This window comes from Eschscholzia californica, unplaced genomic scaffold (genome assembly GCF_041429995.1).
Source record: "Eschscholzia californica isolate CP2 unplaced genomic scaffold, dmEscCali1.0.p SCAF_2, whole genome shotgun sequence".
In the NCBI taxonomy this organism is placed as follows: domain Eukaryota; kingdom Viridiplantae; phylum Streptophyta; class Magnoliopsida; order Ranunculales; family Papaveraceae; genus Eschscholzia; species Eschscholzia californica.
The window spans coordinates 64,108,251-64,247,145 of record NW_028238309.1 but is presented as its reverse complement, the minus strand read 5'-3'; the positions used below and the strand labels follow the sequence as shown (position 1 = coordinate 64,247,145).

The window sequence follows — 138,895 nt, the reverse complement described above, 5'->3', positions numbered from 1 at the left end:
AATATTACAAGATTAAGAAAATCAACAACCACATAAGGAAAAAGATGAATCACATTGTACTCGTTTATAGAATTATGGTACGTTGTTTATACGTTTGCATTCATAGAAAAGCAACTTGACATCAACAAATATTTAGAGACAGCACATCTAAAGTTGAAGAAGTTAAGACAACAACAACAGCTATAAATAACGAGCTTTCTCAAAAAGCAGCATGGCAGTGAAAAGTTCTATCAACCAAATAAATTCAGTACGTAAAACAAGTTTTTCTCAAAATCGTACTTGTTGTTTTAAGCAGAAGATACAAAGACGTGTTTCAAGATTTTAAGATTAAAGCATGCAAAACAACTAAAATTATTTCAAATTTCAAAATCCGATAAAAAAACAACAACTTAGAAACAATCCAAGCAAAAAGTTGTATATATTAAGAGAAGAAAGCAAGGATACAAATATACCTCAAGGAACCAAGCTGACAAGTATAAATCCTTTACGTTGTGAACCACTCTTAGAAAATTCATGATTCGTCGAGCAATAATATTTTTAGGTAACGAATTTTTGTCTGGAAGTGTTACAATATCAACAATATTCAAGTGATCAAGGCTGCCTAGATCGTACTCTATTGCCACGGAATCTTTGCAAACGAATAACACGAGTTTTGGAGCATATAACTTGACATTTTTAACCTTACTTCCTTGTGGAATATGAAGGTTGTCTAGTCGAAGACTTAAAAGATTAGGACAAGAAATGTTGAAATTCATATCACTGTCTTCTACATGAGAATTCTTTAAGATCAACCCTTTCAAAAGAGGACAATTTGAGAAGAACTTATTAGATAAGTTCTCAATAATTGAAAATCCAATTAGCTTCAAATATTTGAGTCTGGGTAGATTAACTGAAGTTGGTAGAACAAGCTTTGAAAATTTACCATTACCAGTAAACTCCAACATGTTCAATGAAGTAGAGGTAAATAGAGTTGCAGGAAACTTAAACAAGGGATCAAGATCCATTTCTATATATAATCGTCGAACGTTTCTTTTTACAGCTGCATTTATCCATGTATAAATATAGTTTCTTATAGTTTTGCCTGAATATGATATACTGTTAAGCCGAAAACTTTGTATATCAAAGTACCCACGATTAATCAATACGATATTCACAAATTGCATAAACCCAGTGAATGATCCTTGTGGAGGAAACATTTTACAATTGAAATTTAGGGTTGGGATTGAAGTCCAGAGAGGTCTCCATCTTTTCGAAAGAACAATAGTTTGAACAACATATTTGGTATCAAGGAAGGAGAGGATATGATGAATGAGTGAATCAGGTAATTGACTAATTCTGTCTTCTTCAGTATCATCAAGAAAGGGTGAATGTTCATTCTCCTCCTTATGTTTTTTTCCTACTTCTGTTGTTGCCATTGTCTAGTATAAAAGATGAAGAAAAGATGAGAGTTTGATTGTTAGGGTTTAGGGTTTTTTTTAAAAAAAAGGAGAGAGACCTGAATTTCTGAAAATTGTGAAGATGAGAGTTTGATTGTTAGGGTTTGTACGAGATAGAGCTGAATAACTGAAATCGGTTATTTTGAAGTGAGTTTAATTATAGCCCCCTAATGATGACCAATTCATTAAAATAGCCCCCAATGATAACTAGCTTCGAGAAAGACTTTTTATCCTCGTTTCCTCCGTTAATCAACTTTAAAAATGGGTTTTATGCTTCATTTCAAAATGTTCCCTTATACATTTCCTCTTCTTTCGTTAGGGTAGTGGTATTTGGCTGGCAGTTGGTTAATTTTATCTCGATTATAACAAAAGATGTATTCCCCAATACAAGACATCGGTGGTGTTTTTGGCATGTAATGAAGAAAATACCTGAGAAACTGGAAAGCTACAAAAAGTTCGATGAAATAAGTTATACTCTTACTCATCTTGTCCACGAAACGCTTAGCACAGAAGAGTTTGATTATAAATGGATGGAAACTACACAAAAGTATGACTTGAAAAAAAATGCATGGTTAGCCCACATGTACCAAGAGAGAAGGCGATGGGTGCCCATTTATGTGAAAAATCATTTTTGAGCGGGAATGTCTAGTACTCAACGTAGTGAAGGTGTAAACTCTTTTTTTGATGGATACGTAGGCCCGAAAACTACCTTAAAACTTTTTGTTGAACAATACAATATAGCTTTAAGGGATAAAGTTGAAAAGGAGGCAAAGGAAGATTTTAGGTGTTACAATTTAGAAATGCCATTTGTGAGTCCATTTCATATAGAAAAACAAATGAGGGGGAAATACACACTTCATTTTTTACCTTTCTTATTTGTATATACGTTAACTAAATCTTTGTTTCTTTGTCAGTGCACTATTTCAAAAATGTCTACATCTAGTCCGATTTGTAATATGGCTCGTGATCCAGTTTCTGATCCGGTTTATGATGGTATTACTACACAAGAAAATATGATACTGACACCTCGACAAGATATAGTAATTCATAGATCTTTACACTTGTTTGATTCATTTAGAAAGTAATATATATGTATTAATCTTTATCTTACCATATGCAGTCACATATGGACTTATTAATGGGTGTACATCGTCCCCAAATGTACAATCCTCTAGGAACATACAGTGGAGAATATGACTATTATAGTACACAAACAAATGAAGAGTAAAGGTATATACTATATTTTGATTCATTCGAATTGTGTTTAAATTTGGATGAGCGATTTTATTGAATTATATTTGTACTAAATTGTGCTTGTTCGTTTATTTTGGTGGACAGGAAGACGAATGGCCGACACAAATTATAGAAGAACTTGAAAATTTTAATATGTTTTGGTTACCAAATTGTTTTGGTGAGTAATATTTTTGAGTTGTTATTAATATACTATATATACCCTGGCTTTTGTTTTCATCAATGACTAAAGTAAATGCTACTTCAATCTACCATCCTTTATGTTATTTGGTCATGACTTTTTTTTTTCTAAGTCACCCTGGTACAAGTATTAACTGACCTATTAATAGCCCCAAAGTCGATACATCCTTGTATCCAGCTGAAGTTATCGGACAAGTTTTTCATAGTTGCAAATACGCTGTATACTTATCATATCGATACTAATCGAAATTCTTGTAAATAACAAAATTGCCGAATGCAAGAATTCTTTGGGTGAAGTGTTCACAAGAATTCCTAAATTCTGCTAAAATGCCCCGTTGTTCTCTATACCTTTTCTTATCTTCTAGTGATGGTTTCATCCTTACGCGCCTCTTTTTCTCTCTTAATTTGAATATAATTACTGATCATGTCCGGCTACAAAATTGGCAACCCAGTACAAACCAATTAGCAACCAACTAAAACCCCATTAAAATTAATGAAATCGGAATTTCTAAGAGACGCGTAATAAAGGATAAGCCTTATTAGACGGTGAAGGAGTTGAAGGAGATGTCCTTCGACCAAGGTGACAATGCGAACAATTTGTCGGATAGGACAATTGATGTGGAAGATCATCAAGTCCGATTGATTTAGGGATCGTAGAGTTGTAGCTAGAGACCAACTACGATCGTCGAATTACGAAGTAATTCGCGGCTAACTTCGATCGGATCCTACAACGGGTTACACATAAGAGTGACAAATTGATCTAGGATATGACTAGTGGGAGTGAGATATAATCATGGGAGTGTCCCATAAACATATCTCATAGGCCTAAAAAGGAATTAGGCAAAGATAGTACAAAAAGGCCAAAAACAGGGTTTTTGGGCCTAGACCGGTTCGGGTACTTCTAGGACTCGGATTGGGCTGAATTTTGGAGGGTTAGTTGCTGATATAATAAACATTATATCTGCCAATTTTCGTGGTGTTTGGACACCTCCTCCTTAGGGAATTGAGAAAATACCAATAGTTGCTATTTTCGACTATTTCCCTAAATCTTATTCTAAAGGGTGTTTTAGGAAACCTAAAAGTAGGTGGATTCTTATTAGGGTTCTATATAAACACTCTTAGGGCAGAGAATAAGGTGTGGAATTTCTCTCTAAGCTTTCTTACTCTACCACATCAAGTAGAGAGGAGAAAGTGAGCAAATTCCCATTACTATCAATCTAGTCAAAGAAGAAGGTGTTCTTCTTTTCCAACCACCATTGGTGTGCTAGCTATACAACAAGGTGGGAGATCAAATTGATTGCTCGTGTCCCAAGTAGAGGAGCTACACTTGAAGCTCTTGGTCTTCTTCAATCAATTCAACTAGTTCGAGGGAAAAGCGATTAAGGTAATCTACTATCTCCATTAGATTAATTACTAGTTTTGCATGTGATCCTGGGAATACTAGTGTAGACATTAGATGTCATATTTCCGCTATAAACACTAGTAGAAGGGTATAAATCCCTACAGTGGCGTCAGAGCCTCTTGCCATTAACTAGTTTTTGCTAAGAATCGAACTAATTAATATGCTTAATAGTTTGAAAATTGAGTTTATAAAAGTATTTTAAAAGATGTTTTTAAAAGTATTTTAAACTCATAATTTGATGGGATTCAATAAATTTTCAAATTGAGAATCAAATTGATGATTAAAAGTGTTTTAAAAGACTCAATTTCATTGAATTTCAAACTAATCCATGCTTGATTATGTTGATAGTTATATTTAAAAAGGTTTTAAACATAAAATTTGATTAATTATGAATTGGATTCAAAGATTTTTCAAATTGATTTCAAAATTGTTCTTTGAAAAATTTCAAAAACCTAGATTTTGATCCAAAATTGGTTTGATTAAGAGTTGTTTTTTAATTTTTGGAAACTTTTGAAAAACAAAGATTTGGAATTTTAGAAGTGTTCTAAAAAGAGTAGTTTTGAGTTTGGGAAACTCTCAAAACAAATTTGGAAAAATTTAAAAAGTTTCTAAAAGTTTTAAAATTTTTTTAGAAGTGTTCTAAAAGGAATTTCAAAAATTTAAGAAAAGTTTTAAAATTGGAAAATAGCAACTTAGAGTTGCATAAGAAAAAAAAAAAAAAAAAAAATTTCTTTTTGGAAACTAGGGTTTTGAAAAACCCTAGTGTCCGGCCAGGAAGCTTCCTGGCAGGACCAGAAGCTCCTGGATGCGTCCTCTGGACGCGTCCAGAGCAGCTGCTGAGACGCGTCTTGAAGAAAATAAACATTATATCTGCCAATTTTCGTGGTGTTTGGAAACCTCCTCCTTAGGGAATTGAGAAAATACCAATAGTTGCTATTTTCGACTATTTCCCTAAATCTTATTCTAAAGGGTGTTTTAGGAAACCTAAAAGGAGGTGGATTCTTATTAGGGTTCTATATAAACACTCTTAGGGCAGAGAATAAGGTGTGGAATTTCTCTCTAAGCTTTCTTACTCTACCACATCAAGTAGAGAGGAGAAAGTGAGCTAATTCCCATTACTATCAATCTAGTCAAAGAAGAAGGTGTTCTTCTTTTCCAACCACCATTGGTGTGCTAGCTATACAACAAGGTGGGAGATCAAATTGATTGCTCGTGTCCCAAGTAGAGGAGCTACACTTGAAGCTCTTGGTCTTCTTCAATCAATTCAACTAGTTCGAGGGAAAAGCGATTAAGGTAATCTACTATCTCCATTAGATTAATTACTAGTTTTGCATGTGATCCTGGGAATACTAGTGTAGACATTAGATGTCATATTTCCGCTATAAACACTAGTAGAAGGGTATAAATCCCTACAGACGGAACACTGAAAAATCACCAGAAGTTGCAGGTGGGGGAGAAGTAAGATCAAGGACTAGAGAAGTAGTAAGAGCTTGAGGTCTTTGAGGAAGTGGAAGGAGGTTTTGGATTCTAAGAGGGCGTTTGATTTTTTTGCACTTACAAGTGTTACCACATACTAAGTGATAATCACTTAGTAAGTGATATCACTTGTAAGTGTTATGGCGTATGTTTTTCATCATTTCTAAGTGCTTGGTTTTTATTTTTATATTAATTTTAAATGTCATAAAAATGAGAAATTGTCTATTTTGATCTTAAAGTATTTATATATTAGTACTTCATACTAATTCATTATGTTCGGGAGTTCGGATACAAGAGAATTACGGTTTATGAATACTTTGTATTAAAAATATTAACCCCAAATAATTGAAAATTATGAAGAAGAAAGAACTTACGTTGCGTCATGGAGTTTGGGTGGTTCCGTGATTAATGAAGGAAAATATGTGTAAAAAATTAGAAGAAAAGCTTAGGTGAAGGATGAGTGGAGAAGGAAAAGAGTCGTCGCTAAAGTCATAGAAAGATTTTTTTTATTTATCAATTGTTTGAGATTTTCTTTTTAGTTATAATATATTGGTAATTATTATATTCGGAGAAGGACAAAAATGTCTTTTTTAGCACTTAGAAAGTAAGTGCAAAAAAATAAGCTTCAAATTAGAGCTTACTTTTTTGCACTTACTTTGACCCCACTTACAAGTGATATTCCCTTATTAAGTGAAAAAACAAACGACCTAAAACTGCCGGCCCGCACTATCACTTAATAAGTGCAAAAATCAAACACCCTCTAAGTAGTTGATTAGTAGAACAGAAATTAGTTTCTGAATTTGAGAGGAAAAGGGTTGGTTTAGCTTTTGAATGACTGGATTTGGAGGTGGTAATTTTTTTTGTTATAATCTGGACCGTTGAACAGACCAACGGTCCATATCAAAATTGGGAGCGGAAGCCCTTAAGTGTAAACACGGAATAGTTAAGGATCCAACTGTGAATATTCAATTAGAAATCAGACTTCACGTGATTTCCTCTTTCTCGCCACGTGTCGCTCTCTGATTCGGTCGCTATTCCCTCGCTTTTGACTTCTCGTGCGAAATAGCATTTCTCTTTCATATATAGTACTTCATAATAAAAATATGAGCCGTTCCCAACTTTATATAATGAACTGGACGGAATATGTGTTTCATTATGCTGATTGGCTTGTTTCTCATTAGTTTTGTCCAGTCATAGACTTTACTTATTTTGTTGGGCTCATTAAGAACAAAGATCTACATCTATTTTGTTGGACTCATTAAGAACAAATATAATTTGGGATTATAACAACATAAAGAGCAGAAGATGAAACAAAAGTAATATAGCCAACTGTTTAGCTGAAACCATTGTACAACTGATTTCACACAATTAAGAAAGGTGGGTGATTTGGGGAAGGATGAAAATTTTCAGGGGCAAAAAGGCTGAAATCTTAAAAACTACCCTCTAAACACACCCTCAGTGTTGCCGGCATAAACCGCCGGCAGGAGACGGCCTGAAATTTCCAGCGACGACTTTCTCTCTCCTCTTTCTTCTCTTCTCATCTATCTCTCTTCTTTCCCTCTCCCCTCTTTTCTTCTCTCTCTTTCTTCCGGCGAAGGGGAGAACCCCTTCGTATGATTTGCAGACGAAGGTAGGGTTCCTTCGTCTGGAAGTCAGACGAAGGCGTCTGGATCTGGAATAACTAAATCCAGACGAGTTTTCGACGATCCCTTCGTCGGGATTTAGTGATAGAATGAGAGAGGGAGATAAGATAACAGGAGAGAGGGAAAAGAAGAGAGAGAGAGAGAGTGAAGAAAGAAGAGAGATGAAAGAGAGAGAAGAGCCAACCTGATTTATGATGGTGATCGGCGGAACTAATGGTGGAAGTTGCTGGAATGTGGTAGAAGTCGCCGGAGTTCTAATTGAGGTGAGAATGAAGAAGAAAACATAAAAATTGAAAAATAATTAAGGGTGATGTTTGGAGGAAACAAAAAAGTTCTGTTTCCACCCAAAACTTATTGTTCCGGAAATTTTCCTTATTTCCCAGAAACACCGACCTTAAGAAAGTGACTCGGATAAGGAAGAGAAGAAAGTAACATGTTGATGGGAGTTAGGTGTTCTCCTTTTACGATTTTGTGGTCGGTCTCATGAGAGACATCAGGGGAACACAAGCACAGGCGTATCGATAAGTTCAAGCATTCATATCCCCTCATTATTTGAAGAGGAAATTCGAGGGTAAATATAGATTTTTGGCGCGAAAACCTTGCTATTTACAAATTTAGCCTACGGGTGGGTGGGAAGAGTCACTTTTTACAAGTCCTGGGGATCAGGCCTAGCTCAATTCCTACCAATCTCGAACGTGCCAAGTAGCACATTTTCACGGTGTTCAATTTCATATCAATTTTCTGCATCCCTTATGAACTTCATTTTTACAATCAACATACCCTTTTCTAACATCTAGAACAATGAAATGATTCTCGTAAGACGCGAAGAGAAAACATCATAAGCAAAGCTTCACATATTAATATCAATTGAACAAAAAGAAGCTATACATTATCCCAAATAGAGCAATAGGATTGAAGAAACTAAAGAATAACATCTAGCAAGTTTGTTAATACCATTTGCAAAGTGTTTTTGAGACTTAAAACATTGTTACTCTTAACTGATCCAAAAGGTTTTCCTAAGATAGATAGCTTTGGCCTATCAATTATACTCCATTAGAACATTTCTCACTTACTGCAAATCCCACCAAGCAACCTGCAAATCGAAATTTCACCGTGAAACATGCTATATCTTTAATATGCATAATGCAGCAACTGGCTTTCTTACCCTAAGCAGTACGACTCGGACTTGGACTCGGCTCGGCCAAGGGCCGAGTTCGAGTCAAGGGCCGAGTCAGCCGAGTCACTCGGCCGAGTCACTCTGAATATTATGAAGTTGTTAGTAGTGTATGTATATAAATAATAACATGATAATACTTAATAAAATCAAGTTCAAACTTCAACATTAAATTACTAGTAGAGTTAGGAACAAGTAGAACTCAATAATCACTCTAGTAGACTCATACTCTAATAGGTTAACTAATAACTAGAATAAAAAACTAGTAGACTTACTATAAAAATAAATAGAAATACAATCTCTACCGAGTCAGCCGAGTCAGGCCCGAGTCAGCCGAGTCACTCGGGCTAACCCTAGACTCGGCTGACTCGGTGGGACACGGCTTGGTGTACTGCCGAGTCCCAAGTCACTCGGGAGTCACTCGGGAGTCACTCGGCTGACTCGGCCGAGTCGTACTGCATAGTTCTTACCCTCATTCCTTGAATCCAAAATTAAAACATTTTATGGAGTTAGTTTTCATTCATATCAGACAAAAGCATAGGAACAAGCCTTTAAGTTTCCAAAGAAGAAAGTGACAAAAACAATCACCTTTTCACATTAGGGGTTGAACAAGATCATTGGAGTTGCAGCCCCAATGGGTCTCTGAAAGGTTGGCAGGAGCGTGGGTGAGGGGGTGCGGGAGGTGCGGTCGCACCGGGCCCCCCTCTCCCCAAGGGCCCCTTAGATTGAAAAGTTTATACATAGCACCTATATATATAAAGAGAAGCCAATAGAAACCATTGATATATGTTAGCTCAGCTGGTCCGTGTGTTGGCTGCTACTACCCAGGTCATGGGTTCAAGTCCTCTATTAAGCAATTTTTGGTTTCTTTTTTCTGTTTTGTGAGGCAACAGTCACTTGGGCTATAATGTTGTAAAGCCCATATTATTTTGTAAGCCTCTACCACTAACTTTTAAGTAGTTAGTAGGCTAGTTGGTTCCCCACTATGAATGGCCTATCTTTGTTATCTCATAAGTCAAATACAATCAAACATAAAATAAAAAAAACCAAACATTTGACGTTTCAAATTTTGTTCTCTCTATTATTTCATCAAAAAAATTTCTTCTCTCCGTGCTCTTATCTTTCATTCTCTCTCAATCCTCCCCTAATATGTTCGAATTTTTCTCAATAAAATTAATATCTTATGCTTATGATTTTCTATTAATCTTTAAGCGAAAATAGTTAATGTTTATTGTTGATGTAAACTTTGTAATTATATGTTTAATTTGTTGTATGGATACTATTATAGTGAATGTATATAGTTTTTGGGTGTATAACATTTTTTATTGTCTTATTGGGATATAAAGGGCCCCAATGAAAATTTTCGCACCGGGCCTCCAATTATTCAGCCACGCCACTGAAGGTTGGTAGCATTTCTCTAAACTTGTTCGAACGTTCCTCTGTGAACCCATAACTAGGAGAGAGAATAACTTTCTCCAAGACAACAGAATTCTTCAACAAAATCTCTAAAAGCTTGAGTTCATTATCGCATCCCCAGAGTTTATTGATCTCAACAACCTCGAGGTGATGGAGCATACATGGCAATGTAACCTCATCAACATAGGGAGATTGGGCCCCTTCAGGCTCTGCCTGAATAAACATAACTTCGTGTTACGACACAAATTAATCTTGAGAGCTCAGTATGAAACGTAATTAATATAAACAGTAAGTATGAATTCTATTATTACCCAATCTACTATAGAGAGCGAAAGAGATTTGATGTTACGAGAAATCTTAAGCAAGTGTGTTATTGCATGAAAGGAATCATTTGAGAGAAATGTTTCCAGCACCAAGGACTGCAAATTACAGAACTGAATGGGAGGCTCCTTCATACGTTCTGGATTTCCCATCGTACCCTGAGAATATAGAATGCAAACTAAGAAATATTACAAGTTTGAGAAAATCAACAACCACATAAGGAAAAACGATGAAACTATCGGAATTATGGTACGTGGTTTATACGTTTGCATCCACAGAAAAGCAACTTGATATCAACAAATATTTAGAGACAATACATCTAAAGTTGTAGAAGTTAAGATCGAAACAATTATTTTCACATGTTGGAAGCTTGCACTATATGGCCTGCTATCAAGTGCGGCAGAAGGTAATAAATGTCACAACAGCTAGAAATAAATTAAAAAAAATCGAAGTTTAAGATTTTTTATTAAGAGAAGAAAGCGAGGATGCAAACATACCTCAAGGAAGCAAGATGATAACTTAAGATCATTTACATTGTGAACCACTCTTAGAAAATTCATGATCCGTCGAGCATAAATATTTCTGGGTAACGAATTTTTGTCTGGAAGTGTTCCAAATTCAGCACTTTTCAAGTGATCAAGGCTGCCTAGATCGTACTCTATTGCCATCGAATCATTGCAAGTGAAGAACAAGAGTTTTGGAGCATATAACTTGACATTTTTGACTCTACTTCCTTGTGGAATATGAAGGTTTTCTATTACAAGTCCCAAAAGATTAGGACAAGAAATGCCGAAATTCATATCACTATCTTCGACATGACAATTCTTTAAGATCAAAGTTTTCAAAGCTGGACAATTTGAGAAGAACTTATTAGATAAGTTGTCAACAATTGAAAGTCCACTTAGCTTCAAACATTTAAGGTTGGGTAGATTAACTAAAGTTGGTAAAACAAGCTTCGGAAATTGACCGTCGGCACCACTAATACTAAAGTCCAAATTCCTCAACGAAGTAGAGGTAAAGAGAGATGCAGGAAACTGAAAGTTCGGATCAAGATGCATTTCAATACATAGACGTCGAACATTTCTTCTTACAGCTGCATTTATCCATGTATTGATACATGTTCTTATACGTTTGCCTGTAAATAATCGACAGTTAAGCCGAAATCTTCTTATGTCAAAGTACCCGCGATTAATCAATACGGTATCAACAAAAATTATGAACCCAGATTTGGTAGGACGAAACATATAGTCATTGAAGTTTAGAGTTGGGATTGAAGTACATAGAGGTCTCCATCTTTTCGAAAGAACACTAGTTTGAATAACATATTTGGTATCAAGAAAAGAAAGGATATGATGAATGAGTGAATCAGGTAATTCACTGATTCTGTCTTCTTCAATAATATTAGAAGAAGAAGAAGAAGAAAAGGGTGGATTTTTATCATCATCATCATCCTGCTTTTGATTTTTTTCTACTTCTAGGGTTGTTGCCATTGTCTAATCACAAGTAAGCAGATGAGAGTTTGCTTGTTAGGGTTTAGGGTTTTTTAAACAAGAGAGACCTGAAAATGGTGAAGATGGGAGTTTCGTGGGTTCTTAGGGTTTTTTTTTGTTGGAGAGAGACCTGAATAACTGAAATTCGTTATTTTGAAGTGAGTTTAATTATAGCCCCCTAATGATGACTAATCCATTAAAATACCCCACCCAAAGATAACTAGCTTCAAAAAGACGACTTTTCATTCTCATTTCTCCGTTAGTTAACTTTAACAATGGGTGATACTTCCCAGTTTTACGCGTCATTTCAAAAATATTCACTTCTATATTTTCTATTCCTTCGTCAGAGTAGTGATCATGGGCATGCAGTTGGTAGCAGACCTTACCCGTTCATACATGTAAATAAAAAGGCGTCTTTAATGGATTTTGAATCTGACTGGACTCTATGTACCTTCAAAAGTAAAATATTTAAATCGTCACGATCTAAAATCAGCCAAACCAATTTTTCGTTCCGATTCTCCCGGCACCAAATAATGTCTCTTCAGATGTTCTTTTTATCTAGAGAACCCAAGGCATTTCTCTGTAGTCTTCTCTCAAAACTTAAAAGGTAGTGTTATTTTTGGTGGCTTCTTCTAACCACCATTTTAAAGATCTCAGAGTTTCATTTAAAGCAAAAGAAACGGTTCATCATATTTGCAATTAAGATCAAAATATACGGTGTGTTCTTTAGGATCCTGTAAGATTGCAAAAGATGGATTATGATTGAAGTTGAACATGACATTAAAGCAAATGAAAGTTGAATCCAACAATAGAATGTAACGAGTGAAAATCGTAATGCTACTAAATATTCCTATCACCCCAAGGTAGAGAGTTCGATTTCAAAATAACACAGAGAATGAAAGATACGGAAAAAGCTGAAACTTCTGAGACTATCGCCCAATTTAAAGCCCTCAAGTAACCCTTCTCTTTCTTCCCTTTTACCATCCATCTATCATTCATTCCTCTAACCTAATAACAGTACAATAATTGAAAATGCTCTCCTTCGAGATGATTCTGACCTCTCCTTTCTACTCATTCAGAAAAACACCAAACTTAATGCAAAACGGGTCATCGCTGCTTGCAAATCATCTTCTACCAACAAAATCCTACGCTACCTGGAAATTTTGAAATTTCACACTGTAAATGAATAACTAAGCATATCAATTAGGTTCTGTATATCTTCTGAACAACTAAATGTGTCAAAATGGAGAGAGTTATTTTTTTTTTTGCACCAACATAACGCCTCGAACCCTTGACCTTCAGGTCAGAACTTAGGTTCATAACCACTCCAGCCAATGTTCTTGGCAAAATAGACCCACATGGTTCGAAAAAAGTGTCATGAACAAGAATATAATATCTAAGGGTTATGAGCTCAGGGCCAAAATTTTTTTTTCTTTGGTTTTGACGAAGGACTTCACATTGATTATATCATGATTAAAATATAACATGAGGATTTGGTGAGCAGATACACCACCTTAATTCACACTTGGACCCTAAAAGGCCATCCCACTTTAGACTACCTTTACTTTATTTAGCCCTATAATGACAAGGGATAAACCTTCGGGATACTACACCTCCACCAAGACTCGAAGGCGTAACCTTTGGGACTTGAGAGTGGTAGGTAAATCACCGGACTCGAAGGCCAACTTGCAGCCAAATTGGTTTTGATTTAGATACCCACAAACTTAATATGGTACTACAACTAGGCCAACATGATAGACCGAATGGACATATGAGCTAAAAGCCACCCAAAAGAAAATACATGTTAGACCCAAAGAAAGCCACGTGTTGAAACTTGAAAAGCGTTCAAGAATAGTCCAACATAAACAAAGGAAAAACTCGTAACATAGAATATAATATCTAAGGCTTCTCCACTGATAAACAATTGGTATTGAGTTGAAAAATAAACAGACTTAATAATATTGTATAGAGAGAGAAAAGATGTAAATCACGATGATACAAGTTAGCATGACATACCTGCCCTATACAGAATAAACAAGATAAAAAATCACCGTTTACATTAGATTCTGAACTGAATCATATCATTTGCAGCTTCAGAGGCTCTTGGAAAGCTTAGTAGCATCTTTTTAAATTTTTTCATTCGTTTCTTAGTGACCGATGATTTTGGGGAATAACCACTGAAGAGATTCAATTTCTGTAAGGCAATAGAGGTCTTCAACAAAATTTCCAAGAATTTGAGTTCATTTACGCATCCCAAAAGTCCCTTAATCTCGACAAACTTGAGGTGATAGAGAATGCACAACAATGCAGACCCTGCTTCCCAATACTCTACGTTGTTTCCTTTACTTAATGTTATCTAAACAAAACAAACGATAAACCTTACGGGGCGGAATTGATGGATTGTCGAACTATTTAACAAATCAAAAGAAAAGCAAACAAGATATAGTGTTTAGAGAGTTACCTCGTCAACATAGGGAAAATGTTGGTCTTCGCCTTCCACCTAAATAACAAACAAAGAGTAGTGTCAAGACAAGACAAGACAAGACAAGACAAGGTTAGTTTGTTTAGGAAGCAGAGATTAAACAATATTAATATACCCAATGAGTAAGACATTTTTATTACCCCAAATACTTGCAGTGAAACATACTCAATATTAGGAGATATCTGCAGTAAGTATGTTATAGCACGAAAAGAAGCTCCCGAAAGCCATGTACCCAGCTTCAAGCATCGTAAATTGCGAAATTGAATGGGGGGACTATAAACTAAATCAGGCACTCCCATCATAACCTGGGAACATAAAAGGCACATATATATAAAACAACAATTTGCATTATCCATGTTTTGATGTAAAGACATATCCATTTTCTGGCTGTTCTACCCGACATATCTAATATCTTGTACCAATGTGGGATAACATATACGAGATAGGGAGAACCCTAAGTTATGCACGCCAGTTTGCTACTTAGGTCAACAAAATGCAAGCATCGTAGCTATTCTCTCAAAGACAAAAGGAAGGAGGGATGCCCTGCAAGAGCCAAAAGCAATGTAGATGGTACTAAAATTAAGGTTGTAGAACCTTAGGTGCTCATACGGTGAATCCTACTCATTAGACTTGTCTTGCATATTTAGGAGGTTGAACGCAGACACTTTAACTTTATTCATTAAGAGAAGAAATGAAGTAAGCAAATTATACCTCAAGGAAGCCAGCTGATAACTTAAGATCCTTTACGTAATGAAGCGCTCTTAGAAACTTCATCAAACGTCGAGCATATAATTCTTTCAATGATAACGGAAGGTCCGAAAAAGCTTCTAGCGGTGCACGTGATTCACTTAATGCCAATTCAATATCAGCAGTTTCCAAGCAATCAAAGCTGTCTAGACGGTAATCTTGACTAACGTAATCTTTGCAAGAGAAGAATCTAAGTTCTGGCGCACATAACTTCACAGTTACGACCTCATTCTCGTTTTCATCATCTAGAGGTTCAAGTTTTTCCAGTGTGAGATGCTTAAGATTAGGAGAAGAAATGTTGAGGTTGATATCACCATCTTTTACGCAACAATGGTGTAACTTTAAAGTTTTCAAAGACGGACAACTTGAGAAGATCTTATTAGTTAAGTTCTCATCAATTGGAAGACCAAGTAGTTCCAAATATTTGAGCTTAGGTAAATTCATTGGATTGAAATTATGCTCTGTAATATCCCCATAAAACATACAGATGGTCAAATAGTTCAATGACGTAGAGGTAAAGAGAGATGGAGGAAACTGAAAGTCAAAATCTTCAGGTAAGCTAATAGATAGCTCTTGAACATTTCTTCGTAGAGCAACAAGAATCCATGTACAAATTTGAGTCGTATTTGTTTGCCATCCGCGATACGAACATGAAAGATGAAACGTTTTTATATCAGATGAATCACGAAGAAGCAATACAGTGTGGACAAATTCTATAAACCCATCGATCCATTCTGTTCCCCTCGGATAAAACATGGAATCAGAGAAGTTTAGATTGGAGAGTGAAGTCCAGAGAGGTTTCCATCTTTTTGAAATAAGACAGGTGGTTCGAATAACATAACTTGTATCATCAATAAAGGAGAGAATGTGAAGAATGAGTGAATCAGGTAACTGGCTAATTCTATCTTCTTCACTACTATTAGAAATTCTCTTCTTCTCTTTTTCTTTTCTTCTAACTTTTGAATTTGTTGTTACTACTACCATTGTTTGTTCCTTACAGCTGAAAAGTACAAGTACATAAACCCTAATCACAAATCAAACATGGGTTGTTTAGATTATTAGTTAGACTTTACAATAAATGAAAGTAAGTAAACCCTAATCTCTAGTTAAATTGGCAAACAATGTTTGATACTCCTATACATCTACTAATCAAATGAGAGAGAGAGATGCACACCTTATAGCTGAAATCAGAACTCCTTCGACAAGGAAGAATAAATGGAATGAGGATGGAAACCCTAACCGTCCATTTTCAGCAATTAGGGGAGTGGATTTCAGAAGGATGAATTGAAAAGTAATGAGCAAAAAAGGGACTTTGATCACTGTGAGTGTTTCATTCAGGACAACCGACCAGCAACCCTAATTAGTTTTCATTGGTTTTAGGAGTCCCCCATTCATTTTCCATAATTTGTAGGGCATAGAGTTTTTTAACTTTTGTAGGTCATTCTTTATTGACAAAGTCTCTAAGATTACAAACACTATTTTGAATGTCTTAAAACTGTTGTAGGTGAAATCCAAAAATAGAAGATTTTTTATTTTCAACTCAAATGAAAGTTTTGTTTTGTGGAATCCAAATGCTATAGTTTGCAGGACATGACCTATCGGTACTAATAGTAGGAATGTGCACGATCCAGCGAAAGGCTAACATGGGTGCACTCAGATATAACTAGCAACAATCTTCCTGACATTTATGCTGATCAAGATTTCAATATTGTAGCAATTATATGACCATGAATAAAGTTTGGGGATTTTGAGCTAAAAGAACATGCTCGAGTTGTAGGCACCGCGGAGTCTTGTACTGTCTAGTTGAAGCACCTTTACTAACTGCACAATCCATCAACTTGCTGAAGCTTCCACTTTCAACTATCTTTATCTCCAGTGGCCCAATTGACCCAGCAACCAGATAGTCACGATACACACTATTGAGGGATTTCTTCGATTTCTAGACAACATTCTTCGAACGCTGACGCAGGAGCGTTTACACTACTAGTACTATTTCCACTGTGAAGCTCCCAATAGATTACATAATGCATAAGTTGTATAATCCTCTAGAGTAGTAGAGTTAAACCTAACGGCACGAGATGTTTGATGGAATTGTTCACAACATTTTGCATTTCCAACTCGTCCATTTTTTCACCGTTGATGCTCAGAGTCGAATTCTTTCGACATACAAAGATGAATGGAGGAGTGTTATTTATGAAACCGGCTACTTGAAGCACATCTCCAACTCTATAACCATAAAGTCCTACAGCAACGCACAAAACGAAGATTGTTAATGAATTCCACATTATATTTACATATATATATATTGGTGTAGCATAGAACAAGCTCATATTCCTCTCCTAGCTTGACATCCACAAGATCAACCAACTCTTGTTGCAGCTGCTGCTCCTGATTATCATTTAGGGTATTGATAGTTCCAGTAGTGCTCTTCTCAATTGGCAAGAACCCAAAGAAGGCCACAATAGGAATGAGGGTATAGGATAGTTCACTCGGGTTACATAATGGGTTAACATTTACACCAAAAAAAAAAAACACTAGGAAGACACATAGCTAGTTGAGACTATTGGGACGCCATTACTGTAATAATCAACCATCGGAATATACTGAGACATAACTCCCAGTTCCAATAACCTCGATGTACTTAGTGTTAGGCCATAACCTTGATACGAAACCATCTCATGAGTCTTTACCACACTAACTCTCAATAAGATTAGTGAGTTCAAGAATCTCGAGAACTGACTCACAGACTGATGGATTGGTGATTTGGGTATCCTTCTCAGTATGCTAGTTTCCTGTTCCAAGTTCTTCATCTTGTTGACCTCAAGTCTTCTTTGAAGTTCTTAAACATTATTCTAAGAGTAATTAGCTTTATCAGCTGACGCAAATGATAACCACCAGATATTCTTTCGACTAAATATAATTAATTAAGAGTGTATCAGAAACTAGTAACTTATGATTAGAGTAGACATGGCACATGTTAAAGTTGGAAGGAGCTCTAAAGATGTTACTAGTTCATAGGAGAGGCATGTAAAAGATTTTCTGTCATATTTTGGTCGACCAACGAATATGAACATTTCATGCTAGCAACCCCTGTCTTGCTTCATTCAATTGGTTTAGTTTTGTTTCTTCGCTTCATTCTAATTTCGAACAACAACATTAACAAAAGCGTAATTCTCCACAAATTCCTTATTAATGTGTATCAAATGACTGAATATGAAACATCAACTATTTGAAATGGACCCATAAAAGCATAAACAATCACTCAAACAAGTTGAGATCACGAGTAAAATAAAAATAAAAAAACAGTCTGAAATCTGACTCAAGTCATTTCAGACTTAGAGTTAGATTTAATAAATCCGAGACGCTCTTTTTTATATGATAGGATTTGCAAGTGAACTTTAGAGATTTCAGCCTAGTCTTGATTGTGCCACTTTTTATGACCAGGAATAAATTCGGGGCACTTTGAGCTAAAGTAATTAGAAATAGTTCCACAGTTCAGAAGCTCAAGAAGGGGACCATAATTCAAGCATCTTGGAGTCTTGTACTGGCTCGGCGCGGCACTTCTACTGACTGCGTACTCCATCAGCTTGTTAAATGTTCCAGTTTCGAGTACCTTTATCTCTAATGGCCCGATCGATCCAACACCACGAAATTGACGATACACACTATTGAGGGAGTCTTCAATTGTGTGACAACATTCCTCAATTGTTAATTGGGGAATGTTGATGGGCTTAATACTACTAGTAATATTGCGACTCCGAAGCTCCCAATAGAATACATAATGGCCTGGTATAGTTGATGTGTCTGCATAAGTAGTATAGTCCTCTAGAGTTATATCGAGCTTTGTGAGATGCTTAATGCAATTATTCACAGCATTTTGCAAATCCAACTCATTGGTCTTTTCAATATCAATGCTCAAAATCACGTTCTTTCTGCACATGAAGTTGAATTGGGGAGTCTTATTCTTGAACCCTGATACCTGGAGCACATCTCCAACTCTGTAACGATAAAGTCCTGCATAAGTGGTGATAACAACCTCATATTCTTGACCTACCTTAACATCCACAAGATCGACTAATTCATGTTGTAGATTTGAATCGCTAATGTCCGCAGTACTCTTCTCAATTGGCAAAAACTCAAAATAGGCCACGGTAGGGATGAAGGTGAAGGCTATTTCGCTTGGGTTGCATAAGGGGTTGAGATTTATACCGAAACAACACTCAGAAGACATATAATTTGTGGTGACTATAGGTAGGCCATTACTATAATAATCAAGAGTTGGAATATATTGAGACATACTACCGCTCGCTATAACGTCAATGTACTTAGCATTAGGCCATAACCTTGATATGATACCTTCCCATGAGTCTTTACCACACTCACTCTCGATGAGATCAGCAAGTTCTGGAGTGGGTGTAAGGATTTTCAACACTGATTCTCGGACAGATGGGTCGGTGATTTTATTGTGAATTGTTCCAGTTCGAATGTCATTGCAAAGAAGGGTCCAATGTTTCTCTAGGAACCTTATCACTTGAACAAAATTAGAAGCAAAAGGAGATCCGACTCGAAGAACTTGGTTGTTTTGGAAAAGCCCACAGAGCAACTGAGTGTACATACTTTGATAAGAATCTTCACAAAGAATGGTTTCAAGTGGACAAGTGAAAGGATTAAACAAGGTCATGATCTCCTTCATCATCGGGCTCTTGTATAGGGCAGTTGAAAACCAATGAGCTATTAGTCCTCCAGGAGTCATTGATTGAGGCTTCACAAACATAAACTGCATAACCTTGCCTTTCTCTAAGCCAGGAATATATTGGTTCATTACAGGCATCAAGAGGTTAAGAATAGACCAACCCCTTGCAATATCTCCTTTTGTTTTTGGTATCAGTTTGTTCTCTCCCCCTGAAGTCCCTGAACTATATACATAGAGAGATGACACCTATTTAGCATTGTAGTTGAAAAAGTAATAAAAGGTGCTACAAAAGTAGACCTACCCCAGACCCAATAAAGAAGTAATAAAAGATGCTACAAAAGTAGACCTACCCCAGACTCAACAAAGAATCAACCATCCATCGCTAGTGAAAAAGTCTATCGAGAGAGAGGGAGGGTGACTCAAAAATAAAAACCGTTAATTCGTGTAGGTCTGTAGTAGGCTGACATTTAGCTTCTTGTAGCATGACTCTTGTACCATGACTCTTGTAGTTGATCAATTTTAATGGTGGATTCAGATCTATAGAGAGAGAGAGATAGAGATAGAAAAAGTGGGGTTTAAAATCTTTCATACCTGGTAAAGAACTCAGAAATGGGTTCTTGACAAAGGATTGGTGAAGCATCACCATTAGCAATCCGATTGATATCAGATTTGATATCTTCATAAGTGATGACTGGGATCAACTTCTTGAAGGTCTCAAGATCTGTATGTCCATGGAGTCCATGTCTCTGCAAATATTCGACGTCGGAATTGGCAGATAGGATTTCAGAAAGAACTTGTTTTTGAACATGATCAGCATTAGTAGTCACTTGTTCAATGAATTGAAGTGCTTTCTTTTGCATCTCAGCTAACATAGTTTCTTGCTCTGACTTATTCATCTTTGTCTTCCTCAAACAAATCAAGATGAGTTTTTCTTCCAATTCCTTATCAAGTATCAAGAAATATTAAAATTAGTTATAAGAGCAAATCAAAACCACTAGATTCGTTGACTAGTTAATATCACTAATTAATTGGAAGTTCTCTCTTATCCGTTAGATGATGAAGGCATTGTTTGTTTGTTTCTTTATGTAAGTTATAGTTGGAATCTGACTCAAGATCTGATTTTAACTCTAACTACTTCTATTTGTAACTTTTAGGGTATGTTGTTACCTGAGAAAATAGAATGAGAAAATCAACTTTCATGTGAAAGTCCTTTTCCAGTGGTAAACGAAAGTGTCAAAATCAACTGAATTTTTTTCTCATTTAAAACATGAGAAAGTCGTTTTCTCACCGTCTCACAATTTTGCGCTCTCTCTTTCCTTCCGTCATGGTTTCTCCCACCCTATCTTGGTATAACATTCCCCAAATGTCAATGACATATGTCTAGACTTGTAGGCTAATATTAGTAGTATTACAAGTTCCACTCCCATTAGAGAATACGTAATGACTTGGAATTGCATTCTTTCGGGACACGAAGATGAATTGAGGGGTTTTAGTCTTGAAACCAGCTATCCGGAGTACGTCTCCAACTCTGTAACGATAAAGTCCAGCTATCCGGAGTACGTCTCCAACTCTGTAACGATAAAGTCCAGCTATCCGGAGCACGTCTCCAACTCTGTAACGACAAAGTCCAGCTATCCGGAGCACGTCTCCAACTCTGTAACGATAAAGTCCAGCTATCCGGAGCACGTCTCCAACTCTGTAACGATAAAGTCCAGCTATCCGGAGCACGTCTCCAACTCTGTAACGATTAATAGTATTACAAGTTCGACTCCCATTAGAATACGTAATGACTTGGAATTGCATTCTTTCGGCACGCGGAGTTGAATTGAGGGGTTTTGTTCTTGAAACCATCTATCCGAAACACGTCTCCAACTCTGTAACGATAAAGTCCTTCATAAGTGGTGATAACAAGCTTATACTCGTGACCAAATTTAACATCCACAATATCAACCAATTCATCTTCCTGCTCCTGATTAAGGTTTGGGTAATTGTCTGTTGATGTCGAATTGATAGTAACACTAAAGTTCCTCTCACCTGGCAGGAACTCGAAGTAGGACATGTGTGGATGCAAGTATAGGAGATTTCACCCTGTTTACGTGAAGGGTTGAGATTCACCCTGTTTACGCGAAGGGTTGAGAATTATACAAAGTAACTCCCGGAAGATCCATAGATGGTAGTGACTATTGACAGGATACCTTCCCGCAAGTCGTTAACACACTCACTCTCGATAAAATCAGCAAGTTCTGGGGTGTGTACTAGAATCTTAAGGACTGACTCACAGACGGATGGATCAGTGATTTGACTGTGAATTGTTCCGGTCCGTATGTCATGGCAGAGTACATGCTTTGGTAAGAATCTTGACAGAGAATACTTTAAATTGGAACTTGTGCAAAAAAAAGTTGTGTAACAAGGAGCGAATAGTCCTGCAAGAGTCTTGGATTCTGGTTTCGTAAACATAAACTGCACAACTTTCCTTAATCTAAGCCACGAAAATATTGGTTTACCACCGGAATCCCTAGATTGAGGACAGACAATCCCCTTTCAGCATCTTCTTGTGTTTTTGGTAATAATAACAGGAAGTAGAAAATTTTTCTTTTTAATTAAGGTCATTGTACGGCGACAACCTAACAACGTCAATCGTGATCTGGACCAAGTTTATCGATACAATCTGAAACAGAGTTTGCTAGTAATAGAACATTGTTATTGTTACAATAATCCAAAAGCATCTCCTTCGGATGATTCTGACCTCTCCTTTCAACTCATTGAGAAAACAACAAAACTTAATGCAAAATGGGTCATCGCCGCTTGCGAATCATTTCCACCAACAAAATCGCACCAAGCTACCGCCAAGATTTGAAATTTCACACTGCAAAAGAACAACTAGGCATGATTTGGCATTGAGTTGAAAACCAACAAACTTAACAACATTGCTTGGTGAGAAGAACAGATGTAAATCGTAATAATACAAGTTAGCATGACATAATTGCCCTTTATAGAGAAAACGAGATAAAAATATCACCTTTTGCATTAGAATCTGAAATGAATCATATCATTTGCAGCTTTAGAGGCTCTTGGAAAGCTTAGTAGCATCTTTTTAAAATTTTTTCATTCGTTTCTTAGGAAACGATGATTTTGGGGAATAATCACTGAAGAGATCCAATTTCTGTAAGACAACAGAGTTCTTCAACAAAAACTCCAAAAGTTTGAGTTCATTTACGCATCCCCCAAGTCCTTGAATCTTGACAAACTTGAGGTGAGAGAGAACACACGGTAATGAAGACCCTGCTTCCCAATACTCCACGTTGTTTCCTGAACTTAATGTTATCTAAATAGCACAAACGATAAAACTTACGCGACGGAATTTATGGACTGTTGAACTATTTAACAAATTAAAAGTAAAGCAAACAAGATATAGTGTTTCAAGAGTTACCTCGTCAACATAGGAAAAATGTTGGTCTGCACTGTCCACCTATATAACAAACAAAGCGTAGTGTTAAGACAAGGTTAATTTGTCCAGGAAGCAGAGATGAAACAAAATGAATATACCCAATGAGTAATTTTCTTATTACCCCATATACTTCCACTGAAAGATATTCAATATTAGTGGCAATCTGCAGTAAGTATGTTATAGCATGAAAAGAAGCTCTTGTAAGCCATGTATCCAACTTGAAGCATCGTAAATTGCGAAATTGAATCGGGGGACTGTGAACTAAATCAGGCACTCCCATCATAACCTGAGCACATATATATAACATATTAACATCAATTTGGATAATCAATGTCTGGATGTAAAGATGTATCCATTTTCTGGCTTTTCTTCACCCGACAAATCTAATATTTTGTACCAGTGAAGGATAACATATATGGGGTAGGGAGAACCGTATATTTTTTGTGCCAATTAGCCACTTAGGTCAAACAAGATGCAGTCACTGTAGCTATTTTCTCAAAGACGAAATGAAGGAGGCATACACTCCAAGAGCACAAAACACAATCTAGGTATTAAGGTTTTAACACAACTGAGGTGCTCATACGGTGAATCCTACCTGTCAGACTTGTCTTCTTTATTTAGGACGTTAAATGCAAGCATCTAAGCTTTATTTATTAAGAGAAAAAGGGATGGAAACAATTATACCTCAAGGGAGCCAGCTGATAAGTAAAGATACTTGACTTTATGAACCGCTCTAAGAAAATTCAACACACGTTGAGCATATAACTCTTTCAATGATAATGGAAGATCTGAAAAATCTTCTAGCCGTTCAATTAATCCCATTTCAATATTAGCAATTTCTGAGCAATCAAAGCTATCTAGATAGTAGTCTTGTTTAATGACATCTTTGCAAGAGAAGAATGTAAGTTGTGGCACATTTAACTTCACACTTACGACCTCATTTTCCTCCGAAAATTTAATTGCTTTCAGTGTAAGATTCTTAAGTTTAGGAGAAGAAATGTTGAAATTCGTACCACTATCTTTTACCGAACAAAAGTCTAATAACAAAATTTCCAATGAAGGACAACTTGAGAAGATCTTATTAGTTAGGTTCTGATCAATTATAAGCCCCCATAGAATCAAACATCTGAGCTTAGGTAAATCCATTGGATTGAGATTATGCTCTGTAATATCCCCATCAAAATTATTTATGAACAAAGACGTCAATGAAGTACAGGTAAAGATAGATGGAGGAAAGTGAAAGTTAAATTCTTCAGGTAAGCGAATAGATAGCTCTTGAACATTTCTTCGTACAGCAACAAGAATCCATGTATAAATATGGGTTTTTCGTGTTTCCCATTCGGGATACGAACAGAAAAGAAAAAACTTTTTTATATCTGATGAATCGCGAAGAAGCAATACAGTATCGACAAATTGTATAAACCCACTGATCCATTCTGTTTCGCGCGAAAAAAAATAAGTATCGCTGAATGTTAGATTGGAGATTGAAGTCCAGAGAGGTTTCCATCTTTTTGAAAGAAGACTGGTGGTTTGAATAACATATCTGATGTCAAGGAAGGAGAGAATATGAAGAATGATTGAATCAGGTAATTGGCTAATTCTATCTTCAGTACCATTAGATATTTCCATCTTCTGTGCTAGTTCTGAAACTGGCGAATTTGTTGTTACTACCATTGTTCTTTAAAGCTGAAAAAATACAAGTAAAAAAGACCATCACAAATCAACTATGGGTTGTTTAGATTATTAGTTAGACTTTACAATAAATGGAAGTAAGTAAACCCTAATCTCTAGTTAAATCGGCAAACAATGTTTGATACTCCTATACATCTATTAATGGAAGTAGCAGAAAACCTAAATGAGAGAGAGAGAGATACCTGATATTGTGGAGGGGAGTGTTGGTGATGGTATAGAAGTAGAGCTTACTGCTGAAATTTCTGAAATCAGAAGCTCCACAGACAAGGAAGCATAAACTGAATGGAGATAGAAACCCTAAACCTCCATTCTTCAGATAATTAGGGCAGTGAATTTGATAACTATGAACAGAAAATAGGGAGACGGTCTTTACTACTTTCTATTGGCAAGCAGACCAAGAATTTTTTATTCCTACAAAATTCTACTATTCAAAGAATACCACTTAACAATTTTGCAATCAAACGCAATATAAGATTTTTACTTAAATTGGATTTTCAATCAAGTTAACCAATCTGAAGAGAACGCCTTCTGATTCTAACAGGTCATGAACTAGATTCTAACAGGTCATGAACTAAATCAGAATCATTCTCAACGAATCCATAAAAGTGATCCAAATTTTTTTTAACGGGTTCGGATAGAAACCTAAGATTTCTGAAATTGTGAACTGATAGCAAAGGGTTAAAATAACTTCTTGAGCTTTTCAGAGTGGATGCAAGTATAGGAAATCTCAACCCTGTTTACCTAAAGGGTTGAGAATTGAGATTTATCCCATAGTAACTCTCGGAAGATCCATAGATGGCAGTGACTATAGACAAGATACCTTTGCATGAGTCTTTAACACACTCACTCTCGATAAAATCAGCAAGTTCTGGGTTGTGTACTAGAATCTTAAGGACTGACGCAGGAACGGATGGATCAGTGATTTGATTGTGAATTGTTCCGGTCCGAATGTCATGGCAGAGTACATGCTTTGGCAAGAATCTTTTTTTTGATGAAAAGCTTCGGTAAGAATCTTGACACAGAATAATTTCAATTGGACTCGGTGCAAAAAAAAAGTTGTATAATAAGGAGCAAGTAGTCCTGCAAGAGTCTTCAATTCGGGTTTCGTAAACATAAACTGCATAACTTCCCTTTATCTAAGCCAGGAAAATATTGATTTCCCGGGCATCACTAGATTGAGGACAGACCATCCCCCCTGGTGTATCTTCTTGTGTTTTTGGTAATAATAACAGGAAGGAAGAAGAAATATTTTTCTTCTTTTCAATTGAGGTCATTGTACGGCCACAACCTAACAACGTCAATCGTGATCTTGACCAAGTATATCGATACCATCTGAAACAGAGTTTGTTAGTCATAGAACATTGTTATTATTACAATAATCAAAAAGCTTCTCCTTCAGATGATTCTGACCTCTCCTTCAACTCACTGAGAAAACAACAAAACCTAATGCAAAATGGGTCATCGCTGCTTGCAAATCATTTCCACCAACAAAATCGCACCAAGCTACCGCCAAGATTTGAAATTTCACACTGCAAAAGAACAACTAGGCATGATTTGGTATTGAGTTGAAAACCAACAAACTTGACAATATTGCTTAGTGAGAAGAACAGATTAAATCATAACAATACAAGTTAGCATGACATACTTGCCCTTTATAGAGAAAACGAGATAAAATGATCACCTCTTACATTAGAATTTGAACTGAATCATATCATTTGCAGCTTCAGAGGCTCTTGGAAAGCTTAGTAGCGTCTTTTTAAATTTTTTCAGTCTTCTCTTAGGAACCGATAATTTTGGGGAATAACCTTCGAAGAGATCCAATTTCTGTAAGACAACAGAGTTCTTCAACAAAAAATTCAAAAATTTGAGTTCATTTACGCATCCCACAAGTCCTTGAATCTTGACAAACTTGAGGTGAGAGAGAATACACGGCAATGAAGTCCCTTCGTCCCAATACTCCAAATTCTTTCTTGATATCTAATTAGCATGAATGATAAAACTTACGCGACGGAATTTATGGACTGTTGAACTATATAACAAATTAAAAGAAAAGCAAACAAGATATAGCATTTCAAGAGTTACCGCGTCAACATAGTAAAAATATTCGTCGTCAATGTTCACCTACAACAAACGAAGCGTGGTGTCAAGACAAGGTTAATTTGTCTAGGGAGCAGAGATGAAAGAAAATTAATATACCCAATTGTAAGACCTTTTTTTTATTACCCCATATACTTCCATTGAAAGATATTCAATATTAGGAGATATCTGCAGTAAGTATGTTATAGCACGAAAAGAAGCTCTTGTAAGCCATACATCGAACTTTAAGCGTCGTAAATTGCGAAACTGAGTCGGGGGACTGTGAACTGAATCAGGCACTCCCATCATAACCTGAGCACATATATATAATATCAATTTGGATAAATCCATGTTTGGATCTAAAGATGTATCCATTTACTGGCTTTTCTTGACCCGACAAATCTAATATTTTGTACCAATGTAGGATAACATATACGGGTTAGATCAAACAAAATGCAAGCATAGTAGCTACTTTCTCAAAGACGAAAGGAAGGAGGCACAACCGGCAAGAGCACAAAACACAATCTAGATAGTACTAAATCAAGGTTTTAACACACCTTAGGTGCTCATACAGTGAATCCTACCTGTCAGACTTGTCTTATTTATTTAGGGCGTTGAATGCAAACATTTAAGCTTTATTTATTAAGAGAAGAATGGATGGAAAATTATACCTCAAGGCAGCCAGATGATATTGTGAGATCCTTTACGTTATGAATTGCTCTAAGAAAATTCATCAGACGTGGAGCATATAATTCTCTCAATGATAAAGGAAGATGTAAGAAATCTGTTGGTTGTTCGATTAATGACATTTCAATATTAGCAGTTTCCAAGCAATCAAAGCTGTCTAGATTGTAGTCTTGTTCACTGACATCTTTGCAAGAGAAGGATGTAAGTTTTGGTGCATTTAACGTCACAGTAACGGCCTCATTTTTCATTGAATATTGAACTTTTTGTAGTGAAAGATGCTTAAGTTTAGGAGCAGAAATGATGAAACTCTTATCACTATCTTTTACAGAAGCGAAGTCCCATATCAAAGTTTCCAATGACGGACAACTTGAGAAGATCTTATTAGTTAGGTTCTGATCAACGATAATCCCCCATAGAATCAAACATTTGAGCTTAGGTAAATTCATTGGATTGAGATTATGCTCTGTAATATCCCCATCAAAATTATTTATGAACAAAGACGTCAATGAAGTACAGGTAAAGATAGATGGAGGAAAGTGAAAGTTAAATTCTTCAGGTAAGCGAATAGATAGCTCTTGAACATTTCTTCTTACAGCAATAAGAATCCATGTATAAATATGGGTTTTTCGTGTTTCCCATTCGGGATACGAACAGGAAAGAAAAAACTTTTTTATATCTGACGAATCGCGAAGAAGCAATACAGTATCGACAAATTGTATAAACCGACTGACCCATTCTGTTCCGCGCGAAAAAAAATCAGTATCGCTGAATTTCAGATTGGAGAGTGAAGTCCAGAGAGGTTTCCATCTTTTTGAAAGAAGACTGATGGTTTGAATAACATATCTGATATCAAGGAAGGAGAGAATGTGAAGAATGAGTGAATCAGGTAATTGGCTAATTCTATCTTCAGTACTATTGCAAATTTCCATCTTCTCTTTTTCTTTTCTTCTAACTTTTGAATTTGTTGTTTCTACCATTGTTTGTTCCTTACAGCTGAAAAATACAAGTATATAAACCCTAATCACAAAATCAAATATGGGTTCTTTAGAATACTAGTTAGGATTAGAGTAATTGAAAGCAGGAAAATTTCTGAAAAGTAAGTAAACCCTAATCTCTAGTTAAATTGGCAAACAATGTTTGATACTCATATACAATTATTAATGAAAGTAGCAGAAAACCTAACTGAGAGAAAGAGAGAGATATATACCTGATATTGTGGAGGGGAGTGTTGGTGGTGGTAGAGAGGTAGAGTTTACTGCTGAAATCAGGAGCTCCTCCGACGAGGAAGCAAAAACCGGATGGAGATAGAAACCCTAAACCTCCATTCCCAGACAAAGAAGGGAGTGAATTTGAGAAAAATGAACGGAAAACTCACGGGTAAAAAAGAGATCTTTGATTTTGATTTAAATTGGATTTTCAATTCAAGTTAGCCAAACAGATCTTTATGTTATGTGAAACACTAAAAGGATAGCAAAAGGGTTAAAAACATCTAAAGAAAACCATTGTTTGGGTGTACGTGTATGGGCCAAAAATCGGAAATAGAGACTAGTCGGCCAAGCCTAGCTACTAGGTGAGATGTCATCGGGACTAGTTGGATTTCATTGGTTAATATGTATAATAATATATACTTACAACTAACACAATATTAAGTTTATCAAAACTCAAATTAGTCGACGAATTCATGTATTGTTCATGAATAACCCAAAAGTATACATTAAAAAGCCAAATCAGTCTATTCAAGAGTCAAACCAGTCCAGTATTGATAATTACTATACATGACATTTCCTAATAATTTAGTTCCCAAAAGTACCTCTGGACATCAAAATTCACTTTTTCCCTAAACTCACAAATTGTTAGAAATTTTTTTTTTTTTGAAATGTTCTCTGTTTTTCTTCATGAAAATATCATGATTTTCCTGGAAAAGGTAAAGATGACGAGAGGGGGAGAAATAATAGCGATAAAATAACATTAATGATGAGTATATAACTGGAAGATAAAAATTAACTTTAACAGAATTTGGGCGAAACAAACAAAAAAAAAAGGGTTGTTTGAGTATTTAGCACAAATTAGGTAGCCAGGCAAAAAAGTCGTCACAAATCCGGAGGCTATTTGAAAAATAACCCTTAGTTTTAAGAAAAAAAATGAACTAATCTTATTTGACTGGTTACTTTGAGAAACATTATGCAAATCACACCCCAACATTTGTTATATTGAAAAAAAAATTTCATTTTCATGTTCATCTTCGCCATGACCAATTGATATAAAATAGAACATTTTTCTAAGCTGTCATTTATATGACCAAGATCTTTGCTCGATCTCCTTCGTAGCTAGTTGAGGACCTACGAAGTCCCAATATAACTCCCTTAACATCGCCAAAGACTACCAACGGTGATATTTTTCCCTATTACTAGGGTTCCTACCGAAGACGGGAAAATCTCTGAAATCTCTTGGTCATGAAGGGGACTAGAAAATAAGAAAAAAAAGTAATTCGGTAGCGACTAAACTTGAAGAGCCTATAGTCCGAAAAAGAAAATTTGGGGGTGCAAATAGACATGGCCTACCTTTAGACATATGTACCAGCAAGTGCCTTATAATGTCAATTAGGGGGGTAGTGGATAGGGATTTAGGAGGACATTCGTGGACAAAATGTCTCATAGACATTTCGAGACATTTTAAGACATTTCGAGACATTTGTCTGTAGACAAAAGGTCTGTATAGACATTTTAAGACATTTGATTCATGGACAAAAAGTCTTTATGGACATTTCAAGACATTTGGTTTATAGACAAAATGTTTTGGAGACATTTCAACATATTGAATCCATGGACAAAATGTGTAGTGGATATTATTATATTATTATTATTATTATTATTAATATTATTAATATTATTATTATTATTATTATTATTATTATTATTATTATCTCATCATGGATGACAATTGGTAGGCATTTATTATTTTAGTATTATCATTATTGTCTAACCATACAAAATAATATATTTGTACTCATATTTTAAAAATATACATTTATGGACAATTAGTGGACATTTATTTATTTAATTTTATCATTATCGTTTAATCATATGAAATAAAAATAATTGTACCATTATTTCGAAAATATATTTTTCGACTTTGGTAGCCATCCGTAGATATCTGTGAACATTGATGGACAATTGGTAAATATGTATTATTTTATATAGTATACTAATATATATATATTATATATATATATAATATATATATATATATATATATTATATATATATATATATATATATATATATATATAAGTAATATGATAATAATATCATTATTACTATAATATAATATAATAATATAATAATATAATAATACAATAATATAGTAACATATAATAAGATAATAATAATATAACATAGTAATATAATAAGATAATATTATAAAATATAATAATAATAATAATAATAATAATACAATAATATAATAATAATAATAATACAATAATATAGTAATATAAGAAAATAATGTAATAATAATAGGATAATAATAATATAATATAGTAATATGATAATAATATCATTATTACTATAATATAATATAATAATAATAATATAATGTAGTAATAATATAATATAATAATAATACAATAATATAGTAACATATAATAAGATAATAATAATATAGTATAATATTATAATAATAAGATAATATTATAATAATATAATAATATAATAATATAGTAATGGCAATAATATCATTATTACTATAATAAAGTATTATAATAATTAATATTTTTATATATTATTTATTATAAATTATTTAATCTAATTTGATAATAATAATTATTTTTATATTTCTTAATGAAATGTCCGCAAGTGTCTTCCATATTTTGAAAGACATTTTCTCTCCAAAAGCTCTCCAAATTTACACTAAAATGTCCTCACATGTCACCAAAACCAATTTGTCTTGAAATGTCCGTAATTTCGTGTCTCTAACGAATACCACAGACATTTCAGGACATTTGAAATGTCTCAAACGAATAACACGGACATTTAGAGACATTTTGAGACATTTTAAATGTCCCCAACCAATAACACAGACATTTGGGGACATTTAAAATGTCCCCAACCAATAACATAGGATTTGGAGGGACATGGCAATGTCCCTCCAAATCCCCAACCACTACCCCCCCTGTGTTGAATTTCCAATTCAATTTGTTCTGAACCAAAATATGATAGCTAACTTTTAGCTGCTCCTGATTCTCTAGGACTGATATAATCTTCTTTTCCTCTAATTAACTTAATCTTCAAAAGAAAATTCTTACTTTTAAGATCGATCTCTAGGAATTTTGATTCTTTAGTCGATTCTTCAGAGATTCATTGACTTAACGACTAAATAACCCTTCAAAATCCACAATTTTCCGACCAATTTCTGGTACCAACCCAGGCGAGTTTCCGACCGACTAAAGAATCAAATTTCTTACTCTCATCATTCAATTGTTCACTCTGTTTGTGAAACTTAGCAGGAATCTGATTATACCTAATTGCTACTACTGAAAAAAAACCAAAGAAACATTAGTCATCATCAATTCCCCCCTCATTGAACAATACAAAGCTATAAACATCTCAATAAAGTGATAGGACTAGAAAAATAGACAGTTATACAGAGAAAGTATATCTATAACATCTGAAATAGAGTTTGCTACATAGACCAAACCTAATGTAAAATGGGTCATCTCTGCTTGCAAATCATTTCCACCAACAAAACCGACTACCTGCAAAATTTTGAAATTTCACATTGAAAAAGAATACTAGGCATATCAAGCAGGTTATGCATATTTTCGGAACAAGTAGATGTGTTAATAGAACTTAAAACTCTACAAATACATTTTTTATCATATCGAACAAAAAGCACAATAATCATGAATTTTGGGTGATGATTGTGAAAATAGACCGACATGGTTCAAAGGAAGTCTCATTTAGCCCTACAAATAAAACAGATAAACCTTTGGGGTATTCCACCTCCACCAGGACTCAAACACATAAACTCCGTGACTTGAGAGTGGGACGCAAACCACTGGTCTCGAAGGTCAATTTGCAGCCAAATTGGTTTTGATTTAGATTCCCACAAACTTAATATTGTACAACAACTAGGCCAACACATGATAAACCTAATGGCGAGCTCAACGCCACCCAAAAGAAAATACATGTTAGACCCAAAGAAATCCACATGTGAAAACGCGTTCAAGAACAGTCCAACATTAACAAAAGGAGAACTCATGACCTAGAATATAGCATATAATATCCAAGGCGTCTCTGCCAACAAACAATTGGCATTTAGTTGAAAACCAACAAACTTAGTAATACCGTCTAGAGATAAAGGCTATACATACAGCAAGAGAAAAAGATATAAATCATGATATACAAGTTAGCATGACATACCTGCTTTATCTACAGAAAACGAGATGAAAAATTGCCCTTTACATTAAAATCTGAACTTAAAGATATCGTTTGCAGCTTTAGAGGCTCTTGGAAAGCTTAGTACCATCTCACTAAATTTTTTCATTCGTTTCTCTGGTGGTTTTGAGAAATAACAGCTGCAGAGTTCCAATTTCTCCAAGGCAACAGAGTTCTTCAACAAAAATTCCAAAAATTTGAGTTCATTTACGCGTCCCAAAAGTCCTTTAATCTCGACAAACTTGAGGTGATAGAGAATACACGACAATGAAGACCCTGCTTCCCAATACTCTACGTTGTTTCCTGAAATTGATGTTATCTAAACAGTACGAAAGATCAAACTTACGCGACGTAATTTATGGACTGTTGAACTGTTTAACAAATTATAAGAAAAGCAAACAAGATAGAGCGTTTCGAGAGTTACCTCGTCAACATAAGGAAAATGTTGGTCTTCACCGCGAGCCTATATAACAAACAAAGCGCAGTGTCAAGACAAGGTATTTGTCTACGGATCAGAGATGAAACAAAATAAATATACCCAATGAGTGAGACATTTTTTATTACCCGATATACTTCCAATGAAAGATATTCAATATTAGGAGATATCTGCAGTAAGTATGTTATAGCACGAAAAGCAGCTCTTGAAAGCCATGTATCCAAATATAACCATCGTAAATTGCAAAACTGAAACGGGGGACTGTGAACTGAATCAGGCACTCCCATCATAACCTGAGCACATAAAAGGCATATATATAAAACATCAATTTGGATAATCCATGCCTGAAAGTAATGATGTATCCATTTTATGGCTTTTCATGACCCGACATATCTAGTATCTTGTAGTCTGTAGACATGGAAACCCATAAGTTATTCGTGCCAGTTAGCCACTTATTAGGTCAAACAAAATGCAAGCATTGTAGCTATTTTCTCAAAGACGAAAGGAACAAAGGCATACTCTGAAAAAGCACAAAACACAATCAGACTTGTCTTATTTATTTAGGGCGTTGAAACATTTAAGCTTTATTTAATAAGAGAAGAAAGCATGGAAGCAATTATACCTCAAGGAAGTCAGCTGATAATGTAAGATCTTCTATGTTATGAAGAGCTTGTAGGTATCTCATCAAACGTTGAGCATATAATTTTTTCGATGATAACAGAAGGTCTGAAAAATCATCTAGTTGTTCCATTACAATACTAGCACTTTTCAAGGAATCAAAGCTGTCTAGATGGTAGTCTTGTTTAATGACATCTGTGCAAGAGAAGAATTTAAGTTCTGGCGCATATAACTTCACAGTTACGCCCTCATTTTCATCTAGAGATATAATTCTTTCCAGTGTGAGATGCTTAAGTTTAGGAGATGAAATTTTCAAATTGATACCATTATGTTTTACAGAAAAACGGTCTAACAGCAAAGTTTCCAAAGATGGACAACCCGAGAAGATCTTATTTGCTGAGTTCACATCAATTGAAAGCCCCCCTAGTGCCAAATATTTGAGCTTAGGTAAATCTATTCGATATGGAATAAGGTCAGAAATAACCGCCCCCTCAGGGGAACAAAGGGTCAAATCCATCAATGAAGTAGAGGTAAAGAGATATGGAGGAAACTGAAAGTCAAGTCCTTCGGGTAAGGATATAACTAGTTGTTGAACATTTCTTCTTACAGCAATAAGGATCCATTTAGAAATATGGGTTGTTTCTGTTCCCCATTCGGTACACGAACATGAAAGCTTAAAACTTTTTATATCAGATGAATCGCGAAGAAACAATACAGTGTCGACAAACTGTGTAAACCGACTGATCTGTTCTGTTTCAGTCCTTTCGGGTGAAAGAAACATATCATCGTCGAAGTGTAGATTGGAGAGTGATGTCCAGAGAGGAAATTGAAACTTGGACTTATCCGGCATTTCAATACGTAAATCTTGAACTTTTCTTCTCACAGCAAAAAGTAGCCATGTATAAACATGGTTTCGAAGTGTTTCACTTTCGCAATGGGTACAGAGAAGCTGAAGACTTTGTATATTAGATGAATCACGAAGAAGCAATACAGTGTCCACCAATCGTATAAACCTACTGGTGGATCCTTGTTTGGAATCTTTGGATAAAAAAAACGTAGTATCGTCGAATTTTAGAGTGGGGATTGAAGTCCAGAGAGGTATCCACCTTTTAGAAAGAACACTAGTTTGAACAACATATTTGGTATCAAGGAAGGAGAGGATATGAAGAATGAGTGAATCATGTAATTGGCTAATTCTATCTTCAGTACCAGAAATTTTAATCTTCTTTTCTAGTCCTGAATCTGGTGAATCTGTTGGTTCTACCATTGTTTGTTCCTCACAGCTGAAAAATACAAGTATATAAACCCTAATCACAAAATCAAATATGGGTTCTTTAGAATACTAGAAAGAATTAGAGTAAATGAAAGCATCTATTAATTAATCAAACACCCACAATATGTTGAAGTCGTCATTACGTAGTAAAGTACCATAAACCCTAAATGAGAGAGATAGAGAGACCTGATATGGTAGAGAGGTAGAGTTTACTGCTGAAATTTCAGAAGCTCCTCCAAGAATGTGAAATGGAAACCCTAAACCTCCATTTTCAGACAATTAGGGGAGTGAATTTGAGAAAAATGAACGGAAAAGTCACGAGTGAATTTTATGAAGATTCAAGAATTAGAAGAAGAATTATCTTGTGCTAAGAAGATAACAACTAATATAGTTTGGGCTCTGGAGCGGAGCAGTTATAGTTAGTTTTTAGCACCACCTCTTTGGGCGGAGCCTTTTTCTTGCCGGCTGACGGTTTTCACTTTTTGAACAGTTATTAGGAAGTTATCTTGCAGTTCTTGGCGGTTTTAGAGGTTTTTTGTTGAATCCTCCTTCCCGGTTTCAATTCCGTCACAGGTTTTGGTTCCGGTCGTTTCTAGCATCTATCATGATTCGTCCCTTGTGTCACGCACGGTTAGGTCGACCCAACATAATAAGCTCAAAACACAATGATCGAAGTGCGAAATATAAAATTCACGAAGTCTTGGCATATGCAAGATGCATACGAGGAAGGGAGACTACCCTTTCCAGTAGTAGAAAAGTTCATGTTTTGTCCATCTCCACAAGGAAACATCAATCTGTCAACCATGCATACTTGTAATGAGATTTCATCCGGACAAATCCAGAAACTTTGCCAGTAAACAAAGTGTTATATTGAAATGGAGATGGAAACCCTAAACCTCTCCCTCTCACAATAGAAGATTCATTTAGGGGTGGGAATCGGTCTGGGTCGGGCCGGTCGGGCTTATGTCATTCATCGGGTCGGCTGTCCATTCGGGTTTTCAGGTTTAATCGGGCAGACAATTTAAAAAGTCCTAGTGTCCAGAACCCGTCCAAGTCCGTCAAACTTTTCGGGTTTCTCGGGTATCGGGCGGTCGAGTATCGGGTTTTCACCAAATTTTCAAAATATCTCGGTCGAAATGACCAGAAAATTTATATTTCGATGGTACCGAAAATTCTATCGAAACTAAAATTTAATTAAGTTTCTCTTAACAATGTTGTGTCAGGGACACTCCGCACTTGGACAACAATATATGTACATATCTACATTATACGCTTCAAATACTTTACAAATATATCTATACATGTTATACATGCATACATAAGTACATACAAGCAAGCATACATATAATGTGCATAGGTATTATCGTATAAATGGATGACATTATTAAGCAGGTTATGTCGGGTAAAGATTATCAGGCGGGCTCGGGCGGGATGTCGGATAGCACCTCAAAACCCGTACCCGATCCGTTGATTTCGTCGAGTCGGTCGGGCTAAACTCGCCTTCGGATTTCGAGTACCCGCGAGCTCTAACGACCTCGGGTACCCGTAACGGGTTTCGGGTTTGCGGACTTTTTTCCCCATCCCTAGATTCATTACATAAACAGTCTCCATGGTACCAAATCCAAGCCGAAAAGTTAAAGTAAGGACCGAAAAGTTAAAGTAAGGACCGAAAAGTTAAATAGTGTTAACTTAAGGCTATAACTTACATTTTGCTAGTTATAAGGACTCGAAGATGAGGCCAACACGTGTGCCAACTCGTTACATGTTCTGTGACAAAATTTGAAGGCTTGAAGTTCGCTATGTAATGGAGATAGAGGAGAAAAGCTGGTTGTCCTTTGTTCGAGCACCTTACTGGTTGACGATCTTACCACCGCACCAGTTGATGTTCGTGTTGAAGAATAAGAACCGTCCACATTTACTTTAACTGTTCCGGTGGGAGGAGGCGTCCATGTTTGTCCCTGCAATAAATCAACAGTAGTATGGTGAATCGAAGATTGTGAGGTAGTATACCTTATGGCGAGAGAGGTTCGATGAAGGATAGATCTAAGATCTACTAGTTTTCCATTGAAATGTCTATAATTTCTAGCCTTCCACCAGAGCCAAATCAGATCAGACGAGTATATTATTTCAAAACTTCGTTTTTTTACTTCCACCTAGTTCGAGTAAATGACTTAGAGTTGATATTTGATCTTCTGTTGTATATCTTCGAATCTCTTCACTTGCTTGTCGGATCAGTGTTTTGAACCTCTGACATTCACCAAATAAATGATCTGTTGTTTCTAGCTCAGAAAAACATATGATGCATGTCTGATTGATTGATTGAATCCTCTACACTTGCTTGGGGATCAGTGTTTCGTGATTTGTCAACACTTTCCCTATCTATTTCCCTTACGAAAATTTTGACCAAAAACAAACATTATTTTACAAATCACCCACTAATTATTTTTTTTAGAAAGACCTTTTATATTTATGTACATTTAAAATGGATCCTTTTACTTCGGTGTTCCCCATTTGATAAAAAGTAGTATTGATCTTCAAACGGATTTTTAAATTGTGGGGATGTAAAATAAAACATTTTACAGAAGTTGTAACTATAGCGTGACACTAACACTATCTATGTCGTTATCTTATATGTCCAAGATCTCTATGCGATCTTCTTCGTAGCTAGTTGAGGACCTACGAAGTCACAATATAACTCCCTTAACATCGCCAAAGCATTCCAACTCGGGTCTTTTTTTCTCCTATGACTAAGGCTTTTACTTGAGATTGTAAATCATAAAATCTCTTTAAATCTCTTGCTAGTCAGGGGTGGAGCTAGGATTTTGTTCTAGGCAGTGTTGACTTAAATAAAATATGTGTACTAATTTGTATGTAGAAGGTATCAGTGCTTGTAAAAGATAAACACATTTTTTATTCAATTACAATCGCTTCGTACACTTAATTATTTCATGATAGTTTTTTGTTGCTACTACTAGATAGTATAGGATTTCAGAAGCGAAAAATTAATTAAATTTGAAATTAAAAAAAGAATTGGACATAAACTCTTTTGTCCAACCAAATTAATAAATGAAACAATATGTTGTAAACATTATAAACTAGTTGTCTACAAGAAAGAAATGTTTTGACAAGAAGAAACCTCCTTTTTGCCACAACGACTAAGAGAAAAGAGAGAAGTGAAAAGTGACTAAAAGAGAAAAACATGAGTGGAGAAAAACGAAGAGGAAGAGAGAAATATGAAGTATATGAGGGAGAAAGATGAAGTGAAAGATAAAAAAATTTGTATGGACAACAAAACAATTCAAATACAAAAATAAGCCTAGAAAGTAAATGGGGTCAAAACAGAAGTCTGGACAAAATTCAGCACTAAGACGACAGTTGGTTAAGACTACAATTGTGACTTTTTTATAAATTGGCCAAAAAACAATCATCCTTTCAAAAGGTCAAGTTCAAAAAATAGGATTAAAAACCATGTTTTATGGGAGTTTCCAACTCTTGTCTTAGGGTGCTGGAGAGATAGCCTTTACCATCCCGGCAGGCTATCCTCGCTGAGTGATGGTGTTTAAGTGAAACAATTAAGAACTAACCCAGGTTATAGCCTGGGTTAGTCTACAGATCTGGCGCTGTTGATAATGTAGTCGATGGATAAAAAAACAAAGAAACGTAGGAGCGAGACAGACTAAAAACCCCTTATTTGACGAATCTAGAAAAAAACGAACTAAGAAGTTAAAAATTTAACTGAGGTTTCATTCGTAGTATCAAATGAGCTAAAAATTTAAAACTTCACCCGTATATAAAGTGAGAAATTGAATGCTCTGGGCAGATCAAAATATTGAAATTCTATTCAAGACCAAAATTATCAAAGTTACCAGTTTGGAAGCAAGAGAAATTATTTCTCATATTATGACATGGCAACAACGAAAAACAACCATCAAATTTCACACCTTTTCTTCTTCAAAATCCAAAACATGACAAATTGAATTCTCGAACACAATTGATTCTGGTACCCTTTTAGCTTCTCCTGAATCTATAGGACTGATATAATCTTCTTTTCCTCGAATTATCTTGATCTTGGGAAGCAAATCCACCATTTTCCTATCTGAATTTGGAGGGCTAGCCACCAAAGCATAGTAGGAATTCCCCATCTCTCTTTCATTCTTCTCTGTTACAATTTTCCGACCAACTTCCGGTACTAACCCAGGTGTGTTTCCAACTATTGAATCAAATTTCTTAATGGATTTCTAACTTTCATCATTCAATTGTTCACTATGTTTTTGAATTTAACAGGAATTTGACTATACTACTGAAAAAACCCAAGAAACATTAGTCATCATCAATTCCCCCTCATTGAATTTAGCAAGTATAACAATACCATCTGAAATAGAGTTTGCTGGTCACACACCAAACTTTGTGCAAAATGGGGCATCTCCGCTTGCAAATCATTTCCACCAACAAAGTCAGACCAAGCTACCTGCAAAATTTTGAAATTTCACACTGCAAAAGAATAACTAGGCATATCAAGCAGCTATGTATATTTTCGGAACAAGTAGATGTGTTAATAAAACTTAAAAATTCACAAATACTTTTCTTATGATATATCGAACAAAAAGCACAATTATTATGAATCTTGAGTAATACTTGTGAAATTAGACCCACATGGTTTAAAGGAAGTCTCATGAACAAGAACATATTATATAATATCTAAGGCCTATGATCTCATAGCCAAATTGTTTTTTTTTTTTTTTTTTTTGACAAAGTCTCCAAGAGTCATTACATTATATAGTCGCATTAATTACATCATGACTTAATACAGCATATGGATTGGATGAGCACAGACACCGCCATAATTGACACTTGGACCCTAAAAGGCCATCCTCAGGAGCCTTAAAGCCTGTCTAGAACCATTACTTTATTTAGCCCTATAAATACAACGGATAAACCTTTGGGGTACTCAACCTCCACCAAGACTTGAACCCATAACCACTGCGACTCGAGAGTGGGATGCAAACCACTGGCCTCGAAGGCCAATATGCAGCCAAGTTGGTTTTGATTTAGATACCCACAAACTTAATATTGTACAATAACTAGGCCAGAACATGATAAACCTAATGGACAAACGAGCTCAACGCCACCCAAAAGAAAATACATGTTAGACCCAAAGAAATCCACATGTGAAAACGCGTTCAAGAATAGTCCAACATAAACAAAAGGAAAACTCGTGACTAGAATATAATATCCAAGGCGTCTCCGCTAATAAACAATTGGCATTTAGTTGAAAACCAACAAACTTAGTAATACACAAAGCAAGAAGAAACGATATAAATCATGATGATACAAGTTAGCATAATAGCATGACATACCTGCCCTATATACAGAAAACGAGATGAAAAATCACCTATTACAATAAAATCTGAACTGAAACACAACGTTTGCAGCTTCAGAGGTTCTTGGAAAGCTTAGTACCATCTCACTAAAAAATTTCATTCGTTTCTCTGTAACCGATGATTTTAGGAAACGAGCACTAAAGAGGTCAAATTTCTGTAAGGCAACAGACTTCTTCAACAAAATTTCCAACAGTTTGAGTTCATTTACGCATCCCAAAAGTCCCTTAATCTTGACAAACTTGAGGTGATAGAGAATACATGACAATGAAGACCCTGCTTCCCAATCCTCTACATTGTTTCCTGCACTTGATGTTATCTAAACAGTACGAAAGATCAAACTTACGCGACGGAATTTATGGACTGTGGAACTATTTACCAAATTATAAGAAAAGCAAACAAGATAGAGTGTTTCGAGAGTTACCTCATCAACATAAGGAAAATGTTGGTCTTCACCTTCCACCTAAATAACAAACAAAGCGTAGTGTCAAGACAAGGTTAATTTGTCTAGGGAGCAGAGATAAAAGAAAATTAATATACCCAATGGTAAGACATTTTTTTTATTACCCCATCTACTTCCACTGAAAGATATTCAATATTAGGAGATATCTGCAGTAAGTATGTTATAGCACGAAAAGAAGCTCTTGCAAGCCATGTATCCAACTTTAAGCGTCGTAAATTGCGAAACTGAATCGGGGGTCTGTGAACTGAATCAGGCACTCCCATCATAACCTGAGCACATAAAAGGCATATATATATATATATAACATCAATTTGGATAACCATGTGTGGATGTAAAGATGTATACATTTTAAGGCTTTCATGACCCGGCATATCTAGTATCTTGTAGTCATGGAAAACCATAAGTTATTCGTGCCGGTTAGCCACTTATTAGGTCAAACAAAATGCAAGCATTGTAGCTATTTTCTCAAAGACGAAAGGGAAAAAAGGCATACTCTGCAAAAGCACAGAACACAATCTAGATAGTATTAAAATTAAGGTTTTAACACCTCCTCATACGGTGAATCCTACCTGTCAGACTTGTCTTATTTATTTAGGGCGTTGAATGCAAACATTTAAGCTTTATTTATTAAGAGAAGAAAGCATGGAAGCAATTATACCTCAAGGAAGCCCGCTGCTAACGTAAGATCCTCTACTCTATGAAGAGCTCCTAGATAGCTCATCATACGTTGAGCATATAATTCTTTCCTTGATAAGGAAAGGCCTGAAAAAACATCTAGTTGTTCCTCTGGTTCATTTATTCCCATTTCAATAACAGCAGTTTCCAAGCAATCAAAGCTGTCTAGATGGTATTCTCGTTCCATGTAATCTTTGCAAGAGAAGAATTTAAGTTCTGGCGCATATAACTTCACAGTTACGACCTCATTTTCATCTAGAGATAAAATTCTGTCCAGTGTGAGATGCTTAAGTTTAGGAGAAGAAATGTTCAAATTGATACCGTTTTGTTTTACATAACAACTGTCTAACAGTAAAGTTTCCAAAGATGGACTACCCGAGAAGATCTTATTTGCTAAGTTCACATGAATTGAGAGCCCCCATAGTGCCAAATATTTGAGCTTAGGTAAATCTACTGGATATGGTTCTGAAATAACGTGCCCATCAAAGGAACAGATGGACAAATGCATCAATGAAGTAGAGGTAAAGAGATATGGAGGAAACTGAAAGTCAAGTCCTTGGGGTAAGGATATAACTAGTTTTTGAACATTTCTTCTTACAGCAACAAGGATCCATGTAGAAATATGGGTTGTTTCTGTTTCCCATTCGGAATACGAACATGAAAGATGAAACTTTTTTATATCAGATGAATCGCGAAGAAGCAATACAGTGTCAACAAATTGTATAAACCGACTAATCCATTCTGTTTCGCTCGAATAAAACATCATATCGCAGAAGTGTAGATTGGAGAGTGAAGTCCAGAGAGGCCTCCATCTTTTAGAAATAAGCCAGGTGGTTTGAATAACATGTCTTGTATCGTCAAGGAAAGATAGGATATGATGAATGAGTGAATCAGGTAATTGGCTAATTCTATCTTCACTACTATCAGAAATTTTAATCTTCTTTTCTAATCCTCCTGAATCTGGTGAATTTGTTGTTTCTACCATTGTTTGTTCCTAACAGCTGAAAAATCAAATATGGGTTCTTTAGACTACAAGAATTTATAGTAAATGAAAGCAGGAATAGTTAATAAACCCTAATCTCTAATTAAATTGGCAAACAATGTTTGATACTCATATACATCAATTAATGAATCAAAACACCCAAAATATGTTGAAGTCGTGATTACGTAGTAAAGTACCATAAACCCTAAATGAGAGAGATAGAGAGACCTGATATGGCGGAGGGCAGTGTTGGGTATGGTTGAGAGGTAGAGCTTTTACTGCTTGAAAATTTTGAAATCAGAAGCTCCTCCGACAAGGAAGCATAAACGGAATGGAGATGGAAACCCTAAACCTCCATTCTCAGACAATTAGGGGACTGAATTTGAGAACAATGAACAGAAAAAGTCAATTTGGGAACGCAATGTTACCATTAACTATTATCCAATCGAAAAAAATAGTCAGTTGTATATTGTTCATTTTCTTCCTTCTTCACGATCTCCTATGATTTATTTTTTTGTTCCTTGCTCTATCTTCTTTTTTTTGTTTCTGATGTTTGTAGATAGAAAAACTCTTTAACAACAGTTAGGTTTTCAATAAAATCCTATAACAATAGACTAATAGAAAGAAAACTTAGAGGGTGTTTGATTTTTGCACTTATTAAGTGATTTTCACTTAATAAGTACGGGTCGGCAATTTTAGGCCGTTTGTTTTTTCACTTAATAAGTGAATATCACTTGTAAGTGAGGCCAAAGTAAGTGCAAAAAAGTAAGCTCCAACTTGGAGCTTACTTTTTTGCACTTACTTTCTAAGTGCTAAAAATGACATTTTTATCCTTCTCCGAATGTAATAATTACCAATACAGTTGTAACTAAAAAGAAAATCTTAAACAATTGACAAGTAAAAAATCTTTTTTTGACTTTAGCGATGACTCTTTTCCTTCTTCACTCATCCTTCACCTAAAGTTTTTCTCCTACATTTTTTCACATATCTTCCTTCATCGATCACGGAAGCACCCAAACTCCATCATGCAACGTAAGTTATTTCTCCTTCATAATTTTTAAATAATTGGTGGTTAATATTTTTAACACAAAGTATTCATAAACCGTAATTCTCTTGTATCCAAACTCGCGAGCATAATGGACTAGTATAAAATATGTAAATACTTTAAGGTTAAAATAGACAATTTCTCATTTTTATGACATTTAGAATTAATATAAAAATAAAAATCAAACACTTAGAAGCGATGAAAAACAAACGCCACAACACTTACAAGTGATATCACTTATTAAGTGATGATCACTTAGTAAGCGGTAGCACTTATAAGTGCTAAAAAATCAAACACCCTCTTAGTTCGAGGGTTAATGGAACCCTCGAACTAGGATTTGGTGAAACCCTCGATCGAGGGTTCCACTAGATGTTTGTATCCTTTGTTCGAGGGTTCTATTGAAACACTCGATCGAGGGATACAGTGGAACTTTAGAAGTCTGTCTTACGAACTGTGAAATGCCAACATTGTTACTTCTGGTTGTGATACTGAGATTTCATCCGAATTTGAAATGAGCTAAAAATTTGGGTTATTTCTCAAATAGCCCCTAACTTTGTGACTAGTTTCATGCCTAGCCCCTAGCTTTATAGAAAAATATTCAGATGACCCCCTTTTTCAGCTACCATTATAATTCCGTTAACTAGTCATCACTTCTCTCTCCTCCATCTCATCACCTTTCTCTGCCACCTCATCTTCTCGCCACCTCATCATCTTCACCGGTGAAAGTTGCCGGTCGACCATTTTTCCGGCCGGCGACCTTCAACCATTAAAAAAAATTTAATTTCTCTCACCTCTCTCTCTCTCTCTAAAAAAATATATATATTTTTTAATTTCCTCTCTCTTCTTCTTCCTCTTCCTCTTTCTTCGTCTTCATCTTCCTCTCACTTTTTCTTCTTCATCTTCCTCTTATTTCTTCTTCTTTCTCTCTGGACCTCCGGCGACTCCGGAGGTAGGACATACCTTCAAGGTCTGTTTTGATCGTTAAACAGAACATACATTGAAGGTCTATTCTGTTCCACGAACAGATCTATGTTCTTTAACAGAACAAACTTACCTTTTTTATGTTTAGAGAGAGAGAAAGAAGAAGAAGAAGAAGAAGAGAGAAGAAATTAATTTTTTTTAAGAGAGAGATGTAATAAAAATTAAAAAAAAATTAATGGTTGAAGGTCGCCGGCCAGCGACCTTTACCGGAGAAGACGATGAGTTGGCGAGAAGATGAGGTGACAGAGAGAGGTGATGAGATGGAGGAGAGAAGGTGATGACTGGTTAACGGTGTTATAACAGTAGCTCAAAAAAGTGGTCATCTGGGTATTTTTGACAAACTAGGCAGGAAACCGGCACAAAGTTGGGGGCTATTTGGGAAATAACCCTATTTAGATAGTTTGCTAGTATACAAAGTGATAACAAGAAAAAACCACAATCTAATTTCAAACCTATTTTTCTCCTTCAAAATCCAAAACTTGAATTTTCGAACTCAATTTATTCTGGACTAAATATGATTTGTTTGAAACATAATCCTGCTACCCTTTTAGCTGCTCCTGAATCTCTAGGACTGATATAATCTTCTTTTCCTTGAATTTTCTTAATCTTCCGAAGCAAAACCATCATTTTCATAACTGAATTTGGAGAGCTAGCAAAGCAAAACATAGGTAGGAATTTCCCATCTTTTTTTCATTCTTCTCTCTGTTATAATTTTTTCGACCAATATCCAGTACTAACCCAGGTGAGTTTCGGACTAAAGAATCATACTTCGTATTGCATTTCTTACTTTCACCATTCTAAGATTTTAAATTTAGCAGGAATTTGATTATACTGAATTGCTACTACTGAAAAAACCAAGAAACATTAGTCATTATCAATCCCCCCTCATTGAATAATACAAAGCTATAAACATCCCAATAAAGTGATAGGACTAGAAAAATGGACAGTTATACGGAGCAAGTATATCGATAACATCTGAAATAGAGTTTGCTGGTCACAGACCAAACTTAATGCAAAATGGGTCATTTCCACTTGCAAATCATTTCCACCAACAAAATCCGACAAAGCTATCTGCACAATTTTGAAATTTCACACTGCAAAAGAATAACTAGGCATATCAAGCAGGTTATTATTTTCGGAACAAGTAGATGTGTTAATAGAACTTAAAGAGTTACAAATACATTTCTTATCATATCGAACAAAAAGCACAATAATTGTGAATTTTGAGTGATACTTGTGAAAGTAGACCCACATAGTTCGAAGGAAGTCTCACGAACAAGAACATAATATCCAAGGCCTATAAGTTCATAGCCAAATTGTTTTCCTTTTTGGTTTGACAAATTTGACGAAGGACTCCAAGAGTTATGACATAATTACATCGCATTGATTACATCATGGCTTAAATTCAACATGTGGATCGGATGAGCACAAACACCGCCATAATTGACACTTGGGCCCTAAAAAGCCTTCCTCAGGAGGCTTAAAGCGCGTTTAGACTACCATACTTTATTTAGCCCTATAAATACAACAGATAAACCTCTGGGAGACTCCACCATCACCAAGACTCGAACCCATAGAGTGGGATGCAAACCACTGGTCACGAAGGCCAATTTGCAGCCAAATTGGTTTTGAGTTAGGTACCCAGAAACTTAATATTATACTACAACTAGGCCAGCACATGATAAACCTAATAGACATACAAGCTCAACGCCACCCAAAAGAAAATACATGTTAGACCCAAAGAAAGCCACACGTGAAAAAGTGTTCAAGAATAGTCCAACATAAACAAAGGGAAAACTCGTGACCTAGAATATAACATCCAAGGCGTCTCTACTAATAAACAATTTGGTATTGAGTTGAAAACCAACAAAAGATGTAAATCATGATAATTCAAGCTAGCATGACATACCTGCCCTATATAGAGAAAACGAGATGAAAAAATCACCTTTTACATTAAAATCTGAACAGAAACATATCATTTGCAGCTTCAGAGGCTCTTGGAAAGCTTAGTACCATTTCACAAAAAAATTTCATTCGTTTCTCTGTAACTGATGATTTTGGGAAACTACCGAAGAGCTCCAATTTCTGTAAGACAGCAGAGTTCTTCAACAAAATTTCCAAAAATTTGAGTTCATTTATGCATCCCGAAAGTCCTCGAATCTTGACAAATTTGAGGTGATAGAGAATACACCGGAATGAAGACCCTGCTTCCCAATACTCTACGCTGTTTTCTGAACTTAATGTTATCTAAACAGCACGAATGATTAAACTTACGCGACAGAATTTATGGACAGTTGAACTATTTAACAAATTTTAAGAAAAGCAAACAAGATATAACGTTTCGAGAGATACCTCGTCAACATAGGGAAAATGTTGGTCTTCACCGTGTACCTATATAACAAAAAAATTGCAGTGTCAAGACAAGGTTACTTTGTCTAGGGAGCAGAGATGAAACAAAATTAAATATACCCAATGAGTAAGACATTTTCTGTTACCCCATACACTAGCAATGAAAGATATTCAATATTAGGAGAAATCTGCAGCAAGTATGTTATGGCACGAAACGAAGCTTCTGAAAGCCATGTATCCAGCTCGACGCTTCGTAAATTGTGAAATTGAATGGGGGGACTGTAAACTAAATCAGGCACTCCCATCATAACCTGCGCCCATAAAAGGCATATAACTACAAAACATCAATTTGATTAATCCATGTCTGGATGTAAAGATGTATCCATTTTCTGGCTTTTCTTGATCCGACATATCTTATATCTTGTACCAATGTAGGATAACATATACGGGATAGGGAGAACTGTAAGTTATTCATGCCAGTTAGCTACTTAGGTCACACAAAATGCAAGCATTATAACTATTTTCTCAAAGATGAAAGGAAGGGGGCATACCCTGCAAGAGCCAAAAACAATCTAGATAGTACTAAAGTTAAGGTTTTAACACCTTAGGTGCTCATACGCTGAACATTACCTGTCATACTTGTCTTATTTATTTAGGACGGTGAATGCAAACATTTAAGCTTTATTTATTAAGAGAAGAAAGGATGGAAGCAACTATACCTCAAGGAAGCCAGCTGATAACACAAGATCCTTTACGTTATGAAGCGCTCTGAAAAAATGCATCAGTCGCTGAGCATATAATTCTTTCAATGATAATTGAAGATCTGAAAAATCTTCTAGTGGTTCATATGGTTCAAGTAACGCCATTTGAATATAAGCAGTTTCCAAGCAATCAAAGCTGTCTAGATAGTAGTGTTGTGCAATGACATCTTCGCAAGAGAAGAATCTAAGTTCTGGCGCATACAACTTCACAGTTACAATCTCATTTTCCTCTGGAAATTTAACTTTTTCCATTGTAAGATGCTTAAGTTTAGGAGAAGAAATACTGAAATTTATATCACAACCTTTTACACAACAATGGTCTAACGTTAAAGTTTCCAAAGAGGGACAACTTGAGAAGATCTTATTAGTTAAGTTCATATCAATTGAAAGCCCCCATAGCGTCAAACCTTTGAGCTTAGGTAAATACATTGGATATCGAGTAAGCTCAGAAATATCCCCATCAAAAGAGATGAACAAAGACTCCAATGAAGTAGAGGTAAAGAGAGATGGAGGAAACTGAAAATTAAGTTCCTCTTCTTCGGGTAAGTAAATACATAGCCGTTGAACATTTCTTCTAACAGCAAGAAGGATCCATGTATAAATATGGGTTTCAAGCGTTTCCAATTCGGAATACGAGCAGGAAAGATCAAACCTTTTAATATCAGATGAATCGCGAAGAAGCAATACAGTGTTGATAAACTGTATAAACCGACTGGTCCATTCTGTTTCGCTCGAATGAAACTTCATATCGCAGAAGTTTAGATATGAGAGTGAAGTCCAGAGAGGTCTCCATCTTTTTGAAAGAAGACTGGTGGTTTGAATAACATATCGGGTATCATGAAGGAAGGAGAGAATGTGAAGAATGACTGAATCAGGTAATTGGCTAATTCTATCTTCATTACTATTAGAAATTTCCATCTTCTGTTCTAGTTCTGAAACTGGTGAATTTGTTGATACTATCATTGTTATTTAAAGCTGAAAAAATACAAGTAAAAATGACAATCACAAATAAGTTATGGGTTGTTTAGATTATTAGTTAGACTTTACAATAAATGAAAGCAGGAGAAGTAAGTAAACCCTAATCTCTAGTTGAATTGGCAAACAATGTGTGATACTCATGTACATCTATTAATGAAAACATCCACAACATGCTTAAATCGTCATAATGTAAAGTACCAGAAAACCTAAATGAGAGAGATAGAGAGACCTGATATGGCGGATGGCAGTTTGAAATTTTTGTAAATCAGAAGCTCCCCCGACAAGGAAGCATAAAGGGATTGGAGATGGAAACCCTAAACCCCCATTCTCCACAATTAGGGGACTGAATTTGAGAACAATAAAAAAAAGGTTGGTCTTTTCAAAGTTTAGTTTCAATTCAAGTTAGGGGAAACACTTCGTTGTTGCACAAGTAGTTGATAATGTTGTCATAAACTCTCTACCTGCGAAGAAAAAGTTGGGGCAATCTCGATTAAGTCCCCAACTCGACCTGATTAGGACCAAGTTGACTAGTCGGGCTAGTCGGTATTTATAACACCAACAAAAAAAAAATCCCCTTCACTCAATATTTATAACAACAACAAATAAAAAAACTCCTTTACTCGATAAGGGTTGCTTTAAGGTTTCAAAGTTCGATTTCTTCACCTTTCTTCTCACTTCCAAACATCACTAAAACAAGATTGAAGTAGATTTTGAAGCTCTGTTCATCTTTAGATAAGATTTCAAATAAGTTTCTCTCTTTTATGTTTTTTTTCCAACTACTCTTTCTCTCGAGAGAGAACTCATATGTTGCTATTTTTTCTTTAAAACATAAATAAGTGTTAAGTTTTAGTGTTTAATTAGATCTGGCTTCTTAGGGATGAATTTTTAGTGTTTTATGCTTCATTACGAACTGATTTTGTCCCTTTTAGCTATTAATACAAATAAGTAAGTTTCTTTTGATCTTCAATGTGTTATATTTCTCTTCATATTTGTCTCAGATGCTTATATTTATACCCATATGTGATTACGTCTACAATATAAATTGTATACTGTATTTATATTATCCGACTAGTCTTGTGTAAATGCAACCAGTAGCGATTAATTCTAGTCCCGGATCCCCCAATTAGTCCTCTTTGCCGACTTCTTTAACATAGTTCTCGCCGAATCCATAAAAGTGATCCAATTTTTTTTTTTATCGGGTCCGGGTAAAGAACAATGATATGTGAAGTTGTGAATGGATAGTAAAGGGTTAAACTAACTTCTTGAGCTTTTATGAGTAGACTAAAATCTTTAGATACACCATCAACATCAATTTCCAATTTGACCTCGTATATTTTTGAGAAATTCTATATATATTTAGCGTTTTTACCATCAACACTCACAATCATTCTTACTTTAAGAAGTCAAGTTTCGCTAAAAAATCGAACCTTTCTCTCGCCTTTATTCTGACTGTCTTTCTCTCTAACAGGTTTCCCCCACTCGCTGTGTCTCTCCATTTCACGATTATTGATGATGGGGGTAAAACTTGAAGATAAAAATAACCTTAACAAATTTTTGATAGAAAAATGAAAAAGAGACAACCTGAGTAGCATAGATTAGGAGACCAGATGGAAAATCTGGTCACAAATTATGAGCTATTTCTAAAAGGGTTATTTCCCAAATGGCCCCCAACTTTGTGACCAGCTTCCTATCTGGCCCCCTACTTTAGCAAATATTCCCGTATGGCCCCCTTTTTCCGTTATCTTTAACTGTCCGTTACTCTCTCTCCTCCATCTCATTTTCTCTCTGCCAAGTCACATCACGGTCACATCATCATCTTCTCCGGCAGTGGTCGCCGGCCGGCAAATTTCCGACCGGCGACCTTCAAATATTAAATTTTTTTATTTTCTCTCTCTAGAATTTTTTTTTCCTCACCCTCTCTAAAACTCCGACGAAGGGGTTTCCCTTCGCCGGAGTTTTAGAGAGAGAGAGAGGGTGAGGAAAAAAATTTCTAGAGAGAGAGGAGAGAGAAAATAAAAAAATATTTAATATTTGAAGGTCGCCAGCCGGAAATTTGGCCGGCCGGCGACCACTGCCGGAGAAGATGATGATGTGGCCGTGATAGGTGACTTGGCAGAGAGAAAATGAGATGGAGGAGAGAGAGTAACAGACAGTTAAAGATAACGGAAAAAGGGGACCATACGGAAATATTTGCTAAAGTAAGGGGCCAGGTAGGAAGCTGGTCACAAAGTTGGGGGCCTTTTGGAAAATAACCCTTTCTAAAATAACACTTACTTTCAAAAAGAAAATTTAGGCAATCAAAATTGACCTAGTTACCTTTTTTTTTTTTTGGTCGCGGCTTTGGGGAATAAAGAAAATTCTCCGGGGAATAAATTCTCGAGGGAATCCAGATTTTTTTGAAAGTTCTCAGGGGAATAAATTTTTATGGGGAATACAAAATACATTTTTATAAAAGTTCTCTTCCATCTCATCTATTCTCTCTGCCACTTCATCTTCTCGCCACCTCATCATCTTCTCCGACGAAGGTCGCCGGCCGGCCAATTTTCCGGCCGGCGACCTTCAAACATAAAAAAAAAAAAAATTAAAATTAAAATTTTCTTTTCTCTCTCCTCTCTCTCAAATTTTTTTTTCCTTCCTCTCTCTCTCTCTAGAACAGATCTAGAGAGAGAGAGTAGATCTTCACGAACAGACCTGGTCTATTCGTGATCTTCACGAACAGACCTAGGTCTGTTCGTGAAGATACTCTCTCTCTAGATCTGATCTAGAGAGAGAGAGGAAGAAAAAAAAAAAAAAATTTGAGAGAGAGGAGAGAGAAAAAAAATTTAATTTAATTTTTTTTTTTTGTGTTTGGAGGTCGCCGGCCGGCGACCTTCACCGGAGAAGATGATGACATGGCGTGGAGATGAGGTGGTAGAGAGAGGTGATGAGATGGAGGAGAACTCCCAAAAATTAGAAGTCCCTTAGCAATAAAAAAAAAACATAAAAGTCAAACTTATTTGACTAGTTTTAAGAAAAATCTTTATTCCCCGGAGAATTTTCTTTATTCCCCAAAGCCGCGGCCTTTTTTTTGTTAAGAACTTCATTCATAAAAACTTAAAGGGAGATTTTAAAAGGCCTCCCCGTTTTTGTTAAAAGGTCTCCCCATGGTTTCGTTGACTTAGTAAAAAACCTTTGACTTAGCTTGGTTAAAGGGCCCCCTCTTTGAATGGGTGAAAAAAACCCCCTTTAAAGGTGTATTTCACCCACATCATTTGACCACGCCACATCATCATCTTCTCCGGCAGGGTCGCCGGCCGGCCAAACTTCCGGCCGGCGACCTTCAAAATTTTTTTTTTTTTTTTATTCTCTCTCTTCTCTCTCTCTCTCTAAAAACAAAAAAAAAGTTTTTTTTTTTTTTTTATTCTCTCTCTCTCTCTACAGATCTAGAGAGAGGGAGAGAGCAGATCCAAAAGGGTCTGCGAACAGACCCTTTGAAGGTCTGTACAGACCTTCAAAAGGTCTGTTCGCAGACCTCTAATGGGTCTGCGAACAGACCCTCAAAGGGTCTGTTCGCAGACCCTTTGGATCTGCTCTCTCTCTCTAGATCTGTAGAGAGAGGGAGAATTAAAAAAAAAAAAATTATTTGAAGGTCGCCGGCCGGAAGTTTGGCCGGCCGGCGACCCTGCCGGAGAAGATGATGATGTGGCGTGGTCAACATCACCGGTCTTGGGTTAAGTTTGACCTAACGGCGTTAACTTTGCCGTTAGGTCAAATATTGATGAAGGAGGTGCTCTTTTGTAGAGGGGGCCCTATAACCAAATGGGTTATAATGAGGGGCGCTTTTAGCGGGGAGGCCTTTTAACAAAAACGGGGGGGTCTTTTAAAATTTCCCATAATGATTAATGATACATATTCCGATAATTTTTTAATGGTTGATATTTCATGTACAAGTTTCGTTGACTTAGTAAAAAGCCTTTGACTTAGCTTGGTTAAAGGGCCCTCCTCTTTGAATGGGTGAAAAAAACCCCCTTTAAAGGTGTATTTCACCCACATTTTCTCTCCTCCATCTCATTTTCTCTCTCTGCCACATCATTTGACCACGCCACATCATCATCTTCTCCCGCAGGATCGCCGGCCGGCCAAACTTCCGGCCGGCGACCTTCAAAATTTTTTTTTTTTTATTCTCTCTCTTCTCTCTCTCTAAAAATTTTTTTTTAACTCTCTCTCTCTCTACAGATCTAGAGAGAGAGAGAGAGAGCATATCTATGTCTGCGAACAGATCCAAAACGGATATGTTCGCAGACCTCCAAAGGGTCTGTTCGCAGACCCCATTAGAGGTCTACGAACAGACCTTTTGAAGGTCTGTTCGCAGACCTCTAATGGGGTCTGCGAACAGATCCATGCTCTCTCTCTCTCTCTAGATCTGCCAGCGTTGCGCTCCACGTAGGCACACCAACCGTCTCAAATTAAACATTTTAGCTACCGAGTAGGGGTGTACACGAGCCGAGCTTTTAAATAGCTGCTCGAGCTCGGCTCGACTATTGCTCGTGCCCGACTCGAATATTAACGAGCACGGGCTTAACACGAGTCCAAAATCATGCTCGTTTATGTAAACGAGCCGAGCTTGATCATTCTTTAGTGTATCACGAGCTACTCGTGAATAACTCGTTTAACATACTCTTATAATATTATAGTACATAATTACGTATTAGTATTGAAACTTGTACATGAAATATCAACCATTAAAAAATTATCGGAATATGTATCATTAATCATTATTATTGTATGTGACAAATGATCATTGAAGTATTTTGATAATTTAGAAAGTTTCATTTGAAGTATTTTGATAAACGAGCTTAAAAGAATGCGAGCTCGAACTCTTTCAAACTTATACGAACCGAGCTTGAACAAGTAGACAATTACTCGAACGAGCTCGAGCTCGAGCTCGAACTCGACAGTCAAATACACGAACCAAGCTTGAGCATCTTACTACTCGGTTCGGCTCGACTCGAGTACACCCCTACTACCGAGTCTAAAATCCATCTAAACTACAAGCTTAAAACCCACCAAATCAGTTTATTTGAACACAAATTCAATAATTCGGGATATAACGTGATACTTCCGCACTACGGAGTATATGCACGACCAATTGAACTGTTAGTTGTTAGCTACAGCAAAATCCTCATATTAAGCGAGAGATCATCCCAATTTTTTGTCGCAACAGCAAAATCTTCCTAAAGATTTGAGGGATTAGGATCGATTTTCTTATGGACAAGGAACTTGGATTGCATGAAAAATTTGTCCTTTTTAGATGTAGTGGTAAATTGGGAGGCTTGGATAGCGAGAAAATTTTGTGATATGAAAGACTCCCCCCCCCCCCCCCCCCCCCCCCCCCTTTCTTCTTCCCCTTGTACATAGTTTTACTTCTCAATATTGATTCAAATTACAAAAAAAAAAAAAAAAATTGTATTCGGTACATCATGTGGTATGAATACATTAAGGGATGAAATAAGCACATAAACTACCATAAAATCTCGTTACATAAAATAAATATAGAAACTACCTTGTATGGGTCGATCAAATTATAATATAATCCAATATGTGGAGAAGTACATCTAATGTAACATACGAGGGCAACATTAAGTTTTTTCTAGAGCGCGACATTTTAACTACCCGCCCCCTTCTCTTCTCCATCTGCCACAAATGGCGAATGAAACTAAAACCACCTTTTTACCTTTTACAATGTCTTTCGATCCTGATCAGCTTGCCCTACCTCGAAAGGGCTCGAGGTAGGCTAAGCCGAGATGTCCACGCCCAAGCTGAGGCATGATGTTAATATGGGTCAGGCTAATGAGGCTTGTGCGCATAAGCGAATGAGATTTCAGCCAAATAACTCGCCTTAATAGTCAATATCCCTCAGTCCCTCTCTCTGTCTGTGTCTCCTACATCCTATAAATAGGGTCTCCACTATTGCTAGAAGAAACTTGCACAATTTTTTTTCTTGGGTTACTTTAAGGAGTCCTAGTTATGAGAAAAATAATCACTTCTCTCTTACTCCCCCATAACCTCTTGTTTGTAGATTCTCTTCATATGAGCTCGAGCTAATACTGTTGGCCCTGAAACAGGCCAACGGACAATACGGCCCAGCCATGGCCTGTTTCACGCCTAGAGTAGCCTCACTCACGTTATGTCACCTCCTTTTTGCAAACCTTCTCTGGACAGTAATAGAATAAAAGAAAACCTCTGAAATGTGACTAGCATGGGGTTAGACATCTTTATTCAAATTTCACACCTTCAATGTGAAAATCACCATCTAAGACATTCAAGGTCCAAGGCTGTTCCATTCTTCCCACTAGATACTTCTTCAACATCATTCACCCACAAAATAACGCCTTTGTTACCGTTATTATGTCCATCATCATTCGATCTAGCTAAAGACGGGAAAGGACAATACTCTTGATAATTCGAAGGCAAAGAAAAGCGTACCAATTCTTGGTCTGAAACTAATTTATTGTATATAGGAAATGAGACAGGATAGATGAATTCTTATAGGAAGGTAACAAACAATGTGAATAAAATGGAGATATCAAATAGAAGTCAAGAAGAGAACCCAAAACATAAAGTTAATATTTCAGAAGTTTTTGTCACTACATATGAAAAGGGGATGAAAATGTCACTTACTAGAATTGATACGAAGGAAAATGCTACCGGATGCTAGCACGATTTTGACACCAGAAGATTTTTTTTGCGAAACTAGTAGCTCCTCGATACATTTCAATAGTTTTCTTTTGGCGCGAAATGATTGAGTCTTCGCAGAAAGCACCACCTTCTCCAAGCCCATAGTGTTCTTCAATAGAACCTCAAGAAACATAAGCTCGTTGTGATGTCCTTCAAATTGTCTAATCTCAACAAACTTGAGGTGATAATGGATGCATTGAGAAATCACTCTTACTTCTTGGAATTTTTTTCGTACTCGCTGGATAAAATCAGAAAATAGTGGATTTAAATGCCTCTGCTTTCTTTTTCCTTCCGTGTTCTTAAGTTACAAAAAATAATAAAAAGTGCTGGTCTCCTTAATGATTACCTTATCCAGATATGGGAACTCCAGCTCTGGCTTAGAGCAGCATAGATTAACTTCCTGGTAATGATCACAAGAAAGTTAAATGAAGACAGATCAATGTTTATTTTTAGGAGAAAGAACACAAACACACAAATCTTTCACCTTTTCAATTTCTAGATGAAGTGATTCTACATTAGGAAATAACTTGAGAAAGTATGGTACTGCGGTAATATATTTTCTTGAAAGGCATCTTTGTAGCGTCAAATGTCTGAGTTTGCAAAACTGAGTAGGATCACTTCCTACTCCTTCTATGCTGAGAGGGAATGAGAGGCCCTTGAAGACCAAATGAAAGGAGATACAAAACCAATAAAACAATAGTCAGAGGTTATTCTGAAAAGGAAAAAATAAAAGATTGGCATTGTACAAAAAACTAGGCACTTGAATGTAAAAAGTGGACTATAGACTTGTCCAAATCACTTTTGTTTGATGCAGTATTCCAAATGAGATACAAACGTCTAGTTGCGAGTGATAACAACTAAATTTTACGAAATTATACAGAAAAAGAATAAACTTTACCTCAATTGATATAGACAAGAATGTAAGGGTTTCGGCGTTATGAAGCATCCTTCGAAATGCCATCATCCTTTCCACATAATTGTCTTCTTCAGACAACTTAATCTCAGTCTCAGCCTTAACTATTACAGTGATGTTCTCAAGAAAAAATTGAGACAAAATACCTTCACAACAGAATGATAAAAGATTTGGAGCATATATTTGGATGTTGTATCCATCCACAGTACTGCTTGGGAGGTAGTTATTATTTCTTATAACCAGGTGCTTAAGACTATGAGAAGAAACATCAAAATTATATTTACCATAATCACCCCCTATTACACTCAATGTTTCCAAATCAGGGCAACCTGAAATAATCTTGCTCATCCCATCACTTACATACCACAAATTCTCAAGAACTAGGGTTTTAAGTCGAGGCAAACTAATTAAACCAGGTAAGTAAAGAATACAGAAAGGGTGTTTGATGTCCAAGAACTTCAACTCCAAAATGGTCAACGAATTGGAAATGAAGAGGCACTCAGGCAACGGAGGAAGATGACCTTGACCGATATGAACATAAATCTCTTTCACATTCTTTTTTAAAGCAGCAAGAATCCATCGATTTGTATGCTTACTAAAGTTGCAGGATAGGTGAAAACTTTGAAGATTAGGGCATTCATGGAGAATAAACACATTTTCTATGAATTTTTCAAAGGGTTCATGCGTATCATCACCTTTGAAGATCAGAAAGGGTAGAGACTTCCAGAAGCTTGTCCATGATTTAGACAAAACACAGGTTTGAACAGCAAATTTGGTGTCAAAGGAAGAGAATATCTGATGAAGAATTTCTTCAGGTAAACCGCGAAGCCTATCAACCTTATTCTCCATCTGAAGATTTCACAATTTCTTGAAATCGGAACTAGAATATGTTGGTTTTGCCTTCACCAATTTATACAGCGACTATTGCCTATTGGTCACTCCACCATTGTTCTGAGTTGGGAGCTTTCATGAAAAGTTCTACTGAAAAAAACAAATTTACAAAGAGTAAGTGTTTGCAAACCTAGATTGTTTGCTGGATAAAGAGAAGTAACAACTTACAAGTTAAATATGCAAGGAATAAAAGATAGATGTTCAAAGTTCATATTACTTGAATTTAAAAAAAAACTAAAATAGAAAGTAGTAAACAAACCAATTAATATTGATGTTACAATCTTATGATTCAAATCTTATCTTTTAGAACTTGATCTAAATTCCAATTGAGGAGAATCACACGATTTCTTACTAAAACTTTCTTGGTATCAAAAGATTTCCCATCTGAATCCTACGAGTCACATCCAACTACGATCAAACTTTAATTCATTCATGATAGATAGAAAAAATGATTCACTATGCAATTAGTGATTCGACAAAGTGATTCGAAATCCTGACAAAGGTGAAGGGTCTAAAGATCTTTTATCTCTAAAAACAGTCTTAAATCTTAACCAGTAATCATGTTAGAGTGAGACATAGATATAGAGAAAGGGAGGGACCTGATATGCTGAATTCTGGTGATGGTGGGTGTGATCCAAGGCGAGGGAGTTGATTGAGACTCTGCCGCAAAGAAACAATTTTGTGAGGATGGAAAACCGGAAACCTAGGTTAATAGAATTAATAGTGAAAGAGGGTTAAACCCTACTTCGCAGTCCTTATGTATGGCAAAAGTACGTCATTTACGAACATATATAGATTTCAACACTTTATGATTCGTTTAAAAATGTGACCAATGATTCAAAGTACAAAAATATATGGAATTTGGTATAACTTCTTCATTTTTAATACAATTAATATGGTGCAAAAACTGGGTGCAGGGATACCATATTAAGACTAAGATAGGTGGTAATACTACTTCCCAATAACTGAGTATTTATTTCAATAGTCAATACAAGACGATTATGGTACATTTGATGACTTTATAAGGACTGGATTCTTCTTTGAAAGACCCTACCCTTATTTTTGATTCTAAAGCAATTAGGATCAAAATGATGAAGAGAATATCTCAACTCTTACCCAAAAATGAGCTCCTCGAACAACTCCACCATCTGGTAATTTGCTGATGATCTAGAACTCAAAAATTGTGAGCTTCTTCTTTTCTTGTGGCGGACAAGTAATCTAAAAGAGTGAGATACCAACAAATCAACAGTCAATGAAAGTTGTGAGCTAAAAAGATCAAAATAACATCATATTTAATTAGTATTGAGATTTAATTAGCAATGACCTAAATGAATCAGCTATAGATCTGAAAGTGGGGGCAGAGAGAAAGGAGATACCTGAGGCACGAGGCTGGTGGGTCGTGGGTGTGATTGGTAGTGGAAAATCCACCAAAAAAGAAACAGATTGGGCATATTTTACATGAGATAATGTATTAACAAGTAAGAATATTGCGAGGCAAACCATCACGGCCTCATGTTTTGGGGATATAGGCCAATGATAATCACATTAGACAATCAAGTGCTCAGACATAAAAGCAGAAATAACAAACGGAATTCAAACAGCATTAAAGCTACTGATTTCAACACTATCAACGGACAAGATTTTTAACTTTGTAGTTACAGAGTGAAACAAATCAGAATCATAAAGAGTGCACACTAGCAATTACATTTAGAGTAACAACATACCGATAATCACCTAAGAATGTTTTAGACTAGCTTGACAGTGACACCTGAGGAAGTTGGCAAAATTAGTAGCTCCTCAATAAATTTCATTAGCTTTATCTTCGTACAAGATGATAAATCGTTGGCAGAAACATCAAGCACCAACTTCTCCAAGACCATTGCGTTCTTCAGCAAAATCCCTAGAAACATTAACTCATTGAGACGTCCTTCAAATCTTCTAATCTCAACAAACTTGAGGTGATGATGTACACATTCAAACATCACCCAACCTTCTTGAACTTCTTTTTTCGCCGAATGAATCATTACCTAGATGAAACCAAAATAATTAGTTTGAATGGCATAGCTTTCTTTTTCTCCCTCTTTCTGATAAGCTATAACTAGATACGCAATATCACATTTTCTTCGTAAATGCATCAAAATAGTATATAGTGCTTGTATGTTTAATGACTACCTTATCCCAATCTGGGTACTCTAGCCATGAGTCTGAGAAACATATGCCAGCTTCCTGATAATGATTACAAGTAAGTTAAAACTTAAACAAAGATATCATATCTTGGCGTTTGTTTAGAAGAAGGGACATAAACATACAAATCTATCACCTTTTTAATTTCTAGATGAAGTGATTCCATATTAGGAGAGACTCTGAAAAAGTACGTTACAACACTGAAATATTTTCTTGGAAGGCATGTTTGCAGCTTCAAACATCTGAGATTGCAAAACTGAGCGGTCTCACTTTCTATTAGGCCGACAGATTTTGAGACAATCTGAGAGACAAAAGAAGAATAGACGAAGAAAACAAATAGATCAATTGACAAGAGATCAAGTATAAATTCACATCATATGATAATGTAGGCCCTCAGTTCATTCAAAACCTCTCTAGTCAAAAATCGCGATTCAAACTCGTAATTGATGTTTAACACACGTGCTTCTGCCTCACTGGGGTTTACTTTGACGATGTCAAGCAATGCCTCAAGGCTCAAGGTGTAGCTTCAATTTGATATATTTTAGGGTAGTATTCTACGAATTAATAGTATTTTATTTTGTTAATTAGTATATTTTATTGATTTTATTTTTAGTACTATTGCAGACAAGATTTTCGATAGTAAGTCAAAAGATATTAATGCTTTTTATTAATCGTCACTTGTCTCTTAAAAGGACAACATGAGTTATCACTTTACTTGTCACATTCTCACTCTACAGTCTCACTCTGTAATAAGAAAAACGAGAGTAAAGTGGCAAAAGTACAAGTGACTGCTGCTGATGTGTATTTTTTTGAATAATACTACTGCTGCTGATGTGTATGCCCCCACTGGATGTGTAAGTTCAAAGGCGGAACACCTATATTTTGCCTCGAGAAGTGCGCAACCAAGCAGGCCTCATGCGCCTTTTTAAACATTGCTTGTAGTAGTAATGGGTTACCAATAAAATTTTCCCACACCAACTTAACCAAGCAACATAGAATTTAAATATTGGATTTCCACATACATCCTTATCACTATATTTATCAAATTGCAGAAATTCTAATTGAATATATGTCTAGTGGATTTGGCAATTGATAAAAACCGAGTTCTACAAAAAATATATACTTTTGAAGCTATTTGTGGAAGAAAGATATACCTCAATTGACTTGTCCAATAACGTTAGAGTTTCGACATTTTGAAGCCCCCTTAGAAATGTCATCATTCGTTCCCCAGGATCATTTTCTTCACAGCATTCGATTTCAATTTCAGCCTTAACTAATGAGGAAAGGTTCTCCATAGAAAATGCAGACAATATGCCTTGACAACAGAACCATAAAACGTTTGGCGCATATATTTTGATGTTATATCCATCTACACGACTATTCTCGAAGTTATTACAATTTCTTATTACCAAATGCTTAAGACTATGAGAAGAAATATAATAACTATCTTCACAAAAATCACCCCCAATTAAACTCAATGATTCCAAAACAGGACAACTTGAAATGAAATTGTTCATATCATCACTTAGAATCCAAAAATTTTCAAGAATCAGAGTTTTAAGCCGAGGCAAATTCACTAAACCAGGTATCTTAAGATTATCATTGGGATCATAAAATTCCATGAACTTCAACTCCAAAGTGGTCAACGAATTCGAACTAAAAAGCGATTCAGGCAAGGAATGTAGATGACTATCACCTAAGTTAACATAAATTTCTTCAACATTCTTTTTCAGTGCAGCAAGGATCCATCCATCAACATAATCATAGCAGGATTCACAGGAAAGACGGAAACTTTGAAGTTTAGGGTTTTCATGGAGGTTGAGTACCTTATCTATAAACTTTTGAAGATTATCACCACGAAAGTTGAGAAAGGGGATGGATTTCCAAAAGTTTTTCCATGACTTAGATAAAATACAAGTTTGAACAGCAAGTTTGGTGTCAATGGAAGAGAATATGAGATGAAGAATACCTTGAGGTAAATCACTGAGTCTATCAACATTCTTCTTCATCTTCTGCAACTTTGAAATTGGAAGTGGAATTTTTAGGTTTTCATTTGCAGGATCATCTTCCCTCTTGGTAACTTGTTATACAGTGACTGTTGGTAGCTCAGTCACTTTCCCTGGTCAATTGACAAAAGTCTTCATTAGTTATTAGGGTTAATTCAGTTTTAGTCCCGTTCCAAAAAAAAAATCAGTTTTAGTCCCCATTTGTGACCAACTCACCTCTTTCACCCCAATAAGTGTCCCACAATTTGATTTGGCTCCCATGGGATGAAAGGGCCTCTTTCCTGTAACTAGAGTTAATTCCCAAAAAAAATACTTAAGAAACATTAAAGGCCACACATCTCTCTCCTTATCTCCATTTCTTCACTTCTCTCTTCTACTTCATCTTCCCATCTTTCCACCATAGCATCTTCTCCGATAGAAAGTCAGTTCGTCAACTATTTTTCCTGACGACCTTCGGACCTTTATATATATTCCTCCCACCACCACCATCGCCTTCTTCCCCTCTCACTATCTCTCTCTTTCCCCCCATTATCTCTCCATAGGTTTCCTCTCGCTAGCAAGAATCCGACGAAGGGGAACCTAGAGAGAAAAAAAGAGAAGGAATTGTTGGTGGAAAAGAAGAATTTTTTTAAGTTTGAAGACCGGAGGAAAAGTAGTCGGTCGGCAACCTGACTCTTTCTCTTCATAGGTTTCCCTTCGTCGGCAAGAACCCCCGCGAAGGGGAACACCTCCGTGAAGAAGGGTTTTCAATCTCGAAGTCCTTCGCAGGAGGTGTTGCCCTTCATCGGGTTCCTGGCACTGAAGGCGAACCTAGACAGAGATAGAACGAGATAAGTCGTTGGAGGCGGTGGAAAAGAAAAGGAACTTTTTATTATAAGTTTGAAGGTCGCCAAAAAAAGTGGTCGGCTGGAGACCTTCTTTCGAAAAAGTGGTGAGGTGGATGGAGAGAGATATGAAATGGAGGAGAGAAGTGAGGAAATGGAGAACAAAAAGGAGAAATGATGTGGTCTTTGATGTTTTAAAATTTTTGGGTGATAATTCTTGTAACTCCCTAGGCCTTAGTAGTTGTCGATGTTGTCCCCGCTTTTACCACCTCACGCAGGTACAGGTTTCTGCTTTTAGCAAAGGCTCCATGAGCTCTGCCAACACCCAAAAGGCATCGACACTTACCAAGCTTAGACGTACAACTATAGGCCATGCTCCGAACAATCCTAGCGAGTGATGTGGGACTATCACAATCCTCCACCCTCGGCGAAAAGTCGTCCTCGACTCTGATACCACTTCACCGGTTTCATACGAGTTAGACCCATGTCACTATGTAGTGGCGGGGCCAGAAAATTTCTTTTTTTGGGGCACTTTTTCATAATAAAAAAATCTGCATCGTAAGTAAATAAAGCTTGACCTATTTAGTCATAATATTTTAATTTACTGCATCGAATACCTTCTAGGTCGCCTCGAGGGGAATTTGGTCCAACACAAAAATTTACCGTCTTTAGATAACGTGTTGGAAAAAGATTCAATTAACGTATTATTGTTTGATCTTAGAAAAGCTTTGAAAGCGCCTTTTGTAATGAAATCTCTTTGACTTGATAAACGTGGTTTGATTGTCTTTGGTTAGAGCCGCCCCAAATTCAGTTGACTCAGGATAAAATTCGACTCAAGTTCACTTAATTCGACTTCAATATGCTGGAGTTGAAATGGATGTCCTTAAACTGATTTGTAACAAAATGTTGCTTGGATCCACCAAATTTGCAGTGCATCTAGTAGAAAGTGTTCCGCCCCGATTGAAATTGGTGGACTTGAACCGATTTTGTAATCAAATCGGCTCGAGTCCCAAAAAGGAATCGTGGCTACGGGTGTTTTTTTATAAATTATAGAATTTTGGGGTATATTAACTTAGATTCTTTCGACAAGAACTAGAAGGGCCTTTAGAACTTTGTTGGACCTTATTTGACCGATCTTAAATAATATATAGGCTTGACCTAGAAAGAGAAATGCTATATACACTTACCATTTCTACCTGTCACACTCACATCTCCTTTGACTTACTCCCTCCGTCTCAAAATGAATGACCTAATTTCTATTTTGGGTTGTCCCATTTTAGAGTCATATTTCTAAAAATAAAGAAAGGAACTTTTTGCTCTTTCCAATAATACCTATTACTATAAATTTAATGACAACTTTATTTAAAGGTAAGTTCAACTTTTTCATTGTAAATTAAAAAAGTTAATGGGGATACAATTGGAAAAACCATGTTATTTTTTAAAGTCAAACAACAATTAATGATGTTCCCTTAATAAGTTGGGTTTTTAAAATAGGTCATGAGACTGAGTGAGTATTAAACAGTGATTACATTATATGTGAGTGTATATAATAAAAATGGTGAGTGCATTTAAAATTTCCCACCTAGAAATTGTTGGGATTTGGACTTTTCAAATGGGAGGGCATAAAGGGTAAATGGTTTTCCCTATTAAGTGGAGTTGATCAATTTACGAGGGAAGGTCATATTTGGATTTTTGTTGAATAGCTCTGAACATCTTGGATCTCGAGAAAGACTCGCGCGTAGCTCTGAACATCTTGGATTTCATTATGCTTGACTTACATCAGACTCAAGAACTTTTGTCCAAATATATATGCTGCTTGTGGATATATTGACGACATTTAAAAAGTCAAAAGTTATATTATGCTTCAAACTGATACTCTTTTAGCCCCGATTTTGTCACCAAGTCACCCTTTTAGCTCCTACAAATGTCCGACAGTTCGCCTAGTCTCCATATGGCATAGAAAGTCAATTTTTTCCGGAAATACTTTAATGAGCCAGGAATAGAATTGTGACACTCCAAGCCTTAGCAGTTGTCGACATTGTCTTTTACTACCCCAAACAAGTAAGATTTTGTCTATTTGTGTTTTTTCGATGGTACGTTTAATCGATTTTCCTAGTTTATAGTTACTTTTAAGGCATTATTGAATATAGACGCTTAGGTCATTCTTGCATGAATTATGCGACATTAAAATGTTTCTTGTTGATTACTCCCATTAGTGTAAAAGAACTGAGATTTTCTTGTATGTATGATTTGGACCATGTCAAGCCGATGGACATTTAGTCATTGAGATTAGGGTGACATGGTGACACATTGACAGGGGCCGAGACCACGAGTGACTTTTATTTGCCTGGATTGGTCTTCTGTGACTATGCCATTTTCACACTTTCTCTCTCAAGAGAATTAGTGATTAAAAAACAAAGAACAAAAATGAAATTAATCCAAAATTTCTTGAGCAGGGAAGAATTTATTTGTAAAATAGTTCTTCTGAGAGCAACGGCTAAAATGTAGTTCACTTTTGTCTTTTCTTTTCTTGTGAAAAGACAAAAGTGTAGTTCTCCATATAAGATTCTTAATTTTTTTTGTATTGTCCTCTTAAACTTTCGTGCATATAAGATTTTTATTTGTCTATATACTGATCGCCTTATTTGAGCTACTTGACATTGACTGTGTTGACCATCTTTTATAGTATTGTCTTTCATAATTGCTTCTTGGCCCGTCAAAAAGAGGTCTGAATGACCCGACAAGACCAAATTTGCACATGACATCAATCATTCAACATTGTCGAAATCAACATGACATTAGTAATTTAACCTTGTCCGACTATTCGAGACATTTTTTTTTCAAGTGTCTTTAGTACCAACAAAAAGAATTAGTGGAGTGTCTACAATTGGGGATCTTAGGAAGAGGATGGAGAGAAGTTCTATGTGATCCTACCATCTAAAATCTAAATCTAAATCCGTTTCAAACCAAAAGAACTCTAATTTCAGTGACTCGTGAGAAAATAATTTCTTATCTTTAACTCTCCTATAACCTCTCGGAGGTAGATTACCTTTGTACAACTCCTTTGTACACCAGGAGAGAACCTCCTCCGCTGACGACCACCATTTGTGGACTCATAAACGAGCCTAGTGGACCAACATGTCAAGCCAGCAACAAGCCCGGGCTAACCGTGTCGAGTCTGCAATAGGTTTTGTTACAGGCTCGGGCAGGCCTTTGGTAGCTTGACACACTTATTTCTTTACACCATTTCAGCCACAAAATAGCAGAAAATGAAGACAGTAATTCACACTCAGTGTGCACATAAATATATAATAACATTCATTCATCAGTCTGTCCTCGTCGAAAGTCGGACTTACCCTTCACCTCTCCAGAATAATGAAGGTCTTCTTCAACACAACCTGCTCAAGAATATCAAGAAAGAGGAGAAACAAAAGCTGCAGAAAGGCACAAATATCGCGAAAGAGCCTGATTAGAGAGCATAATAACAAGTCCACCGTCGTTAAATTAAAGATCACCACTCAACAAACTAAACACCGAAAAGAACACTTTCGATAATTCAAAAACAAAGGAAAACATTCTAATTCTTGGTCTAATCCCAATTTATTTGGAAGAAACCGAACAGTATAGATATCAAAACAAGGTGCATAAGATGGATACTATCAAATAGAAGTCTAGAAGAAAACCCAAAACATAAAGTTAATCGTCATAAATATTCATCACCAAATTTGATAAGAAGATAAAAATGTCACCGACCGGAATTCACATGAAGGTAAACTCTATCACGCGTGAAGAGGCTATCTGAAATGTTAGTAGCTTTTGGCGAAAAATCCTTATCACGCGAGGAGTGGTTTCTGGACATTCCCAATTTATCATAATAACAACTTCATTCAAGACTGAGGCCTTCTTGAATAATATTTCAAAAAACTTCAATTCATTATTACGTCCTTCAACTCCTACAATCGTGACAACCTTGAGGTGATGCAGCATGAATGGGCTCGACGCCACTTCTTCGAGATGATTCATTGCATCCGATCCTAACTGAACAATGTCGCAAATGATTGTCATTAACTAAAAGTTAGCATCTGAAACTGTTCATCAAGTTAGGAAAAAAGAAGAAAGAAAAAGAATTAACAACAATACGGAGCTGGTGATACTTACCAAATTATGGCGATACATTGGACGGTCTACAGAATCCTGCACAATGAGCAAAATTTAGCCTTTAAAGAAGGCAATAACTATATTCATTTTGAGAGTAGAAAATTGTAGATGAGAAGCTGTAAATAAACTAACAGAAAGCATGGGTAGAAAAAGAAAACTAAGGCTACCAATTATTACCGTATGCATTCGCACGAAAAGTGTTTCTACATTAGGAGCTGTCTTCAACAAGTATGTCACTGCAAATAAGCAACCTCTTGAAAAAGACGTCTTCATCCCTAACCTTTTAAGGTTATTCATTCGAAGTCCACAATTTTGTACTAAACGAGGAGTTGCTGACAAAACCTTAGTGCACAAACGAGGTAAATAGTAAGATATTTTTTTAACACAACTATTTATAAAGTATATACAACTAATTTGTTTTAGGTAGTAAAAAAGAAAACATCCATACCACAAGAACCATGGGCTCAAGAACTAAATCCATCACATTTTGAAGTCCTCGCAACAAATTCATTATAAAACGAGCACAACTTTCTTTAATGAGTACAGAATGATATGCGTGCGCCAATTCATTCATCAGTGGAGTAACATCTGAGACACTTCTTAGTATTCCAGAATAATCCTTTATATCCACATAAGCAGTTTCAAGAGAAGAAAGGTTCTCTAAAACATAATTGTGCCACATGTAACCACTGCAAGAGAAGGATTTGAGATTCGGAGCATATAATTTGAGACAACTGATTCTGCTATCACCCAATAGAAGTATATAATCCTTCAATACAAATAGCTTTAGTGACAGAGAAGATATATTGCTGACATTCAGAGTGCAATTCTTTATGATTAATGTCTCCATAACTGGACAACTTGAATCCAGCTCACTAAACAATTTCCTATCGCTAACTGAAAGCGAATTAAGCTCTAAGCGCTCGAGCTTCGGTAAATCAATTACATCAGGTAGAGAAATCATTGATTCCTCCCTACTGCCCAAGTTCAAGTCCATCGTCTTCAATGACTTACAGGTAAAGACACAGGGATGGAGCTCAAAGGTATGATGCCCCTTAACAGAAATATGAATAACTAGCTCTTGCAAGTTGAATTCCAAAGCCATACGGATCCACGCATTAATATGATTTTTAATATCATAGTCATGCTCATGGTTGTCATTCCAATTAAGATGAAACCTTTCTATATCACACTGACGTAACATGAGCACCTTGCCAACAAATTTAACGAAGGCATCACAACCACATTCAGTCTCCGAACTGAATTCGTTTATGTCAAGCTTAATAATAGGGAGTCGCCTCCAAAGATGCATCCATCTTTTTGACAAAATGCAGGTCTGCACTGCATTTTTGATGCCAATACAAGAGAGTATACGATGAATGAGGGGATCATGTAACTTGCTGAGTCTATCCTCGCCCAGACAAACAGGTGAGTCTCTTCTATCCATGGAGTTGTTGTTGCAAAATTCTGATTCAATGAATAAGTGTTAATAATCTCAGATTGATTGTTGGTAATAAATAAAAGATAGAACTCAAATATGCAATCAATAAAGAACAGATTTTCCAAGTTCACATCGCATAAATATCTATACGACGTAAATCAGAAGATGGTAAATAAACCAAGTAAGAATTGATGTCAAATTTTACAATTTAAATCAATCTTTAAAATCTGATATAAATCTCATTTGAAGGGGAACCTACGATTGTGTGTTGTATCAAAAGATATTCGATTTCAGTTGATTCAACTCCCACCACGGTCAAGCCTAACTAGATTTAGGTCGAAGAATATCCATTAAAGGTCTAGGATATTTAGAAATTAAATAAGGTATTATGCTTGAAAACTTACTACTTAGATTCTTGGTAGATATAACAATTTTTTTGGTGCTTTTGGCTTGTCGAAAGTAAAATTACTAAATGTCATAGAAGCACACGGAAAAGCAATTCATAATTCAACACACATTGCCAAGTAGTACTTTGAAACCCTCACAAAAGGTGAAGGGTTTAAAAATCATTTATCTGCATAGCATAATCTTAATCCTGAATCATGTTAGCCTGGGAGAGAGAGAGAGAGAGACCTAATATGCAGAATTCTGGTGATAATGGTGCAATCCCGAGGAAGTTGATTGAGAGCTCCGCCGCTAAAGAACGATTTTGCAAGGGGAAAAAATTAAAAACCTTCGCTAATAGAATTAAGAGTAAAGGAGGGCAAAACCCTAGCTAAAGATCCCCTTAAATATGGCAAAAAATCGTCATTAGTCTGAATGTAATGACATTCCAACATTTTATGATTCGGTTAAAAATTCTGTCATTGATACATACAAAACATATATGGAATTTGGTTTAATTTGCTAAATATACTAAGATATCCTAGTGGTAATACTTCACATAACCAAGTCACATATTAGAGCATAAGAAATATAGGATACTTTTGATAACTTTAACATGATCATGGGTCCAATAGGTAGATTGGAACTTAATTTGCTTGCTCAGTTAGCACATTTTCCCATCTTCATATTTTTAACAAGATTAAAAAGACCAAAGTGATGAAGAAAACGTCTTGACTCTTACCGAAGATATGATTCGTTCCAAATTCCAGAAACCCAGTCATTTGAGAACTTGTTGATGTGTATCTAGAACTCAAAGATAGTGAGCTTCTTCTTCCCCACCTCTTGGGTTTGATAAGTAACCTAAAAGAGTCCAATCTGATGCAACAAAAGGACTGACAATATATAATTAAAAGGTAAAAAAAAAATTAATTAGTACAAAAATTGTAAAGAATGTCAGATAAAATCTGGCATCTAATAGTGAAAGAGATTTCTTGTAATAACCTAAAGGATGATTATTAGTCTGAAAGAACGAGAGAGAGTTACCTCGGGTATGCGAGTCTAGTGGGTCAAAGGTGTCATTGATTATGTAGAGCTCCCAAAGGATGACTCAGAGGCCTAAAAACATTTTGCTTCTATCACCATATCTCTTGTATGACACACTATGAATCGTAAAAGCAAAAGATAGCATACCCTCTCATCTCAAATTGATGGCTGACAACGAATTAGCATATCTTAACTTCTGTCTGTCCATCTATAACGAATTGGCTTTTCTTAAAGAATGAATATATACTCTATAACGAAGTGCTAAAAGATAAACGCAAAAAAGTTGTTAATCGAATTCACTCAGCATTACAATCATTGATTTCAGAACTGTCAAATACGCGGACAAGACCTAAAATTCGGAATGTCTTGAGAAAGGAATCATCTGGTAGTCTTGTGAGTCATCCTTAATTCAAGAAGACGTTTATTTCCACCCAATAGTTGACATTTGTCTCACATCAAGATATAGAGTTATGAGAAAGGGGTAGTAAAAGTATAAATGTTATCCTTAAAACCATGGAAATTTAGATTTTAGGGATCGTCCAATATTTTGGTTGCTACGACAAAACCTTCCTAAATAATACAACTTTATTTTTTCGAAGATTCATTATATTCATTATGTCATGTGGTATAGATATATTCCAGAATGAAATAAGCACATAACTACCATGAAACATCATTACATAAATTTTAAAATAGAAATATCTTGTAAAGGTTGGTTATTTATAACATGATTAAATATATGGAGAGCTAGTAATCTAACTTAACATTCGAGGGCAAGCTTCACTAGTGTCGGCAGGACCCCAATGTAACTACCTCCTCCCTTGGCTTCTCGGCTTCTTCATCCGCCCCAATGGGGAATAAAACTGAAAGCATCTTTTTACAATGTCAATCGAGCCGAACCAACGTGCCCTTTCTCAAAGGCTCGAGGTAGGCTAGGCCGGCATGCGCACGCGACTGAGGCATGTTGTTAGCATTGACCTGACTTAGACTAAGGATATTTTATGGGAACCACCACCTTAATGTCCCTTCTAGGCTTTCTTCCTATTTCTCTCATCCCCAACACAACTATGGTTAAGCTCTAACTAGATTTACATTGAAGATTATCTATTGATGGTTGAAGATATTTGGAAAATTAAACGGGGTATTATGCGAGAAAACTCGGACATAGATGCTTGGTAAGTCTAAATTTTACGGTTTTTTTTTTGTGCTTTTGACTTGTCGAATGTAAAATTAGTAAAAAATCATCACAGACAAGAAAAAGAATTTATAACCCAACAAACGTTGCCGACTAGCAAAGGCGGAGCCAGGATCCAAACCTAGGCCTGGCTGGCCTGTAAAAGAAAAAACTGGAAAAAGAAGGAAAAAAAGTAAAAGAAAAGAAAAATAGGGAACAAAGCAATGGGGATGGGGGGATTCGAACTTGTGACCTAGGACGCACCATCCAAAGCCAGGATCAACTGAGCCAATCCGCTTTCTTTGACAAATACTGCCTTCTAATATAGATATTCGAAAACTAACCCTGACTGTTTCATTGACAAACACTATCTTCTAATATAGATATTCGAAAACTAACCCTGACTGTTTCATTGACAAACACTACCTTCTAATATAGATATTTGAAAACCAACCCTTGGCTGCAGCCAAGGTTAGTCTCCATGTAGCTCCACCCATGCCGACTGTACTTTGAAATCCTCACAAAAGGTGAAGGGTTTAAAAAATCATTTATTTGCAGCACATAATCTTAATTGTTAATCATGCTAGCCTGTGAGAGAGAGTGAGAGAAAGAGACACCTGATATGCAGAATTCAGGTGATGATGGATGTGATCCGAGGCGAGGTAGTTGATCAATACGCCGCGAGAGAACAACTTTCTAAAGATGAAAAACCTGAAACCTTGGTTAATAGAATTAAGAGTGAAGGAGGGCAAAACCCCGTTAGCAATCCCGGTATATATGGTAGAAAATCATCATTACTACGAATGAAATTACATTCCAACATTTTATGATTGGGGTTTAAATTTTCGTCAATGATACGGACTACAAAACATATGTGGAATTTGGTAAATCTGTTATTAATACAATAATATCGATAAAGGAACTTCCACACATACAAACCATATTAAGACTAAGATAACCAAACGGTAATACTACTTCCACATGACGGAGTTGTATATTAGAGCGTAAGAAGTCTAGGATCTCTTATTGGGCTTCAGTCCAATAAGGTGTCTTGGAACTTCATTTTGCTTGCTTAGTTAGCACATTTCCCAATCTTCTTTTATTCATATTGTTAAGATTAAAAGGACCAAAGCGAAAAAGATAATGTCTTAACTCTTGCCAAATAATGAGGTCTTCCAATGACTCCATCATTTGGTAACTTCTTGATGTTGTATCTAAAACTCAAATATAGTGAGCTTCTTTTTCCCTACGTCTTGGGTTGATTAATAAGTAAACCTAAAAGATTTAGAAGCAACAAAACGACTATCAAACTAAGTGTTAAAGTTAAAAACCAAGAAGATCACAATTTAATTAGCACAAGAGTTGCCACGAAAGTTAGATAATACAGGCAGCCATTAGTGTTAAAGATTTCTTATTGTTATAACCTAAATGAATCCTTGGGACCGAGCCCTATGTCTGCCTCATCCCTTCTTCATGCTTTGAGGACATGATGAATTGAAAAATCAAACAATAGTATAGCCTCTCATGTTAACATGATGGCAGACTAAAGATTAGCATAATTGTATTTTTCGTGTCCATTTAATAATATATTCTAAACAAAGTGCTTAAAGGTAAACCAGAAGCTATAAATGGAATTCACTCTGGACTCAGCATTACAGTCATTAGTTTTAGAACTATCAACAAACGGACAAGACCTAAATTTGGGATTCAGAAAGGAATTGTGTGGTGGTCTTCTGAGTCATCCTTAATTTGAGAAGACTATTATTTCGACCCACTACTTAGTATTTGTCTTACTTAGGGATATAGAGTCAAGGGAAAGAGTAGTAAAAGTTAAAGTCATTCTTAAATCCATGAATTTTAGATGTGAGGGACTAGATAAGCAAAATGGGTGCATTAAATCCTCATATTAAGCGAGAGATGGTCCAAATTTTTGGTCACTGCAACAAAAATCTCCTTAAATATTAACTTTACTTTTGTTCAAGGATTCATTGTATTCAGTACATCATGTGGTATGGATGCATCACATAATGAAATAAGCACATACACTACCATGAAAGGTCATTACATAAAATAAAAAATAGAAACTATCTTGTATGGATTGGTCAATTATAACATAATCCGATATGTGGAGAAGTACATCTACTGTAACATTCTAGGGCAACCTTCAGTTTTTTTCTAGAGGACTCCATTTTAACTACCCACTCCCTTTTCTTGTCCATCTGCCACGAAAACCACCTTTTTACCTTTTACAATGTCGGTCGAGTCTGACCAGCTAACGCCATCTTAAAAGGACTCGAGGTAGGCTAAGCTGGCATGTCCATGGCTGAGCTGGCGCATGTTGTTAGCAAGGGTCAGGGCAACCTTCAATTTTTTCTAGAGGACTCCATTTTTAACTACCTGCTCCCTTCACTTCTCCATCTGCCACCAAAACCACTTTTTTACCTTTTACAATGTCGGGCGAGTCTGACCAGCTAGCGCTATCTCAAAAGGACTCGAGGTAGGCTAAGCCAGCATGTCCATTGCCAAGCTGACGCATGATGTTAGCTTCCGTCAGGCTAATCAGTCCTTCCCGCATAAGCGAAGGAGATTTAAATAAAAAGCTTGCATTAATAGTCTATCTCTCTCTCTCTCTCTCTCTCTCTCTCTCTCGCATAAACGAAGGAGAAATAAACCAAACAACTCGCCTTGATAGTCAATCTCTCTCGCATAAGCAAATGAGATTTAAACCAAACAATTCGCCTTAATAGCCTCTCTCTCTCAGTCCCGCCCGCATAAGCAAAGGAGATTTAAACCAAACAACTCGCCTGAATAGTCAATCTCTCTCTCAATCCTACATCCTCTAAATAGAGTATCTACTGTTGCTAGAAGAAACTTGCACAGTTTCTTTCTTGGTTTCTTTAATGGGTCCTAATTATTAGAAAAGAACTACTTCCCTCTAACACCCCGTAACCTCTTGTTTGCAGATTCCCTTCATACAAACTTCGAAGCAAAAATTTCCTCTGTTTACACTATCGTCTATAGTAGAAATACCCCTCTAGCAAGGAGTGTCACTCCGTCGCTTAAATCAAATGCAAGTGCTCATTAATGAGCCCGACGCATCGGCATCTCGAGCACACAACAAGCTCGAGCTAATAGTGTTGGCCTGAAACTGGCCAACAAGGTCAAGAATGCGGCCCAGCCACGGCCTGTGCCTTGAGTAGCCTCACTCACTCTACGCCATCTCCTTTTTCAAATCCTCTGAGCATGATCACAGAATAGAAGGAAACCGTCTGAAATGTGACAAGCATGGGATCAGACCTCTATTCAAATTTCACACCTGAAATGTGGAAAAAGAATACACCATCTAAGACATTCAAGGTCCAAGGCTGTTCCATCTCTTCCCACTAGATACTTCTTCGACACTATTGCACCCACAAAATAACTCCATTGTTACTGTTATTACGTCCATCATCATCATCATTTAACTAAACACGAGAAAGGACAATATTCTTAATTATTCAAAGAGAAAGGCATTGATACCAACTCTTGGTCTGAACCTATATATAGTATAGGAAATGATACAGTACAGATAATTGCAACCACTATAGGAAGATCATAAAACGAGGTGAATAAGATGGGGAATATTAAATGGAAGTCAACCGGAGTACTAAAAACATAACGTTAACATTCAGAAGTAATTGTCACTAAATATCAAAAAGGGGATTAAAATTTCACTTACTAGAATTGATACGAAGGAAAATGCTACCAGACGTCTTAGACTAGCATGATTTCGACACCAGAAGAAATTCTTGGCAAAAGCAGTAGGTCCTCGATTAGTTTTCTTCTCGCGCGAAGTGATTGAGTCTTCGCAGAAACATAAAGCACCACCTTCTGCAAGCCCGTAGTGTTCTTCAATAAAACTTCAAGAAACATAAGCTCGTTGGCATGCCCTTCAAATCCGCGAATCTCAACAAACTTGAGGTGATAATGGATGCATTCAGAAATCATTTTTACTTCTTGGGTTTCTTTTCTTACCTGGACAAAATCAGAAAATAGTTTATTTAAATGACTCTGCTTTCTTTTCCTTTCCGTGTTCTTGATGTGTATTTTTAGGAGAAAGAACATAAACACACAGATCTTTCACCTTTTCAATTTCTATATGAAGCGATTCTACATTAGGAAATATCTTGAGAAAGTATGGCACTGCGTTAATATATTTTCTTGAAAGGCATCTTTGTAGCGTCAAACAGCTGACTTTGCAAAATTGAATAGGACCATTTGCTCCTCCTAGTAAGGCAAGAGACATTGAGAGGACCTTGAAGGCCAAAAGAAATAACATACAAAACAAATAGAACAATAGTCAGAGTTATTCTTACAATGCAAAATATAAAAGATTGGCATCGTACAAAGAACTAGGTGCTTGAATGGCTAAAGTGTTACTAACAAGAATCATCACAATTTGAACACATAATTGTTTTAAAATCTCCCCAAAACCAACTTAGAATGTAAAATGTGGATTGTTAGACTTATCCCAATCACTTCTCTTTGATGCAGAAATCCAAATTGAGATACAAACGTCTAGTGGTAAGTGATAACAACTAAGTTCTATGAAATTGTAAAGAAAATGAATAAACTTTACCTCAATTGATATAGACAAGAATGTAAGAGTTTCGGCGTTATGAAGCATCCTTCGAAATGTCAGCATCTTCTCCACATAATTGTCTTCTTCAGACAACTTAATTTCAGTTTCAGCCTTAACCGTTACAGAGATGCTCCCAAGATAAAATTGAGACAGAATACCTTCACAACAGAATGATAAAAGATTTGGAGCATATATTTGGATGTTAAAGCCATCCAAAGTACTGCTTAGGAGGTAGTTATTATTTCTTATAACCAAGTGCTTAAGAATATGAGAAGAAATATTGAATTTATATTTACCAAAACCACCCCCAATTATACTCAATGTTTCCAAATCAGGGCAACTTGAAATAATCTTGCTCATATCTTCACTTACAATCCTCAAATTCTCAAGAACTAGGGTTTTAAGCCGAGGTAAACTCATTAAACTAGGAAAATAGAGAACACAGGAACGGTTATTAATGTTCAAGAACTTCAACTCCAAAATGGTCAACGAATTGGAAATGAAGAGAGACTCGGGCAACGAAGGAAGATGATCATCACTGATATGAACATAAATCTCTTTCACATTCTTTTCTAAAGCAGCAAGAATCCATCGATTTGTATACTTATTAAAATTGCAGGAGAGGCGAAAACTTCGAAGATTAGGGCATTCATGGAGAATAAACACCTTTTCTATGAATTTTTCAAAGGGTTCTTGGGTATCATCACCTTTGAAGCTCAGGAAGGGTAGGGATTTCCAGAAGATTGTCCATGATTTAGCCAAAACACAGGTTTGAACTGCAATTTTGGTGTCAACACAAGAGAATATCTGATGAAGAATACCTTCAGGTAAACCGCTAAGCCTATCAACCTTACTCTCCATCTGAAGATTCCACAATTTTCTTCAAATTGAACTAGAATATTTTGGTGTTACCTTCACCAATTTATATAGCAACAATTACCTGTTGGTCACACCGCCGTTGTACTGAGTCGGGAACTTTCCTGGGAGATTTTATTCAAACAACAAATTTACAAGTAAGTGTAAGCAAACTTAGATTGTTTGCTGGAGTTAAAATGAAGTTATAAGTTAAATATGCGAAGAATCAAACCAATTAAATTTACAAAGAGTAAGTGTTAGTAACAAATTTTCAAAATTCTTATTACTTGGATTTGAAAACAACCTAAAACAGAGAGTGGTAGACACACCAATTAAAAGTTGATTTTACAATCCTATGATTTAAATCTTATCTTTCAGAACTTGATCTCAATTCCATTTGAGGGGAATCACACGATTTCTTACTAAATCTTTGGTGGTATCAAAAAGATTTCCAATCTGAATCCTACGAGTCACATACAACTGTGATGAAGCTCTAATTCATTCATAGATAGGAAAAATGATTCACTATGCAATTAGTGATTCAACAAAGTAATATGAAATCCTGACAAACGTGAAGGGTCTAAAGATCTTTTCTCTGTGAAACATAGTCTTAAATCTTAACCAGTAATCATGTTAGAGTGAGACAGAGAGATATGGAGAAAGGGAGAGACCTGATATGCTGAATTCTGGTGATGGTGGGTGTGATCAAAGGCGAGGGAGTTGATTGAGAACTCTGCCGCAAAGAAACAATTTTGTGAGATTGGAAAACCGAAAACCTAGGTTAATAGAATTAAGAGTGAAGGGGGGTAAAACCCAACTTCGCAATCCTTATATACGGAAAAGTTACTTCATTTACGAACATATTTAGATTTCAACATTTTATGATTTGTTTAAAAAGACGACCAGTGATTCGAAGTACAAAAATGTATGGAATTTGGTATAACTTCTTCATTTACTACAATTAATACGGTACAAAAACTAGGCATACGGATACCATATTAAGACTAAGATAGCCAAGTGGTGATACTACTTCCCAATAACTGAGTATCTAACTGAATACACGACGATTATGGTACATTTAATAACTTTGTAAGGACTGGATTCTTCTTTGAAAGACACTAAACACTTATTGTTTTATTCTAAAGAAATTAGGACCAAAATGATGAAGACAATGTCTCAACTCTTACCAAAAAATGAACTCCTCAAATACCTCCACCATCTGATAACTTTTTTTTTGAATTGTTAAGCATGTGCCTCGAACCCTTGACCTCTAGGCGGAAGATTATACCTCTTACCACTCCAACCAAGGGTTGTTGGCACCATCTGATAACTTGCTAATGATTTAGAACTCAAAGATTCTGAGCTTCTTCTTTTCTAGTTCTTGGGTTGGACAAGTAATCTAAAAGAGTGAAATACCAACAAATCAACAGTTACTGTAAGTTGTGAGTTAAAAAGATCAAAAGAACATCAAATTTAATTAGTATTGAAATTTAATTAGCAATATCCTAAATGAATCAGCTTAGGTCTGGAAGTGGGGGCAAAGATAAAGGAGATACCTGATACGAGGCTGGCAGGCAGTGGGTGTGATTGGTAGTAGAAAATCCACCAAAAAAGAAACAGATTGGGCATATTTTACATTAGATAAATGTGTTAACAAGAAAGAATATTGTAAGGCAAACCATCATGGTCTTATGTTTTGGGGATATAGGCCAATGATGCAATAATCACATTAGACAATCAAGTGCTCAGACATAAAATCAGAAGTAACAAACAGAATTCAAACAACATTAAAGCTATTGATTTCAACACTATCAGCGGACAAGATCTTTAACTTTTTAGTTACATAGTGAAACAAATCAGAATTATAAAGGGTGCACACTAGCAATTACATTTAGAGTAACAACATACCGATAATCACCTAAGAATGTTTTAGACTAGCTTGATAGTGACACCTGAAGAAGTTGGCAAAATTAGTAGCTCCTCAATAAATTTCATTAGCTTTATCTTCGTACCAGATGATAAATCGTTGGCAGAAACATAAAGCACCATCTTTTCCAAGACCATTGCGTTCTTCAGCAAAATTCCTAGAAACATTAGCTCATTGAGACGTCCTTCAAATCCTCTAACCTCAACAAACTTCAGGTGATAATGCATATGTTCAAACATCGCCCCAGCTTCTTGAACTTGTTTTCTCGCTGAATGAATCATTACCTATATGAAACCAAAATAATTAGTTTGAATGGTAGAGCTTTTTTCTTCTCTCTTTCTGATAGGCTACAACTACATTCTGAATATCACTTTTTTTTCCTCCCGTAAATGCATCAAAATAGTGTAAAGTGCTAGCATGCTTGATGACTACCTTATCCCACAGTGGATACTCTTGTTGTGGGTCTGAGAAACATAAGCAATCTTCCTGATAATGATCAGAAGAAAGTTAGGAAAAGATATCAAATATTGGAGTTTTCTTTAGGAGAAGAGACATAAACATACAAATCTATCACCTTTTCAATTTCTACATGAAGTGATTCTATATTAGGAGAGACTTTGAAAAAGTATTCTGCAACATCGAAATATTTTCGTGAAAGGCATGTTTGCAGCTTCAAATATTTGAGATTGAAAAATTGAGCGGTCTCACTTTCTATTTGGCCGAGAGATCTCGAGACAACCTGAGAGACAAAAGAAGAATAAAAGAAGAAAACAAATAGATTAATTGACAAAAGATCATTCTTGAAATGCAAGTATAAATTCACATCATATGATAATTTAGGCCCTCAGACGTCTCTGGTAAAAAATCGTGATCCATACTCGTAGTTAATGTTTTAAGACACGTTTTTCCGCCCCAATGTGGTTTACTTTGACGATGTCAGGCAATGCCTTAAGCCTCAACGGTGTAGCTTCAATTTCTTATATTTTAGTGTGGTATTCTACAAATTAATAGTATTTTATTTTGTTAATAGTATACTTTATTGATTTTCTTTTTAGTACTATAAAAGAGTAGATTTTCGATAATAATGCCAAAAGATATTGATGCTTTTTCATTAATAGTCACCTGTCACTTAAAAGGACAACAAGATTTGTTACTTCACTTACTTGTCACATTCTTACTCTACAGTTTCACTTTGTAATAAGATAAACAAGAGTAAATACGAGCGACTGATGTTGATGTGCACCCCCCCCCCCCCCTACTGCATAAAGGTGTAAGTTAAAATACGAAGCACCTATATTTTACCTCGAGAAGTGTGCAACCAAGCACGCCACCAATAAAATATTCGCAACCCAATTCATCCAAGCAACACACAATGTAGATATTAGATACTTATATGCATCCTTATCACTATATTATCCAATTGCACAAATACTAATTGGGCATATGTCTAATGGACCTGGAAATTGATAATAAGCAGGTTCTACAAAACATATATATATATATATATATATATATATATATACATCTGAAGCTATTTGTGGAAGAGAGGTTTACCTCAATTGACTTATCCAATAACGTTAGAGTTTCAGCATTTTGAAGCCCCCTTAGAAATGTCATCATTCGTTCCTTAGGATCGTCTTCTTCATCTTCATCTTCATCTTCTTCGTCTTCTTCATCCTCTTCATACCACTCGATTTCAATTTCAGCCTTACTTAATGAGGAAAGGTTCTCTATAGAAAATGCAGACAAGATGCCTTGACAACTAAACCATAAAACATTTGGAGCATTTATTTTGATGTTATATCCATTTACATAACTATTCTGAAAGTTATTACAATTTCTTATAACCAAATGCTTAAGACTTTCAGAAGAAATAGAATAACTATCTTCACCGAAATCGCCCCCAATTAAACTCAATGATTCCAGAACAGGGCAACTTGAAACGCAATTGTTCATATCATCATTTAGAATCCAAAAATTTTCAAGAACCAGAGTTTTAAGCCGAGGCAAATTCACTAAATCAGGTACCTTAAGATTATCAGGGGGGTCATAAATTTCCATGAACTTCAACTCCAAAATGGTCAACGAATTCGAATTAAAGAGCGATTCAGGCAAGGAATCTGGATGACTATCATCTAAATGAACATAAATTTCTTCAACATTCTTTTTCAGTGCAGCAAGGATCCATTCATCAACATAATCATAGGATTCACAGGAAAGACGGAAACTTTGAAGATTAGGGTTTTCATGGAGGATGAGTACCTTATCAATAAACTGTTGAAAAGTTTCAGACATATTATCACCATGAAAGTTGAGAAAGGGGATAAATTTCCAAAAGTTTTTCCATGATTTAGACAAAATACAAGTTTGAACAGCAAGTTTGGTGTCAATGGAAGAGAATATGAGATGAAGAATACCTTGAGGTAAACCACTAAGCCTGTCAACGTTCTTCATCTCCTTCGAACTTGAGATTGTCTACTTCAATTGAAATTGGAAGTTGAATTTTTAGGTTTTCAGTTGTAAGTTCATCTTCCCCCTTGGGGAACACATGTTATACAGTGGCTGTTGGTAGCTCGGCCACTTTTCCCGGGTCAATCAACTAAAGTCTTATTAACTATTACCATTGTGCAGCACAATCTTGCATTTTTTAAGTCAGCTAACAGTGGCTTTGTTGACCTTCTATACACTTACTGAAAACTATGAGGTTTTAGGATCTGAGTCTCTCTGTCATAAATAAAGCAGTAGGAATATTTAGACTTTCAGGTCCACTACTATAGCCATGTGGTTTTTAGGGTCCAAGACTTTTGAAGTCCAATCTCAAAACAAAAAAAAATAAGTTTAGGAATACCACATCGAAAGGGTAAAGAGAAATTCTACATGAACAGACTTCAGACCATAGTTTTGGTGTTATAGGTGGAGATTATGGATGGTTGGAGAAAAAAATAATTTTGTGCTTTCCTAAGTTATTGTTTACTGTAACTTAAATCTACTAAATTTCAGTTACGAGGAACTAAGCGAACCCATGGAGTGCATGAAGTTCTCGTATTGTGGAATGGATCTCCCGATTTTTTGCATCATAATAGCAAAAAATTGAATATGTACATTTTTTTTTTAAGATTCATTACACTCAAAATAAAATTATAACACATAAATGTCATAGTAAATCATATGATACAGTAGATAAAAGTGAAACAACATCATGGAACTTAAAGGAGATATAAGTGAACAGTAGTGAGGGTCATAATGCCATAGTTGGTGACAATTAGTTGGGCAAGCCTGTCCTGTATCGAACAAGCTAGAGATATGCCAAGTTGGCTGTAATAGTCCCACATTGCTCACAAGAGTGTCCAGAGACTGGGCTATATGTGTAAGCTCAAGCTTAGTAAGTACCGAGGCCTCTTGGGAGGGTCGTGGTGCCTTCGCCAAGACAAAACCTCACACCACGCTGAGTGGTGGCTAAGTGAGGACAAAATCGTTTATGTGGGGGGTCCACGATGTCGCTGCGTGCTCTGATAGGTCAGGCGAATCGCGTGTCTTCGCCCAATACCGAGGCCTTTTGGGTGGGTTTGTGGTGCCTTCGCCAAGAACAAAACCCCGTACCTGTGTGAGGTGGTTAAAGCGGGGACAATATCGGCAACTGCTAAGGCTTGGGGCGTTGTGGTTAAAGCGGGGACAATATCGACAACTGCTAAGGCTTGGGGCGTTACATTGGCCTCATAGGTTTGAGAGCTATCGGTTGGCTAATATCCAAGTCGGGTGACGCTTACATATTAGCTATATGATGACCTGCCTAAACTGGGGAGATTTGACGGAACCACAAGCTGACTAAGCTAGGAAAGCCTCTCTCCCTCTTCTTGATGTCCCCAACTTAGCTTCTATCATAGAAAATTGCACAAATTCTTTGTCGGGTTTCTTTAATGGCTCCTCCACACCTTCACCTAAAACCATTCCAAACACACAAATGACAAATCCAACTATGAGAAAAGATTATCTTCTCTCTAACTCCCCTATAACCTCTTGTAGGTACATTTCCTTTGTACAACACCCCTGAGCAAAATCCCTTCTTTTTTCGATCTTCTTTCTGTCAGCCATCAGGAGAGAATCCCATTTGCTGACAGCCACCCTTTTAAGTGGCAGTGCTCCTAAACAAGTCCGGTGAACCAACATGCCAAGCCAGCCACCCTATTACAGGCTTGGGTAGGCGTTGGTACATTACTCCACCGCCTTTCTACAAACTCTCTCCACTAAGTAAACATAACAAAACGAACAATCGGATATTTGACTAGCACTAAGTCGAACCTATTCAACTTTCGGACTTGAAATTCGAAAAGGAAAACACCATCTACAACATTCCATGCCCAAGGATGTCCCATCCCTTCTCACTAAACTACTTTGAAAAGATCAACTTATTTCAGCCACAAATTAGCAGCAAATGAAGAATAATTCACACTCAATGTGCATATGATAACATTCACCAATCAGTCCTCATCGGATATGGAGGCTTTTTTAACACAACCTGCTCAAGAATATCAAGAAATAGCAGAGGCTGCAGAAGGGCACAAATCTGGCCAAAGAGTCAGACTAGAGAACATAATAACAAGTTCCCCATCATTCATCAAACTAAACACCAAAAAAAAGAACAATATTTTTTACACTTCAAAAACAAATAAAAACATACCAACTCTTGGTCTAAGGCCAACTTATTTTCGGGAAAATAAAACAGTATAGATAATTGTAGTTCTTAAAAGAAGATTCAAAACAAGGGGGATAAGATGGATGATCTTATCCACAAAACACAAAAATAATCTTCAGAAGTTTTCATCAGTAAATCGGAGAAGGGAATGAAAATGTCACCGACAGAAATTCATATGAAGGTAAACTCTATCCGACACGAAGAGGCCATCTGAAATGTTAGTAGCTTTTGGCGAAAATTACTTATCACGGGAGGAGTAGTATCTGGGCAGTCCAATTAATCACAATAACCACTTCGTTCAAGACTGAGAGGCCTTCTTCAAAAGAAAATTCAGCTCGTTATAACGTCCTTCAACTCCTACGATTGTGATAACTTTGAGGCGATGCAGCATGAATGGGCTCGATACCACTTCTCGAAGATTTTGATTGACTGAATCCGACCCTAACTGAGCAATGTAGCGAATGATTTTCATAAATAAAATATTAGCATCTGAAACTGTTCATAAAGTTGTAAAAAAAAATTAACAACAATACTGAGTTGGTGTTACTTACTAAATTATAGCGATACATTGGACGATCTAAAGGATCCTGCAAAATGAGCAAAGTTTAGTATTTAAAGAAGGCAAGCTGAATTCTGGTGATGGTGGGTGTTCAAGGCGAGGGAGTTGATTGAGAATTCTGCCGCAAAGATAAAAAAAAATCTGTGGATGGAAAACCAGAAACCTAGGGTAATACAATTAAGAGGAAAGGGGGGTAAAACTTAAAACCCTACTTCACAATCCTTATGTATGGCAAAATTACGTCATTTACAAACATATTTAGCTTTCAACATTTGATGATTCGTTTAAAAATATGACCATTCGCTCGAAATACAAAAATATATGGAATTTGGTATAACTTCTTTATTTAATACTCCCTCTGTCCCAATTTAAGAGTCTCGTATTCCTTTTTCGTCTGTCCCAAATTAAGAGTCTCATTCCTCTTTTATCATATAAAATCCATAGATTTTCCAATTATACCCGTGTTGACAATATATAATGTATTTATTACTTAATTAAAACAATTCGTATTTTGGTAAGCTTTTAGCAAGAGATAAGAATAATTTGTGTTTATGGAAACTAATCTTATATATATAGTGCTAATTCTTTTGAATTCCAAAAAACATGTTAAAAATTAATATGGGTAAAAACGGAAAAGTAAAAGTTGTGAAAAAAGTTACGTTTTTAAAATGGGACTCTTAATTTGGGACGGAGGGAGTACAATTAATACGAAACAAAAATTGGGCATACGGATACCATATTAAGACTAAGATAGCCAAGTGGTTATACTACTTGCAGTTACAGAGTATCTACTTGAATTATGGTACATTCGATAACTTTATAAGGACTGGATTCTTCTTTACAAGACCCTAAACCCTTACTTTTAGTTCTAAAGAAATTAGGACCAAAATGATGAAGAGAAAGTATCAACTCTTACCCAAAAAATGAGCTCCTCGAATAACTCCCCCATCTGGTAACTTGCTGATGATCTAAAACTCAAAAATTGTGAGCTTCTTCTATTCTAGTTTGGGGGGGGGGGGGGACCAGTCATCTGAAAGAGTGAGATACCAACGCATCAACAGTCAATGAAAGTTCTGAACTAAAAAGATCAGAAGAACATCAAGTTTAATTAGCGATGACCTAATTGAATCAGCTATTGGTCTGAAAGCGGGTGCAGAGAGAAAGGAGTTACCTCAGGTACGAGGCTCGTGGGTGTGATTGGTAGCGGAAAATCCACCAGAAAAGATACAGATTTGCCATATTTTACATGAGATAATGTGGTGAAAAGTAAGAATATTACGAGGCAAACCATCACTGCATCATGTTTCGGGGATACACAGCAGTGACTGATCATGCAATTCTTGGATGAACATGGCTTCATATTAGCATATTTTTGGCTCAAACATAAAAGCAGAAGTAACAAATCGAATTCATACAGCATTAAAGCTATTGATTTCAACACTACCAACATACAAGATCTTCAACTTTTTAGTTACAGAATGAATCAAACCAAAATTATAAAGAGTGTACACTAGCAATTACGTTCAGAGTAACAACGTACCGGTAATTACCTAAGAATTTTTAGACTAGCTTGATAGTGACACCTGAAGAACTTGGCGAAATAAGTAGATCCTTGATAAATTTCATTAGCCTTCTCTTTGTACGAGATGATAAATCATTGGGAGAAACATAAAGCGCCAACTTCTCCAAGACCACTGCGTTCTTCAGCAAAATCCCTAAAAACATTAGCTCATTGAGATGTCCTCCAAATCCTCTAACCTCAACAAACTTGAGGTGATGATGCACACATTCAAACATCGCCCCAACTTCTTGAACTTCTTCTTTCGCAGAATGAATCATTACCTAGATGAAACTAAAATAATTAGTTTGAAGGGCAGAGCTTTCTTTCTCTCTCTCTCTCTCTCTCTCTCTCTCTCTCTCTCTCTCTCTCTCTCTCTCTGATGAGCTATAACTATATACGCCATATCACTTTTTTTCTTCTGTAAATGCATCAAAATAGTGTAAAGTACTTGTAGGCTTGATGACTACCTTATCCCAATGTGGGTACTCTAGCAGTGGGTCTGAGAAACATATGCGAGCTTCCTGATAATGATTACAAGAAAGTTAAAAGAAGATATCAAATCTTCGCATTTTCTTTAGGAGAAGGGACATAAACATACAAATCTATCACCTTTTCAATTTCTAGATGAAGTGATTCCATATTAGGAGAGACTTTGAAGAAGTACGTTACAGCATCGAAATGTTTTCTTAAAAGGCATGTTTGCAGCTTCAAATATCTGAGATTGCAAAATTGAGTGGTCTCACTTTCTATTAAACCGATATATCTTGTGATAACCTGAGAGACAAAAGAACAATAGACGAAGAAAACAAATACATCAATTGACAAGAGATCATTCTTGAAATGCAACAAGGATGAATTCAGATCATATGATAATGTGGGCCCTCAGTCTGTTCAAAAGCTCTCTAGTAAAAAATCACGATTCAAACTCGTAGTTAAGGTTTCAGACACGTTTTTCCGCCTCAATCGGGTTTACTTTGACGATGTCAAGCAATGCCGCAAGGCTCAAGGTGTAGCTTCAATTTCATATATTTTAGTGTAGTATTCTATGAATTAATAGTATTTTATTTTGTCAATAGTATATTTTATTGACTATAGCAGACGAGATTTCGATACTAAGTCAAAAGATATTTATGCTTTTTACTAATTGTCACTTGTCAGTTCAAAGGACAACGGGAGTTATCACTTCACTTACTTGTGACATTCTCACTCTACAGTCTCACTCTGTAATAAGAGAGACGAGAGTAAAGTGGCGAAGTACGCCCCCTCTACTGAATAGAGGTGTAAGTTCAAATACGGAAAACCTACATTTTGCATCGAGAAGTGCGCAACCAAGCACGCCTTGTTCGCCTTTTTAAATACAGCTTGGAGTAGTAACAGGTTACCAATAAAATCTTCCCACACCAACTCATCCAAGCAACATAGAATGTAAACATTGGATTTTTACATACATCCTTATATTTGTCTAATTGCAGAAATTCTAATTGGATATATATCTAGTGCACTTGGCAATTGATAATAACCGAATTCTACAAAAAATATATACTTTTGAAGCTAGTTGTGGAAGAAAGGTATACCTCAATTGACTTATTCAATAACGTTAGAGTTTCGACGTTTTGGAGCCACCTTAGAAATGTCATCATTCGTTCCACACAATTGTCATCTTCATACATATCAATTTCAGCCTTTAGTAATGAGGAAAGGTTCTCTATAGAAAATGCAGACAAGATGCCTTGACAACGAAACCGTAAGACGTTTGGAGCATTTATTTTGATGTTATATCCATCTACATAACTATTCTGGAAGTTATTACAGGATCTTACAACCAAATGCTTAAGACTTTCAGAAGAAATAGAATAACTATCATCACCAAAATCACCCCCAATTAAACTCAATGATTCCAAAACAGGGCAACTTGAAATAAAATTGTTCATGTCATCACTTAGAATCCAAAAATTTTCAAGAATCAGAGTTTTAAGCCGAGGCAAATTCACTAAATCAGGTATCTTAAGAACCCAAAAATTTTCCATGAACTTCAACTCCAAAATGGTCAACGAATTCGAATTAAAAAACGATTCGGGAAAGGAACGTGGATGACCATAATGTATATGAACATAAATTTCTTCAACGTTCTTTTTCTGTGCAGCAAGGATCCATCCATCTACATAATCATTGGATTCACAGGAGAGACGGAAACTTTGAAGTTTAGGGTTTTCATGGAGGATGAGTACCTTATCTATGAATTGTTGAAAACTTTCAGACATATTATCACCATGAAAGTTGAGAAAGGGGGTAGATTTCCAAAAGTTTTTCCATGATTTAGACAAAATACAAGTTTGAACAGCAAGTTTGGTATCAATGGAAGAGAATATGAGATGAAGAATACCTTGAGGTAAATCACTGAGTCTATCAACCTTCTTCTTCATCTTCTACAACTTGAGATTTTGTGGACTTCTATGGAAATTAGGAGTTGAAATTTATAGGTTTTCAGTTGCAAGTTCATCTTCCCATTGGCGAACTATAAACACATAAATGTCATAGTAAATTGTAATGCCATAGTTTTTTTTTTGATGAAAGAATTGTAATGCCATAGTTGGTGGCAAATAATATAAAAAGTCCTCATTGCCGGGAGCGATTGCCTACTTACTCGTAGCACTGATCTCATTAACTTATTCACAGGATTGGCTAATAGCCAAGTTAAGAGCGACGGTTTTGCATGCTCACTCATAGCTAGCATGAGCTAATAAGATTTACGACGTCACAAATGTCTGCTTCCTCGTCCCTCTATGTAGAACCACCATTTCTTGAGTGGTGTCAATTAGTTGGGCAAGCCTCCCCAGTATCGAACAAGCGAGAGATATGCCAAGTTGGCCTCATAGGTTTGAGTGCTATTGGTTGGCTAATATCCAAGCTGGGTGACACTTACGTATTAGCTATACGAAGACCTGCCTAAACTGAGGATATTTGAAGGAACCACAAGCTAACTGAGCCAGGAAAACCTCTCACCCTCCTCTTGATGTCCCCAACTAAGCTTCCATAATAGAAACTTGCACAAATGACAAATCCAACTATGAGCAAAGATTCTCTGCGCTCCAACTCCCCCATAACCTCTTGTAGGTACATTTCCTTTGTAAAACACCCCTGAGCAAAATCCCTTCTTTTTTCGATCTTCTTTCTATCAGCCATCAGGAGAGAATCCCATCTGCCGACAACCACCCTTTTAAGTGGTAGCGCTCCTAAACAAGTCCGGTGAACCAACATGCCAAGCCAGCCACCCTATTACAGGCTTAGGTAGGCGTTGGTACATTACTCCACTGCCTTTCTACAAACTCTCTCCACAAAGTAAACATAACAAAACGAACAATCAGATATATGACTCGCACTAAGTCGAACCTATTCAACTTTTGGACTTGAAATTCGAAAAGGAAAACACCATTTACAACATTCCATGCCCAAGGCTGTCCCATCCCTTCTCACTAAACTACTTTGAAAAGATCAACTTATTTCAAACCCAACAAGTAAAGATCAGCTTATTTCAGCCACAAATTAGCAGCAAATGAAGAGTAATTCACACTCAATGTGCATATAATAATATTCACCAATCAGTCCTCATCGAATATGGAGGTTTTTTTTAACACAACCTGCTCAAGAATATCAAGAAATAGCAGAGGCTGCAAAGGGGCACAAATCTGGCCAAAGAGTCAGACTAAAGAACATAATAACAAGTCCACCATCATTCATTAAACTAAACACCAAAAAAGAACAATATTTTTTACACTTCAAAAACAAAGAAAAACATACCAACTCTTGGTCTAAGACCAACTTATTTTCGGGAAAATAAAACAGCATAGATAATTGTAGTTCTTAAAGGAAGCTTCAAAACAAGGTGGATAAGATGGATGATGTGAAATAGAAGTCAAGAAGGGGACCCCAAAACACAAAAATAATCTTCCGAAGTTTTCATCAGTAAATCGGAGAAGGGAATGAAAATGTCACTGACAGAAATTCATATGAAGGTAAACTCTATCCGACACGAAGAGGCCATCTGAAACGTTAATAGCTTTTGGCGAAAATTACTTATCACGGGAGGAGTAGTATCTGGGCAGTCCCAATTAATCAGAATAACCACTTCGTTCAAGACTGAGGCCTTCTTCAATAGAAAATTCAGCTCGTTATAACGTCCTTCAACTCCTACAATTGTGATAACTTTGAAGCGATGCAGCATGAATGGGCTCGACACCACTTCTCGAAGATTTTGATTCACTGAATCCGACCCTAACTGAACAATGTAGCTAATGATTTTCATAAATAAAATATTAGCATCTGAAACTGTTCATAAAGTTGTAAAAAAAATTAACAACAATACTGAGTTGGTGAAACTTACTAAATTATAGGGATACATTGGACGATCTAAAGGATCCTGCAAAATGAGCAAAGTTTAGTGTTTAAAGAAGGCAATGACTATATTCATTTTGAGAGAGTCAAGAACTGAAGTAGGCAAGCTGTAAATAAACTAACAAAAAGCATGGGTAGAGAAAAAAAACCAAGGGTTTTATAATCCAACAAATATTGCCCACTAGTACTTTGAAATCCTCACAAAAGCTGAAGGGTTTAAAAAATCATTCATTTGCAACACATAATCTTAATCGTCAATCATGCTAGCCTGTGAGAGAGAGTGAGAGAAAGAGACACCTGATATGCAGAACTCAGGTGATGACGGATGTGATCCGAGGCGAGGTAGTTGATCGATCCACTGCGAAAGAACAATTTTCTAAAGATGAAAAACCTGAAACCTTGGTTAATAGAATTGAGAGTGAATGAGGGCAACACCCTCGCTAGCAATCCCGATATATATGGTAAAAGATCATCATTACTACGAATGAAATTACATTCCAACATTTTATAATTTGGGTTTAAAATTTCGTCAATGATACATACTACAAAATATATATGTGGAACTTGGTGAATTTGTTATTAATTCGATAATATTGGTAAAGCAACTTCCACTATTCTACACATACAAACCATATTTAGACTACGATAACCAAAAGGTGATACTATTTCCACATGATGGAGTCGCATATTAGAGTGTAAGAAGTCTAGGACTTACTGAGCTTCAGTCCAATTAGGTGTCTTAGAACTTAATGTTGCTTGCTTAGTTAGCACATTTCCCTATCTTCTCTTATTCATATTGTTTAGATTAAAAGGGCCAAAGTGAAAAAGATAATGTCTTAACTCTTACCAAATAATAGTTCTTCCAGTGACTCCATGTCTCCATCATTTGATAACTTCTTGATGTTGTATCTAGAACTCAAATATAGTGAGCTTCTTTTTCCCTACTTCTTGGAGTTGATTAATAAGTAAACCTAAAAGATTTAGAAGCAACAAAACGACTGTCAAACTAACTCTTAGGCTAAAAAGTCAAGAAGATCACAATTTAATTAGCACGAGGGTTGCCACTAAAGTTAGATTATACAGGGCAGTCAGTAGTGTTAAAGATTTCTTATTGTTATAACCTAAATGAATCCTGGGACTGAGCCCTATGTCTGCCTTATCCCTTCTTCATGTTTAGAGAACGTGAATTGTAAAATCAAACAATAGTACAGCCTCTCATTTTAACAGGATGGCAGACTGAAGATTAGCATAATTGTATTTTTCGTGTCCATCTAATAATATCTGACTTTTCATAAAGAGCGAATATATATTCTATAACGAAGTGCTTAAAGGTAAAGCAGAAGTTACCAATCGAATTCACTCGTGACTCAGCATTACAGTCATTAATTTTATAACTATCAACAAATGGACAAAACCTAAATTTGGGATTCAGAAAGGAATCGTGTGATGGTCTTCTCATTCATCCTTAATTTGAGAAGACTTTTATTTCCGACCACTACTTAAGATTTGTCTTACATAGAGATAGAGAGTCAAGTGAAAGGGTGGTAAAAGTTGAAGTCATCCTTAAATCCATGAATTTTAGATGCGAGGGACTAAATAAGCAAATTGGGCGCATCAAATCCTCATATTAAGCGAGAGATCGTCCAAATTTTTTGTCACTGCAATAAAATCTTCTTAAATATTAACTTGACTTTTGTTCAAGAATTCATTGAATCCAGTACATCATGTGGCAATGTGGTATGGATGCATCACATAATGAAATAAGCACATAAACTACCATGAAACGTCATTACATAGGATAAAAAATACTATCTTCTATGGGTTGGTCAAATTATAATATAATCCTATATATGGAGAAGTACATCTAATGTAACATTCTAGGGCAACCTTCAGTGTTTTCTACAGAACTCCATTTTAACTAGTCGCTCCCTTTGCTTCTCCATCTGCCACCAAAACCACCTTTTTACCTTTTACAATGTCTGTCGAGTCTGACCAGCTAGCCCTATCTCGAAAGGGTTTGAGGTAGACTAAGCCGGCATGTCCATGGCCAAGCTGATGCATGTTGTTAGCATGGGTCAGGGCAACCTTCAATTTTTTCTAGAGGACTCCATTTTAACTACCCTCTCCCATCTCTTCTTCATCTGCCACCAAAACCACCTTTTTACCTTTTACAATGTCGGTCGAGTCTGACCAGCTACCGCTATCTCAAAAGGACTCGAGGTAGGCTAAGCCGGCATGTCCATGGCCAAGCTGAAGCATGTTAGCATGGGTCAGTCTAATTAGTCCCGCCCGCATAGGCAAAGGAGATTTAAATATAAAAACTCGCCTTAATAGTCACTATCTCTCTCTCTCTCATAAACGAAGGAGATTTAAACCAAACAACTCGCTTTAATAGTCAATCTCTCTCGCATAAGAAGAAGGAGATTCAAACCAAACAACTCACCTTAATCTCTCTCTCTCTCTCTCTCTCTCTCTCGTCCGGATAAGCGAAGGAGATTTAAACCAAACAACTCGCTTTAATAGTCAATCTCTCTCTCAATCCTACATCCTATAAATAGAGTCTCCACTATTGCTAGAAGAAACTTGTACAGTTTCCTTCTTGGTTTCTTTAATGGGTCCTAAATCCTAATTATGAGAAAAGAATTACTTCTGTCTACCACCCCCGTAACCTCTTGTCTGTAAAATCCCTTCATACGAACTTTGAAGCATAAATTTCCTCTGTTTACACTATCATCTGCAGTAGAAATACCCCTCTGGCAAAGAGTGTCACTCCTTCACTTAAATCAAATGCAAGTGCTCATTAACGGGCCCGACGCCTCGGCATCTTGAGCACACAACAAGTTCGAGCTAATAGTGTTGGGCCTGAAAGTGGCCAACAAGGTCGACAATGCGGCCCAGCCACAGCCAGTGCCTCGAGTAGCCTCACTCACTCTACGCCACCTCCTTTTTGCAAATCCTCTGCGCACGATAACAGAATAGAAGAAGACCGTCTAAAATGTGACTAGCATGGGGTCATACCTTTACTCAAATCACACACCTCAAATGTGGAAAAATAATACAACATCTAAGGCATTCAAGGTCCAAGGCTGTTCCATCTCTTCCCACTAGATACTTCTTCGACACTATTACACCCACAAAATAACTCCATGTTGACTGTTATTACCTCCATCATCATTCACTTATCTAAACACGAGAAAGGACAATATTCTTAATACTTCAAAGAGAAAGAAAATCATACCAACTCTTGGTCTGAACCTAATATATTTTATAGGAAATGATACAGTATAGATAATTGCAATCACCATAGGAAGATCACAAACAAGGTGAATAAGATGAAGAATATCAAATAGAAGTCAAGAGGAGTACCAAAAACATAACATTGACATTCAGAAGTAATTGTCACTAAATATCAAAAAGGGGATTAAAATTTCAGTTACTAGAATTGATATGAAGGAAAATATTACCAGACGTCTTAGACTAGCATGATTTCGACACCGGAAGAAGTTATTGGCAAAAGTAGTAGCTCCTCGACTAATTTTCTTCTCGGGCGAAGTGACCGAGTCTTCGCAGAAACATAAAGTACCACCTTCTGCAAGCCCATAGTGTACTTCAATAAAACTTCAAGAAACATAAGCTCGTTGTGATGACCTTCGAACCCTCGAATCTCAACAAACTTGAGGTGATAATGGATGCAGTGAGAAATCAGTTGTACTTTTTGGTTTTCTTTTCTTCCCGGGAAAAAAATCAGAAAATAGTTAATTTAAACGGCTCAGCTTTCTTTTTCTTTCCGTGTTCTTGATGTGTATTTTTAGGAAAAAGAACATAAACACACAGATCTTTTACCTTTTCAATTTCTATAGAAGCGATTCTACATCAGGAAATATCTTGAGAAAGTATGGTACTGCGTTAATATATTTTCTTGAAAGGCATTTTTGTAGCTTCAAACATCTGACTTTGCAAAATTGAATAGGATCAGTTCCTTCTCCTGGTAAGAGAAGAGACATTGAGAGGACCTACAAGGCCAAAAGAAATAAGATACAAAACCAATAGAACAATAGTCAGAGTTATTCTTACAATGTAATATATAAAAGATTGGCATCCTACAAAGAACTAGTTGCTTGAATGACTAAAGTGTTACTAACAAGAATCATCACTGTTTGAACACATAATTGTTTTAAAATCTCCCCAAAACCAATTTAGAATGTAAAATGTGGATTGTTAGACATATCTCAATCACTTCTCTTTGATGCAGAAATCCAAATTGAGATACAAACGTCTAGTGGTGAGTGATAACAACTAAGTTCTATGAAATTGTAAAGAAAATGAATAAACTTTACCTCAATTGATAGAGACAAGAATGTAAGAGTTTCGGTGTTATGAAGCGTCCTTCGAAATGTCATCATCCTTTCCTCATAACTGTCTTCTTCAGACAAATTAACATCAGTTTCAGCCTTAACAGAGATGCTCCCAAGATAAAATTGAGCTATAATACCTTCACAACAGAATGATAAAAGAAATATGCGAAGTACTGTTTGGGAGGTAGTTATTACTTCTTATAACCAGGTGCTTAAGACTATGCGAAGAAATATCGAAATCATATTTACCAAAATAACCCCCAATTACACTCAATGTTTCGAAATCAGGGCAACTTGAAATGATCTTGCTCATATCTTCTCTAACAAATCGGAAATTCTCAAGAACTAGAGTTTTGAGCTGAGGTAAACTCATTAAACCAGGCATGTAAAGAATACAGAGAGGGTAGTTTGGGTCCAAGAACCTCAACTCCAAAATGGTCAACGAATTGGAAATGAAGAGGCTTTCAGGCAACCAAGGAAGAAGATCATGACTGATATGAACATAAATCTCTTTCACATTCTTGTTTAGAGCAGCAAGAATCCATCGATTTGTAAACTTATTAAAGTTGCTGGAGAGACGAAAACTGTCAAGATTAGGGCATTCATGGAGAGTAAACACCTTTTCTATAAATTTTTCGACGGGTTTATGCTTATCATCACCGTCAAAGTTTAGAAAGGGTAGGGATTTCCAGAAGTTAGTCCATGATTTAGACAAAACACATGTTTGAACAGCAATTCTGGTGTCAACAGAAGAAAATATCTGATGACGAATACCTTCAGGTAAATCGCTAAGCCTATCAACCTTATTCTCCATCTGAAGGTTTCGCACTTTTCTTGAAATCGAACTAGAATATTTTGTTGGTACCTTCACCAATTTATACAGAAACTCTTACCTGTTGGTCACACCACCGTTGTTCTATTGAAACAACAAATTTACAAAGAGTAAGGGTTAGCAATCCTAGATTGTTTGTGGAGCTAAAAAGAAGTATACAAGTTAAATATGCAAGGAACCAAACCAAATAAATTTACAAAGAATTAAGTGTTAGCAACAAATTTTTAAAATTCGTATTACTTGAATCACACGATTTCAGGACTTGATCTAAATTCCATTTAAGAAGGATCACAGGATTTCTTAGTAAATCTTTGGTGGTATCAAAAAGATTTCCCAACTGAACCCTACGAGTCACATCCAACTGCAGTCAAGCTCTAATTCATTCATGATAGATAGGAATAATGATTCACTATGCAATTAGTGATTCGACAAAATAATTCGAAATACTGACAAACGTGAAGGGTCTAAAGATCCTTTCTCTGTGTAACATAGTATTAAATCTTAACCAGTAATCATGTTAGAGTGAGACAGAGAGATATAGACAATCGGGGATACCTGATATGCTGAATTCTGGTGATGGTGGGTGCGATCCAAGCGAGGGAGTTGATTGAGAATTCCACCGCAAAGATAAAAAAAAATCTGTGGATGGATAACCGGAAACCTAGGGTAATACAATTAAGAGGAAAGGGGGGTAAACCTTAAAACCCTACTTCACAATCCTTATGTATGGCAAAATTACGTCATTTACGAACATATTTAGATTTCAACATTTGATGATTCGTTTAAAATATGACCATTCATTTGAACTTTGAAGTACAAAAATATATGGAATTTGGTATAACTTCTCTATTTAATACAATTAATACGAAACAAAAATTGGGCACACGGATACCATATTAAGACTAAGAAAGCCAAGTGGTTATACTACTTGCAGTAACAGAGTATCTACTTGAATACAAGACGATTATGGTACATTCGATAACTTTATAAGGACTGGATTCTTCTTTAAAACACCTTAAACCCTTACTTTTAGTTCTAAACAAATAAGGACCAAAATGATGAAGAGAAAGTCTCAACTCTTACCCAAAAAAATGAGCTCCTCGAATAACTCCACCATCTGGTAACTTGCTGATGATCTACAACTCAAAAATTGTGAGCTTCTTTCATTCTAGTTTGGGGGGGGAGGGGGGGGAGGGGGGGGGGGGGGGGGGGGGGGGGGGGAAGTTATCTAAAAGAGTAACGTATCGACAGTCAACGAAAGTTGTGAGCTACAAAGATCAAAAGAACATCAAGTTTAATTAGCGATAACCTAATTGAATCAGCTATTGGTCTGAAAGCGGCGGCAGAGAGAAAGGAGTTACCTCAGGCTCGTGGGTGTGGTTGGTAGCGGAAAATCCACCAAAGATGAATTGAGGAGTGTTATTCTTGAAACCGGGGATTGTTAATGAATTCCACATTATATTTACAATATATATATACTGCTCCTGATTATCATTTAGGGCATTGATAGTTCCAGTTGTGCTCTTCTCGATTGGCAAGAACTCAAAGTAGGCCCCTATGGGAATGAGGTATTTCACTCGGGTTATGTAATGGGTTAAGATTTACACCAAAATAGCACTCAAAAGACACATAGATAGTTGAGACTATTGGGAGGCCATTACTGTAATAATCAACCATCGGAATATACTTAGATATACTCCCAGTTGGAATAGCATCAAAATACTTAGCATAAAGAGCTGAAGATGAAACAAAACTAATATAGCCAACTGTTTAGCTGAAACCTTTGTATAACAAACGAATCACGAAAAACCTCTGATTCCAGTCTATTTAGAAAGTAAATCAGAGAAGGAAGAGAAGAAAAGTAACGATAAGCTCAAGTATTCATGTCCTGCGTAAAAATAGATCTATTTTGGCGCGAAAACCTTGTTCTTTACAAATTTAGCCTACAAGTGGGAAGAGAGTGACTTTGTACAAGTCCTGCGGACCAGGCCTAGCTCAAATCCTACCAATCTCGGGCGTTCGAAGTAGCATATTTTTTCGGTGTTCAATTTCATATCAATTTTCTACAAGACTACATCCCCTATAAACTTTATTTTTCCAATCCACATACCTTTCTATCATTGAGTACAACGAAATGATTCTCAGAAGACGCAACGAGAAAGAGAAACATCACAAGGAAAACTTCATATATTAATATCAATTGAACAAAAAGAAGCTATACATCATCCGAAATAGAGCAATAGGGTTGAAGAAACTAGAGTTTAGAGAATAATATCGAGCAAGTTTGTTAATACCATTTGCAAAAAGAGTTTGCAAGTCTTACAACATCGTCACTATTAAAGTAATCCAAAAGGTTTTTCCTAAGATCATAAGTTTTGGCCTATCAATTCTACTCCATTAGAACATTTCTAACTTACTGCAAAAGTGCAAATATATGCCATAGCTATGGATCTTTTCGCCGACCAAATCCCACCAAGCAACCTGCAAAAATCGAAATTTCACCATGAAAAGTTCAACATGCAAATATACAACCGGAGATAGCAAGCGAATTCTATACCATTAATATATACATTAACTGCCTTTCTCACCTTTGTTGATTCATATCAAACAAAATCATAGGAACAAGCCAATAAGTTTCCGAGGAAGGAAGTAACAAATACACGTTCACAAAGGATGTAGATCATGACAATACAAGTTTGCAAGACAAATCTACATATACCTGTGTAAAAGTAAGTGAAAAAACAATCACCTTTTCGCATTAGGGGTTGAACAAGATCATTGTAGTTGTAGCGCCAGAGGGTCTCGGAAAGGTTGGTAGCATCTCTCTGAATTTCTTCGCACGTTCCTCTGTTAACCCATAACTAGGAGAGAGAATGACTTTCTCCAAGACAACAGAATTCTTCAACAAAATTTCCAAGAATTTGAGTTCATTTACGCCTCCCAAAAGTCCCTTAATCTTGACAAACTTGAGGTGATAGAGAATACACAACAATGAAGACCCTGCTTCCCAACACTCTACGTTGTCTCCTTCACTTAATGATATCTAAACAAAACACACGATAAAATTTACGGGGTGGAATTTACGGATTGTCAAACTATTTAACAAATCAAAAGAAAAGCAAACAAGATATAGTGTTTCGATGAGTTACCTTGTCAACATAGGGAAAATGTTGGTCTTCACCTTCCACCTAAATAACAAACAAAACGTAGTGTCAAGACAAGGTTAATTTGTCTAGGAAGCAGAGATGAAACAATATTAATATACCCAATGAGTAAGACATTTTTATTACCCCAAGTACTTGCAGTGAAAGATACTCAATATTAGGAGATATCTGCAGTAAGTATGTCATAGCACGAAAAGAAGCTCCAGAAAGCCATGTATCCAGCTTCAAGCATCGTAAATTGTGAAATTGAATTGGGGGACTGTGAACTAAATTAGGCATTCCCATCATAACCTGGGAACATAAAAGGCACATATATATAAACAACAATTTGCATAATCCATGTTTGGATGTAAAGACATCCATTTTCTGGCTTTTCTACTCGACATATCTAATATCTTGTACCTATGTGGGATAACATATACGGGATAGGGAGAACATTAAGTTACGCACGCCAGTTTGCTACTTAGGTCAACAAAATGCAAGCATTGTAGCTATTTTGTCAAAGACAAAAGGAAGGATGGATACATTGCAAGAGCCGAAAGCAATCTAGATAGTACTAAAATTAAGTTTTAACACCTTAGGTGCTCATACGGTGAATCCTACCTGCCAGACTTGTCTAATTCATTTAGGTCGTTGAATGCAAACATTTTAGCTTTATTTATTAAGAGAAGAAAGGATGGAAGCAATTATACCTCAAGGAAGCCAGCTGATAACGTAAGATCCTTCACATTATGAAGCGCTCTAACAAAGTTCATCATATGTTGAGCACGTAATTCTTTCAATGCTAACGGAATGTCAGAAAATTTTTCTAGCGGTTCATACGGGTGACTAAAAGCCATTTCAATATCAGCAGTTTCCAGGCAATCAAAGCTGTCTAGATCGTATTCTCGCGAAATGTAATCCTTGCAAGAGAAGAATCTAAGTTCTGGCGCATATAGCTTCACAGTTACATCCTTAGTTTCCTCGAGAGATTTAATTTTTTCTAGTGTGAGATGCTTAAGTTTAGGAGAAAAAATGTTGAAATACATATCACTATCTTTTACGCAACAATGGTCTAACGATAAAGTTTTCAAAGACGGACAACTGGAGAAGATCTTATTAGTTAAGTTCTCATCAATTGAAAGACCATATAGACCCAAATATTCGAGCTTAGGTAAATCCATTGGATTGAGATTATGCTCTGTAATATCCCCATCAAACATAGAGATGCGCAAATACTTCAATGAAGTACAGGTAAAGATAGATGGAGGAAACTTAAAGTGAAGTTCTCCGGGTAAGCGAATAGATAGCTCTTGAACATTGCTTCGTACAGCAACAAGGATCCATGTATAAATATCGGTTGTTTGTGTTTCCCATTCGGGATACGAACATGAAAGATAAAACTTTTTAATATCAGATGAATTGCGAAGAAGCAATACAGTATTAACAAATTGTATAAACCGACTGATCCGTTCCGTTCCCCTCGAATAAAACATATCAGATGAATCGAGGAAGTTTAGATTGGAAATTGATTTCCACAGAGGACTCCATCTTTCCGAAAGAAGAAGGGTGGTTTGAACAACATATTTGATATCATCAAGGAAGGATAAGATATGATGAATGAGTGAATCAGGTAATTTGCTAATTCTATCTTCACTACTATTAGAAATTTCCATCTCCTTTTCTAGTCCTGAATCTGGTGAATTTGTTGTTTCTACCATTGTTTGTTCCTCACAGCTGAAAATAACAAGTACATAGACAATCACAAAATCAAATATGGGTTGTTTAGACTACAAGAATTAGACTAAATGAAAGCAGAAAAAGTAAGTAAACCCTAATCTCTAGCTAAAATTATAGTAATTGAAAACAGGAAAAGTAAGTAAACCCTAATCTTTAGTTAAATAGGCAAACAAAGTTTGATACTCATATACAATTATTAAAGAAAGTAGCAGAAAACCTAACTGAGAGAGAGAGAGAGACCTGATATGGGGGAGGGGAGTGTTGGTAATGGTAGAGAGGGTAGAGTTTACTGCTGAAATCAGAAGCTCCTCCAAGAATGTGAGATGGAAACCCTAAACCCCAATTCACGGACAAAAAGGGAAAGTGAATTTGAGAAAAATGAACGGAAAAGTCACGGCTAAAAAAGAGAGCTTTCATTCCAACTAATAGTAGTATGAAAATCCAAGAACTAGAAGAATTTTGATTTTGACTTAAATTGGATTTTCAATTCATGTAATGTAAGCCAAACAGATATTTATGCGTATGTGAACTCATTTGATAATTACTATACATGACATCAAAACTCACTTTCTTTCTCAAGAAACACAAAAAAAATTTAGAGTTTTTTTCTTCAAAATTTTCTCTGTTTTTTCATGAAAATATTATGATTTTTCTCGAGAAGGTAAAGATGATGAAAGAGGGAGAGAGAATAGTGATAAAATAATGGGAAATTTTAAAAGGCCCCCCGTTTTTGTTAAAAGGCCTCCCCGCTAAAAGCGCCTCTCATTATAACCCACTAGGGTATATCCCGTGCCCTAAGGCACGGACACTTGTATCAATCAAATGTTACGAAATTTATCATTATATTTTATTGAGAGAGAGAAATTTTTATTAGTTATTATTTTTTTGTATTATTTTTTTATTTCTTTTATCTTAAATTAGCTGTTATTTTATTGAGAGAGAGAGAGAGATTTTAATTTCTTTTTTTAACCCTTGACATTTATTTTGTTTCCTTTTTTCTTAACTTAGTTATTTTATTTCTAAGAAGGAACGGATTATTGTTTTTTAAATAGGTAACTTTATTTCTACGAAGGACTATATTTTAATTGAGAGAGAGAGATTTTTATTAATTATTATTTTTTGTATTACTTTTTTGTTTCTTTTCTATTAAATTAGTTATTATTTTATTGAGAGAGAAATATTTTAATTTCTTTTTTAACCCTTGAAATTTATTTTGTTTTTTTTTTTAAATTAGAATTTTTATTTCTAATAAGAAAAGGATTACTATTTTTCAAATAGGTAACTTTATTTCTACGAAGGACTATGTTTTAAATTTTGAGAAGGGCTTCTAGACAATATCCTTTACTAAAAAATGAATTTTATTTCTAAGAAGGAAAGGATTATTGTTTTTTAAATAGGTAACTTTATTTCTACGAAGGACTATATTTTAAATTTTGAGAAGGGCTTCTAGACAATATCCTTTATTAAAAAAGGATGTTTGTCCCAGTCATCGTTTTCCCTTCTGTTTTATATAATAGATTCGGTTATAGGGCCCCCTCTACAAAAGAGCACCTCCTTCATCAATATTTGACATAACGGCAAAGTTAACGCCGTTAGGTCAAACTTAACCCAAGACCGGTGATGTGGACCACGCCACATCATCATCTTCTCCGGCAGGGTCGCCGGCCGGCCAAACTTCCGGCCGGCGACCTTCAAATTTTTTTTTTTTTTTTAGGGTTATTTTCCTAATGGTTTTTTTTTTTTTTTTTTTCTTTCTCTCCTCTCTCTCTCTCTAAGAACTCCGGCGAAGGAACCCTTCGCCGGAGTTCTTAGAGAGAGAGAGAGAGAGGAGAGAGAAAAAAAAAAAAAAAATTGGTTTGAAGGTCGCCGGCCGGAAATTTGGCCGGCCGGCGACCTTGCCGGAGAAGGTGATGATGTGGCGTGGTCAAATGATGTGGGTGAAATACATCTTTAAAGGGGGTTTTTTTCACCCATTCAAAGAGGGGGCCCTTTAACCAAGCTAAGTCAAAGGTTTTTTACCAAGTCAACGAAACCATGGGGAGGCCTTTTAACAAAAACGGGGAGGCCTTTTAAAATCTCCCTAATATAATTGTGATCACTGTAAAACTAGAGGATAAAAAATAACTTTAAACAAAATCTGAACAGAATAAACAAAAAAAAGAGTCGTCTGCATATTTGACTGGTCACCCGCAATAACATTATTATGCAAATCATCCCCGTAACTTAGCACAAGCTATTGGAAACTTTTTAGTTCCCACAAAATTAGATGATGAAATTCTAATACTCCACAAAACATAAACAGATTAAATGTAAATGGTTAAAAATATGCATGTTCATCCCTCTCCACCCAAAAGTGGATTTATTAAGTTGACTGACAAAAAATGGCTAGAAAGTGCATTGTATAATTAACTGTGCATGATTCAGTTTACTGTCAAATGTTTTATTCCATGTAAATGATTGACTGTACATGATTCAACTCACTGTAAATTGTTTAATTTCCTATACATGATCCAGTTATATGTGAATAGTATGATGATTTTGTGATGAAATATGAATGTTGCCTGTAAATTTGATTTCAGCTAAAAATGTACACAGTGCATTACATAATATATTGTCCGTTTTATAATTGACTGTAAATTTCATGGTTCCCATACACACATAGCATTACATAATTTACAGAGTGCATCAAATAATGTACTGTCAGTTTTATAATTGACTGCAAATTGTTTTATTCCCACAGGTCGTAGAGTCGAAAAAAATTGTTGATGGGAGGCCTTCAACGAGTAAAGAGAATGTAACTATGATTCAAAATCAGTTTACAGAACAAATTTTTTATATGGTGCAATTGAAAAATCTCATTCAAATTGTTTTATTCTCAACAACAGATAGTGAAGAAGACAAAGGGAAAGAGAAAAGCAACGGAAGAGCCAGAGGGGCCCAGCCGAAAAAAAAGCAAAATCCAAAGCTCAAGCAGAAACAAGTGAACATGAAGCTGATGAGTTCAAGAATAGACCGGTCAATCTGAATCGCAAACTGTCCAAGGCATACAAGTGGTCCCTACGTAAAATATGGGACCAGATGAAGACCACATATGTAAAGATGACCGAAACACCAAAGGAGTTGTTGGATGAGACTCCTTTCAAGTACTTATTGAGAGCTTTCATCGAAAACAAACTAGAAAGCTGATAATTGTTGAAATGTTGTTAAATATGGTTCGTTTTGTTAAGTTCACAATTATATGATAATCGGAGATAGATGAACATGAAGTAAATACACGATAATTTAGCGTGGTTCGGTCGAATACTCAAGACCTACATCCACAGAAAATAATTCTTTATTGATAATTCACCACATACAATTGTATATGGGTTTGATCGGTTACATTGGTCAGACATAACTCGATGAGTTTGATTCCTAGAACTCTCTCCTATTTATAGATGACTTAGGGTTTAGGGTTTTCTGGTTTCTGATTACTAAACTAGGAAATAATACAAAATCTATCTAATATTACAATTAGATAGTTACAAGAGATATTCTGAATATAAGAAACTACTTCTTCACATACCTTCAATATATCTTCAATATTCTGAATTCTTCTTGATCGTCGGATCTCGTCTTCTCGATCTGTCACGTACATACACGTGTTACACATGTATAATATTTCTGAAATTTATCTTGACCGTCGGATCTCCTATTTCGATCCGTCTTATGTAACGTATCCTATTACACGTTTTATATTTTTGGTGTACTGAAAATACTACTGTTTTGTATTATGGTCGAACTGAAAAATACTTATGTTTTGTATTATGGTCGAACGGATTTGTACTGTAAATCTTAAAGTGTGAAAACCCACATTTACTGTAAATTATATAATGGACAATATATTTTACAGAGTACAATAACTAACTGTATTTACTGTAAATAACCACATGTACTGTAAATTATATAATGTACATCGTATAAAAATTGGTTCTATAGCCATCAAGGATAACTAAGCTAAGGGTAAAAACTTGTACAACTTCGACTAAATGTGAAAGGTACACAGTTGTTACTTACTGTAAATATAGTTAGTTACTTACAGTAAATATAGTTAGTTACTATAAATAACCACATGTACCGTAAATTATTTAATGTACAACATATAAAAAAAATTCTACAGGCATCCGTGATAACTTTGTTAAGGGTAAAAATTTGTACAACTTCGACTAAATCAGTATGTACAACTTCGACCAAATGGAACATTAGGCGATTTGAAGACAATATGTGAAAGGTACACAGTTGTTACTTACTGTCAATATAGTTAGTTACTATAAATAGCCACATGTACTGTAAATTTATTATTTTACTGTAAATAACCACATGTAAAGTAAATTATGTAATGTACAGAATATACAACTGTAGACCACAAAAAGAAACTTACATTTTCAATGGAATATAAATATTAAATCACTTGAAGAAGTGAAAACAAAAATCAGATACACAAGTTTAGTAGAAACAAAAACTAAACATAACAAAAGACTCTACAGAATCTGAAAGGGAACCAATTCCTGGAAATGCATTTCATAAATTGTAGAGTGCCCAATACATAACTTCCTGCACTAGGAACATACGAATTTATCCATCACTATATTGGTTCATTACAGGATGCACGATTGTGGGTCGTTAGTTGATTAAATCTGCCACACACCCTCTGTCTTTTGGAAAAATTCCCGGCACTTTCAATTCGGGTTGTGCGAGGTCTACCAAGACGTTTCTTTGTGAGAGGATGAAGAATCATCGTGTCTGGGTCATATGATTTGAGCTTATCAAACGGAGGTACAGGGTTACCGGGATGACTGTACGTCTTACAATAGACTTCGGTAGTGAAATTGGCATAAAAAAATGATGAGGCATCACTGTCGTTATTTTTATACAAAGAATCACATGCTCACATGGCATGCCATCTATTTGCCACTTACGACACGAGCAGGTCCGTTGGGCCAAGTCAACCGAATGCCTGGGCATAGACAATACCTCGTACGGAGCTTCTCCGGACTGGACAACGTCCAACTACAGGCCACATTGTACCACAGTTGCATTTCTTTGTCTACCTTCGGGCATAGGAAGGAAGCCTAACTAGATGACTCGACTCGCCTCTCGTTCATCATATTCATGATCTTCATGCGCAACATATGCGGCATGACTGTTATCGGCATTACTCTCTCGTCTCGGATCCATGAATTGAAGGACTCAGACAAGGAAGAGCAAATTAAACCATACATTTTTCCTGAGAAGAAGACATCTGCCCAGTGAACAGGGTCAACAGAATTCAAAAAAGATTCAGCTCCAGCCCCACCCATTACACAAAACTCCCCAGAGTATTTGGTAAAGTCTGAGGTAGTAAGTGCACGAGCCGCTTTGAACATCAACACCTGGAAATAATCTGACTTCTTGGCACCATTTCTAACTCGTAAACTCAAATTGTTCCACAAGTGCCACACGCAGTAGGAGTGGTTGGCCAATGGGAATACATTCCGAACACCATTTAATATACCATGCAGTCTATCAGACATGAAAGTAAGAGAATCACCAATATCTATACATTTCTTCAAATATCCAAAAAAACTAGAACCAGTTGTGGTCGTTCTCTACATCAACCACAACATAGGCCAGAATAAAAAAAACTGCGTAGAGCAAAATGATTGAGTATAAATACCAAAATAAAACACATAACGTTTGAGGAAAAAAATTTGCTAAACACTAGTTTTTCCTGTAATAGTAAAATATCGCAGGAACTAACACATGGACAAACCACCGTTATGTTTCCTGTCAGTAATAACATATACGAGGAACAATTTCAAGATCTATTAATTCTTTGCAACTGTAGCAAGAATACATGCATTATACTTTGTTTTAGCAAACGTACCATCAACAAATATCAAAGGTCTACAATGCTTTTCAATGCATGCTCCAAGAGCAATAAAAATTCTTACAAAACGATGCGATTCTTTATCAACTTCCAGATCGATATGACTGTTAGGATTAGATCTTGACAGAGCATTCACATACCAGGAGAGTTTTGCATAGGAATCAGCTTCATCACCAAATCCTATACAAATTGCCGCATTTCGAGCATGATATGAATAGTAGTAACTCAGTTTAATACCATAATCCTTCTTGAAGGAACTAACAATGTTCATCGTGTTCTTGTTAGGGTTCTCTCTAATGTCCTCTGCAATCAATAAACTAACAGCTTCAGTCGACAATCAAGGTTTGCGTACACCAGTGATGAAGTCTTCACACGTGTGAACGAGATTATAAGCTTTCAGGATAAACATAGACCTCGACTTAAGAGGAGCGATCGCGTGAATCTTCCAGTCACATTTTGTACTTTTGCAAACACAGGTTACACGATCGCGGTCATTCTTCACAAACACATAATTGTACCCGTGTTTGATTGAGTATCGACTTAGAGCATGGCGAAATGCAATAGCACTACCTGGAAATTCTTGACTCTCATGGGTGAATACTTCAGACCAACTCTCGGACCGGAGAGGTTCTCTTCTAACAGGAGTAGCAGATCCATCACTATGATTAGAAGGCGGGAGTGAAAAAAAATCACTTGGCGACCTAAAAAAATAGACAAAGTTTATAAATAGGAAACTAATTAATTTACCCTAATATTCGGTGTGCACCACACATTTTACAACTCCCACTCTAAAAAAGGTAGAATACAAAAACTACTGTACCGATTCAGTTCTTGTGGAATCATTGAGGTGTATGATCGAGGCACAATTGACGAATTAGGAATGAAAATATCACGATCCAACCTGCATAAGTTAACAAAAATATAGATATATACGTAAGGGGAACTGAAAAATGTACTGTCAGCTTACTACTTACAGGGAACTAACTAACAGGTTAGGAACATACAAATGTACAGTACACTTGAACACAAAAATCGAACATATAAGGAATGAAAATGTACCAATTCATTCCTTGTGGAATCATTGACGGTGATGACCGAGCCACAGTTGACGAGTTAGGACTGAAGATATCAAGTTCCAACCTGCATAAGTTAACAAAGAATACAGACATGTTGGAAAGGGGAACTGAACAATGTACTGTCAACTTACTCATTACAGGAAAACGAATCAACATATTAAAATCTAAATGTACCGCAGTTGCATTGCTTATGAAATCATTTAGGGTGATGATCTTGAAAAATTTGAAGAATTCGGAGGGAAGAATTCAATGTACGACCCACTTGAAAATACAACAAACTATAAAAAAACGTACTAACTAACTGGGAACTATGCAATGTACGTCCCACTTAAAAACTGAATGGAACTGTATATTGACAAATAAATATACCGATTCATTGCTTGTGGAATCATTAAGGGTGATGATCTTGAAAAAATTGAAGAATTCGGAGGGAATAATTCAAGTTCAAACCTGCAAAATTGAAGAAATACAAATATAAGGTGAAGGAAGTTGTAACATGTACAGAAAACTGACAAAATACAACAAAACGTAATAACTAACTGGGAACTATGCAATGTACGACCCACTTGAAAACTAAACGGGAATTGTCTACAGACTAATAAATATACCGATTCATTGCTTGTGGAATCATTGAGGGTGATGATCTTGAAGTACTTAAAGAGTGGGGACTGAAGAACTTACATTCCAAACTGCAAAAACAGAAACATTAAATGTACTACTAGAGAACAAAAAAAATCACACTATAATAGTGTATTTAACCATAATGGAGTGCTTTGGAAACTTCTCTCGTAGGGTTCTACTCCAGCAATCAACTCTTCATTTGACTGGGACGCCATTTCTTCTGTATTCATTCTGCATAACAAAAGGAATGAACCAGTGCTCCAGTATATAATTTGTTTCGAAGGAGTTGTTTAAAGGATCCTCTTGTTTAAATATTCATCATTTTTGCTAAGTCTTGTTGGAAGTATACTGTATATCCATGGCAGAATAAACATTAAATGAGTTTTGAGGGAAGTATATCCTCTTGTTTAAATATTTCATTCAAGGCAAGTAGATGAGTTTAAATATTTTTTTTTGTTTAAGGAGTATTGATGGCAGAAGAAACATTAAATGATAGCATTAAAGGAAAAAATATGAGTTCTAGAGTCTAACTGTTTGTCTTCAAGGATCATTCTAATAAAAGAAACAATAAATGATAACATTCAAGGCAAGAAGATGAGTTTTAAGAACATTAAAATCACTAACCTGAAAAAATAAAATGAAAAGAGAAAACTTTATTCAGAAGATGATGATCCTTTGATCTATAAATAGAGGTAGAAACAGTTCAAAATATTTCGGGTGGGATGAAAAATTTCAACCGAAAATTTGGGTGAAAATGGCGCCATTAATCTCTATTTCTTGAGAGAGAATAGTAGAGAGAGAAAGGAGGAAATCAAGGAGGGGAGATTTGGGCGGGAAGGTTTGGGAAGGAAATCAAATTGGAGTGATTTTCTCATTTAATGCTCAGGATTAGACCCTTGGGCCTCATTTAATGCTAAGTCAATTAGATAATTAAGGGAGGTGAAGGAGAAGTCGGCAAACAACCAGGCAAAAAAGGAAGGAATATACCAAAAAAACAGGAACTGTCAGCTTGTTCTGACAATTTGGACCTTTCCCTCAACTCGGAAATGGGCCGGGGCTGAACCTTATTTACCCCCCCTTTTTTTGGTCCTCTCCCTCAAAAATCCATTTACAAATCACCCACTAATTATTATTTTTGGGAAGACCTTTTATATTTATGTATATTTAAAATGGATCCTTTTACTTTGGGGAGGTGTTCCTTGTCTGATCAAAAGTATTGATCCTCAAACGGTTGTTAGATTGTGAGAATGTAAAATAACACGTTTTTACAGAAATTGTAACTATGGTGTGACACTAACATTTTCTATGTCGTTATCTTATATGCCCAAGATCTTTATGCGATCTTCTTCATAGTTAGTTGAGGACCTACGAAGTCTCAATATAACTCCCTTAACATCACCAAAGCATTCCAGCTGTGGTCTTTTCTTCCTATGACTAGGGCTTTTACTTGATATTTTAAGCCAAAATCTCTTTAACTCTCTTGATAATCAGGGTGGAGCCAGAATTTTGTTCTAGACAGGGTTGACTTAAATAAAATCTGCGTACTAATTTGTATGTAGAAAGTATCAGTGCTTATAAAAGATAAATACATGTTTTATTCAATTACAATTGCTTCCTACGCTTAATTATTTTATATAAAAAAAATTCTACTAATAGACATGTATAGGATCTAATAAGCGAAAAAAATTAGGTAAATTTGAGGTAAAAAGAAAGTAGGACAGAAACTCTTTTGTCCAACCAAACTATAAATGAATCAATATGTTGTAAACTTTTAAGCTAGTTGTCTACAAGGAGGAAATGTTTTGACAAACGGAATCCTCCCTTTTGCCGCAACGACTGAGAAACAAAAAGAAATAAGTGAAAAAATGACTAAAAGGTAGAGAAAAACATGAAAATTAATGGGTGGAGAAAAACGAAGAAGAAAAGAGAAAGATGAAGTGTATGAGGAAGAAATACGAAGTGAAAGATAAAAAAAAATATATGTAAGGATAACAAAACAATTCAAATACAACAAATAAGCGAAAAAAAATACATGGGGTCAAAACAGAAGTCTGGACAAAATTGAGCACTAAAAAGACAGTTGGTTACAAATTAAACCTAAAATTATGTGTCTTCCTTATAAAATACGGGCCAAAAAATAATTATCCTTCCAAAAGGTCAGTCAGAAAAAGAGGATAAAAAACCATGCTTTTGGAGAGTTTCTAACTTTTATTTTAGGGTGCGGGAGAGATATCATTTACCATCGAGGCTATTCTAAGTTGAGTGATAGTGTTTAAGTGCAAAATAGTTAATAACTGACCCAGGTTATAACATGGTTAGTCTACATACAGACCCGCCTTGTTGATAATGAGGTCAATGGGAAAAAAAAAATGTGGGAGTTAGGCAAACAAAAAAAATCCTTATACGACGAATCTGAAAAAAAAACGAACTAAGAAGTTATAATGAGATTTCATTCAGAGTTTTAAATGAGCTAAAAACCTAGAAACTTCGCCAAAGGCCTATGACCTCATAGCATTTTTTTGGGCTCGGCAAAGGACTCAAGAGTCATTACATCATTTCATCACATTAATTACATCAGGACTTAAATACAACATGTGGATTTGATGAGCACATACACCGTCAAAATTGACACTTGGACCCTAAAAGGCCATCCTCAGGAGCCTTAAAGCCCGTCTAGACTACCATTACTTTATTTGCCCCTATAAATACATCGGATAAACCTTTGGATACTCCACCAGAACTCGAACCCATAACCTCTGCCTTGAGAGTGGGATGCGAAACACTGGTCTCAAAGGCCAATTTGCAGCCAAGTAGTTTTGATTTAGATACCCACAAACTTAATATTGTAGGGTTCTTTCTCAAATGGCCCCCAACTTTGCGACCAGCTTCCTGCCTAGCCCCCTACTTTATCAAAAATTCCCATATGGCCCCCTTTTTAGTTACCGTTAACTTTCCGTTATCCAGTCATCATTTATCTCTCCTCCATCTCATCGCCTCTCTCTGCCACCTCATCGTCTTCTCCGGCAAGGTCGCCGGTCGGCCAATTTTCCGGCCGGCAACCTTCAAACCTTTTAAAAAGTTTTTTTTTATTTTCAACATAAACAAAGGGAAAACTCGTGACCTAGAATCTATGTTGTCAAAGGCGACGCTTCCCCGCGCCTAAGCGTCAAAAGCGATGGGTAAACAAGGGTGTCGCCTCTTTTAGAGGCGATTTCCTCGGGTGTCGATTTGAGACGCTTAGGCGAGCGCCTTTAGTCGCCTCGAGGAAGCGAGCCCTGGTTTCCTCGGGTGTTGACTTTAGTTTTCTTCTTCTTTTACAAACATAATCTGTTTATGTTCTTCTTTTACCTTCTTCTTCTTTTACAATATAAACTATATTTATTACTTCATTAGTAGTACTTGTTTTGTTCATTAATATTTTGAGACTTTAACACTTGAAGTCTTTCATAGCAATATAGTATACAAAATCAATAGTTCACTAATTCATTAACACTTTGGGACTTCATTAATACTTTAATAGTACTTGTTTTCTTCTTCTTCTTTTACAGTATACACTATACTTAATTTCTTACTTCGTCTGAGGCGGTCGCTTAAGCACGCCTAAGCGCGCTAAGGCGAGCCGATTGGTCTCCACTAATAAACAATTGGCATTTAGTTGAAACAACAAACATAGTAATATTGTCTTGAGATAAAGACTATTACATACAGCAAGACCAAAAGATGTAAATCATGATAATACAAGGTAGCATGACATACCTGCCCTATATAGAGAAAACGAGGTGAAAAATCACCTTTCACATTAGAATCTGAACTGAAACATATCGTTTGCAGCTTCAGAGGCTCTTGGAAAGCTTAGTACCATCTCACTAAATTTTTTCATTCGTTTCTCTGTAACCGATGATTTTGGTAAACTACTGAAGAGCTCCAATTTCTGTAAGACAACAGAGTTCTTCAACAAAATTTCCAAAAAATTGAGTTCATTCACGCAGCCCGAAAGTCCTTCAATCTTGACAAACTTGAGGTGATAGAGAATACACGACAGTGAAGATCCTACTTCCCAATACTCTACGTTGTTTTCTAATCTCCATGTTATCTAAACACAAACAACGATAAAATTACGTGACGGAACTTATGGACTCTCGAACTATTTAACAAATCAAAAGTAAAGCATACAAGATATAGTGTTGCGAGAGTTACCTCGTCAACATAGGGAAAATGTAGGTCGTCACCCTCCACCTATATAACAAACAAAGCGCAGTGTCAAGATAAGGTTAATTTGCGTAGGAGGCAGAGATGAAACAAAATTAATATACTCAATAAGTAAGACATTTTTATTACCCCATACACTTTTAGTGAAAGATATTCAATATTAGGAGAAACCTGCAGCACGTATGTTATAGCACGAAAAGAAGCTCCTGAAAGCCATGTATCCATCTTAAAGCGTCGTAAATTGCGAAATTGAATGGGGGGACTGTAAACTAAATCAGGCACTCCCATCATAGCCTGAGCACATAAAAGGAATATATATATATATATATATATATATATAAGATCCATTTGGTTAATCCATGTCTGAATGTAAAGATGTATCCATCTTCTGGCTTTTCTTGACCCGGAGAGGATAACATATACAGAATAGGGGGAACTGTAAGTTATATATGCTAGTTAACCCCTTAGGTCAAACAAAATGCAAGCATTGTAGCTATCTTCTCAAAGACGAAAGGGAGGAGGCATACACTGCAAGAGCGAAAAACAATCTAGATAGTACTAAAATTAATGGTACGTTTGGTTGCAAGATTCATGAATCCACGGATTCATGAATCCAAATGGTTTGTTTGGTAACCAATAAGAATTCTAGGATTCTTGCTCCTTAATTTAAAATCCTTTGGTTTGTTTGTCTATTATATTTAGATTCTTACAAAATAAGATTCTAATTAAAATAATATCCTTCAAATTCATGAATAATATCCCAAAAACAAAACCTCATCCAAATATTGTCTCTAGGTATCTGAAATTTCATTTAACCTATTTTTTTACGAAAATTTCAAAAATAGTTATTTATTTCTACAAAATAATTATTTTAAAAATATTATTTTTTGGAAAATTATTATTTTTTTCAAAATCATTATTTTTTCAAAAGTCATTATTTTCTTCAAAAATCATTATTTTCAAAAAACATTATTTTTTTCACAAAATAGTTATTCCTTCTACGAAATAATTATTTTTCAAAAATCATTATTCTTCAAAAGTAATGATTTTTGAATAAATAAAGATTTTTGAAAAAAATAATGATTTTAAAAAAAATAATGATTTAAAAAAAATAATGATTTTTGAAAAAAATAATGATTTTTGAAAAAAAAAAATTTAGTTTTTTGAAAAATAATGATTTTTGAAAAAAATAATGATTTTTGAAAAAAAATAACGATTTTTTAAAATAAAAAATATTTATTTATTTTTGAAAAAGAAATAATGATTTTTGAAAAAATAATGATTTTTAAAATAATTATTTTGTAGAAGGGAAATAAGTTTTTGTTGATTTTAAGTTTGAAATTTAGGTTTATTAATCCAAAATCCTGACAAATCCTAGGGGGTAGGGTGGGATTTTGGTCCAATACAAATTTTGGAATTAGGAATCCTTAGGATTTAAGAGTCCAGGGATTCTTGTTAGCCAAACAGACCAAAGAATCATGATTCCTACCAAATCCCACTTTTGATAGGAATCCTACTTAGGAATCCTGCAACCAAACACACCATAAGGTTTTAACACCTTAGGTGCTCATACAGTGAATCATACCTGTCATACTTGTCTTCAATTAGAACATTGAATGCAAACATTTAAGCTTTATTTATGAAGAGAAGAAAGGATGGATGCAATTATACCTCAAGGAAGCCAGCTGATAATTTAAGATCCTTTATGTTACGAAGCGCTCTTAGAAAATCCATCAGACTTTGAGCATATGATTCTTTCAATGAAAAATCTTCAAGTGCTTCGCTTTCATTTAATTCCATTTCAATATCAGCAGTTTCCAAGCAATCAACGTTGTCTAGATTGTACTCTTGTTCAATGTAACCTTTGCAAGAGAAGAATCTAAGTTGTGGCGCATATACAATCACAATTATGACCTCAGTTTCCTCTAGAGATTTAATTCTTTCCAGTGTAAGATGCTTAAGGTTAGGAGAATAAATGTAGAAATCCATATCACTATCTATTATACAACAATCGTCTAACACCAAAGTTTCCAAAGATGGACTACCCGAGAAGATCTTATTAGTTAAGTTCTGATCAATTAAAAGCCCACATAGCCTCAAATCTTTAAGCTTAGGTAAATCCATTGGATATAAAGTAAGGTATGAAATATACCCATCCATGGAAGAGAGGGACAAATACATCAATGAAGTAGAGGTAAAGAGAGATGGAGGAAAGTGAAAGTTAAATTCTTCAGGTAAGCGAATAGTTAGCTCTTGAACATTTCTTCGTACAGCAACAAGGATCCATGTATAAATATGGGTTGTTTGTGTTTCCCATTCGGAATACGTACAACAAAGATGAATTTTATTTATATCAAATGGATCACGAAGAAGCAATACAGTGTCAACAAATCTTATGAACCGACTAATCCATTCTGTTTCGCTCGAATAAAACATCATATCATAGAAGTGTAGATTGGAGAGTGATTTCCAGAGAGGTCTCCATCTGTTTGAAAGAAGACTGGTGGTATTAATAACATGTCTTGTATCATCAAGGAAGGAGAGAATGTGAAGAATGAGTGAATCAGGTAATTGGCTAATTCTATCTTCAGTACTATTAGAAATTTCCATCTTCTCTTTTTCCTTTCTTCTAACTTTTGAATTTGTTGTTACTACCATTGTTCCTCACAGCTGAAAAAATACAAGTATATAGACAATCACAAAATCAAATATGGGGGTGTTACCCGGCCTTCACATTCGTTTTCCCGATACAAGTATACATAGTTCGAATTCACATTCATAGCATGGGGATTTACCCGGCCTTCACATTCGTTTTCTCGATTAGATGGGCCAAAGGAAAAAACATCACTGAGACTTTAACTCTAATTTCCAATTTGGGTTTTCCATACATGCTCTAAAGGTCATTATTACTAGGTAGGCTGACAGATTGGTAGATGTGTTAATCATACCTAAAATCTGACCTAGACTAAAACAATTTTACCCAAATTATAGCAAAATCAGTAATCACAGCAATCTATGGAAAAATCAAATTCAAGTAATTACTAGCAATCAGTAATCATCACATTAAAATCTAGGGAAAAGTTAGAGCAAAATCAGTAATCAAACCTAAATAATTACAACAATTAGGGTAAGAGATTAGGGCAAAAATCTTACTTCACAGTATATATATAGAGAGAGAGATTAGGGCTTCAAGTGATGTTTTTTTTTTTTTGCTTCATTAAGCCCTTGCTTATAGTTAAAGCAAGAACCATCTTCGCCTACAAAGTCATCTCTTAAGTCAATAAACTATAGGGTCAAAGTCATCTCAAAAGCCAACAAACTATAGGGTCAAACTTGGTACCTCGATGCGGGGGTGGAATTGGGCGAGTATTGTAAGGGCGTCCACGAACACTTGAAGCATTTGATCTGGCGGGTGGATCACAAAACTTCAATCACTGTTAAGATGAACCGGTTATTGAGCGGGTAACTTTGAAATTTGTCTTGCCCATTACTGACGCAAGTCTATTAAAAAGCTCGAGTAGTTTGGATATGGGTGATCAGGTAAATCTATATCTTGAAAGGATTCACTTCTTCCTTCCTCTCCGTTTATAGAGTCTCCAAAGACCTTTTTAAAATTCTAAAGAGGCAATATGAGACTAATTCCATGCCCAAGGATGTCCCATCCCTTCTCACTAAACTACTTTGAAAAGATCAACTTATTTCAAACCCAACAAGTAAAGATCAACTTATTTCAGCCACAAATTAGACTTATTTCAGCCACAAATTAGCAGCAAATGAAGAGTAATTCACACTCAATGTGCATAATAATAATATTCACCAATCAGTCCTCATCGGATATGGAGGGTTTTTTTTAACACAACCTGCTCAAGAATATCAAGAAATAGCAGAGGCTGCAAAAGGGCACAAATCTGGCCAAAGAGTCAGACTAGAGAACATAATAACAAGTCCACCATCATTCATCAAACTAAACACCAAAAAGAAAAAGAACAATATTTTTTACACTTCAAAAACAAATAAAAACATACCAACTCTTGGTCTAAGGCCAGCTTATTTTCGGGAAAATAAACAGTATAGATAATTGTAGTTCTTAAAAGAAGATTCAAAACAAGGTGGATAAGATGGATGATGAGAAATAGAAGTCAAGAAGGGGACCCCAAAACACAAAAATAATCTTCAGAAGTTTTCATCAGTAAATCGGAGAAGGGAATGAAAATGTCACCGACAGAAATTCATATGAAGGTAAACTCTATCCGACACGAAGAGGCCATCTGAAACGTTAGTAGCTTTTGGCGAAAATTACTTATCACGGGAGGAGTAGTATCTCGGCAGTCCCAATTAATCACAATAACCACTTCGTTCAAGACTGAGGCCTTCTTCAAGAGAAAATCAAGAAATCAGCTCGTTATAACGTCCTTCAACTCCTACAATTGTGATAACTTTGAGGCGATGCAGCATGAATGGGCTCGACACCACTTCTCGAAGATTTTGAATCACTGAATCCGACCCTAACTGAACAATGTAGCGAATGATTGTCGTAAACAAAATATTAGCATCTGAAACTGTTCATAAAGTTGTAAAAAAAAAATTAACAATACTGAGTTGGTGTTACTTACTAAATTATAGCGATACATTGGACGATCTAAAGGATCCTGCAAAATGAGCAAAGTTTAGTGTTTAAAGAAGGCAATGACTATATTCATTTTGAGAGAGTCAAGAATTGTAGTAATCAAGCTGTAAATAAACTAACAAAAAGCATGGGTAGAGAAAAAACCAAGGGTTTTATTTATTACCGTATGGATTCGCACGAAAAGTGTTTCTATATTAAGAGCTATCTTCAACAAGTATGTCACTGCAAATAAGCATGGTCTTGAAAAAGAAGTCTTCACCGCTAATCTTTCAAGGTCATTCAGTCGAAGACGACGATTTTGTACTAAATGAGGAGCTGCTGACAGAACCTTAGTGCAAAAAAGAGGAAAATAGTAAGATCTTCATTTACGAAACTATGTACTAAGTATATACAGTTAACTTCGTTTAGATAAAAAAGAAAAGATCCATACCACAACAACCATGGGCTCAGGAACTAAATCCATCGCATTTTGAAGTCCTTGCAACAAATTCATTATAAAATAGGCATAGCAATTTTTGACGACTCTAGGAAGATATGAGTGCATTACTTCATTCATCAGAGGAGTAAGACGTGAGACTCTTCTTACCGCTCCTACACAATCCTTGATATCAACATAAGCATGTTCAAGAGAAGAAAGGCTCTCCAAAGCAAAATTGTGCCACATTTAACCTCTGCAGGAGAAGGATTTGAGATTCGGAGCATATAATTTAAGACACCCGATTCTGCTATCACCCAATAAAAGTTTATAGTCCTTCAAAACGAATAACTTAAGTGATAGAGAAGATATACTACTGGCATCCACAACACAATTCTCTATGATTAATGACTCAACAACTTGACAGCTTGAATCTAGCTCACTAAACAATTTCCCATCTCTAGTTGAAAGCGAATTAAGCCTTAGATACTCGAGCTTCGGTAAATCAATTGCGTCAGGTAGGGAAATGACCGACTCGTCCCTACTACCCAAGTTCAAGTCCATCGTCTTCAATGACTTACAGGTAAAGACACAGGGATGGAGCTCAAAGGTATGATGCCCCTTAACAGAAAGATGAATAACTAGCTCTTGTAAGTTGAATTCCAAAGCCATACAGATCCATGCATTAATATGATTTTTAATATCAGAGGCATGCTCATGGTTGTCATTCCAATTAAGATGAAATCTTTCTATATCACACTAACGTAACATGAGCACCTTGCCAACAAATTGCACGAAGGCATCACCACCACATTCAGTCTCCGAACTGAACTCATTTATGTCAAGCTTAAGAATAGGGAGTCGTCTCCAAAGATGCATCCATCTTTTTGACAAAATGCAGGTTTGGACTGCATTTTTTATGCCAATACAAGAGATAATATGATGAGTGATGGGATCAGATAACTTGCGGAGTCTATCCTCGCCCGAACAAACAGGTGAGCCTCTTCTGTCCATGGAGTTTTTGTTGCAAATCTGATTTAATGAATAAGTGTTAGTAATCTTAGATTGATTGTTGGTGTTAAATAGAAGTCAGAACTCAACTACACGATCAATAAAGAACAGATTTTAAAGTTCACATTACATAAATATCTATACAATCAAATTCTGAAGATGAAGTAAACCAAGTAGGAATGTATGTCAAATCTTACAATTTAAACCGATCTTTTGCAATTTGATATCAATCTCGTTTAAGGGTGAATCTTATGATGTTTGTTGTATCTAAAATATCCTTTTTAGTCGATTCAACTTCCAGCATTGTTAAGCCTAACTAGATTTGAATTGAAGATATACATTAAAGGTCTAGGATATTTGGAAAATAAATAAGGTATTATGCTTGAAAATTTGCTACTTAAATTGTTGGCAAGGTTATCAATTTTTTTGGTGCTTTTGACTTGTCGAATGTAAATTACTAAATGTCATAGAAGTTTATCAGACACACGAAAAATCAATTCATAATCCAATAAACATTGCCAAGTAATATTTTGAAATCATCGCAAAAGGTGAAGGGCTTAAACATTGTTTATCTAGAAATTATAATCTTAATCATTAATCATGTTAGCTTGAGAGAGGGAGAGAGAAAGACCTGAGATGCAGAATTTTGGTGATAATAGTGAACTCCGAGGCCAGGAAGTTGATTGAGAGCTCTGCCGCAAAAGAACAATTTTGCACGGGTAAAAAAATCTGAAACCTTAGTTTATAGAATTAAGATTGAAGGAGGGCAAAACCCTAGTTAACAATCCCTTAAATACGGCAAATATCGTCATTAGTCATAATGTAATAACATTCCAACTTTTTATGATTTGGTTAAAAATTCAGTCAATGATAAAACATATATGGAATTTGGTTTAATTTGTCATTAATACAATGATATCGATCCAAGAACTTTGACACATAGAAAACCATATAAACACCATCATAGCCAAGTGGTAATATTTCCACATAACCAACTCGTATATTATAGCGCAAGAAATCTAGTATACATTTTGCTAACTTTAAGAGGATCAAGGGTTCAGTCCAAAAGTAAATGTTGGAATTTAATTTTATTGCCTAGTTAGCACATTTTCCCATCTTCATATTTTTAACAACATTAAAAAGACCAAAGTGATGAAGGGAATGTATTGACTCTTACCGAAGAAATGAGCCATTCCAAACTCAAAAACTCCATCATTTGGCAACTTGTTGATGTGTATCTAGCACTCAAAGATAGTGAGCTTCTTTTTCCCAACCTCTTGGTTTTGCTAAGTAACGATCTGATGCAACAAAACGCCTGACAGTGTAAGTGTAAAATTAAAAGGTAAAACAACAAAACTTAGTACAAAAATTGCGAAGGAGGTTAGATAAAATATCGCATTCAATCGTGTTAGAGGATTCTTATTGTAATAACTTAAAGATGATTATGGGTCTGTATGGGAAGAGGGAGTTACCTCAAATGTGCGAGTCTGGTGGGTCAAGGGTGTCATTGATTATGTAGAATTTGCTCTGGATGACTCCGAGACCTGACAACATTTTGCTACAATCACACATCTCTTGTATGACAATATGAATTGTAAAATTAAACAACAGCATAGCCTCTCATCTAAAGAAGATGGCCGACAACGAATTAGCATATTTGAACTTTTGTGTGTCCATCTATAACCAATTGGCTTTTTTTATAGAATGAATATATATTCTATAACGAAGAGCTAAAAGATAAAAGCAAAAAAGATATTAATCGAATTCACTCAGCATTACAATCGTCGATTTCAGAACTATTAACAAAATGACAAGACCTTAAATAGGGAATGGATTGAGAAAGGAATCGTGTGGTTCTCTTCCGAGTCATGCTTAATTCAAGAATACTTTTATTTCTACCCACTAGTCAACATTTGTCTCACATCGAGATATAAAGTTACGAAAATTCATCCTTAAAGTCCATGAAAATTAGAGGGATCGTCCAATAAAATTGGTTGTTACGACAAAATCTTCCTAAAAATATTACTTAACTTTTTCGAAGATTCATTATAATCATTATGTCATATGATATAGATACATCACAGAATGATATAAGCACATAACTACCATGAAACATCATTACATAACATATAAAATAGAAATATCTTATAGAGGTTGGCCATTTATAATATAATCTGATATGCGGAGAGCTAGTACATCTAATGTTATATTCGAGGGCGAACTTCACTATTTTCAACAGGACCCCATTGTAACTACTTCCTCCTTTCTCTTCTCCATCCGCCACCGATGAAGAATGAAAAGGAAACCATATTTTTTAAAAATCTCAAACGCCCGAGGTAGGCTAGGCTGGCGAGGGCACACCCAAACTGAGGCATGTTGTTAGCATGGACCACGCTTGGAGTAAGGAGATTTTATGGTAACCATCACTTTAATATCCCTTTTGGGCTTTCTTTCTAACTCTCTCATCCCTAACATAACTTCTACATGCCATCAGTCCTCAAATCTTGCATCCTATAAATAGAGTTTCTACATTCGTCAGAAAAAAACTTGCACAATTTCTTTCTGGGGTTTCTTTAAGGACTCCTCCCAAGCTACCACACTATTATGATGGGAAGTCTCTTTTCTCTAACTCCCTCATAACCTCTTGTTTGTAGATTCCCTCAGCGGGGAACACTCCAAAGCATAAATTCCCTCTTTCTTCACTATCTTCAGAAGAAGAAAAACCCCTCTCGTTTCTCCTCTTAATCAATCGCTAGTGCCCATAAACAGGCCCGACATGTTGGCATGTTGAGCATACGACAAGCTCCTACATAAGCCAACAAGGTGGACTATGTGGCCCAGCCATGGTTTGCGTCAAGCCTCTGACAGCCTGACTCACTTTACACCACCTCATTCTTGCAAACCCTCTCCAGACATAAACAGAATAAAAGCAAGTAGTCTGGAATGTGACTAGCATGTGGTCAGACCCTTATTAAAATTTTAGACCTGAAGTGTGAAAAAGAAAACACCACCTAAGACATTCCAAGTCCAAGTTTGTCCGATCCCTTCTCACGAGATAGTTCTTCGACGACATATGGTTATTTCTTTACACCATTTCACCCACAAAATAGCAACAAATGAAGAAAAAGTAATTCATACCTAATGCGCATAAAATAAAACCATCAACCAGTCCACATCGGATCTCAGTCTTACCCTTCACTCTTTCAAAATAATGGAAGTTTTCTAGTTTCAACACAACCTGCTCAAGAATTTTAAGAAAATGAGGAACAACAGAGATACAGAAAAGCACAAAGTTGGCGAACCAGCCCCCCTAAAGAGCATAAGTCCATCATCATTCATCAAACTAAGCATGGGAATAGATATTATATTTCATAACTCAAAGACAAAGAAAAGCATTCTAATTCTTGGTCTAAACTTAATTTATTTTCAGGGAAATGAGACAGCATATTTAATTGCAATTCGTATGGGAAGATTACAAACAAGGTGAATAAGGTGGGGAATATCAAATAGAAATCAAGAGTACCCAAAACGTGAAGTTAATATTTAGAAGTATTTGTCACTAAATGTCGAAAAGGGGATGAATATTTCACTTACTGGAATTCCTAAAAAGGAAAGTGCTACCAGACGTTCTAGACTATCATGATTTTGACACCTGAAGAAGTTCTTGACGAAACATATAGCACCAACTTCTTCAACACCACGGCATTCTTTAGTAAAATTTCCAGAAACACAACGGCGTTCTTTACCTGGAGAAAATCAGAACAGTTAATTAAAATGGCTCTGCTTTTCTCTCTCTGCCCATGTTGTTAAGTGCGTAAAAAAACATAAAGTGCTCATCTGCTTGATGGTTACCTTATCCTTCTGATATGGGTATTCTAGCTCTAGCATTGAGCAGCTTAGTTTGACTTCCTGGTAATCTGGTATTATAAAAAAAAAATTAGATGAAGATATATCATATATTGATGTATACCATGGTGTATTTTTAGGAGAAAGAACACACACGTGGAGACTTGAGACTTGTTACCTTTTCAATTTCTCCATGAAGTGATTCCATTTTAGTAAAGATCTTGAATAAGAATGGTATTGCATCGAAATATCGTCTTGAAAGGCATGTTCGGAGCTTCAATTATCTGAGATTGCAAAACTGAATAGGTTCACTTCCTAGTGAGCTGAGAGATCGTGAGATAACCTTGAAGACTAAATAAAAGAAGATAAAAAACCAATAGAACAATAATCAGAGTTCATTCTTAAGATGCATAATAAAAGATTGACATCATACGACAACTAGGTGTTTGGATTACTAGACTATTGCTGAAAAGAATCATCATGACTCGAAAATGTGGTTCCTTTTTAAATCTCGCGAAAACAAGTTACTCAAGCAACATACAATGTAAACATCGGACAGTTAGGCATATCCAAATCACTTTACTTTGAGATATAGATACCAAGTGGTGAGTGATAAATTCTATTAATTCATAGGGAAAATAAATAAAAACCTCAACTAACACTTATTCATTGGATCAGAATTTTGCAACAAAAACTCCATGGACAGAAGAGACTCAATTGTTTGTTTAGGCAAGGATAGACTCAGCAAGTTATCTGATCCCCTCATTCATCGTATTCTCTCTTGTATTGGCATAAAAAATGCAGTTCAAACCTGCATTTTTTGTCAAAAAGATGGATGCATCTTTGGAGACGACTCCCTATTCTTAAGCTTGACATAAATGAATTCAGTTCGGAGACTGAATGTAGTTGTGATGCCTTCGTGCAATTTGTTGGCAAGGTGCTCATGTTACGTTAGTGTGATATAGAAAGATTTCATCTTAATTGGAATGACAACCATGAGCATGCCTCTGATATTAAAAATCATATTAATGCATGGATCTGTATGGCTTTGGAATTCAACTTACAAGAGCTAGTTATTCATCTTTCTGTTAAGGGGCATCATACCTTTGAGCTCCATCCCTGTGTCTTTACCTGTAAGTCATTGAAGACGATGGACTTCAACTTGGGTAGTAGGGACGAGTCGGTCATTTCCCTACCTGACGCAATTGATTTACCGAAGCTCGAGTATCTAAGGCTTAATTCGCTTTCAACTAGAGATGGGAAATTGTTTAGTGAGCTAGATTCAAGCTGTCAAGTTGTGGAGTCATTAATCATAGAGAATTGTGTTGTGGATGCCAGTAGTATATCTTCTCTATCACTTAAGTTATTCGTTTTGAAGGACTATAAACTTTTATTGGGTGATAGCAGAATCGGGTGTCTTAAATTATATGCTCCGAATCTCAAATCCTTCTCCTGCAGAGGTTACATGTGGCACAATTTTGCTTTGGAGAGCCTTTCTTCTCTTGAACATGCTTATGTTGATATCAAGGATTGTGTAGGAGTGTTAAGAAGAGTCTCACGTCTTACTCCTCTGATGAATGAAGTAGTGCACTCATGTCTTCCTAGAGTCGTCAAAAATTGTTTTACCTATTTTATAATGAATTTGATGCAAGGACTTCAAAATGCGATGGATTTAGTTCTATTGCATGTGGTTTTCGTGGTATGGGTATATTACTATTTGCCTCTTTTATGCATTAAGGTTTTGTCAGCAACTCCTCATTTACTATAAAATCCTCGACTTTCACTGAATGACCTTGAAAGGTTAGCTATGAAGACGTCTTTTTCAAGAACCTACTTATTTGCAGTGACATACTTGTTGGAAATAGCTCCTGATATAGAAAACTTTTTGTGCAAATTCATATGGTAATAAATGGAACCCTTAGTCAAACGACTGAACAAATGAGAGTAGTATTGAAACAACCCGAGTAGGAATCAGCAATGAAAGCTCCTAATAATGGCAGAAGAGTTGCTACACCAGACTTAAGTTAAGAGGTTCCCCCATGTTCCGCAAAACTTTATCTCTTCGCAACTTCAAAACCTGATCAACATAAATATAATTAGTTTTATCCCACATCGCCAAAACAGTACATTATGTAAATTAAATTAGTCCTTGCCAGACCTATCACTAACTCTTGGCTGAAGTGGGTTACCGAGTTGGTTTTCACTCTTTAGATCTTGAGTTTGAGACATAGATATATGTATTACCCTTCCAAGAAAAAGTCAGGCTCAACAGACTCTGGCATGGTATCAGTGTACCAGAGCTAGTGTTTCATAGAGATGTATTTGAATTTTGTCACCTTAGCCCTTAGGGTTTGGTTAGAGGGCCTTTGGGCATTATAATTTTTAAAGTTAGTTTTAAAGGGAATTAGGCCAAATAGACCTTAACACTTGTGTACAAGTGAGAAGAACACAAAATCATGAGATGGAGGTACATATATAATTACTAATGATGTAAATTGATGATTTTCTTCCTCCTACTTTGATGGGTATTTTTTTTCTCTTACATGATCATCATTCATCAAGAGTATGGACTTTGTAGGATTCTCCATTGGTTCTTATTAAGAGAGTGAAATGAAGGTGCTTTGTTATGGATAGATGTATATATATATAAGAGATGTGAAATGGGGAAGTTTGTTTCAATTATTTTGATTAGGAGATTTGGTTTTGGGATGAATTTACAAGGAAACAAATACAAAAATGTGATTGAGAAAGTGGAGTGTATTAAGCCATTAGGTAATGGTGGGAACATGGGTGGGTGGAGTTTCACTATTCTTTCTCTTTCTCTCTCTCTCTCTCTCCAAATACTTCATTATTTATTTCTCTTCATCTTGAACACTTCAAAATTAATCAACTTTCATTAACAGAGATAATTTTTATGCAAATAATAAAAACATAAATGAACACAAAAACAGGAACCCAGATAGTGATTTAACATGAGAAAGTATTTCAATCTTCCACATGGTGAAAAACTATTAGTTGATTATGATGCAAGATGGGGATGGCAAACCTAAATGTATGATACTTAGACAGATAGATACAGACAGAGAGAGATACCTGATATGGAGGAGGTGGAGGAGGAGAAGAGTGTTGGTAATGGTGGAGAGGGTAGAGGTTAGTTTCTGAAATGAGAAATGAGAGGCTTAAATAACCAAACGCCGACAAGGAGGACCGAAGGGAATGGTGATGGAAACCCTAAATCTCCATTTCTCAGACAAATTAGGGAAGTGGATTTGTGAAGGATAAAGATTAAACACTAAAAAGTTAAAAAAAAAAAATACTGTATCAAGGAGCGTCAAACCCTTGCCATCTTTGAATATTCTACCATACTCTCACAATATGTCACCTATAAACTATAATGATCTTGGACTAATAGGAAGCAATCTCTTTGTAATATACATGTGTCCTTTGAGTATTCACTAGTGATGAGGATTCCGAATATCAGACATTCAAAGGTTCCACAACTAAAAGAAATATCAATTATTTGGTATCCTTCCTTTCTTCACGAAACCGAATTAAACCGATTCTTGAAATGTCTTTCGCAGGAAAAATGATATTAGAATCAAACTGATTCCCGAAATGCCTTTCACGGGAAAAATTATCTCGTGTGATCTTCTCTCTCTCTCTATAAACGGTTATTGCTTTTTCTCATCTAAAACGACTTACAGATGGTCTGTGACTTCCGTGAAGTAATTAAATTGGGATGAAAGAACTAAAAGTGAATCAAACAGTAATATTATGAGAAAAATGTCGGTTGTCTTGAGATTCAAGGACAATTTAATCATTGTGGGACAAATTATTCAGGAAGTACGACCAATAAAGTGTACAGCAATGTAGAATAAATTTGCATTAGTAAATGATTGGCAATATTGAGTTTGACTATCCAAATAACGCACACAATAGATTGTTGGGGAGAAGTTATTGTATTCGATTAACAACCTCAATCTGACAGTCTTAATAACTCTCTGTATCATCCATTAATTACTTAGGTGTATATATATATATGTAGTAATTGAGATCCTAGAGGTCACCAATTCTACTCAGGAGGGAAATTTCGCTACTCTCGTGCAAAACATTTGTAGATATATTGTACAAATGAAATATTTTCCTTTAAAAAAAAAACTTTTTCACTTTCCGAATTCGATCAATTAGTCACAGTGGCTCCTAATAGTATTATAATTTTTTGTCTCCTCCAAACATTCACCCATCCTTTAGTTTCTTCTTTTGTTAGTTCTCCCTCCCATCAACTCTCTTTTGAAAGATTTTATAGGGTTTTATCTTTCTTGTGAATTAGGGTTTCTACACGCTTGTCATTTGGATTTGAAAATTTGAAAGTAGTTGACATAATGGGGTACGAATCAATGTTGAACGAAATTGCTCCTGTTTATTCGAATGATTTTGAAAAGAAAACGAGGGAAGAAGAGAGCGAGGAAGAGATGAAGACGATAAGATCTTCCTGGAGAAATAGAATCCCGACAAAATGGATCGCTAACACTGAGCCGTCCAGCAACCCTCTGATGGCGACTTGGAAAAATAGTATGTTTGGAGGAAAATTTTCGTTTTCTCACCATATGAAATATTATTCCCCAGAATTTTTTCTTGTTTTCCCAAAACATCGACCTTTCTATTATTCTTAAATTATTTTAATTTGTTTTCATTCCTCCATTTCATACATGTTTTCCGGCTGCCATTTAGTGGTGTTTAAAACCCGGGCTGACCCGAGAACGGCGTGGGCCGTACAGGGCCGACCCGCCATGTATGGAAAACGGGCCAGGTTGACCCAGGTTCATTCCTGGTCCCGAGTTGACCCTATGTTTTGGGTCTGACAGGCCAGACCTAGTCCGACTTGTCAAAAGCCCGCTTTTTTTTCCTTCTTTATTTCTTAAGATTCCATAGTTTAATGAGAAATTGAATAAGGGTAATTACTTCCAGAAAGAACTTTCAAACAAAATCATTCTTAAAAGATTCATTTCCATAAAAGAAATTCAAAACATTTTTCTTAAATTTATTACTTATTTATGTAAATTATGATTATTTCTAAAATCGCTTCCACAAAATATTCAAAAAATCTTTCCTAAACTTATTAACTTATTTATGTAAATCATCCTCTATTAATTATTTCCAAACACTAATTTTTTTTGGGTTTATAGTCCAAAAAACGGGTCCTAATAGTACATATAATCCTCTCTAATTCTATAAAGGGTTTTAAAACCAAAAAAATAATATAAATGGATATCTAGTCCATTTGGTCTCATCTAGAGAGAAAACACAAATCTCTAGAATAAATATTATTTCATAATCCCTAATCTAACCTTTCCATATTTTATAACTGATTTATCTTCGAAATCTAGCATATCTTTTTCCATATTTATCTCTCATATTTCTTTCCAATCATGTTTCTATTCAAAGTAAGGATATCTTCATTATTATCTTCCATATTTCTCTCCAATCATGTTTCTATTCAAAGTAAGAATATCTTCATTATTTTCAGTAACGGAAACTCTTTATTTGATCTCTCTAAAACCGATTTAGTTGACAAACCTCCATTAAACTCAGAAAATCTTCTTCTTCTACATTATATTGCTGTCCAAATTCATCATTTATCAGGTTTAATACTTTCGAAATCTTTATAAACACCATTGTTAATATCTAATATTTTCTCTCTCTAAAATTTTCATAACTGTTTAAGATCTTTATGTTTATTCCTTATTCAATGATTCCTTCAAAGTTAGTATGTTATGTTTGCATCCAGTGATAATATCATATTTTTTAGATCTATGTTTAATCTTCTGTTGTTTCTTATATTTCGTGAGATCAGATTATCAATCATCTATCAAATGTTTGGTGTTTATTTTCTTTCTCTCTCTTAAAATTTCATTTATGTTTTTAATCTTGATGTTTAATCCTTCAACTTGAGTTTGACATTATTGCAATCAATCATCATAGCAGATATCTTTAGATTTGTATATAATTTACGTATAAGTGCACATAAATTGTGTATTATTTATTTACCATTACGTGTACTTTTCACCCAAAACAGTAGCCTTGATAAGATTACCAAACTACTCAAAACCTTCAAATGTTGTCAAAATTTGACAAACATTATATATAATTTACGAAACTGTACATGTAGTTTATAATACAATATATGATTTTTTTTTCTTTAATGTATGTGTATTTATGTGTGTAGATTTGATATACCAGATGAAATTTCAAAGAGAATCGTCAAATCAAAGTGAGTCAACGAAACTAATGGAGAGTACATGGATGGGCACCATTTTTGAACCAAAGAAGATTTTGTACTTTTTTTTTGTAACAGAATGTAAAGGATGTGTAATGTAAAAGAAATTATGTGTAATTTATTGAACAAGACCCACATACATTTGATAAATTATGTTGTATACTTGACAAATGATGGTTTCCTCGTCATAAATAATACATAATTTACGTATTTGTTTCCTAATTTGTATTCTATGTGTATTTATGTATGAGTAAAAACGAAAACACATGTTGCTTTAATGTTCCTAGAAAAAAATACTATTTCCAAAACTGAAAGTTAAGTGAGAGAAAGTGATATATATGTTTTGTATATTAACCCTCAAATCACGCTAAATTGATCCTTGAAACTATACTATTTCCAAATCTGAAAGTTAAGTGAGAGAAAATTGATTTGAATCGAAAAAAATTACATGGTAAGAGAGAGAAAATTGATTTGGTTTCCAAATCTGTAAAGAGAGAAAATTGATTTGGTTACGATTTTTGTTTTGAATTGATTTGGAAATAGATTTGCTTTCCAAAACGGTTAGAAGATAGAGAAAAATCAATTTCGGATTTATACGTTAGTTGTTTTAAATCCCCTAAATCACGCCCACATTAGAAACATTCCAAATTCACCCTAAAAAATTAAAAATCCCGTGATTTTTGTAGAAGGGACATGGACGGTAGTTCTCTCATAAAGAATGGGTTATTATGTCCATAATGTAAAAGGACTAAATATCCATGTTTTGAGAAGATTGGATCATAAACCTTTTTTGAATATTATTTTGGTCTATATACCCACGGACTCATTTTTAAAATCACTCCACAAGATCTTTTCAAAAAACATTTCCTAAACTTATTAACTTATTTAAGTAAATCATTATCTATTAATTATTTTCAAAAAATAGTTTCTAAAATCACTTTCAAAGAATCTTTCTAAAAAATCTTTCTATTTATGTAAATCATATCCTATTAAATAATAACTATTCCCAAAATCTTTTCAAAGTTATTTCTAAATCATGTCATATTTATTATTCTCATAAAAATCATCCTAAATTCATTCCCAAAAAATATCTCAAGAAAATCATTTCTAAACTTTGGATTTATATATTTCAATATAAACTATAGATTTATATGGAAATAAATCATTTCTAAATCATGTCTATACTCGGTCCCGAGCTGGGCCCTTATAGCTAACCCGAATTGAGGTCTGGCTGGAGACTATTCCAATTCGGGTTGCCTAGGCGCGGTCCGGTAACTGATCGACCTAACCTTTTAAGCAACACTACAGTACCATCACTCCAATTAAATCAGGGAAGTTTTATAGAACCCCTCATTTTTGTTAAAAGGCCTCTCTATGAACCCATTAACTGGGTAAATAATCATTGATCTTGTTTGGTTCAAGGGCCCCTCATGTAAGGGTCAAAAACCCCACATTAAGGGTGTATATCACCCACATTAGTAATCTACATATCTCAACCCAAAATCTCTCTAAAACTCAAATCCCTTAACATTCTACTCTTTTTCCACCGGAATTGTCATCCATCACCAGCAACATTAGTAACAAAATAAGTTCACTGAAATTATACACCCCCCCCCCCCCCCCACATTGTTTCTACACTCATACTCCCTCCGTCCCATTTTGTTTGGTTGTTATTCTTTTTATGGATGTCCCAAAACGTTGTTCACTTTCTTTTTAAAACATTCATTCAAATATTAAAATGATGGCCCTTCCAAAACTACCCTTCAATTTCAATACCAATAAAATGTTCTGATTGGTTCCACACTTCTACCAATGTTATATTTAATGAAATATCTTAAATTAAATGAGGGTAATTTAAGAAAGTGTTTCTTTTTTGTCAACAATAAATAAGGTCTCCTTAATAAGTTGGACTCCCCAAAACAACAAACAAAAATGGGACGGAGGGAGTATCTAAAGTCACAAAGTATTTTCATTGTTCAAACCACCATGGATGAAACAATTTCCAAATATTTTGGGGAAATAGCAAAAGATCCCCAAAAATTAATTTCTGGACAAAATTTAGTCTCACAAGAGGAATATGAAAATTTCCGAAACACTTTTTTTGCATGTTTTATTATCTATTTGTTAGCTGTAGAATTTTTTGTATATGTTCAGTACAAAGCTCAATTCGGTCTGGTTTCACCGAATAATGTGAATTATGATACGGTGAGACCAGGCCTGTCAAAATTTCTCTTAGTAAAAAAATCTAACCGATCGGAAAACACAATAGTGGATTCATTATCTACGGTGGGCTCGAACCGTAAATATTTCATAATTCAACCTTAGCCCACAGAAAAATTGGTCCAGTAGCACCAGTATCTACTGGACCAATTTTCGATGGGCTCGGGCCGAATTATGCACCAATTCTTTGTGGCTCGGACCAAATAATGCAATATTTAAGATATGGTGCGACCGGAAAGCTCACTTGGGGGTTTTCTTCCTCTCTTGATGTTCACCCACTTCCTGGAGAAATGCTTCCAAAGAAGGTCCATGAATCTTCTTCCTTGTGTCGCTAACCAATAGATTCAAGTATTCAAACAATGTAGTTTCAAAAAATCGAAAAATATGAAACTTAAGATTATGAGGAAGATGAAAGAGGAGGAGATGAAGATGAAGAGACGGAAAGAGAAAGATAAGAGAGAGAGAGAGAGAGAGAGAGAGAGAGAGAGAGAGAGAGAGAGAGAGAGAACAAAAGAAAAAAAGAAAGAGAACCCGAGTGCGAATGAGGTAGAGATGAAGATGAAAATGACGGCAGTGACAGATTTTACAGAGTGAGAGAGAGAGAGAGAAAGAATGAGGGGGAGATGAAGACAAAAGAGGGGTCGGACTTTTGATCGGCGTTAAATTTGTCGTTAGATCAAACTAGAGAAGGGATTGCCTTTTACTGGAAGGTCTTCTAACCAAAATGAGATTGGGGGACGCTTTAAAAGAGGGGCCCTTCTAATAATAATGAGCCCCCTATAAACTATAAAAATAAGCTCATTCTCCTCTACCCTCCACTCTGATATCAGATGGGAAAGACCTAATTAGAAACAACTGTTTTTTTGCTTGATGTTGATGAAGATTCAAAATGCTACAATTGAGTCTAAGTCGAGTTACATATATTGTTTCATTTTCTATCAATTTTCTAGAACTACTATAAATTTATTCTCACACCATGTATAAACTTGATAAACTAGGTTCACACGAATACGGTCTTCACAAGACACAAGACACAACAAAAATATCAAAACTTGTATACATTGACATTGATTGAAACAAAAAAAAAGCTATACATCATCACTATAAAAATGCACTAGGATTTGCAAAATGAAGAAGATGATATCAAGCAAGTTTATCAATACCATCTGAAACAGAGTTTGCAGGTCTTGGAACATTGTTCTAATTACCCTAATCCACAAGGTTTCGTAAGATTATAGCCTACAATATTTTTCAGCCATCTACCCTACTCCTTGAGAATAACACATAACCCACTGCAAAATCCATCATGAATCTTTCGTCGACAAAATCCCACTAAGGAACCTGCAAAAATTGAAATATCAGAACCATAAAGGAATAACCAGCATTTTAAGAACATGTAGATGTTATTAGATACTTACAATTAAAAGTCACTTGTTATCTTACCTTCATTGTTTCTTTCTTCACATAAAAAGGACCGAGTTTTCACTTAGATTGATCAAAACAACCGTATTTATGAATATCGAGCCAATCTATATCCACCCGAGGAAGTGCTAGTCTAGATTAGAGAAAGGATGTAAATTATGATAACCCAAGTTAGCATTATAAATCTATTTATACATGGATACGGGAAAGTGACATAAAAGAAGATCACCTATTCGTATTAGGGTTGTTCGAACATGATCATAGTTGTTGCAGCCCCAGAGGGTCTTGGAAAGCTTCGTAGCATCTCATTAAATTTCATCACCCGTTTCTTTGTAGAAGCATGATGACTAGAGATAACCAATTTTTCCAAGACAACAGAATTCTTCAACAAAATCTCTAAAAGTTTGAGTTCATTTACGCATCCGTAGAGTTCACTAATCTCCACAACCTTGAGGTGATAGAGCATACATGGCAATGTCGAACCTCCTTCCATATAGTCTATGTCGTTTACTGAATCATTTGTTACCTAAACAACAAAACTTATTTATACACTGACAAATTGTTTAACAAATAATAAGAGATATCTAGTGTCTATGTTTACCTCATCAACACAGGGAAATTGGGGTACTCCAGCCGCTCTCTGAATAACAAACATTACATTGAGTTAAAACAACATTAGTCAATCTTGAAATCTCAATATGAAACAATATTGATGTAACAAATGACTAGGAATTCCTTTTATTACCATATCTACTAGAAACAGCGAAAGATATTCAATGTTAGGAGAAATCTTGAGTAAGTATGTTATTGCACGAAAGGAATCTTCAGTAAGCCATGTTTTTAGCTCCAATTGTCGTAAATTATTGAACTGAATGGGGGGAATATCTACTGTATCAGGATCTTCCATCATAACCTGAGGCCATAAAATGCAGGTATAAAGCGTAAACATCTATTTAGAATGATTCAGAATCACAAGACCTAAAAATTCAACAACCACTAAAAGAAATATGAAAGTATGAAACATATCGTACTCGGTTATCATATGCGGCAATATAAGTAAAAAAAAAACATTTTTCCTCCTTAATGTGATTTCTTTGGCAATGTGAGACAATGCTTCGAGGAGATAAAGAGATGTAGCTTTAATTCCATCCAATATATTTTAGTGTAGTATTTTATTAATTAAGGATATTTTATTTTGTTAATAGTATATTTTATTCAATTTGATTTTAGTAGTTAGTACTACAACTAAGCTGTTAAACTAGGAATCGGCTTGGGATCAGCCAAGGGCCGAGTCCGAGTCAAGGCCGAGTCGGGCCAAGTTACTCGGCCGAGTCGGGCCAAGTTACTCGGCCGAGTCATGGCTATATGTAAATAAGGTTCGAACTTTGAGCATATAATGACATATTGATTCTTATGTATTTTTCATGCATAATGTTTCAAACCGAGTGAAGTGAGATTCTTTTATAATATATAATATAAATGTTATTCTCTAATATATTTGTCACATAATTCTCAAAATACATTCTCAATTTCATGGAAAATAGTGAAAATTTGGGAAAGAAGGGAAGAATAAAAGGAAGGAAGAAAATAATATATTTTAAAAAGAAACAAGTGAAGAAGGAAATAAAAAGAACTAAAGAATATCAAACATGAAAGAGGAAAAGCAAAGAAGGGAAATATGTGGGTCGATAAGTCAAGATGACTCGGGACTCGGCCGAGTCTCGGCAAGAAACCCTAGTTTCGGAGGCTCGGCCAGTACCGGGGCGGGTTATCCCCGAGCCAGAGCCAAGTCCGAGTTCCACGGCCGAGTCAGACTGCTTAGACAACAAGAAACTAGTTTTTTAATAGTCAAGTTAAAGGACAACAATGTTTTTTCATGATTGGCCAACTTCTACCCTTTTGAGTGCAAGTTAAAGAAAAAGAGTGTAATGAACAACAAAATCATTACTTGTCACTCTCATTCTACAATCCATAATAAGAGAAACGAGACTAAGACAGTAAAGTGGCAAAAGTAAGACCAACTTCTGCTGATGCTGACACCCCTATACTGCTTAGAGAGACTTAGGTTCGGAGGTTGTACACCTACACTACACCTTGACACATGCACATTGAGGTGTGCCTTATTTCATTGGAGTAGAAATATTCCTAGGGTAAAATTAAGATCTTTTGTAGACATAGTTGGGAATTGGGAGTCTTATATTAGAAGATAAAAACAAATATTTTGACAAGACAGAGGCTTAGTGTTAAGTGTGATAGAAGGTCACAACTCCCAGCAACAGCTACACACAAAGAGCTTTCTAGAAAGCAGCATGACAGTGGAGAGTTCTATCCACCTGGTTCGATACTACAAATGCTAAAAAGAAAAAAAGAAAAAAAAAAACTAAGAATGTTTGTGCTCCTCCGCGCAGGAGCACTATTTTAGCATAGAGATTCGGTTTGAAAATAAGCAGTAGATATATTATATCTTTCATATAGGATCACATTAAATTTCTCTCCTGTATTCTGTACTAATGAGTGCATGCATGGTAATATAATCACATCTAGGGTACGAGTGAGCTCTCTCATCTCATTATGTCATGGCAGTGGATCAACTCATGCCCAAGGATGATATGTTTGTTTAGTAACTGATCTTCTCTATTTGGTTCTCTCTTAGGTTCTCTTATCTTGTCTATCATCACATTAGTTTTAAAGTTGAGAATCCTATTCAATTCATGTTCTAGAGGCACCCAAAATTCATACCACGAATGTTTTTCAGGTTACAACACCTTGTGTACATATCGCATTTGTCATATTGTGAATAATACGGGTCAGCCGTGTCTTATATACTTGAGACACCGGGAACAATGCAAGCATAAAGCTATATTTATTATAAGAAGAAAGTAAGGAAGCAAAATTACCTCAAGGAAGCCAGCTGATAAAGCAAGATCCTCTACGTTGTGAAGTGCTGTTAGACATTTCTTCATACGTTGAGCATATAACTCTTTGGTCGACAATGGAAGGTCTAAAAAATCTTCCAGTACTTCCCAGGGATCCTTTAATACTGTCTTAATATCAGCAGTTTCCAAGCAATCAAGACCATGTAGTTCATAGTCTATTGACATGAAATCCTGGCAAACGAAGAATCTGAGCTGCGGAGCATATATCTTAACAGTCTTGACCCTAATTTCCTTGCAGATATCAATGTTGTATATTTGAAGTTCCTTAAGATTAGGACAAGAAATGTTGAAGTTCATATCACTATCTTCTACATGAAAATTCTTTACAATCAAGGATTCCAGAGCTGGACAATTTGTGAAGAACTTATTAGACAAGTTCTCAGCAAGTAAAATCCCACGTAATTCTAAATATTTGAGCTTAGGTAAATTCACTGAATTTAGAATAAGCTTCGAATAATCACAACCATCATAATCTTCAGTAATTTCATATACATCATGACCAAGAAACACCAACTTCTCCAATGAGGTACAGGTAAAGAGACATGGAGGAAACTGTAACTCGGAAATATCCGGTATGTCAACGTATAGCTCTTGAACATTTCTTCTTACTGCACCAAGGACCCATGTATATACATGCGTGCTTATTGTCTCCCATTCGGAACTCCAACAATAAAGCCGAAACCTTTGTATATCAGAGTAATCACGAAAAATCATTACAGTATCCACAAATCGTATAAACCCAGAGGCTAATCCAGGTTTGGGCTCACAAAACACTTTACAAGTGAAGTTCAGAGTGGGGATTGAAGTCCATAGAGGTCTCCATCTTTTCGAAAGAACACTGGTTTGAATAACATATTTGGTATCAAGGAAAGAGAGGATATGATGAATGACTGAATCAGGCAATTCACTGATTCTATCTTCAGTATTTGAAATTTCCATTTTTTTTCTTTTTACTTTTCTTCTAACTTTTGAATTTGTTGTAACTACCATTGTTCCTTACAACTGAAAAACACAAGTAAATAGACAAACACAAATCAAAGATGGGTTTTTTAGATTATTAGTTAGAATTACAGTAAATGAAACAGGATAAGAATGTAAACCCTAAATAATGTCTCTATTAATCAATACACCCAAAATAATGTTCAGATAATCATCTCTGAAAACCTAAATGCCGGTAATTTTAGAGAGGGTACAGCTTACTTTCAGAGTTTCTGAAATACTGAGAGGCTTCAATATCCAAACGCCGACAAAGGAAGACCAAGGGAATGGTGATGGAAACGATTTGGTATACAAGTAACTGAGTAAGAGGTCAGGACTGGGGAGACCCTCCTATGGGAATTAGGACCTGCAGAATTTCAAAATTTATGTCCAGTACTAGCACTAATATTGAGACGCCAACAACGGGTAGTCTAGTAACTCCAGCTGGTCAGTGCATCTACTCTGCAATGTCATCATCTAGCATAAGTGTCGTGGACCGATGGGTCAAAAATAAATAAAAATATATATTGGGTTTAAGGTTTAAATTCAATATAAAATAAAAAAAATCTAAAGAGGTATCAGTTTAAGAGCCATTTCGTGTACTAGTAAAAATATAGAGACCACATTAACTGTCTCGACGTCATCCCACAAAAGACAAAAAACAAATTCGTAAGTGAGACTTCACGACAACCAGCAAAACTCAATTCTCCCACGACTAACCTTGGTAGAGTCAGGCCAGAAGAGTCCATGGTGTGATTATTTGGACTCATCATATCCGTTAGGGATGAGCAACGGTCAGTTTTCTTCGGTTTTGACTCGAGCCGAAGCCAAACCAATAAGTAGCGGTTTGACTAAATCGCCGGCCGAAGTTGAGCCGATCATTTAGCCGACCGACATGGTTCGACTTGGTTTGGTTCGGCTCGGTTGAGTTCGATTGATCGGTTTAACCGATCACAATTTAGAGAAAATTGTAAACTAATGTTATTCATTGCATATACCGAAAATAAAAATTAAGAACCCATCATACTTTTCCGACATTACATATGCCGAAAATAAAAATAAAAAATTCATCGTACTTTTCCACCATTACAAAAAACAAATACTAATTAGAATTGCGAATACAAAATCTATAACTTTAAGTTACTAGTTAAGAATAATTTGTGGTAAATAGAAAATAAGTGAAGACTTACCTTTAAAATCTTTCCGTCAAGTTGAATGGGTGGTTGATGAAGCCGACAACAACTAGGAAGGAGGACGGATAGTAGTATGAAAGACTTGATTATGAGTTTTCTAATTATTTTTTTTCCTTTTTAGTTTAACACTTTCTAACTTTACGAAATTATTATTTCATTTTTCCTTGTGGTTCGGTCGGTTCGGTTTGGGAAGTTTCTAGAAATTCAAGTCGAGGCCAAACCGAACTGATTTTGGGTTGTTCGGTTTGTCGGCCGAATCGAGTCGAACGGTGATCCGTTCGACTCAAAAACCGATCGGTGCGGTTCGGCTTGATTTGGTTCGGTCAATTGGTTCGGTTTTTGCTCACCCCTAATATCCGTACACGTGGCAGCCATCTAGTTGTTGAGTTAAATAAATCATGAGTCCTAATTGCAATATTGATTATGTGAGGATAATTTGGGAACCTAAACTATAACTTCATATACGGAATATCCCTTTTGATTCTGTCAAAAGCGAGTCTAAAATGCAACTTTGAGAAAAGGGAGTCCAAACAGCAAGTGAATTATGTGAAAGGGGTCCAAACAACAAATCACCCATTTAGACCAAAAAGATGATAAACTGGTTAGAGCAACTCCTTTTCAACCTAAAAAAATTCCGGTTGTGGGACTGCCCCTACTCTCTGAAATTCATTACATCCCTCCATTAAATTGTTGCTTGACATTAAACAAGATGATGGATTTTGGTGTGTGTGTGGGTTCTGTTCTGTTCTTGTTGGTGGGACCAACAACATATGTATGGGTTATGCTCTCCCTTATGTCTTTTCAATTTGTTAAGATTTTTGTTGAAGGGGAATGAGTCATTCCAAATTAGTGCAAAGTATTAAATCTATGGTTTATAACACTATCATCTGGAGACAGTGCGGGAGAGAAAGAGAATGTAAGGGAGGGAGAGAAAGACACGAGAAGAGGAAGATTAAGGGGCAAGAAACAAAAAATTCAGTTTTTGTACCCAAAAAGAAGATGCTTCCTAAGTCAAATCTGGTTTACCAAAGTTTTTATGCCCCGTTTTTTTATTCCCTAAAATTGCGGAAGTTTTTTATTGTTATTATTCGTGATTCCCAAAATAGTTTTCTAATAAAAATATTAAACAAATCACTAGTAGCAAACATCCATCAAAATATTAAAAGAAGATGCCCCCCACCCCCACCACGAAGCATTGGTTTTGTTGGAACACTTCCATCAAAATCACTAGTAGCAACATCCTTCATTTTCGATTATCGTGTTATGCATTACAATACATGCCTTCATGATATTATCCAGTGTTTTAAATCCCAAGAATGTGTCAATACTCGAATAATAGTAAATGAACTTGTAGTACGCCACAGGCTCGTTCAACATCTTTCTTACCGACTCTTGTTGTTGGGCGCTTGCAAAGTAAATGGAGATGGTATTGTTTTAACAAAATCACCCCATTAAGTATATATCACATCACAGGGACAATAACCCACGTAATATTGATACCATTTACTTCATAATTAACATGAGGAGTCTTATTTGTCGGTACTGCATCAAATACTGGAGAACACTTTAACACATTGATGTCACTGAAGGAGATGTAATTCGATCAAAAGGGCAAATGCACTCAATTTATCGGACAACCCAAATGATGAAGAAGATCATCAAATCTAGTTGTTTTAAGGATCGTAATATTTAGCTAAAAACAAACTACGGTCAACAAGACAATCGTATGATTCGCGACTGACTACAATCGGATCCTAAAATGGGTTACACCAAAGAGTGTTGACTCGATCGAAAGATATGACTATAGAAATTGGGGCAAAAAGGCTCGAATTATCTCCAACTAAAAGTTCCCCAAAGGTTCCGACTAAGAGTCGGACAAAGATAGCACAAGTCGGGCCAAGGAACGGGACTACCTACGCTCGCCACTATTGAGGAGTCCTAGATGGGACAGACACCCCATCTCGGAATCACACTCTGACTGGGAGTCTCATCTTAGACTAAGGAGATTTAGTGGGAATCTACCTTTATTAGGCTTTCTTTCTATTCCTCTCATCCCCAACACAATTTCTAAACACCATCACTCCTCAAATACTACACCCTATAAATAGTCTCTACACTTGCTGAACAAACTTGCACAATTTCTTTCAGGGTTTCCTCCCAAAATACCACACCTTCATCTAAATCCATTTCAAACCACAGCTCTACTAATATCAATGCTCTAATTATGAGGGAAAACTCTTTCTCTAACTCCCTCATAACCTCTTGTTTGTAGATTCCCCTTGTAGGAACACTCTGGAGCACAAATTCCATATTTCTCCCTTATCTTCAAAAGAAGAAAAACTCCTCCAATAAAGGTCATTCCTCATTTTCTTAATATAATGCTAGTGCCAAAAAACAGGGGCATGTTGAGCTCGCAACAAGCTCGATCTAATTGTGTTATGCCTTCAATATGCTAATAAGGTGGACTATGCAGCCCAGCCATGACCTGTCTCAAGCCTCGGGTAGCCTAACTCACATTACACCACAGCTCCTTCTAACATACCTTCTCCAGACAGTAAAAAAATAAAAGCAAACCTTCTGAAATGTGACTATGATGGGGTCAGACCCTTAATCAAATTTCACACCTGAATTGTGAAAAAGAAAACACCACCTAAGACATCTCAAGTCCAAGGTTGTTCCATCCCTTCTCACTAGATACTTCTTCGGCGACATATGCTTATCCCTTTACACCATTTCACCCACAAAATATCAACA

General features: G+C 35.8%; 16 protein-coding genes and 1 pseudogene across 46 annotated transcripts; all 17 read right to left on the bottom strand.

The window, feature by feature from the left end:
* Nucleotides 1-8,227: 8,227 nt before the first annotated feature.
* On the bottom strand, nt 8,228-11,920 carry LOC147560259 (putative F-box/FBD/LRR-repeat protein At5g44950). The gene is made up of 5 exons (XM_086662422.1): nt 10,797-11,920; nt 10,290-10,457; nt 9,960-10,191; nt 9,151-9,204; nt 8,228-8,481 (listed from the first exon to the last, which is right to left on the bottom strand). The coding sequence occupies exons 1-4, from the start codon at nt 11,787-11,789 to the stop codon at nt 9,155-9,157; spliced, it is 1,443 nt and encodes a 480-aa protein (XP_086518548.1). The 5' UTR covers nt 11,790-11,920; the 3' UTR covers nt 8,228-8,481; nt 9,151-9,154.
* A 628-nt stretch (nt 11,921-12,548) lies between these two features.
* LOC147560258 (putative F-box/LRR-repeat protein At5g41840) lies at nt 12,549-17,260 on the bottom strand. 10 transcript variants are annotated; one of them, XR_015234776.1, is made up of 6 exons: nt 16,193-16,488; nt 14,983-16,018; nt 14,437-14,576; nt 14,251-14,289; nt 13,806-14,145; nt 12,549-12,943 (listed from the first exon to the last, which is right to left on the bottom strand). XR_015234776.1 is itself a non-coding variant. In XM_086662405.1 (6 exons), the coding sequence occupies exons 2-5, from the start codon at nt 16,000-16,002 to the stop codon at nt 13,849-13,851; spliced, it is 1,521 nt and encodes a 506-aa protein (XP_086518531.1). In that variant the 5' UTR covers nt 16,003-16,018; nt 16,193-17,260; the 3' UTR covers nt 12,549-12,943; nt 13,806-13,848. The 10 variants fall into 10 exon arrangements, 8 of the variants coding, with proteins under 8 accessions (XP_086518531.1, XP_086518532.1, XP_086518534.1 ...); XR_015234777.1 differs by having other exon boundaries at nt 13,841-14,145; XM_086662405.1 differs by having other exon boundaries at nt 14,412-14,576; nt 16,193-17,260.
* On the bottom strand, nt 16,736-18,092 carry LOC147560257 (indole-3-acetic acid-amido synthetase GH3.6 pseudogene; annotated as a pseudogene).
* Nucleotides 18,093-18,174: 82 nt separating this feature from the next.
* Nucleotides 18,175-24,975, bottom strand: LOC147560256 (indole-3-acetic acid-amido synthetase GH3.6-like). The gene is made up of 3 exons (XM_086662396.1): nt 24,918-24,975; nt 20,303-20,826; nt 18,175-19,934 (listed from the first exon to the last, which is right to left on the bottom strand). The coding sequence occupies exons 2-3, from the start codon at nt 20,605-20,607 to the stop codon at nt 18,431-18,433; spliced, it is 1,809 nt and encodes a 602-aa protein (XP_086518522.1). The 5' UTR covers nt 20,608-20,826; nt 24,918-24,975; the 3' UTR covers nt 18,175-18,430.
* On the bottom strand, nt 22,299-25,709 carry LOC147560255 (F-box/LRR-repeat protein At4g14103-like). 3 transcript variants are annotated; one of them, XM_086662401.1, is made up of 6 exons: nt 25,034-25,709; nt 23,844-24,845; nt 23,281-23,445; nt 23,142-23,180; nt 22,731-23,036; nt 22,299-22,577 (listed from the first exon to the last, which is right to left on the bottom strand). In XM_086662401.1, the coding sequence occupies exons 2-5, from the start codon at nt 24,831-24,833 to the stop codon at nt 22,806-22,808; spliced, it is 1,425 nt and encodes a 474-aa protein (XP_086518527.1). In that variant the 5' UTR covers nt 24,834-24,845; nt 25,034-25,709; the 3' UTR covers nt 22,299-22,577; nt 22,731-22,805. The 3 variants fall into 3 exon arrangements, with proteins under 3 accessions (XP_086518527.1, XP_086518528.1, XP_086518529.1); XM_086662402.1 differs by having other exon boundaries at nt 22,299-22,591; nt 25,034-25,598; XM_086662403.1 differs by lacking the exon at nt 22,299-22,577 and having other exon boundaries at nt 22,720-23,020; nt 25,034-25,504.
* Nucleotides 25,710-26,155: 446 nt separating this feature from the next.
* On the bottom strand, nt 26,156-29,270 carry LOC147560254 (F-box/LRR-repeat protein At4g14103-like). 4 transcript variants are annotated; one of them, XM_086662399.1, is made up of 6 exons: nt 28,822-29,270; nt 27,599-28,607; nt 27,075-27,239; nt 26,934-26,972; nt 26,540-26,828; nt 26,156-26,380 (listed from the first exon to the last, which is right to left on the bottom strand). In XM_086662399.1, exons 2-5 carry the CDS (start codon nt 28,589-28,591, stop codon nt 26,541-26,543), a joined length of 1,485 nt encoding a protein of 494 aa, XP_086518525.1. In that variant the 5' UTR covers nt 28,592-28,607; nt 28,822-29,270; the 3' UTR covers nt 26,156-26,380; nt 26,540. The 4 variants fall into 4 exon arrangements, with proteins under 4 accessions (XP_086518525.1, XP_086518523.1, XP_086518524.1 ...); XM_086662397.1 differs by having other exon boundaries at nt 26,533-26,828; nt 28,822-29,128; XM_086662398.1 differs by having other exon boundaries at nt 26,533-26,828; nt 27,599-28,631; nt 28,822-29,074.
* Nucleotides 29,271-32,167: 2,897 nt separating this feature from the next.
* Nucleotides 32,168-36,116, bottom strand: LOC147560253 (F-box/LRR-repeat protein At3g59190-like). Of its 2 annotated transcripts, none has more exons than XM_086662394.1 (6): nt 35,563-36,116; nt 34,108-35,386; nt 33,614-33,778; nt 33,474-33,512; nt 33,035-33,368; nt 32,168-32,367 (listed from the first exon to the last, which is right to left on the bottom strand). In XM_086662394.1, exons 2-5 carry the CDS (start codon nt 35,368-35,370, stop codon nt 33,078-33,080), a joined length of 1,758 nt encoding a protein of 585 aa, XP_086518520.1. In that variant the 5' UTR covers nt 35,371-35,386; nt 35,563-36,116; the 3' UTR covers nt 32,168-32,367; nt 33,035-33,077. The 2 variants fall into 2 exon arrangements, with proteins under 2 accessions (XP_086518520.1, XP_086518521.1); XM_086662395.1 differs by having other exon boundaries at nt 34,108-35,410; nt 35,563-35,953.
* Nucleotides 36,117-39,195: 3,079 nt separating this feature from the next.
* LOC147560252 (uncharacterized) lies at nt 39,196-49,498 on the bottom strand. The gene is made up of 11 exons (XM_086659251.1): nt 49,218-49,498; nt 47,969-48,985; nt 47,396-47,560; nt 47,253-47,291; nt 46,857-47,147; nt 45,903-45,971; nt 41,876-42,886; nt 41,322-41,486; nt 41,179-41,217; nt 40,734-41,073; nt 39,196-39,844 (listed from the first exon to the last, which is right to left on the bottom strand). The coding sequence occupies exons 2-10, from the start codon at nt 48,971-48,973 to the stop codon at nt 40,765-40,767; spliced, it is 3,093 nt and encodes a 1,030-aa protein (XP_086515377.1). The 5' UTR covers nt 48,974-48,985; nt 49,218-49,498; the 3' UTR covers nt 39,196-39,844; nt 40,734-40,764.
* Nucleotides 49,499-55,459: 5,961 nt separating this feature from the next.
* LOC147560251 (F-box/LRR-repeat protein At3g58900-like) lies at nt 55,460-61,814 on the bottom strand. 3 transcript variants are annotated; one of them, XM_086662384.1, is made up of 7 exons: nt 60,848-61,814; nt 59,830-59,994; nt 59,682-59,735; nt 59,278-59,536; nt 58,626-58,727; nt 58,109-58,169; nt 56,875-57,599 (listed from the first exon to the last, which is right to left on the bottom strand). In XM_086662384.1, the coding sequence occupies exons 1-5, from the start codon at nt 61,700-61,702 to the stop codon at nt 58,684-58,686; spliced, it is 1,377 nt and encodes a 458-aa protein (XP_086518510.1). In that variant the 5' UTR covers nt 61,703-61,814; the 3' UTR covers nt 56,875-57,599; nt 58,109-58,169; nt 58,626-58,683. The 3 variants fall into 3 exon arrangements, with proteins under 3 accessions (XP_086518509.1, XP_086518510.1, XP_086518511.1); XM_086662383.1 differs by lacking the exons at nt 59,278-59,536; nt 59,682-59,735; nt 59,830-59,994; nt 60,848-61,814 and adding exons at nt 55,460-55,943; nt 56,052-56,105; nt 56,190-56,360 and having other exon boundaries at nt 56,604-57,599; XM_086662385.1 differs by lacking the exons at nt 56,875-57,599; nt 58,109-58,169; nt 58,626-58,727; nt 59,682-59,735 and having other exon boundaries at nt 59,099-59,536.
* A 4,027-nt stretch (nt 61,815-65,841) lies between these two features.
* LOC147560250 (F-box protein At4g09920-like) lies at nt 65,842-68,128 on the bottom strand. The gene is made up of 5 exons (XM_086659250.1): nt 67,130-68,128; nt 66,859-67,023; nt 66,682-66,717; nt 66,465-66,561; nt 65,842-65,921 (listed from the first exon to the last, which is right to left on the bottom strand). Exons 1-5 carry the CDS (start codon nt 68,126-68,128, stop codon nt 65,842-65,844), a joined length of 1,377 nt encoding a protein of 458 aa, XP_086515376.1.
* Nucleotides 68,129-74,353: 6,225 nt separating this feature from the next.
* LOC147560249 (uncharacterized) lies at nt 74,354-80,715 on the bottom strand. Its single transcript, XM_086659249.1, has 7 exons — nt 79,682-80,715; nt 78,702-78,866; nt 78,560-78,613; nt 78,140-78,411; nt 75,343-76,225; nt 74,848-75,018; nt 74,354-74,738 (listed from the first exon to the last, which is right to left on the bottom strand). The coding sequence occupies exons 1-7, from the start codon at nt 80,579-80,581 to the stop codon at nt 74,478-74,480; spliced, it is 2,706 nt and encodes a 901-aa protein (XP_086515375.1). The 5' UTR covers nt 80,582-80,715; the 3' UTR covers nt 74,354-74,477.
* A 2,003-nt stretch (nt 80,716-82,718) lies between these two features.
* Nucleotides 82,719-87,729, bottom strand: LOC147560248 (F-box/LRR-repeat protein At3g58900-like). 4 transcript variants are annotated; one of them, XM_086662388.1, is made up of 7 exons: nt 86,515-87,729; nt 85,550-85,714; nt 85,408-85,461; nt 84,920-85,221; nt 84,296-84,409; nt 83,372-83,407; nt 82,719-83,265 (listed from the first exon to the last, which is right to left on the bottom strand). In XM_086662388.1, exons 1-4 carry the CDS (start codon nt 87,361-87,363, stop codon nt 84,940-84,942), a joined length of 1,350 nt encoding a protein of 449 aa, XP_086518514.1. In that variant the 5' UTR covers nt 87,364-87,729; the 3' UTR covers nt 82,719-83,265; nt 83,372-83,407; nt 84,296-84,409; nt 84,920-84,939. The 4 variants fall into 4 exon arrangements, with proteins under 4 accessions (XP_086518514.1, XP_086518515.1, XP_086518513.1 ...); XM_086662389.1 differs by having other exon boundaries at nt 84,930-85,221; nt 86,515-87,715; XM_086662387.1 differs by having other exon boundaries at nt 84,551-85,221; nt 86,515-87,697.
* Nucleotides 87,730-88,608: 879 nt separating this feature from the next.
* LOC147560244 (uncharacterized) lies at nt 88,609-121,466 on the bottom strand. 4 transcript variants are annotated; one of them, XM_086662392.1, is made up of 12 exons: nt 121,294-121,466; nt 121,122-121,178; nt 120,864-121,015; nt 120,408-120,507; nt 118,742-118,813; nt 118,447-118,567; nt 117,901-117,961; nt 116,274-117,290; nt 116,007-116,171; nt 115,830-115,865; nt 115,581-115,725; nt 88,609-89,077 (listed from the first exon to the last, which is right to left on the bottom strand). In XM_086662392.1, the coding sequence occupies exons 8-11, from the start codon at nt 116,505-116,507 to the stop codon at nt 115,603-115,605; spliced, it is 558 nt and encodes a 185-aa protein (XP_086518518.1). In that variant the 5' UTR covers nt 116,508-117,290; nt 117,901-117,961; nt 118,447-118,567; nt 118,742-118,813; nt 120,408-120,507; nt 120,864-121,015; nt 121,122-121,178; nt 121,294-121,466; the 3' UTR covers nt 88,609-89,077; nt 115,581-115,602. The 4 variants fall into 4 exon arrangements, with proteins under 4 accessions (XP_086518518.1, XP_086518516.1, XP_086518517.1 ...); XM_086662390.1 differs by lacking the exons at nt 115,581-115,725; nt 121,122-121,178; nt 121,294-121,466 and having other exon boundaries at nt 88,807-89,216; nt 116,274-116,514; nt 120,864-120,998; XM_086662393.1 differs by lacking the exons at nt 88,609-89,077; nt 121,122-121,178; nt 121,294-121,466 and having other exon boundaries at nt 115,461-115,725; nt 116,274-116,514; nt 120,864-120,998.
* Nucleotides 93,187-94,639, bottom strand: LOC147560247 (F-box/FBD/LRR-repeat protein At3g52680-like). Its single transcript, XM_086664386.1, has 3 exons — nt 93,937-94,639; nt 93,670-93,824; nt 93,187-93,345 (listed from the first exon to the last, which is right to left on the bottom strand). The coding sequence occupies exons 1-3, from the start codon at nt 94,499-94,501 to the stop codon at nt 93,187-93,189; spliced, it is 879 nt and encodes a 292-aa protein (XP_086520512.1). The 5' UTR covers nt 94,502-94,639.
* On the bottom strand, nt 96,689-100,106 carry LOC147560246 (F-box/LRR-repeat protein At4g14103-like). Its single transcript, XM_086662374.1, has 6 exons — nt 99,643-100,106; nt 98,376-99,399; nt 97,810-97,974; nt 97,669-97,707; nt 97,269-97,562; nt 96,689-97,000 (listed from the first exon to the last, which is right to left on the bottom strand). Exons 2-5 carry the CDS (start codon nt 99,381-99,383, stop codon nt 97,278-97,280), a joined length of 1,497 nt encoding a protein of 498 aa, XP_086518500.1. The 5' UTR covers nt 99,384-99,399; nt 99,643-100,106; the 3' UTR covers nt 96,689-97,000; nt 97,269-97,277.
* LOC147560245 (F-box/LRR-repeat protein At4g14103-like) lies at nt 110,485-114,559 on the bottom strand. Of its 7 annotated transcripts, none has more exons than XM_086662378.1 (5): nt 114,370-114,559; nt 112,888-113,886; nt 111,388-111,510; nt 111,205-111,243; nt 110,485-111,100 (listed from the first exon to the last, which is right to left on the bottom strand). In XM_086662378.1, exons 2-5 carry the CDS (start codon nt 113,872-113,874, stop codon nt 110,807-110,809), a joined length of 1,443 nt encoding a protein of 480 aa, XP_086518504.1. In that variant the 5' UTR covers nt 113,875-113,886; nt 114,370-114,559; the 3' UTR covers nt 110,485-110,806. The 7 variants fall into 7 exon arrangements, with proteins under 7 accessions (XP_086518504.1, XP_086518507.1, XP_086518501.1 ...); XM_086662381.1 differs by having other exon boundaries at nt 111,346-111,510; nt 112,888-113,701; nt 114,370-114,522; XM_086662375.1 differs by having other exon boundaries at nt 111,346-111,510; nt 114,370-114,484.
* Nucleotides 121,467-130,554: 9,088 nt separating the features above from the next.
* Nucleotides 130,555-135,432, bottom strand: LOC147560243 (F-box/LRR-repeat protein At3g58900-like). Of its 2 annotated transcripts, none has more exons than XM_086662372.1 (7): nt 135,171-135,432; nt 133,932-134,972; nt 131,780-131,947; nt 131,636-131,674; nt 131,264-131,560; nt 131,056-131,167; nt 130,555-130,953 (listed from the first exon to the last, which is right to left on the bottom strand). In XM_086662372.1, the coding sequence occupies exons 2-5, from the start codon at nt 134,958-134,960 to the stop codon at nt 131,273-131,275; spliced, it is 1,524 nt and encodes a 507-aa protein (XP_086518498.1). In that variant the 5' UTR covers nt 134,961-134,972; nt 135,171-135,432; the 3' UTR covers nt 130,555-130,953; nt 131,056-131,167; nt 131,264-131,272. The 2 variants fall into 2 exon arrangements, with proteins under 2 accessions (XP_086518498.1, XP_086518499.1); XM_086662373.1 differs by having other exon boundaries at nt 131,264-131,544; nt 135,171-135,327.
* Between the last annotated feature and the right edge of the window lie 3,463 nt (nt 135,433-138,895).

Coding starts and splice junctions, on each gene's coding strand:
- LOC147560259 (XM_086662422.1), bottom strand. CDS start 11,789: ATGGCAACAACCCTAGAAGTAGAAAAAAATCAAAAGCAGGATGATGAT. Junction 10,192..10,289: donor CGCTCTCTATAGTAGATTGG/GTAATAATAGAA, acceptor ATGTTTATTCAG/GCAGAGCCTGAAGGGGCCCA. Junction 9,205..9,959: donor AGAAATGCTACCAACCTTCA/GTGGCGTGGCTG, acceptor CCAACCTTTCAG/AGACCCATTGGGGCTGCAAC.
- LOC147560258 (XM_086662405.1), bottom strand. CDS start 16,002: ATGGTAGTAGTAACAACAAATTCAAAAGTTAGAAGAAAAGAAAAAGAG. Junction 14,577..14,982: donor TATCAGCTGGCTTCCTTGAG/GTATAATTTGCT, acceptor TTATGTTCCCAG/GTTATGATGGGAGTGCCTGA. Junction 14,290..14,411: donor TTTCACTGCAAGTATTTGGG/GTAATAAAAATG, acceptor TTTGTTATTTAG/GTGGAAGGCGAAGACCAACA.
- LOC147560256 (XM_086662396.1), bottom strand. CDS start 20,607: ATGAATAAGTCAGAGCAAGAAACTATGTTAGCTGAGATGCAAAAGAAA. Junction 19,935..20,302: donor ATTTCTGAGTTCTTTACCAG/GTATGAAAGATT, acceptor CTATGTATATAG/TTCAGGGACTTCAGGGGGAG.
- LOC147560255 (XM_086662401.1), bottom strand. CDS start 24,833: ATGGTAGTAACAACAAATTCGCCAGTTTCAGAACTAGCACAGAAGATG. Junction 23,181..23,280: donor TTTCAGTGGAAGTATATGGG/GTAATAAGAAAA, acceptor TTTGTTATATAG/GTGGACAGTGCAGACCAACA. Junction 23,037..23,141: donor ATTTTTCCTATGTTGACGAG/GTAACTCTTGAA, acceptor TGTGCTATTTAG/ATAACATTAAGTTCAGGAAA.
- LOC147560254 (XM_086662399.1), bottom strand. CDS start 28,591: ATGGTAGAAACAACAAATTCAAAAGTTAGAAGAAAAGAAAAAGAGAAG. Junction 26,973..27,074: donor TTTCAATGGAAGTATATGGG/GTAATAAAAAAA, acceptor CGTTTGTTGTAG/GTGAACATTGACGACGAATA. Junction 26,829..26,933: donor ATTTTTACTATGTTGACGCG/GTAACTCTTGAA, acceptor CATGCTAATTAG/ATATCAAGAAAGAATTTGGA.
- LOC147560253 (XM_086662394.1), bottom strand. CDS start 35,370: ATGGTAGAACCAACAGATTCACCAGATTCAGGACTAGAAAAGAAGATT. Junction 33,513..33,613: donor TTTCATTGGAAGTATATCGG/GTAATAAAAAAT, acceptor TTTGTTATATAG/GCTCGCGGTGAAGACCAACA. Junction 33,369..33,473: donor ATTTTCCTTATGTTGACGAG/GTAACTCTCGAA, acceptor CGTACTGTTTAG/ATAACATCAATTTCAGGAAA.
- LOC147560252 (XM_086659251.1), bottom strand. CDS start 48,973: ATGATAGTATCAACAAATTCACCAGTTTCAGAACTAGAACAGAAGATG. Junction 47,292..47,395: donor TTTCATTGCTAGTGTATGGG/GTAACAGAAAAT, acceptor TTTGTTATATAG/GTACACGGTGAAGACCAACA. Junction 42,887..45,902: donor CCCATTTTGCATTAAGTTTG/GTCTGTGACCAG, acceptor TTCAGCTGTTAG/GAACAAACAATGGTAGAAAC.
- LOC147560251 (XM_086662383.1), bottom strand. CDS start 57,467: ATGGAGAATAAGGTTGATAGGCTTCGCGGTTTACCTGAAGAAATTCTT. Junction 56,361..56,603: donor TCTTGTCTATATCAATTGAG/GTAAAGTTTATT, acceptor TTGGTCTTCAAG/GGCCTCTCATTCCCTCTCAG. Junction 56,106..56,189: donor TTCATCTAGAAATTGAAAAG/GTGAAAGATTTG, acceptor GATCATTACCAG/GAAGTTAATCTATGCTGCTC.
- LOC147560250 (XM_086659250.1), bottom strand. CDS start 68,128: ATGGATAGAAGAGACTCACCTGTTTGTCTGGGCGAGGATAGACTCAGC. Junction 67,024..67,129: donor TTGAGCCCATGGTTCTTGTG/GTATGGATGTTT, acceptor TTGTGCACTAAG/GTTTTGTCAGCAACTCCTCG. Junction 66,562..66,681: donor CAATGTATCGCCATAATTTG/GTAAGTATCACC, acceptor GACATTGTTCAG/TTAGGATCGGATGCAATGAA.
- LOC147560249 (XM_086659249.1), bottom strand. CDS start 80,581: ATGAAGAACGTTGACAGGCTTAGTGGTTTACCTCAAGGTATTCTTCAT. Junction 78,412..78,559: donor AGTATCCACTGTGGGATAAG/GTAGTCATCAAG, acceptor GGTTTCATATAG/GTAATGATTCATTCAGCGAG. Junction 75,019..75,342: donor TCTTGTCTATATCAATTGAG/GTAAAGTTTATT, acceptor TTGGCCTTCAAG/GTCCTCTCAATGTCTCTTGC.
- LOC147560248 (XM_086662388.1), bottom strand. CDS start 87,363: ATGAAGAAGAAGGTTGATAGACTCAGTGATTTACCTCAAGGTATTCTT. Junction 85,715..86,514: donor TATTGAATAAGTCAATTGAG/GTATACCTTTCT, acceptor TTTGTCTCTCAG/GTTATCACAAGATATATCGG. Junction 85,222..85,407: donor AGTACCCACATTGGGATAAG/GTAGTCATCAAG, acceptor AGTTTCATCTAG/GTAATGATTCATTCTGCGAA.
- LOC147560247 (XM_086664386.1), bottom strand. CDS start 94,501: ATGGAGAATAAGGTTGATAGGCTTAGCGATTTACCTGAAGGTATTCGT. Junction 93,825..93,936: donor TGTAATTGGGGGTTATTTTG/GTAAATATGATT, acceptor TCTGTTGTGAAG/GTATTATAGCTCAATTTTAT. Junction 93,346..93,669: donor TCTTGTCTCTATCAATTGAG/GTAAAGTTTATT, acceptor TTGGCCTTGTAG/GTCCTCTCAATGTCTCTTCT.
- LOC147560246 (XM_086662374.1), bottom strand. CDS start 99,383: ATGGTAGAAACAACAAATTCACCAGATTCAGGACTAGAAAAGGAGATG. Junction 97,975..98,375: donor TATCAGCTGGCTTCCTTGAG/GTATAATTGCTT, acceptor TTATGTTCCCAG/GTTATGATGGGAATGCCTAA. Junction 97,708..97,809: donor TTTCACTGCAAGTACTTGGG/GTAATAAAAATG, acceptor TTTGTTATTTAG/GTGGAAGGTGAAGACCAACA.
- LOC147560245 (XM_086662375.1), bottom strand. CDS start 113,874: ATGGTAGTAACAACAAATTCAAAAGTTAGAAGAAAGGAAAAAGAGAAG. Junction 111,244..111,345: donor TTTCACTAAAAGTGTATGGG/GTAATAAAAATG, acceptor TTTGTTATATAG/GTGGAGGGTGACGACCTACA. Junction 111,101..111,204: donor ATTTTCCCTATGTTGACGAG/GTAACTCTCGCA, acceptor GTTTGTGTTTAG/ATAACATGGAGATTAGAAAA.
- LOC147560244 (XM_086662390.1), bottom strand. CDS start 116,507: ATGTGGCACAATTTTGCTTTGGAGAGCCTTTCTTCTCTTGAACATGCT. Junction 116,172..116,273: donor CTGAGCCCATGGTTGTTGTG/GTATGGATCTTT, acceptor TTTTGCACTAAG/GTTCTGTCAGCAGCTCCTCA. Junction 89,217..115,829: donor CAATGTATCGCTATAATTTA/GTAAGTAACACC, acceptor TACATTGTTCAG/TTAGGGTCGGATTCAGTGAA.
- LOC147560243 (XM_086662372.1), bottom strand. CDS start 134,960: ATGGTAGTTACAACAAATTCAAAAGTTAGAAGAAAAGTAAAAAGAAAA. Junction 131,675..131,779: donor CGCTGTTTCTAGTAGATATG/GTAATAAAAGGA, acceptor TTTGTTATTCAG/AGAGCGGCTGGAGTACCCCA. Junction 131,561..131,635: donor AATTTCCCTGTGTTGATGAG/GTAAACATAGAC, acceptor TTTGTTGTTTAG/GTAACAAATGATTCAGTAAA.